Here is a 144,179-nt window from a genome sequence, read left to right on the forward strand (position 1 = left end):
AACTCCATACTCCTGGTGCTGAATGGACTGAAGCTGGCTGGTGATACCTGTTGCCAGCATAAACTACCAAGTGAAGTTCTGCAGCAGTTTGACACCACAGCAGCATACTGCTTTAAGGCCACTCCATCCACTTCTGCTGGTTCCAGCTCCATGACAGTGCAGTTGGACAGTGAAGATAAAGAGGATTTCCTTGCCAATCTATGATTCATCATATTTACAGTACATATGCAAGGAGTGGACTTGGAACTGGCGGAGACACACCGCTGATGGTGGCAGTGTGCACTGCAGTGTGAGCGAGAACGGTGGCAATATCTGGAGGAAATCATTGAGCAGCTAGCCAGCCAGGCAGCACAACAACGTGGATAGAGAGATGCCTAGCGCACACATCATTATTTGAGTTACAGATTCTTAGGGATATGCGTCCCACTAGCAGGACACAAGTCAACAACATCCGGTGAAATTGGAGGGCAAGCAATTCAAATAAATAATCGGAATTTTAAACATTCATGTACATACAAGTGTCTTATATCATTTAAAAGCTTAAATTCTTGTTAATCTAACTGCGTTGTCAGATTTCAAAGAGGCTTTATGGCGAAAGCTTACCATACGATTGTCTGAGGAAAGCGCCACACATCAACATATTTTTCAACCAGCAAAGGCTTAACAAAATTACAAATAGCGATTTAAATAAATCACTCACTTTTGAAGATCTTCCTCTGGTTGCAATCCCAGGGGTCCCAGCTACAACATGAATGGTTGCTTTGTTAGATGAAATCCTTCTTTATATCCCAAAAAATCTGTTTAGTTGGTGCCATCGATTTCAGTAATCCACTCGTTCAACATGCAGACAAAGGAGTCCAAAAAGCTACCGCTAAACTTCGTCCAAACAAATCAAACGATGTTTCTATTTAATCCTCAGGTACTCTAAAATGTAAATAAACTATATTTATTACGGAAAGTAGTATGTTCAATAGGAAAGTAAAATTAGTAAGTGGATGCCCTCAACCTCGCGCGACAAAAGACTGAAAAAGCGTTTGCGAGAAAGGAGGCCTACAAACCTGACTCAGTTACACCAGCTCTGTCTGGAGGAATGTGCCAAAATTCACCCAACTTATTGTGGGATGCTTGTGGAAGGCTACTCGAAAGGTTTGACCCAAGTTACACAATTTAAAGGCAATGCTACCAAATACTAATTGAGTGTATGTAAACTTCTGACCCACTGAGAATGTGATGAAGAGAAATAAAAGCTGAAATAAATAATTCTCTCTACTATTATTCTGACATTTCACATTCTTAAAATAAAGTGATGGTCCTAACTGACCTAAGACAGGGAATTTTTACCGGGTTTAAATGTCAGGAATTGTGAAAAACTGAGTTTAAATGTATTTGGCTAAGGTGTGTGTGTGTGTGTGTGTGTGTGTGTGTGTGTGTGTGTGTGTGTGTGTGTTATTTATATAAATATATAATACAATGTGTGTATTGAGTTTTTTTATATTATAAGGGCACATTTGTAAAAGAGACTACCTGGCCTGTTGACTCCTTGCTGTCCCCAGTCTACCTGGCCGCACCCTGCTCCAGTTTCAACTGTTCTGCCTGCGGCTATGAAACCCTGACCTGTTCACCGGTTTTGCTACCTGTCCCAGACCTGCTGTTTTCCACTCAGTTACTCTGAATGATTGACTATGAAAAGCCAACTGACATTTACTCCTGAGGTGCTGACCTGTTGCACCCTCGACAACCACTGTGATTATTATTATTTGACCCTGCTGGTCATCTATGAACATTTTAACATCTTGGCCATGTTCTGTTATAATATCCACCCGGCACAGCCAGAAGAGGACTGGCCACCCCTCATAGCCTGGTTCCTCTCTTGGTTTCTTCCTAGGTTTTGGCCGTTCTAGGAAGTTTTTCCTAGCCACCGTACTTCTACACCGGCATTGCTTGCTGTTTGGGGTTTTAGGCTGGGTTTCTGTACACTTTGAGATATCAGCTGATGTAAGAATGGCTTAATAAATAAATACATTTGATGTCTCTGTCTTCCCTGTTAAAATAAATGTCAAATAAAACATGTTTAAACAATTATATCCTAATGTTGTGTGTTTCAGATTCATTTTCTGCTACGAATGTTTAAGGAGCTAACAGTTACAGTAAAAACAGTCAAAGTTAACAATTTGGTGTTTGACAATTTGGTGAAAGTTTATAATGGGTGGTTGTGGTGGACAACAAATGGTCTTGTGTTATGACACTGAGAATCACAGCCATTATTTTTTTTACTGAATCACAGCTCAAGGCTAAATAAGACTCCTATTAGGCATATCCTATGTCCTACAGCATTTTTGTGTTCTTGCATATGTCAAATGATACAGGCTTAATCATCAAAATAATGAGTTCCTCAAATACCAACTCAAGCTGGTTTGTAAGGGTCAGTCTCAGTTATCATATAATAAGGGTTAATTGTAGAGGTAGTGGGAATAGCCCTGAGTGCTTCCATTGCATCAACACTTGTCAATAGCCCATTTAGCACCCGGATTCCCAGGCTCTGTGACATAAACAGAATAGGAGAGTGAATGAGACAGAAAACCAACATGTCAATTTACCCTTAAAGCAGTTTCGGTACCATTAGTTAAGTGTAGCAGAAAGACACTCTCAATTGTTTTGTTTGAAGTGCCCACTGAGTGTCACGGTTTTCATATGGTGAAGGAGAATCGGACCAAACTGCAGCGTGTATATTGCGATCCATGTTTAATCAAACAACGTAAACACGAATAAATACAAACACTACAAAACAATAAACGAAAACCAAAAACAGCCTATACTTGTGTCAACTAACACAGCACAAGGACATCAAGACACTCAGGACAATCACCCACAATACAACCAAAGAATATGGCTGCCTAAATATGCTTCCCAATCAAAGACAACGATAAACACCTGCCTCTGATTGAGAACCACTTCAGACAGCCATAGACTCTCCTGGAACACCCCACTAAGCTACAATCCCACTAAGCTACACACCACATACAAAAACCCATGTCACACCCTGGCCTGACCAAATACATGAAGAAAAACACAAAATACTTCGACCAGGGCGTGACACTGAGTGTCGAAACCTCCCGATAATGCTGTTTGTAGATTTGAGGTTTCTGTATTTGGTGGGGGGAAAGCGCAAAGAAACACATATTCATAATACACACAAATTATAAATCAAAAAGTGTGCATTGTGTGCAGATTTTGCATTGTTCTGTCTGACTGCACCTCGCACAATCCTTAGCGCCTTTAAAATTATAAAAGTGTGGAATTCAATTACACTAAATTAGGTCCTTGGCTAATAAACTCTTTGTCATAGCACGCTCCACTTTATAATAGGTGTCCGTTTTCGCAAGCATTGATCTGTATCAGAAAGTGGCCTTGTGGTCCCTGGCAACGCGGAGAACACAGCATTGCCTTCTGTTAATTTACAAAGCACTTGTGCATAAACAACCACGTTACCTCACATTGCTCCTGACATACAGAAGTATGTATACAGAAATACTTCACTGGCTCCCAGGAATAGCTCATTCTTCAAATTCCTTTTTTCACTACTGATCTAGGTAAAACAGCCTTTAGTTGTTATGCGCAACATATACTGAACAAAAATATAAACGCAACATGTAAAGTTAAATCAAATATATTTTTTGTACCCAAATTTGTTTATATCCCTGTTAGTGATCATTTCTCTTTTGCCAAGATAATCCATCCACCTGACAGGTGTGGCATATCAAGAAGACGATTAAACGGCATGATCATTACACAGGTGCACCCGTGCTGGGGACAATAAAACTCTAAAGTGCGCTTTGTCACACAACACAATGCCACAGATGTCTCACGTTTAGAGGGAGCTTGCTGACTGCAGGAATGTCCACCAGAGCTGTTGCCACGCAAGCCCAGGACCTCCATCTGACTTCTTCACCTGCGGGATCGTCTGGGTCCAGCCACCCTGACAGCTGATGAAACTGAGAAGCACTTTTGTGGGGAAAAACTCATTTTTATTGGCAGGGCCTGGCTCCCCAGTGGGTGGGCCTATGCCCTCCCAGGCCCACCCATGGCTGCGCCCCTGCCCAGTCATGTGAAATCCATAGATTAGGGCCTAATGAATTTATTTCAATTTACTTATTTCCTATGAACTGTAACCCAGCAAAATAGTTGAAATATGAATTTCAGGATATTCTGAGAGATAGTGCCTTTCGGTCACTAGGGGGCATTGGTGGGAGACCTGTTCAAATTTGAGTGTACGTGTTTTTTTAATTGACTTCTGATGTCTTGATGGGATGGGGAAACTGTTGGGGATACTGTTTGATTGTATTATTATTTATTGATTACATTTCATATTTAATGTGTATTTTTGCATGCAGGGCTAATTTGTAAAAGAGACCTGGGTCTCAATATGAATGCCTGTTAAAATACAGGTTAAATCAATATGATAGATATGTTGTAGAATATTACCTTTGATTGAGGGGAAAGAGCGGACAGTGGACCGCTGGCTTGTGTACTTGACTAAGGGGACTTAGTGTCCTCAAGTGGTGAAAGAATGATGTGATCGTCTTGTGTGGATTTTAAACATGGAACACACTTATTAGAATCCCCCCCAAGAATTCATCAAACATTCTTTACACCTTGTTATAAAATACATGTTTTGGCCATGGTTTCATATGTAATAAGAGTCCTTTTAGTCAAGTTGGGTCCATATTACACGCCATCTGTTGTGTTGATGCATGCATCAGACAAACTTGATTTCGGGGTGAAATACTATCTTTAAGTGCCTGATCGGAAGAGAAACCTCAGTGTCTCCCTCATACATAGGTAAAGCAGGGATGGTGAGATGGCAGCCTGCTCTGATAGGACCAGATGGTGAAGATGTATGAATAATGCAAGACTGTCTACATTCAGACAGGACCTGGCTGATCCGAGGTCAGATGAAAGACACAGCTGGCTGCTGCTGAGTGTTAAACGTTGTGTGGTGTGGTTCCCGGGGGTGAGCTGTGATTATTGGTGCTCTGCCCTCAACCTGTCTCCCCTATTTTGTCTCCCTGTCTTCACCCCCTGCTGGTTCATCACTCAGTACCACACACTGAGGGCCTGACAGGGATACCTGGAGGTGAGGGGGGAGTAAATTAAGATACTTCTCAAGCTCTATCTCTGACTCTGGAGGTGACCCTTCAACTCTTGTGGACAGACTGCGTAAACATAAATGGTACTGTAGATCTGTCATGATACAACGGGATGCATCAGATAACAAGCAGCATTCGTTCTGGTGCTTTTGACAAATTATGATTTCTCAGGTGTTAGCAAAAATATAAGAATCCTTGATAAATTCGTAAAGATGCATGGCCCCATCCATCCTCCCCTCAATACAGTGCAGTCGTCCTGTCCCCTTTGCAGAAAAGCATCCCCAAAGAATGAGGTCTCCACATCCATGCTTGGGATTGTGTTCTTGGGGTTGTACTCATCCTTCTTCTTCCTCCAAACATGGCGAGTGGAGTTTAGACCAAAAAGCTCTATTTTTGTGTCATCAGACCACATGACCTTCTCCCATTCCTCCTCTGAATCATCCAGATGGTCATTGGCAAACTTCAGACGGGCCTGGACATGTGCTGGCTTGAGCAGGGGGACCTTGCGTGCGCTGCAGGATTTTAATCCATGACGGTGTAGTGTGTTACTAATGGTTTTCTTTGAGACTGTGGTCCCAGCTCTCTTCAGGTCATTGACCAGGTCCTGCCGTGTAGTTCTGGGCTGATCCCTCACCTTCTTCATGATCATTGATGCCCCACTAGGTGAGATCTTGCATGGAGCCCCAAACCAAGGGTGATTGACCGTCATCTTGAACTTCTTCCATTTTCTAATAATTGCGCCAACAGTTGTTGCCTTCCCACCAAGCTGCTTGCCTATTGTCCTGTAGCCCATCCCAGCCGTGTGCAGGTCTACAATTTTATCCCTGATTTCCTTACACAGCTCTCTGGTCTTGGCCATTGTGGAGAGGTTTAAGTCTGTTTGATTGAGTGTGTGGACAGGTGTCTTTTATACAGGTAACGAGTTTAAACAGGTGCAGTTAATACAGGTAATGAGTGGAGAACAGGAGGGCTTTTTTAAGAAAAACTAACAGGTCTGTGAGAGCCGGAATTCTTACTAGTTAGTAGGTGATCAAATACTTATGTCATGCAATAAAATACAAATTAATTACTTAAAAATCATACAATGGGATTTTCTGGACTTTTGTTTTAGATTCCGTCTCTCACAGTTGAAGTGTACCTATGATAAAAAATTACAGGCCTCTACATGCTTTGTAAGTAGGAAAACCTGCAAAACCGTCTGTGTATCAAATAATTGTTCTCCCCACTGTATATATATATATATTTTTATATTTCATAAAACGGCATTAGCACTTACCCGTCCAGAAGTACGTCCTGTCCTTGCAGAAACAGCTCCTCAGCTCCTGTTTGAATCATAACACTCAAAGATTCCTCAAACAAAAAATCTGTCTCACTTTCACTTTTTCACTTGCACTTTAGACATTGACTTCGCTTTTCCTGATGTATTCGCCATAATGTCTTCAATAAAATCGTTGAAAATACAACTCCAAAATAACAAGCGCCACAGCAACTCCTCTGATAGTCAAGGCGAGAATGGAGGTCGTTACGCGTGCATTTACAAACAAGGAATGGTGGTCCAACCCAAAACCATTACATACTGGCGTTTACCTCAGCTCATTGGCTATCTAACCAGCTAGATTTCAAGAAGATTAGTGGTCATTGGGCAGAAATACAGTCAATCAATGAAGCTTCGCTAAAATTATTGGTGCGCAAGGTGGTCATTGCTCCGTTGTCTTCAAATCAGTTCATTTAATGACGTTTGGCTGTGTTGCAAACATCCAGAGGAATGCACTGAAACCAACCATGACTAGATAAACAATTGTTTACCGTGTGTGATTACGTCTAATGCTCCGTAAAAAATTGATAGAGATGGAATTCACGGCACAAGCGGGTTACAAAATGTTTCGATTTAGGCTATAAAAATGGATTTTATTAAAGAAAACAGCACTTAATTTGATCACTGGGACCCTCAGGAAGAGAAATAAGAGCAAGATATCAGAATGTAAGTCATAATTTTACCTTCAGATGTGAATGTATAAAAACTGTCTTGGTGGAAAATGTTTTTGTTATTGAGCATGGTATTTCTTCTCTGTTATAGCTATTTTAAATCTGAAATTTAGTTTGATTACCAAGATCCTAATCTTTTGAAAGATGAAAGACACTTGCACTTAAAGCCTGGCCCTAAATGTCATTTGCTTTGGTGACAGTGAGAGAACCGTTAGGGTGAGAAGCACAATTCGACCTCAGGTACATTCCTAAGGTCCTCCCGATCTGTGCAAGCCTAACCTTGACCGTGTGGCATTAACCCTTAACAGTTAATCACGTTTTTTTGATCTCACAGATTACAATGACATCTCTCCCCATAGGAATACATTGCCTGCTCCTCTAAAGTCAACCTGAAGCCTATGTGGGTTATGAATGTCTTATGAACCTGTCTTCGATGAAAATTCATCAGGCCACTATGAGGTCTACCTGTGTTGATTCTAAGCTTCCTGAAGCAACCAGAAGTGGTTAAAATCACCCTAAAAGTGTTTTTCCATACCCAACCTGCAGTTTGATAGAAATAGTGCATTCAACCCTGTGTAAATCAGTCAGTTCTTAACGTAAAGACTTAAAACTCAGGATTCTGTAATAACATACCCCAATGAGGATATGTCTTTACTTTTAGCTTCCTGTGCCAACCATAACTGGTCTCACAGGGGCTGTTTCGAAGGGTTAAAAAAGTCAGATCTTTCCAACACTTCATATGTAGGATTAGGCAACCCTCATGAACTGTAAATCAGTCATGTCTCCCATAAAATTTCCAAGAAAAACTAAATCACACACACACAGCTTGGAAGGAGGGACACATTGGGGTGCGTAGAGACAGACAGTGCCTGCAATAGTTAACTTTGTTCGAACCATTTGAGCTCTAGAAGAGGTTTCTAAAGTTTCAAAACTCTAGGTCTGATGGTTCTCTCTCATGCACAATATCTAAATGTATATGACTTGCATCCTTGGCACAAAGTTGTTATACTCTACTCAACCATTGGTTTCATTAATGCCATTCAGACTGTTTTGAAGTTGATACAACTGGCTATGATAGCTGGTGTTCATAGCTAGGTTCTGAACTAATACTGTACATATTACCATGATTGATATCCCCACATTGTAGCATGTACATTTAATATATTCACTGGTTATGTACTCTGCCTTGGCAAATAAATGTGCAGTTCAGGTATGAATGTCTTTGAGATTATTTTTCAGTCATATCCAATACCAGGAGTATCAAATTCCAGTCTTGGAATTATGCTGTGTCTGCATGTATGTATTACAATTACCAATTTTGGTCCTGGGACATCAATGGTTACACATTGTAACTATGCAATAGACTAGAAACATGATTTAACTAGTTTAAGGCGAATTTGTAATTTATATATACAGAAATCGAATTTAAAAAACACTACACTACACTTCCTATGCATCATGTAAATACTCTAAAACACATTCATCTCAATATCTAATTTCCTTCATATGCATTGATGTAAGGGGTGTGTAACTGGTGGCAGTAGAGTCAGACGCAGGAGAGCAGAACTAGGTAATAGCCAGAGCAGTTTAATTTCAAAACCAACGGCATAAAGAAAATACAAACATGGGTACAAAACCTGACGCGCACTAGTAACCATTACCACAAAGATATGGGGGGACAGAAAGGTAAATATACAACACTTAATGAGGGAAATGAGAACCAGGTGTGTAGGAAAACAAGACAAAACAAATGGAAAATGAAAGTGGATCGACGATGGCTAGAAGTCCGGTGACGCCAAACGCCACCCGAACAAGGAGAGGAACCGACTTCAGTGGAAGTCGTGACAATTGATCTGATAAACACAGGATAGGTCTAGTATTTCATCAAATGAGAAGTTCAATAGTGTTATAAATATGCGCATTATAAATATCATAATTGTAATATATTATAAATGCAAGTTCAATCTTTACTTCAATGCACAGCTGTTGTGCATTCTAAAAACAGGAAGAAAGAGGTGGCGAGAGAGGTGTAAAGGACAGAAAGGGAAAGAACAGAGCAGGGAAGGCAGAATATGATTAATGAGTCACAGTGCTACCCTAATATGATCTCAGTTCATCACAGTTACAATAGTGTCTCTCATCAGCCCGAAGGTTATCTTAAGAGAGGGTAAGGTGGCGATGACGGGACTGGGGGTTGGCATCCTCTCTTATATCAAAACATTCCTGCAGACGAGAGACAGATGGAGAGAGAGAGAGAGAGCATGTTTAAGCCTTGTGTTTAAAAAAAATGCATAACACTGTCCGTCATCATAATCAGGAGGTGAAATGCAAAACTGACCTTGGATCATTTACTCTGGGACTACTGCATTTCTGTCTGTATTTCAATGTAAAGCATTTCTTTAATAATACTTCCTGTTGGCCTGACCAAGTGACCTCTCACCTCTGATCATGCTGTGCCCTCTATGTAGCCAGTTCAGATGCGGGAGGGATTCACTGACACAGCTGATAACTTAGAGGACTTAGGGAGAAGGGGAGAGAGGGATGAAGTGAAGGAGAGAGACTGTTATTGAGAAAAAAAAGGTAGTTAAAAAGACAAGTCTTCAACAGGAATCTGTGTGTGTGGCCTCACCTGGTGTCCAATCAAAGTGACTGGAGGGTACTTTATACTGAAATACATGCACAGACACAAGGACAAACAATATAGCATAGTTATAGAAATAATTAAGTGTTTTACTATTCTCCATGGTTGGCCCTCTTGCCTATTCTTTGAAGGTGGAAGTAGCCACAGTTATACACCTGAGCCTGCTTACTGCACAACACAATCCATCAATCAGATTGATACATGAGTGTGTAGGTGTGGGTTATAGGTGTGGGTTATGTCTAATTGTTAATTTTTTTCAATATGGGTGACTTAAAATAGCCTGTTTTGTTTTTGTGCAGACACCCTTACCTAAACAGCACCCTCACCTGAGAAGTAGAAATCAAAAGGGAGATAAACTGGGAATTGAATAACTGCAGTTGACATAGCTAAGTAAATGGAAGAATACTCTAATTGCAATGTGGATGGCTCTTAAAAGCCTTTGGTTGTGCATAGTGTAGTCTAAGGTGTTGCCAGGGAACAGCACCCTCTTCAAAGAAGTAGGAGGTGAAGATCTCACGCACACGGATTGCCTCTCTTGCTGCATTGTTGGACCCCATCCTTGACGCATCCTGCTGAGCACCAGACTTTCTCCTCTGGCACACAGCGGCGAGCTGCAGATCCCCTCCTGTTCCTCATGAAGTTATGCAGAACACAAGTAGCCTTCACACACCTGGATTCCTCCAGGAGGCAGTCCCAGATGGCCCTGGTCACCCAACCTTGCAGTGCCCTACACGGTAACTGTAGCCAATCGTTTTGAAAGAATCTCCAGTTGCAAGGTATCTGTAGGAATATGGAAGATAGTGTTGTCACGAACCGGCTCAAAGCCCGTAACAAAGGGAGACAACGTGGAGATAAGGAGTAACAAAATATATATTTATTAACTAAAGCAACTAAGGAAAATATCCAATGGTGTGTGTAATCAGTAATCAGTAGTGTAAGTGAGTGTTTTGCATGCATGAATGTGATAATGCAGGGTGTTGAAAGGTGCCAAAGCAAACAAACAAAAGGCCACCAAGAACCACAACACAATCTACAAAGGTGTCTGCAGGGAGAGAGTCTCTTCCATGAATGTGGAAGAGGTCTATTTATCCTGGGAGACACCTGGCGCAGGTGTTTCCCATGTAGCTGACGACCCTCCCAACTCCGCCCACCGGCATCCTAATAAGGAAACAAGAACAAAGAGAGAATACGGCAGACAGAGTGGGAGGGTCGTCACATTCCCCCCCATAAAACCGGGGACCAACAAGGACCCCGGAACAACATATCAGCCTCTGCGTCCCAAATTGACACAGCCTCTGCGTCCCAAATTGACACAGCCTCTGCGTCCCAAATTGACACAGCCTCTGCGTCCCAAATTGACGAGGGGTTATGTGTTCACACCTCCACCTGCCCCATCCAACCTCCTCCTCCCCAGACCTCAGCAACCTTTGCACATAGGAAGCAATATTTAAGAGGAAAGAAGAACACAAGACCAGGAGGGAAGAGACAGGAAAGATAGAACATGACAACCCAGAACATGACAACCCAAAACAATGGTCAGTCACGTAAACATTCAGGAACATGGCACAAATGACCACAACAGCTACAAACTCCAACGAAAAGAACATCAGGGTCCTTCTTCATTTTTACAACTCCCAACGATTCATAGTCACTTCCAACGATTCATAGTCACTTCCAATGATTCATAGTCACTTCCAACGATTCATAGTCACTTCCAACGATTCATAGTCACTTCGCACAAAACAGAATTTCCCCATTTCAATCATTTAACCTTGTAGTGTTCAGCGATCTTCAACAGCTGTTTTTTAGTACATAATTCCAACAGTTCCTCTGACGGAATGCAAATGAAATTGTGTACATGAGACACCATAGTCATAAGTAAATATTCTTGCTCAACCCCTCTGCTGAGCACATCAGACCACAACCAGAGAAATGACAATCACCCTGAGCACCACAGAAGAGAGATGAGATACGGAGCTTCCCCAAAACCTACAATAACTCAACCCTAGTCTTCGTGCAGATTTGCGGTGGGTATTTACGCACTGTAGCCCGCTGGCAAGGAAATAGAACTCCCCAGCATGCTGGCAAATTCCACCAAGCCACGGATGTGCCCCCGAGACAACTGCTCAGTCCACAGACACCACACAAAAATAACAAACATTTAACCATGCCCAACATGTCCAAAATTGAAACACGTCGCTAAGCCTATCAGGGGAGGAAAAAGGCTACAGCTCCGGGTAGCAAGTTCCACTACCCTACACAAATCTCCTACCGAGGTACACAGCCGATTTACTCACCTCCTCAGACTGACTTCCCAACAGAGAGTAGAACAAGTTCAGGCTAGGCAAGGCCTGGAAACTAACCATTATACTCTCTCAAACGCAGCACACAAAACAAACAACCAATACTGGGCCGATCACACTCAAACACAATATTCAAACCAAACACGTACCTCCACGGTCTCCCAAACCAATAGTTCAAATATCCCGGATGAGCCCCCACTTGTCACGAACCGGCTCAAAGCCCATAACAAAGGGAGACAACGTGGAGATAAGGAGTAACAAAATATATATTTATTAGCTAAAGCAACTAAGGAAAATATCCAATGGTGTGTGTAATCAGTAATCAGTAGTGTAAGTGAGTGTTTTGCATGCATGAATGTGATAATGCAGGGTGTTGAAAGGTCGGAGGAGGGTCGTCACAGTGTCATTATTAGACTTGTACATCACCAGGTAATTGTGGATTACTAAAGTATAATATCCCTTTTAACAAATCATGATAACATTGGATTGATAGATGCAGGTGCACACACATGCATGTGTAGCATGTGTCAATAACATAATCATATCAAGGATAGAATCACAAATGAATACATAAATACCACTTGAAGCTTGATGATGAGTTGATCATTTGAATCAGCTGTGCAGTGCTAAGGCAAAAACAAAAATGTGCACCCCTTTGAGTCCCCAGGACTGAGAACCACTGCTCTTCATTGGGACCTCTTCATCTGTAGACAGGCTTTCATATCTCTCTTTATCTAAGGACAGAAAACCTCACAAGAAACAGACTTTATTATACTCAAATTACACGGCACTGAATATTATGTCACTATTATCTCAGTCCTCACCTCTAGGGACTGGAACTACGCACAAGTTCCTGCCCTATCCAGAATAGCCTACTCTCTCACTTTGACAGTTGGAGCTGCTAACATTATCCTTTCCCCCTCCTCTATGGCTGTTAGCTAGCTACCTACAAATGCATTTGGAGTTTTTTTTACAGTGATAAATATATCAATATAGCTAGCTAATATGAAGTTAGTTAGCTGGCTAAGTAGTTAAATATCACCAGCTATCTATACAGTAGCCAACTAGCCTGCACTGTAGCTAGTTAGCTAATATCACATAATTTCTTTACATTTTCAAAATGTATATACATACTTGAATAGGTTCTTCCAGCCATGTGGACAATTGTGAACAGGGCAGCAAAGTTTGTTTGTCACCAGAGTGTTTTAGAGCATATTACTATTTACCAATTTAATAACCAGGCCTAACGTAAACTCACCCCATTCCGTACAAATGTGCGTAACAGCAACATTCAAACGAGGCTACAAAGAAAACTAATGGGACTGTGGCGACTGTGTTGACTTCAAAATCGGGGGTGTGAACTAGGTTTCTATTCAAGCGTTGATCGACATGGTAATGGCTCTATAGTATTGGAGAAAAGTTTTTAAAAAAGGACCCTCCATTACATCTTGACGTGTCGTCGTAACGTACAGCATGCATAAAGCAACTATTTCTGTCTTACAATCTCTCGCCATCAGGTGTAGCACTTCTCTCATAGTTTAAAAACAAGAATTGGACAGTGACGGGGGTAAGGGGGATACCTAATAATTTTTCTCATCATCATTGCATGCGATCATCATTCTCAAAGCCGCTGTTTACTTCTAAGATTACCTTAGCACCGCCCTAAAAACTTTGACACAAACCTTCAAATAGGTATGTAATGACACATTATATAAACTCTTTATAGAGTTTATTTTAGAGGTCGTTAAGGTGATAAGTTGGACAGATCGATTGAAAAAAGCAATTTTCCCACACTACATCTGTCCTTCTCACCATCACACATTAGTTTAGCTTCCCCACCCGCCATTTTTAAAAAGACCCGACGGGGCTCATTGCCTGCTTGAATTATGCAGAAACGGGCAGTGTTTAGGTCATGTAATTGATTTTGTTGGGAAGGGGAGAAATTGTGCTTTACAATGGTATTGACATTAAAGTTGATCTGGAAGTATTACGTTTTTGGGACGCTAAAATAAGGGCAATTGTATGGACCAAGGCGATGTACGAGTGTCACATAGAGTAGTCCAGAAGCCTATACTGGAAAACCTAACCTCTATCTCCTCCTCTGACGAAGAGGTAGAACAAGGATCGGACCAAAATGCAGCGATGATGATTCATGATATTTTAAATGAAGAAAAACCTATACATACAGAAACTACAAAAATAATGAAATGAAATAAAGAAAACCAAAACAGCCCTATCTGGTGCAAACACAAAGACAGGAACAATCACCCACCAAAACACTCACAGAATATGGCTGCCTAAATATGGTTCCCAATCAGAGACAACGATAAATCACCTGACTCTGAGAACCGCCTCAGGCAGCCATAGACTAATTAGTCACCCCACAAAACCCCAAGACAAAAAACACCACAATAACCCATGTCACACCCTGGCCTGACCAAATAAATAAAGAAAACATAAAATACCATGACCAAGGCGTGACACTATCAAAATAAAAAGATGGCGGAGCCGCAAAAGTTCTTCTGTGCAAAGGTGTTTATTTACAAAGTGATTCCGAAACAAAAACAGTACTGCCATCAAACATATACCTTATGAGAAAGCTAAAAACAATGCTACCCCATCCACAGCTCAATCCAAAATGCTTCTCCATGAACTGAAAGAGAGGCTCCTTTTGTAGGGCTAGCCCCTCCCCTCAAAACAATTAACACCAATTAATTAAGCAATTACCTCATCAAACCTACATTTTCCATTAAATACAGAGGCGAACCTGACACCTTACCAGCTGTTACCTTAGCTCTACACAACTGATTCAAATGTTCAACTCATCAAACTTCAAGTGGTATTTATGTATTAATTTGTGATCTGGTAATGTAAAAGTCTAGTAGTGACAGTATCTTCTATTGTTTGTCCTCATGTGTCTGTTTTTCAGCATAAAGTACTCTGTGGCAACGAGGTGAGACTACACACACAGATTCCTGTTGAACAGTCTCTTTAACTCTTATTTTATCAATAACACTCTCTCTCTCCTTCACTTCATCCCTCTCCTCCTTCTCCCTAAATCCTCAAAGTTATATCAGCTGTGTTGGTGAACCCCTCCCGCATCTGAACTGGCTGACACAGAAGGCACAGCATGGTCATAGGTGAGAGTATTATTAAAGAGATGCTTACATTGAAATAGAGATTGGCATGACTTCCGCCGAAGTTGGCTCCCCTGCCTGTTCGGGCGGTGCTCGGCAGTCGTCGTCGCTGCCCTACTAGCCGCTACCGATCCCATTTTTGTTTGTCTGTTGGTTTTGTCTTATTAGTTTCACCTGTGTGTATTTTGGTTTAATTAGCTTCCCTATATGTAGTAGGTTGACCTGCCCTTGTTTTGTGCGAGATTGTATTTTTGTTACGTGTCTGCATGTTAGGTCGTGGTGTATTTGCTTTTCTTTACTTGACACCCTGTGGTTTTGGGTTGTCTAGTATAGTGTCCTGCGCCCTGTATTGTGTTGGGCTTATCATTTTGGTGTGCAAAAGTAAAGCACTTTACTCCGTTACTCTCTCTCTGTGTCTGATTCCTGCACCTACCTGGTCCTTCTGTAGCTCAGTTGGTAGAGCATGGCGCTTGTAACGCCAGGGTAGTGGGTTCGATTCCCGGGACCACCCATACATAGAATGTATGCACACATGACTGTAAGTCGCTTTGGATAAAAGAGTCTGCTAAATGGCATATATACCTAGTCCCGCGTGACAGAGATGTAGTAGTCCCATAGTTAATGATCCAAGGTCAGTTTTGCATTTCACCTCCTGATGATTATGATGACTGACAATGTTAGAATAAAAAAAAAAATCTTAATCATGCTCTATCTATCAATCTGTCTCTCGTCTGCAGGTATGTATTGTTGTGAAAGAGGACGCCAGTCCCATCATCGCCACCTCAACTGCTCTTAAGATAACCTTCGGGCCAACTGGGAGCCCAAGGCTGGTTAGGAGACACTGCTAGAGACACTATTTAATTGTGATGAACTGAGCGATTTATTAGGGTAGCACTGTAATTCATTAATCACATGTTGTCTTCCCTGCTCCTCTATTTATCTCTTTCCCTTTCTGTCTTCTACACCTGTCTCCCCACCTCTTTCTTCCTCTTTAAAAAAAAATGCACACCATATGTGCATTGAAGTAGAGCTTGAACATGTATTTATAATATTACAATTATTATATATATATATATATATATTATAAATACAAGTTCAAGCTCTACTTCAATGCACATATGGTGTGCATTTTTATATATATAAATATAAATAATGCTTGTATTATGTATATATAACACCTGGATAATGAACTTTCAATTAAGCATTTCACATTCTCCACTGGTTGAAATTAAGTATGTCATTGAAATACTACACCTAAACCTATTAGATATGCATAGGAAGTGTAGTGTTTTGCAGTTATTTTCTGTATATATGAATTACAAATCATCCTTTACTTAAATCATGTTTCTAGTATATTGCATAGTTACAATGTGCAATCATTGATGGAGCAGGAGTGGTAAACACTGAAGTGTATAATTGTAATGCAGACACAGCATCATTCAAATAATGGAGTTTGATACACCTGGTATTGGATATGTGAGACATTATTTTTCAGTCAGAGATACATACCTGATTCGCACCTTTATTTGCCAAGGAAGAGTACATGATCAGTGAATATATTCAATGTACAGGCTACAATGTGGGGATCTCATGCGTGGTGTTAGGTTCTAATTTTCAGAGTAAATGACTCAACGGACACTAGAAAAGCTTAACCAAGTTTAATTCTACCCAAAGGATTGATACAGCTGGATTCAGATAACATATGTTTCCACCACCACAAGTATATATACTCCAATTTAGACACTCCTCATCTCCAATCCTTACATATGTTATGGTCTTACAGGAAGAATAAGTGAGAGTAATAAACTGTTCTGTCTTAAGCTGACCTGACCTCAACCACCCTTGATGTCTATTCCAAAGCTCTCCACCCATATCACCTTTTGCACTCCTGGGACTTCCTCCCGTCCACCCAGCACATTCCAAAGCCATCTGTCTCCTACAGATAACTATTAACTTCTGATGTAACAACCATTCTCTATCGCCCCTCAGATACTATAGTATTACTTCTGGTCTATCATGTCTCTAGTATAGCAATGTTCAACGTTTAACCCAGAATCAAACAGTGGTAATAACTACAGTACATGTACAGTTGAAGTCTGAAGTTTACATACACCGTAGCCAAATACATTTAAACTCAGTTTTTCACAATTCATGACACTTAATCCTAGTAAAAATTCCCTTTCTTAGGTTAGTTAGGATCACCACTTTATTTTAAGAATGTGAAATGTCAGAATAATAATAGAGTGATTTATTTCAGCTTTTATTTCTTTCATCACATTCCAAGTGGATCAGAGGTTTACATACACTCAATTAGTATTTGGCAACATTGCCTTTCAATTATTTAACTTGGGTCAAATGTTTCGGGTAGCCTTCCACAAGCGTCCCACAATAAGTTGGGTGAATTTTGGCCCATTCCTCCTGACAGAGCTGGTGTACCTGAGTCAGGTTTGTAAGGCCTCCTTGCTCTCACACGCTTTTTCAGTTCTGCCCACACATCTTCCATGGGATTGAGGTCAGATCTTTGTGATGGCCACTCTAATACCTTGACTTTGTTGTCCTTAAGCCATTTTTCCACAACTTTGGAAGTATGCTTGGGGTCATTGTCCATTTAGAAGACCTATTTGCAACCAAGCTTTAACTTGGTGACGCTGGGTACCTCTGTGTCCCGCGGTATAAGATCACAACTTTTGAAGGAGGAACCACTGTAGTATTGGGGAAAGTACTGGAATGTGTTGTAGGGGTGTCCATGGAGCTGGAGATCAGCAATGTCCTGTGCGAGAGAGGCAGATTGAGGTTTCCAGGATTAGAGTAGTGCATAAATTGTAATATGCTGAGGCAGTGAAGAAAGTAGAGGAAGATGGGTTAAGGGGGAGGAGTGGTGAGAGTAATTAGAGACATACCAGTATAGAGGGATAGGCCAAAAAGTTATATAACTTGCAGTAAGATTGGATTTATAGCATTTGTAGCAATGGTTATCAATTGTACTGCAGGGATGGATCGGAGTCTCAGAAAATTAAGGTTGGGGTGGCAGCTGCAGAGAGGTATTTGGGTGTGCGAGACTTGACATCAGAAGAGTTACAAGGTGATGGCATGAGGTAGAGTAAATACATTTAATTAGTGGAGTAGGTTGATGTTCATTTTATATAATTTTGAAATTAGTGAGTGTAGTGTTAGATGGTAAGGTATTTATTTTGTACATTTTTTTTTTCAAGCAAAGTATACAGTGGGGAGAACAAGTATTTGATACACTGCCGATTTTGCAGGTTTTCCTACTTACAAAGCCTGTAGAGGTCTGTATTTTTTTAATCATAGGTACACTTCAACTGTGAGAGACGGAATCTAAAACAAAAATCCAGAAAATCCAATTGTATGATTTTTAATTAATGAATTTGCATTGTATTGCATGACATAAGTATTTGATCACCTACCAACCAGTAAGAATTCCGGCTCTCACAGACCTGTTAGTTTTTCTTTCTCCACTCATTACCTGTATTAACTGCACCTGTTTGAAATTGTTACCTGTATAAAAGACACCTGTCCACACACTCAATCAAACAGACTCCAACCTCTCCACAATGGCCAAGACCGGAGAGCTGTGTAAGGACATCAGGGATAAAATTGTAGACCTGCACAAGGCTGGGATGGGCTACAAGACCATAAGCAAGCAGCTTGGTGAGAAGGCAACAACTGTTGGTGCAATTATTAGAAAATTGAAGAATTTCAAGATGAAGGTCAATCCCCCTCGGTCTGGGGCTCCATGCAAGATCTCACCTAGTGGGGCATCAATGATCCTGAGGAAGGTGAGGGATCAGCCCAGAACTACACGGCAGGACCTGGTCAATGACCTGAAGAGAGCTGGGACCACAGTCTCAAAGAACCATTAGTAACACACTACGCCGTCATGTATTAAAATCCTGCAGCGCACGCAAGGTCCCCCTCCTCAAGCCAGCACATGTCCAGGCCCGTCTGAAGTTTGCCAATGACCATCTGGATGATCCAGAGGAGGAATGGGAGAAGGTCATGTGGTCTGAAAATACAAAAATATTACTTTTTTCGTCTAAACTCCACTCGCTGTGTTTGGAGGAAGAAAAAGGATGAGTACAACCCCAAGAACACCATCCCAACCATGAAGCATGGAGGTGGAAACATCATTCTTTGGGGACGCTTTTCTGCAAAGGGGACAGGACGACTGCACCATATTGAGGGGAGGATAGATGGGGCCATGTATCGTGAGGTCTTGGCCAACAACCTCCTTCCTTCAGTAAGAGCATTGAAGATTGGTCATGGCTGGGTCTTCCAGCATGACAACGACACGAAACACACAGCCAGGGCAACTAAGGAGTGGCTCCGTAAAAAGCATCTCAAGGTCCTGGAGTGGCCTAGCCAGTCTACAGACCTGAACCCAATAGAAAATCTTTGGAGGGAGCTGAAAGTCCGTATTGCCCAGCGACAGCCCCGAAACCTGAAGGATCTGGAGAAGGTCTGCATGGACGAGTGGGCCAAAATCCCTGCTGCAGTGTGCAAACCTGGTCAAGAACTACAGGAAACTTATGATCTCTGTAATTGCAAACAAAAGTTTCTATACCAAATATTAAGTTATGCTTTTCTGATGTATCAAATACTTATGTCATGCAATAAAATGCAAATGAATTACTTAATCATACAATGTGATTTTCTGGATTTTTGTTTTAGATTCCGCCTCTCACAGTTGAAGTGTACCTATGATAAAAATTACAGACCTCTACAAGCTTTGTAAGCTGGAAAACCTGCAAAATCGGCAGTGTTTCAAATACTTGTTCTCCCCACTGTAAGGGAGTTGTACTCCAGTTTTAGTAGGTGGCGGAGAAGCAACAAATTGGATGCCAACCGCCGTTAAATTTCATAGAAGAAGTACACGGGGCAATAAATAACGTGAGCCAGTGGCACTGACCCGCATAAAAGCGCGTTTAAATCATCCAATAATCGAGCGCGTTTCACGTTTGCACTTTCACAACCAATCACGGGTAAGCTTTGTGAAACTGACATTTTCAAATGAGAATTTGTCTGCACTGTGGCGGGTGTTCAGACAGGGTAGCTGTCGTGCAGAAAAATAATACTTTTTTTTCTCCCCCCCCATTGCCTTTCATTTCGCAAACGATTTGCTACATATTGCAGAGACGAGTGAGGTAAGATTGGCATTGCTTGAATTAACGTCCCTAGTTTTAGGTTTGTGTTTCATTAAGCATTTTACTAGCCTGGTAAAGTCGAGCGGATAGTTTACGTTAGCTAACAGAAGCTAGGTTATTAGACTACAGTAGTTGTGAAGTGTCGTAATGTTACAATACACAACTTGCGAGCTAGCACTACTGCTGCCTAACGTTAGGTTACCTAAGTTAATTAGTTACATATCTAACGTAAGGTTAGTTAACAGCAGCACAGTTACCGTTGACTAAAGTTCTTTACGCCTGTTGTTGTGCCGAAAATCTCCCCCCACCCCGTCATAACCCCCCACTCTTGCGAGTTCTTCATTGCTGTGACTTGCTTGTTCGTTGAGATTTCTGCTGTTCACTCCGTTGTCCGTTTAGCCTACATTTCACTGATCTTAGAAAGCGTTTTTGTCGGTTTGGCCAATTGTTTCAAGTGTATGTGGCGGTTCTAGCTTGTCTGTACCACTCCGCGCAACCGGGGGCGCCCGGTGCCGCTGCCCATGTCGCCCGTACATAAATCCAACACTGATTTTTGTATTAATCTATAAATAAGTCTCTGCCAAAATTCGTCATCTCTCCCAGTTCTTAATCGACTAGTATTTTTGAAAGTGTAAGGATAAAAATTCAGCTATAGTAGTTCTGAAATGTGTATTAAACACACACGTTAATTATTAATTTCGGTTACCTATCCTGACGAAGCTTGTTCTATAGAATGTGCTTGACTGTGTGCCAGGAAATTAGAGGGGGGATAATTCTGGCACGGGGGGTGATTTTCGGCACAACACCAAGGTCCTCTACTCTGACAATTATTCCATTGATGAATTACTAGATACGACCTCTGTTTACTCTTATCTAGTCAGCATTGTAAATTAGGCTATTTTTATTAAGCAGGGCAGACCCGTTGGCAGTTTTTAGCAGGGCAAACCGGTTTTGGTGTTTTTTTGCTATCAAAATTAATCAATCATGCTGCACGTCTTGTAATCTCTTTTTGCCTGATCAAGTACAATGCCATTGGAAATTACTCTGAACATGCATTGCATTTGGAAAGTTTACAGACTCCTTGACTTTTTCAAAATGTTTACTTTACAGTCTTATCCTAAAATGTATTAAATTGTTTCCGCACTTCAATCTAAACACACTATCCCATAATGACAAAGCAAAAACAGGTTCAGAAAATGTAGCAAATGTACTAAACTATTTTAAATGTAAATATTTAGACCCTTTACTCAACTTTGTTAGTACATTTGACAGCAACTACAGCCTCAAGTCTTCTTGGGTATAACACTACATTTTTGGCACACCTGTATTTGGGCAGTTTCTCCCATTCTTCTCTGCAGATACTTTCAACCTCTGTCAGGTTGGATGTGGAGCTTCGCTGCAAAACTAGTTTTCAGATCTCTCCAGAGATGTTTGATCAGGTTCAAGTCCGGCCTCTGGCTGGGCCACTCAAGAACATTCTGAGACTTGTCCCGAAGCCAAGACAACGCAGGAGTGGCTGCGTTCTTAGGGTCATTGCCGTGTTAAAAGATTAACCTTTGCCCCCGTCTGAGGTCCTGAGTGCTCTGGTGCAGGTTTTCACAAGGATCTCTTTACTTCGCTCCATTGATCTTTGCCTCTATCCCGACTTGTCTCCCAGTCCCTGTCACAGAAAAGGATGCATTACAATTTATCTCATTCACTTTTGCTTGTAAATGTCCACACTCACCGAAAATGACTTTTGGTAGCCTATAACTATGCATGTATTATGAGCTAGGTTTGCCGGTCTTTACATTTATCTAATCTTGTTAACATTTAGCTAAGTGTGTGATTTTGTTATTTTCACTTTTTTTTTTTTGCATTATGGTAATAATAGGCCCTATGGGCTTTTCCTTAGTGCCCCCTTGTGTGATATGCTGGTAATACTGTAAATCCTGGGATGTGAGAAGGATGGTATGACAATGTGAAAATCTGCATACCACCCAAGCCTACATTCAACATTAATATACAATGGCATTGTACTTAATCAGGTAACTGCTGAATGTCTCCAAAAATGTGATTTGACTTTGATATACCAGAAATCATCAAAACTGGTTTGCCCTTCCTACAACTGTTGGCCAGTGTTCGAATCTGGTTTGTTTTTGTCAAACAACAAAATGCATGCAAACTAGTCTGATACGTCTTCATATTAGCTATGTCAGAGAAATTCATATTTCTGACTAACTATTCTAGCTAAGACCGTTACAATTCTTTTTGTTGCAATGAATATGTGCAAGTGTTTTCTCCTTTCCAACAGTATCAACTAGGTTATCATTTTTGAAGTGAATCCACACAAATCATCATGGGAGACGACAGTGACTGGATGAAGTTACCAGTCGATCAGAAATGTGAACACAAGGTGACTCATCAGTTATTCTTTGGCATCTTCTGCTCCTTTATGGTCCCTTGTGTGATACAAGTTGAAGGTTGGATTTCAGTTGGTTGTGGGTAATGCACCATAAAAGCAAATTCAAAACATTAGCTCGGCTTTATAGCAAACGTTACTGTAGCACCGTTCCACTTTTAACCCCTTATTGTCCCTCCTTGCTGTCCCAGGTATGGAAGGCCAGGCTGAATGGGTATGAAGAGGCCCTGAAGCTCTTCCAGAGGATTGATGATACGAGTCCAGAATGGGCCAAGTACCAGGGAATTATCAAGAAGTTTGTGACGGACTCAAACTCAGTGGCCCAGCTCAAAGGACTGGAGGCAGTTCTGGCTTATGTAGAGAACGCACACGTGGCTTCTAGGTAAGGGGATGAAAAAATACAAAATATTGTGTAGGACTAGATTATTATGAATTAATCATACAGAAATATCACTTTAAACATCTCCAAAGCAATGGTGTATGGTGTGGGAAGCGCTGACCCGCTGCCTTTTTCTATTATCAAGACATCTGCTGGTTACTAACTGGTTTATCTGTCGACTAGAACTCATGACAAAAGAGGCTTCATGCATAGCCTTTATTTTTACCCATAAGATTAAGAGTAAAATGCCCCTTCTTGGGACCAATATTCTATTCGGAGATGTTTTGTGGGTATGGCCCAGGGAGTTTTTCCTGACCAACTATGGCTATGTCCTGGATTATTTCCTTCTGGTCAGGTAGAACTCCTGGATCCTAGTTCTTGCAAAATAGATGGACTATTTTTGTTTTAACCTATCTATTGTTGCTCTACAGGACGGTGGGTGAGGTGTTGTCAGGTGTGGTGTGTAAGGTATTCAACCAGCCTAAGGCGCGGGCCAAAGAGCTGGCCTCAGACATCTGCCTCATGTACATAGAGATTGAGAAAGCCGACATTGTACAGGAGGAGCTCATCAAAGGATTAGAGAACAAGAACCCTAAAGTAGTCGTCGCGTGTGTGGAGACCATACGCAGGGCACTCTGGTGAGACCCAGCACTGGAGCAGTAGAGAAGGAATGTGTTCTTATCCTGGATAAGCACTAAATACTGGTACCTTTAAATACTGGTGATTGAGGAGACTTGACATTTTGGATCTTTTACCAAAGACTACACACGCCCAATTTTGGGATTAAGTCATGCTCATGTTTTGCATGTACCACCTGCTTTGATTAAATGTAACGCAAAACAACAATGAAACTTCATTAATGTGCTTGTCTTCTTCCTTAGTGAATTTGGATCAAAGACTGTGACCCTAAAGCCCATAATTAAAGTGTTGCCAAAGCTCTTTGAGTCCAGAGAAAAGGCAGTCCGACATGAGGCCAAACTGCTGGCTGTGGAGGTCTACAGGTGGATCAGGGACTCACTACGACCTCCTCTTCAAAACATCAACTCTGTACAGGTGAGGGTTAAGGGTTGATCCAAACATGGTATTTCATCATTACCTGAATGTGAAGAGCGGCTCACCGTTGTTGCTGTGCATTGGAAAGTCTTCCACGAAGATGTCTTTGAACAGTGTTTTGGACAGAATCTCCCAGGACCTTTTTGCTATAGGACAGGGATTCCCAAACTCAGCCATGGGGCCCCTCCTTGGGTGCATGTAATGTTTTTTTGCCCTAGCATTACACAGCTAATTCAAATAATCAAAGCTTGTTTGAGAGTTGGTTATTTGAATCCGCTGTGTAGTGCTAGGGCAAAAAAACAAAATGTGCACTGGGGGGGGGGGCAGGTTGTTAAAATGCTGCTGTGTATATGTATGTAACCTGACCAAATTCACATAGAAATGTAGTTATAGAACTGCCATTCTCATTGAAAGCAAGTCTTAAGAAACGGTAGATCTATTCTGTGCACTTTCTGTTTCCCGTTCTTAAGTATAGTTTTTGATTCATACTTTCGGTATTTTATACCAGCTGAAAATACAATATTTTTGATTATAGAAAAGAGATTTCACAGCGGTTTAGATGGTACAATGATTCTCTACACAATGACTGCTTGTTTTGTCACAAACTGAAATTAGGTGAACTTAGTATTTTAGCAACCAAGAAATAGCGGTGTGATTGATGCATATTGCACTTTTTAAAAAATTAGTTTTTGTCTTGGTTACTCACTATGCTGGGGAATTGACTGCAAGGCACTTTTGCTTTTGTCAAACTTGATAATTCTTGTGGGTGGTGTCTTTATATAAGAGCCCTTTTTTTGTAAACAAGCATACACCACAATGCCTGTGTATATGTAAGCCTATGTCTCTCCCCGCATGTCCCCAGTTGAAGGAACTGGAGGAGGAGTGGGTGAAGGTGCCGTCGTCGACCCCCAGGCAAAGTCGTTTCCTACGCTCCCAGCAGGACCTGAGGACCAAGTTCGAGGAACAGCAGTCCGTGGCAGGGTCCGACGGAGACTGTGAGGACGTAGCAGACTCTGCTCCTCAGGTGGACCCCTATGAGCTTCAGGACCCAGTGGAGATACTCTCCAAACTGCCCAAAGACTTCTACGTGAAGATTGTAAGCACACACCTTACTGAGCATGGCCGTTAGTTGTGCGGTATCCAGATTCTCATATCGTCATACCGTCCTTCTCATCCTGGCATTTACGGTATTATTGGTTTAGTACACATGGATGCACCAATGCACACTAGAATATACACAGCAAAGTAATTTGCTAATACAACACCTTCAAGTAAGCATTTTACATCACATCCAGCAGGTAAGAGATTTGAGGCCGCTATTTTCCATCTTTCATGAGTGCTAGGACTGGCTTTATTCATACGGCAGTGGATAACTCGACATAATTACCTCCTGAAGGTATGCTAGCCATTTACTTATATGAAGGTCATGTGGTGGTAACCAGCACTGAACAAGTTTTTATTTATTCATTTTTTTTGCAGCAGTCAACCCAGCCAGCCAAACTTTTCGCTCTTTCTCATTCGGCTGCATACCTATATAATCGTTATGCAACAGCATAATTGGTTCTAGTGGTACAGTCATGTCAGAGAATATACAACACTTTCCTCCAACTCATAATCCTCAGGACAATCCCATAGCATATGTTTGTATATGTCAAGTGAATTGAGGATACATGGGTCACAGTATGGGCTTTATGCCTGTTTTGCATTAAATAATTTTGCTGATTTAAAAAATAATGGAAAGATCTGTTTTAGGCTAAGGCTCTAACATAACAATGTGGAGAAAGTCAAGGGGTCTGAATACTTTCTGAAGGCTGTGTGTGTATATAACAGAATGTCATCTGCATATACAGTGGCTCTTACTTTAGAAGTTTAGACTTTATGCCACAACCATTTTTAGTAGATGGTGGCAGATTGTGGTAAATTCTGTCATTGCACCACACTATCACAAGGGGGAGTTAGAACGCTGATCTATCGGTAGTCTAAACTGGCACAAATGAACTGTCTTGTGTTTTCAGTCAGAGTTCCTCTTCTCTGGCACTAATATCCTGAGATATGGGGGTGTTACACTTGACATGGAATGACAGTCCAGTGAGGATTTGTCAGCATAGAACTGTGACTCATTTATAGGGATATGATACGAGAGGAACATTTTAATCCGTATAGGAGAAGAAATTATATTCTGATGTTGTGTTAAAGGCTTTAGCAACAAAATTAATAATGTTGGGGATACATAGGGAATGGACTTGAGTGTATGCCATTCGTAGAATCCATCGCAACAGGGATAGCATAACACACAAACCATATCGATAAAATTATTTCCCAAACCAAATTTCTCCAAGTCCACAAGTACTGCCTGTCAAAAGCCTAATCGGCTTCTAGAGACAGCACACTGTGTCCTGCTGTTTTGTTTTAATGTATTACATGCATTAATCAACTGACATTGGCAACTGCAAGGTGGCCTTTCATACATCCTGACTGGTCCATTTGAATCAACTTATCCAAACACTTCCATCTGTAATGCCAATACAAGATATCAGATGATAATTTGCACAATCTTTGATCTTTCCCTTTCTTTGGCAGTAGAGGGCTCCCGAGTGGCGCAGCGGTGTAAGACTATGCATCTCAGTGCAAGAGGCGTCCCTGGTTAGAATCCAGACTGTATCATAGCCGTCTGGTTGGGAGTCCCATAGGGCGACTCACAATTGGCACAGCGTTAGCCGCGGTAGGCCGTCATTGTAAATAATAATTTTCTCTTAACTGACTTTAAATAAATTGAGATTAATGCAGAGTGTATGCTCATGAGAAAAATAATTATATCGTTCATAAAATGCCCTAAAAATGTAGTAACACTTCAGGTGGAATGCCATTCGTCCCAAGTGACTTAACCTTTTTTTTTTCACCTTTCAGTGCTGACTCCAATTCTAAGAATGAGGGCTCGGCTCAGATCCGCAGATTGCTTCTCATACAATACAGACAAATCAAGATTATGTAAAAACTGCTTGCATTTGTCTAGCTCCAACTGGATAGAATATTTATATAACTCCTTTTAAAAACACTGAAATGTTGCATTTCCTGTGGAACAGAAAGTAAGCCTTTTGACAGGGATTGAATAGTCTATAGAAGTACAAGATTCACTTAGTTTAAATTAAGGCTCGAAGCCTGCTTGGCTTGCTCCCATTTAAAGTAATAGTTCTACCTCTATGCATGAGCTCAGCTCTCCTCTTTTTAAATCATTCAGTTCGTTTAACCACCTTCAAATCATTGACATTATTTGCATAATTCCTTTTCAGGATCTTTTCAAGTGCTACATTTTTTTTCTTCCAATAACTTGATTCTGTGATTCCTGGCTTTGAGGTGAGATGCCAAATATATTATGTAGTCTCTGATAAACCCTTTAGTTAGCCATCCATATAAACCTCGGGTACTCAACAGAGTCCTTGATTATGATTTTTTTAAAGAATTCAACTATTTTGGCTTGAAATTCAGCCACAAACGATTCGTTTTGAGGAAGGGTTGTAATTAAAACGCAAATGTTTTATTCACAAAGCTCACATCCACTTGGGTAACTAGGGGATTATGATCTGAAAGAGTCGCAGGAAATATTTCTATTGGCGTGACGCACATGCTTAGAGTACGCTTGAATAGAAAACTATCAATTCAACAGTATGATTTTGTGATATGCAGGAAAAACATGCCCGCATTCTAAACTCGCCACTCATCAGCAATATTGAGATGTTCCGTCATTGCGTTAAACGCTAATGATGCTGATTGTTGGGCATGTGAAAACGTTTGCGTGGATCTATCAAGCTTGATATTCAAAACTGCATTCATATCTGCCCTTATGACCAATTCGCACTCAGTGTTAACAATTATTTGGTAAGCCCAGGGAAAAAGCTGTCCTCAAACAGCAGGTGCATAGATACACATGCTACTTTCTTGTCCTATATAGACATGCAAATGTAAGCTAAGCGGCCTGAAGTGTCCTTGCCAGTCTGTGTTAACTAAAGCTAAATTCCCTTTATTAAAAATAACTGCGCCTTTGGACATAGAGGCTCCACTAGTCGAAGCAGCAACTTATACACCTTATACTGCAAGTGAGTGACATCATCTGCTCGCAAATGACATTCCTGGGTAAAGGCATTAAGTCTAAACATTTAGTTCTCTTAATTTTCACATTGAAACCAGACATTCAGGCTTAGGAGACAGCTTAACCATTGTCAAAAACAAACCTGTCAATTACAGGTTGAACTAAGTGGTTCAGATTTGCCTTCGATAAGCAGTGACATGTAACCGAGAAGTACCCGCCAGACACCCTCTCTGTTTCTGAGAAATGTAACATCCACAAAACTTAGGTCTCCAGAACTCGGGACTAAATCAAAGGCCATATAACCAAGTGAAATTACACTTGTGCTGTGCAGCCAAACTTAAACAAAAACTGGCTAGTGGTTTAGGGAAATGGATGCACAATGAGGTGATAAACACTAATCACCCCAAAAGCTAGCAACATCAACCCCCTACTAATCACGGTCCAACTTCAACCTGCCTCCATTTCAGTGTCGTTGAAAAATTAGGTTACCCGGTTTGCTACAAATCCATGAGTTCAAACAGTGAACCATATATTTATAAAAATAAAAAAAATCCGGTACTGAATTCTGAAATCCAATAATCAACCGATTGAACCAGCCGCCAGTGAGCTAATATTAAGCCTTATCTCCAAATGTGAAAGAAAGCGTCCTACATATTTTTTTGGGGTGCTGGTACTTTGCTTCATCTTTACCTCCCAGTTGCTCCCGTTTCATGGGGGGTGTAGACCTGTCGCTGGGCAGACTTTTCTGAAATTCCTGCCCCTCTTGCCGAGATGGAGAGCTGCTCATTGTTGAAAGTAAGTCACATGGTGGCGGGATGGATCAGAAAAGAGGGTTTGCCCTGCAACGTATGTTTCTCCCGACATTTTGGATGGGGGCATTCTTTCTTGCTTCACTCGCTCCTTGTAGAATAGCCTTGGTGTCTGAGAACCTTGAAGACCATGGTCTGGGGGTTGTCCTTTGCATTTTGGTTGCTGATCCTGTGGGCCATTTCCATTTGGATCGAAGTAGTACAAAATGATGGAATCCGTTTGGGAAGGATTTCTTGCGGGAAAGCAATTGCATCACCTCCCTCCCGGTCTGTAGCAATCCCCGTGACCATCACGTTAGTATGTCTGTCTTGATCCTCAAGCGATATCATTTCGTACCGCATCTTCTCAAGTTCCAAAGTGCAGAGGTTCACATCCCTTTTTAAGCCCTTTGCCTCGGTCTGAATGTGTTTCACATTTTCTATTAGCGCTCAAACTGATCCCATGTGGGTGTAGCAACTTGTTCCCTCACTCCTTGAATTGCTGCACATGTACCCACCGCTTCCGTCTGGTCTTGTTTAGCTGAAGCTAGCATCAGTGTGAACTTCAGTTTTCTGGCGTATAGTTGCCATTTTGGTGTGCAAACCCATGTTTCTTGACCCTAGACTTTTCCACTGACATTTAAACTATAAAGTATAAGAAGCTGAAGTAACCCTGAATTAAACGAGTACTTGTCGGCAGGAGCCTCAGTCTTTTGACCTTTGCGTTTGTAGGTCATGTGAGCTGGTGTACACGCTGTTTGTGGAGTCTTGAGTTGCTAGGGCAACGGGCCTGCTTGCTCTGATTGTAGAAAATGGCGGAGGAGCGGATGGGCTGACAGGCATAGAAAACGCAAGGACATCAAGATGCAGAACTCATCCTAAGGGCTTTGACCTCTCAAACACGGCAGAAAGCCAACGCAATATGATGCCCCATCTTATTAATTCAGCCACTTCGATAACTACCAAGTCAAACTTAGGTTGTTATTCTGCTTACCGCGCAGGGAAATGTAACTGTTATCTTGCTGCGTTTTGTAAACTCTGATCTAAAATGCTTCATGTAATTTGTGCTTGGCATCAGAATAATTTTGTGCTTGTTGCACTTTTCCACTCGAATAAGTATTTTTGGTGTAGCCAGTCTACTTTTCTCTGGTAAATGTTAAATTAACTTTAAGAAAAACATTAGGAAATGTAGCTGACTACATTCTTTCTATGATAAACAGATATGATGGCGACGCATTGTTTTTGAAAAAATACCTTGTGTGCTCATTTTACGTGTCTGCTGGCCAAATAGTTGTACTTCTGTTGTCATCTGATGAAAATTCAGCTATTTTTCTGCCTAATGTGTTGTGCTAATATATTTTCTGTGAAGGGAAAACTAGTTGCATGTCCCTGATCACTATTGATGCAAAAAAGCACTTGGCTTTCAATGTAAAATGCGACCCCCTGGTCTATACATAGCTGGACTCACCTGCTCCTGCTTTCTCCCATTGTGCTATTTACAAACACACGTGATTGTAAGCTTTGTAATGTGACTGGTGAAGTGAACGCAATCTGCTTCATTTAACATATTGCAACATTTAACTGCAGGTATTTAAAGTAGGTGTATAATATTACTTTTTAGTTCTTTTCAAATAGTTTTGACTGTTGGAAAAACCATCCCGTGGCTATTTTACCAAATATTCCCAAGCCTCAATGGTTGTGTCTGGATTCCCATACTTGTGGCCTAAATAGTAGGGCAAAATGTTTGCCAGGATGTTGTACGCATTTTGGCTTTTCATCGAATATGAATTCACTCCATGCTCTTGAGGAACCAAATCTTCTTTTGACATCCGCTGATAATCCGATGAAAGGACGGACTGTATCAATATGAATGACTAGCTGGACACGCAATAGCGCATTTAGTTGACACATTTGCAGTATGGGTGAGCCTATTATGTTATTTTTTGCATACTGCATAAGTGTTTACTAAACAGTACATTGTAAATAATGTAGTAGTGAGACAGATTCTGGTCTTTTATAATCAAATCTTACCTGCCAAAGCTTACAAACTAAAGCTGTGGAGCTGATACTCAATTTGTCATTGTGTATTGGGCCTGTGACTGAGTCTCCCTCTGTCACTGTAGGAGGCAAAGAAGTGGCAGGAGAGGAAAGAGGCCCTGGAGGCCTTGGCGATGCTGGCTAAACACCCCAAACTGGATAATGGCGACTATGGCGATGTGGTTCGAGCACTCAAAAGGGTAGGCAACTCTGAGTGAGTGAAGTTGCAGTATGTATACAGTGCACTGACTACCCACTTAAACTCTCAATTGTTTGTCTATTTGTAGGTCATTGGTAAAGACACCAATGTCATTCTGGTGTCGCTCGCTGCAAAATGCCTGGCTGGATTGGCCTTCGGACTCAGGAAGAACTTTGGGACTTACGCAGGCAATGTAAGTTCTCCCTTTTAGACAGTTACTGAGAAACTAGAGATGCTTAAGATGTTGCTTTACTGTGTAAGACTCTTCACCGGAAACGGTTTGCTAATCTCCAATTTTGACTGATTTGGTTATTTTAAAATGTTTATTTTCCTCAAGGTGGTGCCAACAATTTTGGACAAATTTAAGGAGAAGAAACCTGCTGTGGTCCAGTCCCTGCAAGAGGCCATCGACGCAGTCTTCCTGACGGTGAGTAGGTAGATTATTCCAACGGATTATCCTTTTGGTTCATAGCTTACTATGCACTAAATCGGTCAATGCTGAGTGAGCCTGTGTTATTGAAGTATCTGCACCAGTATCTCTTAGGCCATAGATCTCAACACAAAGTATAGTTGACTGTTAATGTGAAATCTGTTTATGTAGCTGGTCTCTCCGGTCCTTTGTGTAGGCCTTGTGCTAATCAACAGTAATTGTTTTCTTTCTATAGTTGTCATTTGAGAAGCAGATGTATGCTTGTCAAGATGGTCAATGCATGTGATTCTCTGTGGGCATGCACACCTATTACATAATTTCCTTCATTTACTCTAGTTTACTTTAGTTATTTTAATGTGGATCGATGTTTAATTAGTCAAATGTAATTAAGACTCCATTAGAGGAGCAAATCCCACCTTGATCTATGTTAATTGGTAAGAGTTAAGCTATTTGCTTTTTGCATGGGTCTGAAGTTTCCAAGATGACAGACAAGCCAGCATATCTTTCATATCACTTTACCCACAAATTGTTGACGGGTAAAACAAAAAAAGTAAAATAGAAAAACAGGGTAATGGTCTGATTGTTCTCTTCAGACCACTCTCCAGAACCTGAGCGAGGACATGCTGGCTGTGATGGACAACAAGAACCCGTCCATCAAGCAGCAGGCCTCTCTGTTCCTGACCAGGAGTATCCGTCTTTCTACACCTTCCACCCTGCCCAAGAGCCTGCTCAAACCCCTCTGTGCTGCCCTGCTCAAGGTTGGTCTCACCCATCCTGTAGGTCTCTAACTGTACATGTCCACTGGGGGAAAATATTGTGTGAACATACAATGTTCAGAGTTAATTTTGTGAACATTTGTTAAGTTTAAGGTTATTGGTTGGTCGGGTGAGGTATTATACACCCCCAACATAGGGCTGGGCAATATGGCCAAAATATAATATGTATTTTATGTTTTTGAATAATACAAGTTCTAAATTTGGTCTCAGTCCGTGACCCTAGGGTGGCAACACATGCATTCAATGGTCTTTCTCCATTCTGATTGATTTATACTGTTTAATTCTACTTCAACCCAAAATAATTGATCAATTCCTACACTCATTTGAGAATTTCCACACTGCTATGTAGGGCTGCATGATATGGGTGAACAATCTAGGCCTTATTTTTAGCCAAACACTTCGGTGAACTGTTGGAATCATGGAAATATAATGATTATTCTATAGTTAGAACATAGTATTGGGGACTTTGAATACAGTGTTTTGACATGCCAGGGAGAAGTTATTGTAACGGTACGAACCTGTGTTTCCTAGGGGACCCTGTAATCTTTGGCTACATTGAATGTTTTCTCTTAGCTATTTCATGTAGCTCACATTCATGCTTTGCCTAGTCCTCTTTGATTTTAGAAGATACTCTTGCACAAACATGCAGATTTATGTCTACAGCATCGCTGAAGTTTAAAGCCTGTACAGCTAAAAACAATTGCTCTGACTCCGCTAGCTTATAAACGTACTAACTAGCAAATAGCATTAGCGGCCAACACAATTTAGGTCAAACTTGCTAAGAAAATACATACTAGCAGTTTGCCATTTACTTCAGTTTGCAAATGTAAGAAACACAAACTAATAGTGTAATTACTGACCGCTAGTGGATTTATATTAAGAAGAAATGTGAAAAGCATTGTGAACAATGTTGCATGTTCTGCATTGACCATGCACACTGAACGCAAGTGTCATGTTTGCGGAACAACAAATGCACTCCTTGAGGGGTGGGGCTAGGTCTGTGTGGAAAGCGGTATGTTTAGAGTGAGCGGAGCGAGATGACTCAAGGAGCGACGTAAACTATAAAAATGGATGTTACACACGGCATATCCCATTAAACAAACCAAACATTTAAATACTGTTATGGAAGGTAATAGACCCTATGATTTTTTTCAACGCCGATACCGATTATTTGAGGACCAAAAAAGCCGATACCGATTACTCGGTCGATTTATAATAAATAAATAAATGATAATATATATATATATATATATATATCTCTGTAATAGTGACAATTACAACAATACTGAATGAACACTTATTTGAACTTAATATAATACATCAATAAAATCAATTTAGCCTCAAATAAATAATGAAATTAATTTGGTTTAAATAATGCAGAAACAAGTGTTGGAGAAGAAGGTAAAAGTGCAATATGTGCCACGTAAGATAGCTAACATTTCAGTTCCTTGCTCAGAACATGAGAACATATGAAAGCTGGTGGTTTATTTCAACACTAGTCTTCAATATTCCCTAAATATTATATTTAGGTTGTAGGAATTATAGGACTATTTCTCTCTATACCATTTGTATTTCATTAACCTTTGCCTATTGGATGTTCTTGTAGGCACTTTAGTATTGCCAGTGTAACAGTATAGCTTCCGTCCCTCTCCTCGCTCCCACCTCTGCTCGAACCAAGAACACATCGACAACAACCACCCTCGAAGCAGCGTAACCCATGCAGAGCAAGGGAAACAACCACTCCAAGTCTCAGAGCGAGTAAAGTCACCGATTGAAATGCTATTAGTGTGCACCCCGCTAACTAGCTAGCCATTTCACATTGGTTGCAGGAACCTAATCTCGGGAGTTGATAGGCTTGAAGTCATTAACAGTGCAATGCTTGACGCACAACGACCTGGATTTATTTTAGCTAAATATGCAGGTTTAAAAAATATGTACTTGTGTATTGATTTTAAGAAAGGCATTGATGTTTATGGTTAGGTACACATTGGAGCAACGACGGTCCTTTTTCCAAATACGCACCGTAGTAAGAGCTAGTAATAGTAATATCATCATCCATGTGTAGTTCACTAGTGATTATGATTGTTTTTTATAAGATAAGTTCAATGCTAGCGAGCAACTTACCGTGGCTTCTTACTGCATTCACGTAACAGGCAGTCTCCTCATTGAGTGCAATGAGAGGCAGGTGATTAGAGCGTTGGACTAGTTAACTGTAAGGTTGCAAGATTGAATCCCCGAGCTGACAAGGTAAAAATCTGTCATTCTGCCCCTGAACGAGGCAGTTGAACCACCGTTCCTAGGCCGTCATAGAAAATAAGAATGTGTTAACTGACTTGCCTAGTTAAATAAAGATTAAATAAAGGTGTTCAATTATTTTTTTGTTTTTATTTGCCTAATCGGTGTCCAAAAATACTGATTTCTGATTGTTATAACTTGAAATCGGCCCTAATTAATCGACCTCTAGTTTAAACCCAATTCCGGTATATTGTAAAATACGGTGTACTGCCCAGCCCTAAACCCACACTTATTTCTATAAATCCCCATTTGAATATGGCTCTGTCTTGATGTTTGACATATTGTGGGTTGTTTCTTCATGGCAGCAAGTGAATGACCCTGCTCCAGAGGTGAGAGATGCTGCGATCATGGCTCTAGGCACGGCCATGAAGGTGGCGGGAGAGAAGGCGCTTAACCCCTTCCTAGCAGACCTCGACAAACTCAAGGTTGACAAGGTGAGGTGTGTGTGTGTGTGTGTGTGTGTGTGTGTGTGTGTGTACATGCGTACAGTTGAAGTCTGAAGTTTACGTACACCTTAGCCAAATACATTTAAACGCCGTTTTTCACAATTCCTGACATTTAATCCATGTAAAAAATACCCTGTTTTAGGCCAGTCAGGATCACCACTTTATTTTAAGAATGTGAAATGTCAGAATAATCGTAGAGAGAATGATTTATTTCAGCTTTTATTTCTCTTCATCACCATCTCAGTGGGTCAGAAGTTTACATACACTCAATTAGTATTTGGTAGCATTGCCTTTAAATTGTTTAACTTCGGTCAAACATTTTGGGTAGCCTTCCACAAGCTTCCCACAATAAGTTGGGTGAATTTTGGCCCATTCCTCCTGTCAGAGCTGGTGTACCTGAGTCAGGTTTGTAGGCCTCCTTTAACTTCCTGACTTAAACAAGCAGGAATGCATGATCAATATATTCTGATTTGCACCCCAAAAATATAAAGCTTTGAATTAAATGACAAACTAGAATTTGCAGCTCGCACTGACTCAATCAATTAAAATAAATTGTGTCCCAAGTGAATGGATGCAAAATAATCACTTCGGAGCCCTGCTTTTGGTCAACTTCAAATAAAATAGCTGTTGCAGTGTTTTCAGAGCCAGTTTGTGAAAACGTGTGTATTGTTTACATAAATCAGAGTTCTTTGTTTTAGATATGTCATTATTGACCTTGGGCCATCCTGTTGCTCAGATTGGTAATATCCAAGTGTGTTCTCTAAATGCTATTTTCCTCTCAAAGATTAAAGCGATTGCGTCCAATGTGGAGCTGGCAGGAGGAAAGAAAGGAGGAGGAGCGGAGAAAGGGAAACCTGGCACCAAGGCACAGTCTGAGGTCCCAGCCAAACCCGCAGGGCCCCCCAAAAATGCCCCTTTGTATAAGGTGAGCCGGCATGACCTGGCTCTTATTGTATGTTTCATGTCTCCGTAGTGGGTTTTGCATGTCACGGTGGTCCTTGTCAGGTTTGTTGCACAAAATGTTTGAAGGTGTCTTTTAGAAGGGTTGAATTGAACCTTAATCATTTGGACAATATAAACTACAGTAGAGGAGCTTGTTTTTCAATCTAACCAATAGAGCTTGAAAACCAGTCAAATCCATGGGAAAGATGCTAGCAGGCATTTACATTGAAGCGTTCTTGTGTGATCCACTAAACCAGTGACTACTTAGTACCCAGAGCCCCAGGAACAGTTTCTTTTTTGCTAAGCCCAGAGCTTCAATATAAGGCTGTGGTCAAAACCATGGAAGGTGGGGGGAGTTTAATGTTGAAGCTGGACTTATGGACAACCTGCTGGTAATAGTAGTGCAATGAATACAGTGTGGGATAATGTCATCCCTGTTGACTGGTCATCTATGCTGTTCTATTCCACAGCAGTGGCTCCTAAATGGTGGGTTGCAGCCAGTGTTTGGTCATTGCTCAAGGATGGATTGGTTTTCCTCTTTAAATGGCTCTCAATGTACTTTTTAAATGTTTCCCTAATGTGTTATTTCCTGTTTGTTAAAATACAATTGTCTGTTTATTCTAAAATCTAATTTGATGTGTTGTCTTGGATGTTGGCGTTGCTAAGAAAGGGAAGCCTGCAGCAGAAGGTGGAGCCAAGAGTAAGAAGCCTGCTGAAACAAAAGAGATCGTGGAGACTGAGCTCTCAGTGAGTACTCACAGCTTACTGATTTTGAAGTATCAAATAGTCCTCAATAAATTACTCAATATTAAATAGATACAAGTTGCAAATGACAGCACTAATATTTAGCTCTGGAACAGGGTGCAATTTGAAGCTGGGCTCTAGTCAAAAGTACATATTGACTGTTCTTAGGTGGAGGTGTGTGATGAGCTGGCTGCAGAGGTGCTGCCTGCCTCCTGTGTAAAGATGCTGGACAGCTCCAACTGGAAGGAGAGGCTGGCCAGCATGGAGGAATTTTACCAGGTCAGCAGCATTTATGTTTTCAAGTTCTCTTTGTTTCTCCCTGTACTCTATTACAACATTTGTTCTTGCAGTGTAAGTCTCTTGGGTAGCCTTGCCCAGCTTTGGCTTGTGTGAGTAGTAATGGCTCATAGGAGCATATCTCCTGTTTCTGTATCGTGAGGCAGCTAGCCGTAAGAGTACACCTACTTGACAGGATGCAAATCTATCACCCCCAATCCATCTCCTAAATGCTGAGTGCCATGCAGACTAATCATATCTAGGGTTGAATATTTTACAAATATTCCTTCTTGAGAATAAATCTTTCTCCCAGGTAACCCGGTATTTCCCACAGACTAGAAGTGTCATTCTGAAGCTTATAAATATACAGAACAAACAATTTATCCCAGAAACCCAAGACATTCCAATTTGCATACCGCCCCAACAGATCCACAGATGATGCAATCTCTATTGATCTCCACTCTGCCCTTTCCCAGCTGGACAAAAGGAACACCTATGCGAGAATGCTATTCTTTGACTACAGCTCAGCATTCAACACCATAGTGCCCTTAGCTCATCACTAAACTAAGGACCGTGGGACTAAGCACCTCCCTCTGCAAATGGATCCTGGACTCCCTAACGGGCTACCCCTAGGTGGTGAGGGCAGGTAGCAACACATCCGCCACGCTCATCCTCAACACGGGTGCATGCTCAGTCCCCTCCTGTACTCCCTGTTCACTCATGACTTCACGACTCTAACACCAAGTTTGCAGATGACATAACTGTGGTAGGCCTGCTCACCGACAACGATGAGACAGCCTATAGGGAGGAGGTCTGAGACCTGGCCGTGTGGTGCCAGGACAACCTCTTCCTCAACGTGATTAAGACTAAGGAGATTGTGAACAAGAAAAAGAGGAGCGAGCACACCCCATTCTCATCGACAGGGCTGCAGTGAAGCAGGTTGAGAGCTTCAAGTTCCTTGGCGTACACAACACCAACTAACTAACATGGTCTAAGCACACAAGACAGTCGTGAAGAGGGCACGACAAAGCCTATTCCCCCCAGGAGACTGAAAAGATTTGGCATGGGTCCTCAGATCCTCAAAAGGTTCTACAGCTGCGCTATCAAGAGCATCCTGACTGGTTGTTTCACTGTCTGGTTTGGCAACTGCTCGTCCTCCGACACCAAGGCACTACAGAGGGTAGTACGTACGACCCAGTACATCACTGGAACAAAACTTCCTGCCACCCAGGACCTCTACACCAAGTGGTGTCAGAGGAAGGCCCTAATAGACTCCAGCCACCCTAGTCATAGACTGTTCTCTCTGCTACTGCAAGGCAAGCGGTACCGGAGCGCCACGTCTAGGTCCAAGAGGCTTCTAAACGGCTTCTACCCCCACGTCAAAAGACTCCTGAACATCTAATCAAATGGCTACCTAGACTATTTGTATTGCCCCCACCCCCCTATTTTACACTGCTGCTACTGTTATCAATGCATATTAATTTTAACTCTACCTACATGTACACTCCCGTTCAAAAGTTTGCCAACACTTCTCAAATGTCCTTGATTTTGAAAATCATTTTGTCCATTAAAATAACATCAAATTGATCAGAAATACAGCTTAGACATTGTTCATGTCCTAAATGACTATTGTAGCTGGAAACTGCAGGGTTTTAAATGATTTTTAACTGTCACTCCTGTGTTCTAATGGCATGTTGTTAGCTAATCCAAGTTTATCATTTTAAAAAGCTAATTGATCATTAGGAAACCCTTTTGCAATTATGTTAGCACAAATGAAAATGGCTTTTTATTTTTTTGAATACATTGGGCCTTTAGACTAGTTGAGCATCAGCATTTGTGGGTTCGATTGCAGGCTCAAAATGGACAGACACATTAACTAACTTCTGAAACGCGTCAGTCTATTTTTGTTCTGAGAAATGAAGGCTATTCCATGCAGGAAATTGCCAAGAAACAACGCTGTGTACTACTCCCTTCACAGAACAGCGCAAACTGGCTCTAACCAGAATAGAAAGAGGAATGGGAGGCCCATATGCACAACTGAGTAAGAGGACAAGTACATTAGTGTAGTAGTAGTGTATATAATACCTCAACTAACCGGTACCCCCTGTACAGTGGTTGGTCCTTTAAAAGTTTCAGCGTACTTCGGCTAAGCTTGCATGTTGCCGCAGAATTCTATTGCATGTTACTTAAGTGTGATCCACTGGTACCAGTAATGCTAGTTTGACCACCCATAGGGCATCTTTTGAGAAGTATCTGATAGCCTTCAATAATGGCTGTACTAGAGGATGCGGGCACGTTGGAGACCGGGGTTCAATTCCCCAATGGGGAGGAAGGAGTAGGCTGTCCTTGAAAATAAATAAGAATTTACTTGAGACTCATGTTGCCTACAGTATATCGAAATATGAAATGACTCTCTGCCAATAATTAGAGGATTGGAGGATAATTTATTCCCATAGTAATTAGTTATAAATCATAACTAAATAAACGTTGGAATTTTGAAAGATTATTTTATTATTGAACGCATAAATATGCCATTATTAGTTACATTGTTTTAGATTCGGTATTGAACCAGCATCTGTAGCAACAGCTTGAACTGCTATGCAGTGTCTTGTACAGCGCCTGAGTGGCACAATGGTCTAACATGACCGGTCAGGAGTGGCCTACAGTAAGAGCTAAATATTCCTAAAAGAAATAATAACCTTACTGTAACAACAGTTTTTTTTAGTAAGTAATACTGAAGTCGCGCATAATTCAGTTTCTATTTCGGTATGTCACCCATTCATTGTCAGACACAGTAGGACCCAAAAGCGTAATCGGTGCTTTAACTCCCCCTTGCGCTGGTCTGGAGCAATGAAGTGGTGACGCAGGGTACCGTACTAAACCACAAATTACCTCTAAGTACTGCAGCATAAGCTCACAACTTTTAGAGGAATCACTGTGTATAGCCTCGCTATTGTTATTTTACTGCTGCTCTTTAATTATTTGTTTATTTTTTCTTAACTGCATTGTTTGATAAGGGCTTATAAGTAAGCATTTCACTAAGGTCTACACGTTGTATTCGGCGCATGTGACAAATAAAATGAACTGGCTATGCCATATTGCTGTGGGCTACACTAGTTAATTTAGCAGGCAAGATTTGCTTAGAACTCCGTGGCATTAATTTATGGTATAAAGAATACAATTCAACAAAGCCGAATCAAATAGAAAACGTCCTTTCTCCAAACGATTTGAGGGAGGGTGCACATCCGGCAATTCTGTGAGCAGTTAACAAAGTAACAGGTTCTCCTATATGCTTAATCTAGTTATTTATGCAACTTTAGTTGTGATACAAATGTTGGGCTATATGTTTGGATTTTGAATCAATTCTAAGGCTGCATGAAAGGCATGTGCTTTGTTTCTTGCACATACTTCATCACTCTTTCACAATTTGACAAGCACCTGATAATGCTGTGAATTTCCCAGTGCCATCCCCCTAGTGTGGCTGTAATGCCCCCTAAAAAATCCATGCCGTTTGCAGCCATTGGCCATTCTGCCCTATCACGTGACGGGCATTTGATGATGATGATGATGATAATAATAATAATAATAATAATAATTATTATTATTATTATTGAGATACCTGTGAGAGCAATGACAGTGAGGCACTTCGGTAACACGCAGCCGGAAGAAGGGAATTCTAATTTTACTAAGAAATAACCTATTTTTTGGGCAAGTTGTTGATTCTTAATGGCTGCTGGGTAATTTGATATGCGTTGAAATCTGTTAAGTAGGCATCGAAATGAACGAATGCTAGCAGGCTCATGGAGTTGCAAATTAAATGGATAGGTCTAGCTCCTTGATCAAGATCTGACACATTTGCTACCTCAGCTTATGAACCTAAGTGTCACAAATGAGTTATGTAGTGGCCACAGGGAGGAGCAAGAGTTATAAACCCATACTGTTTCTTGCCTTACACCCTAACCCTTGGTATAACCTATTTTAGCCCTAACCCTGACCTGTAACACAATGCACCTAACACAATAGCTGTAATGGTCACATTTTATAAACCTAACTTTAACCCTGATTGACATAAAATATCATGCAACATAAAGACTGTCCCATTTTCTAAAATGGTCAAATTACTTTACGTGTGTACTCGGCAGAAAGGGAAACGTTCCTTTTTCAGTACCCTGTCTTTAAAAGCTCATTTGTAAAAATACAAATAATTTCAGATCTCTGTTGAAGGTTTCCCATGCTTGTTCAATGAAACAAACAATTAATGAACATGCACCCGTGGAACAGTTAAGGCACTAACAGCTTACAGATGGTAGGCAATTAAGGTCACAGTTATGAAAACTTAGGACACTAAAGAGGCCTTTCTACTGACTCAACACAAAGAAAGATGCCCAGGGTCCCTGCTCATCCACATGAATGTGCCTTAGGCATGCTGCAAGGAGGCATGAGGACTGCAGATATGGCCAGGGCAATACATTGCAATGTCCGTAGTGTGAGACGCCTAAGACAGCGCAACAGGGAGACAGGACGGACAGCTGATCATCCTCGCAGTGGCAGACCACGTGTAATACCTGCACAGGACTGGTACATCGAAACATCACACCTGTGGGACAGGTTGGCAACAACTGCCCGAGTTACTCCAGGAACGCACAATCCCTCCATCAGTGCTCAGACTGTTTGCAATAGGCTGGACTGAGGGCTTGTAGTCCTGTTGTAAGGCAGGTCCTCCCCAGACTTCACCGGCAACATCGCCTATGGGCACAAACCTACCGTTGCCTAACCAGACAAGACTGGCAAAAAGTGCTCTTCACTGACGAGTTGCGGTTTTGTCTCCCCATGGGTGATGGTTGGATTCGTGTTTTTCGTTGAAGGAATGAGCGTTACACCGAGGCCTGTACTCTGGAGCGGGATCTATTTGAAGGTGGAGGGTCCGTCACGGTCTGGGGCGGTGTGTCGCTGCATCATCGGACTGAGCTTGTTGTCATTTCAGGCAATCTCAACACTGTGCGTTACAGGGAAGACATTACATTTACATTTAAGTCATTTAGCAGACGCTCTTATCCAGAGCATTACAAATTGGTGCATACACCTTATGACCACCAGTGGAACAGCCACTTGCATCTAAATCTTGTTGGGGGGGTGGGAAGGATTACTTACCCTTCCTATCCTAGGTATTCCTTGAAGAGGAATACCTCCTCCCTTGTGTGGTACCCTTCCTGCAGGCTCATCCTGACATGACCCTCCAGCATGACAATGCCACCATGCACAGAACGAGCAGTATGACTGATTTCCTGCAAGGCAGGAATGACAGTGGTCTGCCATAGCCAGCGGTGAGCCCAGATCTCCCATTGAGCACATCTGGGACCTGTTAGATCGGAGGTTGAGGGCTAGGGCCACCCCCCCCACAGAAATGTCTGGGAACTTGCAGGTGCCTTGGTGGATGAGTGGGGTAATATCTCACAGCAAGAACTGGCAAACCTGGTGCGGTCCATGAGGAGATGCACTGCAGTATTTAATGCAGCTTTTGGCCACACGAGACACTGACAGCTCATTTTGATTTTGACCCCCCCCCCCCCATTTGTTAAGGGAAACATTATTCCATTTCTGTTAGTCTCATGTCCTTTAAACTTGTTCTGCTTCTCTGTTGTTGAATCTTGTTATGTTCCTACATATGTACACATGTTAAGCTTGCTGAAAATAAAAGCAGTTGACAGTGAGGACATTTCTTTTTTTGCATATACAGTGGGGCAAAAAAGTATTAGTCAGCCACCAATTGTGCAAGTTCTCCCACTTAAAAAGATGAGAGGCCTGTAATTTTCATCATAGGTACACTTCAACTATGACAGACAAAATGAGAGAAAAAAAATGGGGGGTGGAAGTTATACTGATAACAAGTTCAAACAGGTGCCATTAATACAGGTAACGAGTGGAGGACAGAGAAGTTACACGTCTGTTAGAGCCAGAAATCTTGCTGGTTTGTAGGTGACCAAATACTTATTTTCCACCATAATTTGCAAATTCATAAAAAATCCTACAATGTGAATTTCTGGATTCTTTTTCTTCTCATTTTGTCTGTCATAGTTGAAGTGTACCTATAATGAAAATTACAGAACTTGCACAATTGGTGGCTGACTAAATACTTTTTTGCCCCACTGTACATACACACATACAGGTGAAGTCGGCAGTTTACATATATGTATCGTATTATGCCGGTGTTTCTTTTGGGAGGGAATGCGCTAACCTCAACTCTAGTAATCATATAATATGTAATCATCTTAACTCGTATAACAGTAATAGAAAACAGACTGCCTCAACAGCCCACAAATAAATGACATCATGCAACCCTAGCAGTTAACAAATTTACCTCCATGTGCCCTTTGTTTGCACGAGAAGGCGGGGTGATTGCTGCCGCTGACAGCACAAGCTTTTGGCAGAGCTTGTGGAGCTGGCTACTTGTGTGAGAAGGCAGAGCGGCTAGATCATGGTTGATGAATTTGACAGTGAATGTAATAGGAAAATACGTTTCTCGTCCAGAGGTGACTGAATTAATGTTCAGGATTATTGATAGTAGTTGTTGGAATAGTAATAAAGTATAATTTCAAAACATGAAAATAATGATCTTGAATCATAGTAATTTGATCATCTGTTAATGATGTTTCGGTCCTTCTCTTGCATTAGCAGTGTGGAAAGGGACAGGAAAGTGTGCGTCGGGAGTTTGTTCATGCAGGGAGAACTGATCTTAAATGTCATTTGTGGTCTTATGCTCCTATCTATTGGGTTGATTTTAGTTTCTGCGGTTCATTTGTTAAAAAAAAAATCGGATCATACTATCAAACTTTATATACCTACGGTCACTGAATAAAGTGTATATACTTACTGAAATGGTAATTACTCAAATGCTTAATATAACTTATTTGCTAGTTCATGTAATGAATTACAATCAAAATAACATTTACAGCATAACAATTAAACAATTAAATGTCTATGTAAGGCTGGGCAGTGTATCTCGTTGTCATCGATCGCTAGAAACAAAAATAGTCCTATCCTACTTCCTCCTTATGCAGACATAAGCACATTTGACACCATAGAGGTGCGTAATGTTTACTTTCTATACGAGTATTTTTTACTATAAAAATGATCTTTTTTTTGTGCCTTTTGGGCAAAATGGATTTCTAAGCATAATTCTCGTCAAAATTGGCTCTGAGAATTGTTTGATTGATTTGCTTTGGGCTCGCACTTGTGTTCCAGTTTAGCCAACGCTCTATTGCTGTTTTTTTTTCAGCCTTTGGTGAATTTGGACTCGTTCTATTGTCCAGCCTATAGAGTTGAAAGAAACACCACACACTTTACCCCTTTCTCAGTTTTTCAATACAGTGGATAAAAAGGGGTATGCCAGGTGTACTCTGCCTGAATGAGATTATGCCAACAAAGGGTATCGTGTTCTGCTGACACATGGTGGAACAGATGTCCACAGGCAGAAAATGTACAATGTAATAATGTGCAGTGTAGCCCAAATATAGTTTGTGTTAACTTGACAGTAACATGTGCGGGGACATTATTAAATGTTTTACTCGGTGAACGTTATTTTTTGCACACGTATCCTTGTGCACTTGCTTGATGTCTACTATAAAAAAGCAAAAATAGAATGCCTGTTTCATTCCGTTTTTTTCCCCCAAGTGCAATATTTAGATTGTGTGGTCACAAGCATTCTATTATAAAGGCTGTCACAGCGAACTTTCTAGGGAGTTTTTCCTCGCCACCGTGCTTCTACACCTGCATTGCTGGGTTTCTGTACAGCACTTTGAGATATCAGCTGATGTACGAAGGGCTATATAAATACATTTGATTTGAACTGCAATATTCGTGTATTGTTTTGTCATTTACAGTAAAGTCTAGGTAACAAATGACATTGGATTGCTTTCTTTACATTTTGTAGCTACGAGTTACGTCCTTCTTTGTCCTGTATGAGAAATAAATATTCCAAACATACTTTTGGGATGCTATAGATCCCAAGTGAATACAACCAATTATCAAAACCTTAAGAAATTACGCTGATTCAACAGATCAGACTGTTTTAGCTTAAAATGTTGATAAACTATTTGGCTATTTCTTCAAATAAAGTGCAGCAATGCGGGCAAACACCATTCTCAAGGGACCGCCAATGCGCTTATGCATGTAATGCTTTGTCGTTTTTCGCCTTAATGCATACAAGCTGGGCATCATTCTCAAGTGATAGGCTAATATTGTCACACATCAGACTATTCTTTATTTTAATCTTTACATATACTAAATGTGTGAAATCAGTTTTCATTTAGAATGGACCATTATCATGCCACTGTCTCTGAGCAGGGGGGGGAAATGCATGTCATCTATGGACTTAAATAGTGAATGAACGCTTTTCCCGTAGTTCATTTTCATGCCGGCCAGATACGCTTTAGTCCTGTTGTAAAGAGGAGCAATGTGCTTAATATTAGGCAAGTTCAGAAATACATGTGGTAGGCCTAGCCTATAGAAATTTGATAAGATCCTCTTAAATAGAAGCCAACAAAAATATTTTCTCACTCAATTGCATAGCATATAGAAATGTTGCCTAACATTAGCTCTTAGGCTCTCATGAAGTGTTTTGATTATTGATAACATGTGTGTTGTCAGTGATTAGAGGGACAATGGAGTGCTGACGACCAGGCAAGTTTGGTAGGCTACTAATGACCATCAGAGCTTGGAGAGCCTAGTTAACGTGACTAAACAGTCATGTGGAATTTGACTTTATTCAGGAGTCTTGACTGCCGTTGTGGTAGTAATACAGTCACTGTAACAGCCCTAGGTGGTACCTCCATTTGACTCATGCAGCGTGACACATCTCCTTCGTATAGAGTTGATCAGGCTGATTGTGGCCTGTGGCAGGTTGTGTCCCACTCCTCTTCAATGGCTGTCCGACGTTGCTGAATATTGGGAGGAACTGGAACACTCGGTCGATCCAGAGCATCCCAAGCATTTTCATTGGGTGACATGTCTGGTGTGTATGCAGGCCATTAAAGAACTGGGCCACTTTCATCTTCCAGCAATTGGGTACGGAGCCTTGCGACATGGGGCCATGCATTATCGTGCTGAAACATGTGATGGCGGCGGATGAATGGCACGACAATGGGCCCCAGGATCTCGTCACAGTATCTCTGCTCTCAAATTGCCATCGATGTAATGCTGTTGTGTTCGTTGTCTGTAGCTTGACTGCCCATACCATAACCCACCGCCATCATGGAGCACTCTTCACAATGTTGACATCTGCGAAAGTGTACGCCATACACGTTGTCTGTGGTTGTTCGGCCAGTTGGAAGTACCGCCAAGTTCTTAAAACAACATTCAATTCTCTGGCTATGGCTCTGGTGCACATTCCTGCAGTCAGCATACCAATTGCACGCTCCCTCAACCTGAGACATCTGTAGCATTGTGTTGTGACAACTGCATGTTTTAGTGTCCTTTTGTCTCCAGGTGCACCTGTGTAATGATCATGCTGTTTAATCAGCCGATACTGCGGTGGAAAGTGGCAGAGTTACAGCTCTGTTTGTCAGTCCAGGAGATTTTCTGAAAATTGTCTCCTCACAAAAACTTCTGTAGCTTCGACTGGTTTGGTCTACCACAATAGGGGAGATTCTCACAAACATGATCGTGTACTGAGTTTTGCTCTACGACCCCCACAAGTGTCATGGGACTTGTATAAAGGTAGTTTTATGCCAACAAAAATAAGGGGTTAAATGTGTAAAATAAATAATACTTGGGCCTAGGACAGATGCATGAATAAATGGCAAAAAAGACACTAAGGAATATGGTTTTGAAGTCTGTCCTAGGCTCAATAAGTATATATATTTTTTTCCCCATTTCACTTTTTAATTTTTTTTTGCCATTTTTGGATGTGCTATTTATTCTGATTTCTAGTAGTCGAGGCCAAATTCAATATTTTATCCCAAAACATTTTTGTGATTTGTAGAGGGGTCCTAAAATCAAATCGCTAAATCATCCATGGTATGACCTTAAAACAATTCCACATGTCAGCTTAACTGCATCTGCAGCTTAAAGATGCACAATGCAGAAATCGCTCTGCTATTTCCTGGTTGCAAAAATTCATAGTTCACCTAATTGAAGTTTGTACTATGACTACACTATACTTGCTTGTTTTGTCAATCTAAACCGATGTGAAATATTGTATTTTCAGCTGTTTTGAAGCTGGTGTAGAAAACCGAAAGTAAGACACACATTTGTACTGAAATAGCACACAGGACACATCTACCCCCTCTTAGACTTGTTTTAAATGAGTGACAGATCTATAACTCACATCTATGAATTTGGTAGCATAAGCAATGCTGCAGCAAATGTAGACCTACCTGCCACAATAGTACATTTTTTTGTTTGTCATGAGATGCATTGTGATTAATCATGCAAATAGAGAGAATGCTATAGAAGCCAGCATAACATTTTAAGTTCCATTTCATGTCATGATGTTCATAATTCCCCATTTATCCTGGGAAATTAGTAGGTTTGGCTGGGAGATCTCAGTAACCTGGTTCCTGCTATTTAAACCATAATTGGGTCTCCTTTTTGTTTTTACAGTATTTGCTATGACTCTGGATTGAACTCCTAACCTTCTAATATCAGGGCGGACACTACCTAGAAGGCCACTGAGTTGGTACAAGAACAGCCCTTAGCTGTGGTAAATTGGCCATATACCACAACCCTGCTGGTCTTAATGCTTAATTGAGAGCCACACCAGGCGTTACACATTCAAAGACATCCTTTATAAGTGAATGCTAACCCCTCTGTTCTGACTTCTCCCCTCCAGGTTGCGGAGCAGATGGACATCAGTGCGATGCCATGTCAGGCTCTGGTCCGCATGCTGGCCAAGAAACCTGGCTGGAAGGAGACTAACTTCCAGGTACCTAACAAACCTACCACACTCAACTGGGGGTTGTCCATAGACAGTAGATTTTTGCCTAAAGGTTTTGGATCTCTATAATCATTTACCGTGCCTCTTGCCAATGCAAGATGATATTTAATGGTATAGTAATTGGCTAGTGATAAGACTCACTGCAGGCGATCAAAACTATATATTTTATAGTAGATTCACAATATCAACTGTCCAAACATGGCAACAGGACGATTTCACCTCCATACTGGATTTAAAATTAGTTTGTTCATGTACGCTAAAACAGGCTACAAGATGTTCAGTCTTGTGACATGCTTCCAGGTGTTGCAGCTAAAGCTCCAGGTGGTGGCAGTGGTGGCCCAGAGGGGCAGGTTCTCTAAGACGTCTGCCTCTGTGGTGCTGGATGCCCTGGTGGAGAAGGTGGGAGACGTCAAGTGTGGAGGGAAGGCCAAGGATGCCCTAACGGCCATAGGAGAGGCCTGCTCTCTCTCCTGGATTGCTGAACAGGTAATAGACTGGATATACTGAACATGGCCAGGGTCATTTTCATTAGGGAACATAACATACGTTTTAACTATAAAGGAAAATGAATGTATTGTCCATGTCTGAATGCCAAATAGTTTAACTGGAACCAATGGCTTGCTTCAATGTGCTTTTGTTTTGGTCAGTGATTATATCCAGAAAGGATTGAAGGATTCGGGTGAACAAACTGTTACCCACTGATGCAGTTTGTCGATTGTTTTTTTTTCTCTCACTGATATTAACTGACACCATTGATTTATTTTGAACCAAACTGCAGACAAATCCACTAACCCCTCTGACCACTCCAGGTTAGAGGTCGACCGTTTATGATTTTTAAAAAAAACACTGACACAGATTATTGGATGACCAAAAAAAGCCGAAACCGAGCAGTCAGGAATATGTTGAAATATGTAATGACATTTACAAAAATGCTGATTGAACATTGAACACTTATTTTAACGTAATACATAAATAATATCTTTCTGGTCTCTAAATAATGAAACCTGTTCAATTTTGTTTAAATAATGCAAAAAGTGTTGAAGAAAGTGCAATATGTGCCATGTAAAAAAAAGCCAACTTTTAAGTTCCTTGCTCAGAACATGGGAACATATGAAAGCTGGTGGTTCAGTATTCCTAGTTAAGAAGTTTTAGGTTGTAGTTTTATAGGACTATTTCTCTATACATTTGTATTTCATATACTTTTGACTATTTGGTGTTATTATAGGCACTTTAGTATTGCCAGCCTAATCTTGGGAGTTGATGGGCTTGAACTCATAAACAGAGCTTTGCATCAAGCATTGCTTAGAGCTGCTGGAAAACGCAGCAAGGTGCTGTTTGAATGAATGCTTTCGAGCCTGCTGCTGCTTACCACCGCTCAGACTGCTCTATCAAATCAGAGTTAATTATAATAAACACACAGAAATTACAAGCCTTTTAATATGGTCAAATCCGGAATTTTGTCTAATTTCGAAAACAAAACCTTTATTCTTTCAGTGAAATATCGAACCTTTACGTATTTTATCACACGGGTGGCATCCCTAAGTGTAAATATTGCTGATACATTGCACAACCTTCAATGTTATGTCATAATTATGTGAAATTCTGGATAATTACGGTCTTTGTTAGGAAGAAATGGTCTTCACACAGTTCGCAATGAGCCAGGCGGCCCAAACTGCTGCATATACCCGGACTCTTCTTGCACAGAATGCAAGAGAAGTGACACAATTTCCCAAGTTAATATTGCCTGCTAACATGCGTTCCTTAACTAAATATGCAGGTAAAAAATATATATATATACTTCGGTGTATTGCTTTTAAGAAAGGCATTGTTTATGGTTAGGTACGATTGTGCTTTTTTCGAATGTGCTTTTGTTAAATCCTCACCTGTTTGGTGACATTGAAGTAGGCTGCGATTCAATGATAAATTAGCAGGCACCGCATTGATTATATGCAACGCAGGACAAGCTAGGTAACCTAGTAATATCAACCATGTTTAGTTAACTAGTGACTGTGGTGATTGTTTTTAATAAGTTAAGTTTAATGCTAGCTAGCAACTTACCTTGGCTCCTTGCAGCCACAAGCTGCACTTGTGTAACAGGTGGTCAGCCTGCCACGCAGTTTCCTCGTGGATTGCAATGTAATTGGCGTCCAAAAAGTCTTATGAACTTGAAATCGGTCCTGCCGATTTAATCGCTCGACCTCTACTCCAGGTTGTGTCATTGGCCTTTGCCCAGAAGAACCCGAAAAACCAAGCTGAGACACTGAACTGGCTGGCCAATGCCATGAAGGAATTTGGCTTCACAGGGTAAGTTGGCTTCACAGGGTAAGTTAACACCCAGGTCTTATATTCCATTGGAGTGTTTTTGTGTCTCATTCATGGTATTGAATCAATCAAGCATGTCCTCTCCTTTTACAGAATCAATGTGAAAGCTTTTATCAACCATGTCAAGACTGCTTTGGGTGCCTCCAATCCCGTGAGTGATAGTGCTGATTTCTGTTTGTCGAGTCTGTCTTGCTTTATTTGTCTGCTGCTATTTGGAAGCAGTCAGTCAGTTTGTGTGGATTATGGTTCAAAACATTTTTACTTTAACATTTCCTTAGATTTACATTTCTGGGTCCTCATTCCTTGATCTTATAGAGCTCTGGTAGATGGATTGGTTCACGATTAAGGTATTTAAAAACGGTGAAACAAATGACTGCCTTTTTAACTTGTGTCGCAGGCTATACGAGCAGCAGCCATCTCTCTGCTGGGGGTGATGTATCTGTACATGGGCGCCTCACTGCGTATGTTCTTTGAGGACGAGAAGGCAGCACTGCTTGCTCAAATCGACGCAGAGTTTGAGAAGGTTGTATTTTAGTTGACAGATCTTCATAAATATCTCTAGCTTACTTGACACTTGGAGTACCTGGTATGTTTTATCTATCCTTAAATGTATCTACCAAATAATGTGCCTTTCTATCACATACTTTTGTTATTGTGAAATTGAATTATAGCCTCTTAAATGCCTAAAATATTTTCACACTAAATATTATCAGTGCAAGAATGTCTACTTGTTTATTTTACACTGTTTCCATATTGGCTCTGTGATTGATTCATATTGTTTCTGCTGTGTCACAGATGCAGGGCCAGACTCCTCCTGCCCCCACTAGAGGCGCCATCAAAAGGACAGGGGGACAGGAGGAGGGAGAAGAGGCCAAGGAAGAAGAGGTTGCAGGTGACATCATGGACCTCCTGCCTCGCACTGACATCAGGTTAGCACATCGATGTACTAGAGCAGTACTTACAACCTTAACCTCGGACAACCAGACCTTTTTTGTTTTAGCCCTAAACTTGCACACCCAATTTCAATTAGCCAAGGGGTTGATCATTCGTAGACTAAATGAATTGAGTGTGCCAGTTTAAAGCTGCAACAAAAGTGTAACATCTGGTGGTCCCTGATAAGAGGGTTGGGAAACACTGTACTATAGAATTTCTCTTATCGTTGCAATAGCTACTTCTGTGAGTGCGTGAGTAGCACCATTAATTTAACTGTATGGGTTAGCATCACACCAGGCGCCCCATCTAAAATTAGGTGGTGCACCTGAGTTTTATTTCTGTTAAGCAAACATTTTTTATATAAAAGCCCCAGGTAGAATGGTTCCAAGACTGTCAGAGGTATATTGTCCTTCAGGCAGCCATTGTTTTAAGGTTAACATTTACATTACATTTAAGTCATTTAGCAGACGCTCTTATCCAGAGCGACTTACAAATTACGTAATGTGGTTGCATTTATACCTTATTGCATTCACAAATAGTTCTTAGATGAGAACTGAAAGAACTAGGTGCATTTCATCACCGTCAAAGAAATGGCTCTTCTGATATGTTCTCTTTCACTGTAGTGATAAGATCACAGAGGACATGGTGTCCAAGGTGGGCGATAAGAACTGGACTATCCGTAAGGAGGGTTTGAATGAGGTGGCTGCAGTTCTCTCTGAGGCCAAGTTAATCAAGCCCAGCTTGGGAGACCTGCCCATCACACTGAAGGGACGCCTCAGTGACTCCAACAAGATCCTGGTGAGTGTTACATCCTGAGTGTTTCTCTAGATGGGAGTGTTTAAATGGGTTTACATTGCAGAGATGTGGGACCACAACCGTACCGTCGCTTAAGCCTACATGTGAATTAGTTTTGAGCAGTCGGACCACATGTGGTTTACCTTCTATCTGATTCTCCAGGAGAATCTTGTTGCACAATGTGCTGTGACTTTACGTTGGTGAGTGCTGCAGATGATCATTGATCTCACAGTATAAATTGCATGTCAGAAGTGTGTGGGGGGGACTACTGCTGGGAGTGTAATTTCCATGTCTCCAGAATTGACATGAATTTAAAATACATAATCAGTGCTTCATCATTATTGCCTTGACCGCGATCATCATGTGACCAGTTAAATGATTCTGCGCGGGTGCGCCTTTCTGTTTCAGGTCCAGCAGACCCTGTCGATCATGCAGCAGATGGCCACTGCCATGGGCCCTGCCCTCAAACAGCATGTCAAGACCCTGGGCATACCAGTCATCACTGTGCTGGGGGATATTAAGGTACACACATGTCACAAACACCCCTTCTCTCTATCACAGACTGAAACACGCACACAAGTATGGTCAAACCCACACTTCTCATTGTCTTCCCCCAGAACACAGTTCGTGCTGCGGCCATGGCCACCCTGAACTCCTGGGTGGCGCAGACTGGTATGAAGGAGTGGCTGGAAGGAGAAGAGCTGTCTGAAGAGCTGAAGAGGGAGAATCCTTTCCTCAGACAGGAGGTGAGTTTGGGGGAAGGGGGTGGGTGTTATGGATAGGGTTTGTGATTTGAAGATTTTAGTACACATCATGTCACTATAACAGCTGTTACATTTTTTGCCCTGTATTTCTTATTTGCAGCAGATCATTTCAAAGGGAATGGTCAGAGGCGCCCTCTAAAACAGTCTGTTAAAAAAATTGGCCAAACTCTTTAATTTTAAAGCTTGAGTGACACCCGATTCAATCTCCCGCTCCTTCCTTCCTCAGGTGCTTGGCTGGCTGGCAGTGCATCTGCCCACCATGCGCTCAGTGCCCTCCGATCTCATGCTGTGTGTGCCCCCCCTGTTCGGCTGCCTGGAGGACCGCAACGTTGACGTAAGGAAGCGAGCCCAGGATGTCCTGCCTGTCTTCATGATGCACCTGGGCTTCGACAAGATGAACAAGGCCACAGGCAAACTGAAGGTAGGGGACTAAGGAGAGCAACTGTGCATGTCTTGTTTTTATTCTACTGTATGTGCAGTGCATTTGGAAAGTATTCAGACCCCTTCACGTACTTGAAATTGAATAAATTGCTTTTTTACACACACTACCCCATAATGAGAAAGCGAAAACAAGTTTTTAGACATTATTGCAAATAAAATAAATACCTTATCGAAATGGAGGTCGGGTGCATCCTGTTTCCATTGATCAGAGATTGTTTTTACATCTTGATTGGAGTCCACCTGTGGTGAATTCAATTGATTGGACATGATTTGGAAAGGCACACCTTTCTATATAGTGTCCCACAGTTGACAGTGCATGTCAGAGCAAAAACCAAGCCATTAGGTCGACGGAATTGTCTGTAGAGCTTCGAGACTGGATATTGTCATGGCACAGATCTGGGGGAGGGTAGCAAAAATGTCTGCAACATTGAATGTCCCCAAGAATACAGTGGCCTCCATTCTTAAATGGAAGACATTTGGAACAACCAAGACTCTTCATAGAGCTGGCTGCCTGACCAAACTGAGCAATCAGGGGGAGAAGGGCCTTGTCAGGGAGGTGATCAAGAACCTGATGGTCACTGACAGAGCTCCAGAGTTCCTCTGTGGAGATGGGAGAACATTCCAGAATGACAAACGTCTCTGCAGTACTCCACCAACCAGGCCTTTATGATAGTGGCCAGACGGCAGCCACTCTTAAGTAAAAGGCACATGAGAGCCCGCTTGGCGTTTTCCAAAAGTCACCTAAAGACTCAGACCAATGGCAACGATCCTCTCGTCTGATGAAACCAAGATTGAACTCTTTGGCCTGAATGCCAAGAAACCTGACACCATCCCTACGGTGTTGCATGGTGGTGGCAGCATTGTGCTGTTGGGATGTTTTTCAGCAGCAGGGACTGGTAGACAAGTCTGGATCGAGGGGAAATATGAAAGGAGCAACGTATGGAAGTCCTTGATGACACCGTGCTCCAGAGCGCTCAGTACCTCAGACTGGGGCAAAGGTTCACCTTCCAACAGGACAACACCCCAAATCACACAGCCGCGAGAACATAGGAGTGGCTTCGGGAAATGTCTCTATCTCGATTTGCAGAGCCAAAGCCCGGACCTGTACCTGCTCGAACATCTGGAGAGACCTGAAAATAGCTGTGCAGTGACGCTCCACGTCCAACCTGACACAGCTTGAGAGGCTCTGTAGAGAAGAATGGGAGAAACTCTCCAAATGCTAAAAGTTTTTCCTCACCTGTGTCATACCAAGAAGACTCGAGGCTTTAATCGCTGCCGAAGGTGCTTCAAACAATGTGATATTTCAGGTATCAGTAAAATAACTTGTTTTTGCTTTGTCATTATGGGGTATTGTGTGTAAATTGAGAGGGGGGGAAATAATTTAAGCAATTTTAGAATACGGCTGTAATGTAAAAATGTGGGAAACCTATTGCTTTCTGCTTACTGAGCATGGATTTTGGACAAATTCTTTGGTCTCTGACATATTTGAAGTACATTCAGTTCTTCTCTCCATTGGTGTGATCTGCGTTATCACTTCCTGGTTAAGGAGATTGTCAGTACAGAGATACAAAGTATGGGATGTAATTTCCTGTCATGGTTTAGGTCCACTCAACCCCTTAGAAGGAAGTGTAAATGCCAATAAATACAGATATTGTGAGTGATCACCTTCAACTCAACCTATGGCGAATCATTTTCTATCCTATTGGGAGGGTTCTCTTCCAGGATGAAAATGCCCCCATCTACATGGCACGAGTGCTGGTTTGATGAGCACACAAATGATGTATACCATATGCCATGGCAGTCTCACCAGGTCTTAACACAATTGTACATTCTGCAGCGGCACCTGAACGGCGTAGGGCTGGGCAATTTGCACACCATTAAGACAGCGCTGGAGAAAAAGGCTGACGTTTTAAGTGTTCCTATCCAATAGTTTTTTTTCTTTGTTTCTTTGCTTTTAACTTTTTCAAACTTATTTTGTACATAATGTTGCTGCTACCGACCGAAAATAACTTCTCGACATCAGAAGTGCAATCACTCAGCACGATCTGGCAGAATCCTCTTTTTCCTTTAATGAGCCCGATGTGAATGACCGTTCTTTCCCGGGAACAGGCCCAGATCCCTGTCATTTGTGCGAAGAGAAGGTGGAGAACAAGGGGCCGCACGGGATCAAATAAATCCCTACTGCCTTCCATTGCACGTTTGCTAGCGGTATCTTTGGAAAATATATTTGATGACCCCCACGAAGATTAAACTACCAACTGGTCATTTAAAACTGTAATATCTATGCTTCACTGAGTCATGGCTGAATGACGACACTATCAACATACAGCTGGATGGTTATATGATGCACCGGCATGATAGAACAGCGGCGTCTGGTAAGACGAAGGGCAGCCTAGTAGTTATTTTTCTATATAACAGCTTGTGCACAATATGTAAGCGTCTCAAGTTATTGCTCTGCTGAGGTAGTATCATAAGCTGTAGACCACATGATCTACCTAGTTTTCATCTGTACTTTTCATTGCTGTCTACTAGAGGTCAACCGATTTTAATCGGAATGGCCAATTTTAATTAGGGCCGATTTAAAGTTTTCATAACAATCGGAAATCTGTATTTTTGGGCGCCGATTTTGCAGTTTGATTTATTTAACTAGGCAAGTCCGTTAAGAACACATTCTTATTTTCAATGACGGCCTAGGAACGGTGGGTTAACTGCCTCGTTCAGGGGCAGAACAGATTTTCACCTTGTCAGCTCGATGGATCCAATCTTGCAACCTTACAGTTAACTAGTCCAACGCAATAACGACCTGCCTCTCTCGTTGCACTCCACAAGGAGACTGCCTGTTACGCAAATGCAGTAAGCCAAGGTAAGTTGCTAGCTAGTATTAAACTTATCTTATAAAAAAAAACAATCAATCATAATCACTGGTTAACTACACATGGTTGATATCACTAGATATTATCTAGCGTGTCCTGTGTTGCATATAATCTGACTGAGCATACAGGCATACAAGTATCTAACTGAGCGGTGGTAGGCAGAAGCAGGCACGTAAACATTCATTCAAACAGCACTTTCGGGCGTTTTGCCAGCAGCTCTTCGTTGTGCGCCAAGCATTGTGCTGTTTATGACTTCAAGTCTATCAACTCCCGAGATGAGGCTGGTGTTACCGAAGTGAAATGGCTAGCTAGTTAGCACATGTTAATAGCATTTCAAACATCACTCGCTCTGAACCTTCTAGTAGTTGCTATGCATGGATAACGCTGCTGTTGTCGTTGTTGCTGGTTCGATTTCCAGGGAGGCGCGAGGAGAGGGACGGAAGCTATACTGTTACACTGGCAATACTAAAGTGTCTATAAGAACATCCAATAGTCAAAGGTTAATGAAATACAAATGGTATAGAGAGAAACATAATTCCTATAATAACTACAACCTAAAACTTCTTACCTGGGAATATTGAAGACTCATGTTCAAAGGAACCACCAGCTTTCATATGTCTTCATGTTCTGAGCAAGGAACTTAAACGTTAGCTTTTTTACATGGCACATATTGCACTTTTACTTCTCCAACACTTGTTTCTGCATTATTTAAACCAAATTGATTTCATTGTTTTATTTGAGGCTAAATAGATTTTATAGATGGATTATATTAAGTTAAAATTAGTGTTCATTCAGTATTGTTGTAATTGTCATTAATTACAAATAAATAAATCAAAATCGTCCGCTTTTTAATCGGTATCAATTTTTTTGGTCCTCCAATAATCGGTATCGGTGTTGAAAAATCCTAATCGGTCGACCTCTTGTCTATTTATTATACCACCATAGACTGAAGCAGGCACGAACACCGCACCCAATGAGCTGTATTCCACCATAAGCAAACAGTAACGCTCACCCAGAGCCGGCGCTCCTAGTGGCCGGCGACTTAAATGCAGGAACTCAAATCCGGTTTAACTAATTTCTATCAGCATGTTAAATGGGCAACCAGAGGGCAAAATAAATCTAGACCACCTTTACTCCACATACAGAGAAGCATACAGCGCCCTCCATTTGGGTTAATCTGACAATTTTATGCTTCCGATTCCTGCTTACAAGCAAAAATTAAAGCAGGAAGCACCTGTGACTCGATCAATAAAAAAGTGGTCAGGTGAAGTAGATGCTAAGCTGTAGGACTGTTTCGCTAGCACCGACTGGAATATGTTCCGGGATTCTTCCCATGCCGTTGAGGAGTACATCCACATCAGTCATTGGCTTCATCAATAAGTGCATCGATGACATCATCCCGACAGTGACCCGTACGTACATACCCCAACCAGAAGCCACGGATTACAGGCAAAATCTGCACTGAGCTAAAGGGTAGAGCTGCCGCTTTCAAGGAGCCGGACTCTAACCCCGACGCTTATAAGAAATCCCGCTATGTCCTCCAACCCATCAAACGGGTAACGTGTCAATACAGGACTTACATGCTGACCAGACCGGACACGTCGCGTGTGCGAGCGTTTCAAAATGAATTTTGAAATCCATGTTATTCAATTATTGCACCCACACTGCTCGCGCGTGCCAGCTATTCCAAGGGCTATATTAGAACTTCTTTCTATTTGATGCAGATCGCGCTGAAAGTCCTGCCTCTCCCATCTCCTCATCGGTTTATAGAAGCAGGTACCCACGTGCCATCTCTTCATTGGTTATACCCACGTGGGTGACTGAAAGACTGTTTTGCCAGTCGTCGTAGTATTACTATTAAAGTTTAGATGCCAAGCACCATATAAGTTCAAAGATGAGAGATGACTAGAAACGATTCGGATGTCCGTTTTATGTGTGGATTAATTGTCGGAGTAGAGGACCTTGTGCATTTCAGGTAAAATAACAACTCATTGTTTATATCCCAGGAAAAATTTGCTAGCAACAGCAAGCTAGCTAAATGGGACAAATTAGCTAGCATGTGCAAGCTAACTAAATTGCCATACATGTTTAACCTGTTGATCCTACCCCCTACTTTTTCGAACATTCTGTTAAAAATCGCACAACATTTCAGCGCCCTGCAACTCATGCCAGGAATATAGTATATGCATATGATTAGTATGTGTGGATAGAAAACACTCAGACGTTTCTAAAACTGGTTAAATCACGGCTGTGACTATAACAGAACGTGCGTTTCATGGAAAAGCGCAGGAAAATCTGATCACTGGGAAATATATCAAGGCGCCACTTGTATGTATTGTTGAATAGAAACCACATTACCTGGAGCCGAGGTTGCAATACCTACAGCTTCCACACGATGTCAACAGTTTTGTCATTTGCCTAGAATTTGTTTCTTGGTCAAACGGACAAGAGACAACCCATTTCTTCCGGTCTCCGACTGGATATTTTGGTTGAGTTTTACCCGGACATTATTTCAAGACATACAGCTATAGAATATACATCGCCTCGTGATCAATTTGATCGGTTATTAACGTTTACTAATACCTAAAGTTGCATTACAAAAGTATTTCGAAGTGTTTTGTGAAAGTTTATCGTCAACTTTTTTAATTTAAAAAAATGACGTTGCGTTATAAAACGCTGTTTTTTTCCTTGATCACAGTCTTCATAGATCGATATCTAGGCTATATATGGACCTATTTAATAAAAAAAAAGACCCAATAGTGATGTTTATGGGACATCTAGGAGTGCCACCAAAGAAGATGGTCAAAGGTAATGAATGTTTTATATTTTATTTCTGCATTTTGTGTAGTGCCGACTATGCTAATTATTTTGTTTACGTCCCCTGCGGGTCTTTTGGGGTGTTACATGCTATCAGATAATAGCTTCTCATGCTTTCGCGGAAAAGCATTTTAAAAATCTGACTTGTTGCCTGGATTCACAACGAGTGTAGCTTTAATTCAGTACCCTGCATGTGTATTTTAATGAACGTTTGAGTTTTAACGAGTGCTATTAGCATTTAGCGTAGCGCATTTGCATTTTCAGATGTCTAGATGGGACGCCTGCGTGTCGGGTGGAGGTAAGAGGTTAATGCTTTTCGACCGGTCCCCAAATTAATGCAATTGGTTCAGCGTTTGTTTTGATATTTTAACCTGCGTGTTGTGTTCGCGTTTGGTGTAGGGGGAGAAAATAATTTTATGCACAATGGCGCACGAGCGCAGACGGTTTGGGTTCCGTGTAAGATGGAATCGTATTACACCGGCTCTGATGCTCGTCGGATGTTGCAGGGCTTGCAAACCATTAGACTACAAAGGGAAGCACAGCCGAGAGCTGCCAAGTGACACAAGCCTACCAGACGAGCTAAAGTAATTCTATGCTCGCTTCGAGGCAAATAACACTGAACTGTGCATGAGGGCACCAGCTGTTCCGGAAGACTGATCACGCTCTCCACAGCTGACTTAAGACCTTCGAACAGGTCAACATTCACAAGGCTGCAGGGCCAGACGGATTACCAGGACGTGTACTGTGCGCATGGGCTGGGCTGACCAAATGGCAAGTGTCTTCACTGACATTTTCAACCTCTCCCTATCCGGGTCTGTAATGCCAACATAGTTCCTGTGCCCAAGAACACGAAGGTAACCTGCCTAAATGTATTTAAAATATATATATTTTTTTCACCTTTTTAACCAGGTAAGCGAGTTGAACAAGTTCTCATTTAAAAATCACATTTATTTGTCACATACACATGGTTAGCAGATGTTAATGCGAGTGTAGCGAAATGCTTGTGCTTCTAGTTCCGACAATGCAGTAATAACCAACAAGTAATTTAACTAACAATTCCAAAACTACTGTCTTATACACAGTGTAAGGGGATAAAGAATATGTACATAAAGATATATGAATGAGTGATGGTACAGAGCAGCATAGGCAAGATACAGTAGATGGTATAGAGTACACTATATACATACTAATCTCATATGTAAACAAAGTGGCATAGTTAAAGTGGCTAGTGATACATGTATTACATAAGGATGCAATAGATGATATAGAGTACAGTATATACGTATACATATGAGATGAATAATGTAGGGTATGTAAACATTATATTAGGTAGCATTGTTTAAAGTGGCTAGTGATATATTTGACATAATTTCCCATCAATTCCCATTATTAAAGTGGCTGGAGTTGAGTCAGTGTGTTGGTAGCAGCCACTCAATGTTAGTGGTGGCTGTTTAACAGTCTGATGGCCTTGAGATAGAAGCTGTTTTTCAGTCTCTCGGTTTCAGCTTTGATGCACCTGTACTGACCTCGCCTTCTGGATGATAGCGGGGTGAACAGGCAGTGGCTCGGGTGGTTGTTGTCCTTGATGATCTTTATGGCCTTCCTGTGACATCGGGTGGTGTAGGTGTTCTGGAGGGCAGGTAGTTTGCCCGCGGTGATGCGTTGTGCAGACCTCACCACCCTCTGGAGAGCCTTACGGTTGTGGGCGGAGCAGTTGCCGTACCAGGCGGTGATACAGACCGCCAGGATGCTCTCGATTGTGCATCTGTAGAAGTTTGAGTGCTTTTGGTGACAAGCCAAATTTCTTCAGCCTCCTGAGGTTGAAGAGGCGCTGCTGCGCCTTCTTCACGATGCTGTCTGTGTGAGTGGACCAATTCAGTTAGTCTGTGATGTGTATGCGGAGGAACTTAAAACTTACTACCCTCTCCACTACTGTTCCATCGATGTGGATAGGGGGGTGTTTCCTGAAGTCCACAATCATCTCCTTAGTTTTGTTGACGTTGAGTGTGAGGTTATTTACCTGACACCACACTCCGAGGGCCCTCACCTCCTCCCTGTAGGCCATTTCGTCGTTGTTGGTAATCAAGCCTACCACTGTTGTGTCGTCCGCAAACTTGATGATTGAGTTGGAGGCATGCGTGGCCACGCAGTCGTGGGTGAACAGGGAGTACAGGAGAGGGCTCATAACGCACCCTTGTGGGGCCCCAGTGTTGAGGATCAGCGGGGTGGAGATGTTGTTGCCTACCCTCACCACCTGGGGGCGGCCCGTCAGGAAGTCCAGTACCCAGTTGCACAGGGCGGGGTCGAGACCCAGGGTCTCGAGCTTGATGACGAGCTTGGAGGGTACTATGGTGTTGAATGCCGCGCTGTAGTCGATGAACAGCATTCTCACATAGGTATTCCTCTTGTCCAGATGGGTTAGGGCAGTGTGCAGTGTGGTTACAACTGTGACCTGGCCAAGATGAAGAAAAGCAGTTCGACACACACATTGTTACACATGGAATAAACAGTCAATAATATGGTAGAAAAAGTATATATACAGCGTGTGCAAATGAGGTAAGATAAGGGAGTAAGGCAGTAAATGGGCCATGGTGGTAAAGTAATTACAATATACCAATTAAACACTGGCGTGATAGATGTGCAGAAGATTAATTTGCAAGTAGAGATACTGGAGTGCAAAGGAGCAAGATAAATTAATATAGTATGGGGATGAGGTAGTTGGATGGGCTATGTGCAGTGATCTGTGAGCTGCTCTGACAGCTGGTGCTTAAAGCTGGTAAGGGAGATGTCTCCAGCTTCAGTGATTAAAAAAATATATATATAAATGCAGTTCGTTCTAGTCATTGGCAGCAGAAAACTGGAAGGAAAGGCGGAATTGGCTTTGGGGGTGACCAGTGAAATATACCTGCTGGAGCGCGCGCTACTTGTGGGTGCTGCTATGGTGACCAGTGAGCTGAGAAGGCGGTGCTTTACCTAGCAAGTACTTGTAGATTACCTGGAGCCAGTGGGTTTGGATACGAGTATGAAGCGAGGGCCAGCCAATGAGAGTGTACAGGTCACAATAGTGGGTCGTTTTGGGGGCTTTGTTGACAAACTGGATGGCACTGTGATAGTCTGCATCCAATTGGTTGAGTAGAGTGTTGGTGGCTATTTTGTAAATGGCATCGTCGAGGATTGGTAGGATGGTCAGTTTTACGAGGGCATGTTTAGCAGCATGAGTGAAGGATGCTTTGTGACGCGTAGCACTCACATCTAGCCATGAAGTGCCTTGAAAGGCTGTTCATGAATCACAACACTTATCCCAGAAACCCTTGACCCACTCCAATTTGCATACCGCCCAAACAAATCCACAGATGATGCAATCTCTATTTCACTCCTTTCCCAGCTGTACAAAAGGAACACCTGTGTGTGTTATTCATTGACTGCAGTTCAGCGTTCTACGTCAGTGCCCTCAAAGCTCATCACTTAGCTAAGTACCCTGGGACTAAACACCTCCCTCTGCTACTGGATCCTGGACTTCCTGACAGGCCGCCCCCCAGGTGTTAAGGGTAGGTAACCCATCTGCAACTCTCATACTTATCACGGGCCCCTCAGATGCATACTCAGTCCCGTTCTGTACTCCCTGTTCACCCGTGACTGCACGGACAGTCACGACTCCAACACCACCATGTTTGCCTATGACACAACAGTGGTAGGCCTGATCAATGAGGAAACCGCTTATTGGGAAGAGGTCAGACCTGGCTGTCAACATCAACTGTTCAGAGGAGACTGTGAATCAAGCCTTCATGGTCCAATTGCTCCAAACAAATTTCTACTAAAGGACACCAGTATGAAGAGGAGACTTGCTTGGGCCAAGAAACACGAGCAATGGACATTAGACCGGTGAACAGCTGTCCTTTGGTCTGAGTCCAAATGTGAGATTTTTGGTTCCAACTGCCGTGTCTTTGAGACTTAGTTAAGTGAACGGATGATCTCCGAACGTGTGGTTCCCACTGAAGCATGGCGATGTGATGGTGTCGGTGCTTTGCTGGTGACATTGTTTGATTTATTTAGAATTCAAGACACACTTAACCAGCATGGCTACCACACCATTCTGTAGCGATACGCCATCCCATCTGGTTTGCGCTTAATCCCGCTATAATTTGTTTTGGACAATGAACCAACACACCTCCAGGTTGCTATTTTACCAAGGCGTGATGAAGTGTTGTATCAGATGACCTGGCCTCTACGATCACCTGACCTCAACACAATTGAGATGGTTTGGGATGAGTTGAGTGAAGGAAAAGCAGCCAACAAGTGCTCAGCATATGTGGGAACTCCTTCAAGACTGTTGGAAAAGCATTCCAGGTGAAGCTGGTTAAGAGAATGCCAAGCTTTCATCAATGCAAAAGGTGGCTACTTTGAAGAATCTCAAAATATATTTAAAACATTTATTTTTTTCTTTGGTTACTACATGATTCAATGTGTTCGTAGTTTTGTTGTCTTCACTATTCTATAATGTCAAAAATAGTAAAAAATTAAAAATAAAGAAACCCTTGAATGATACTGTATATTCTGAATCACATAAGTTGATTAAAACCTAAATGATTTATTTTTAGGCCATATCAATCAGTCTTAAAACAGTGGTTGCCATCAACAAAACACCAAATTATGGAATTTCTCACGGAGATTGATACTTGTAGAATCTAAGCCAAGGTGCATTGAAGCTGTTCTGGTGGCTTGTGGTGGCACAACACCCTATCAAGACTGTTGGCGTTTTCTTTATTTTGGCAGTTACCTGTATCTTTGAATCCACTCCCAATATGCTTGCAAATAACACTGTCTTGAAGTTAATTGATGATTTAATACATTTCTTGTCTAGCCTGCCTCTAAGGACCAAGTGGTTGCCATGCTGGACAAGGCCAGGGATGTGATGCCTGCTAAATCAGCTGGTCCTGCTAAAGCTGCCCCCACCAAGCCTGTATCCAGTGTCCACCCAGCCAAAGCCCTTGCAGGTGGGTTCACATACAGCACTAAAGGAATTATATAATCCAGGGAAGGGCAAAAGGCGGACGGAATGAGGTCGTGGTGAATTACGTGATTGTTACTTTTCTTTATCCGGCCTTAGTGTTTCATTTTTGAAGTACTAATGTGGCCCTTGATCCTTGATGTTGGCCATCCCTGAGCAATAAGTAGAAATGGATTAGCTTTCTTCAATCCAGACCTCAAATACAGCTAACACTAAAAGCAAAACAACTCTACTTGTACTGACCCATAGGCATCTCTAACAAAATTGCATTTTTTTTTGTGCGATCAGCCTCTTCTTTAAATCCATGTTTGTCTCCCTCGCGTCCTCTTAGCTTTGAGCAAACCCCAGGCTCCCATTGAAGAGTATGCAGTTGCCGACCCAAAGAAAGCCAAGCCAGGGACACTACCGGCCAAAGGAAAGGTGAGTGAGTCAAAGCTGTTCTCGTGTTCAACATTTTACGAGCATCACCAATATCCATATTTGTGTTACATGTACTGTACCTCATGTCTTGAGTTTGATCATGGTGCTAGAACATGCCAAAGTTGCACTTTAATTCTCCCTTGGATGATGGCCACCTAGGCTTGTTTTATATTGATCATAGAAGTATTAATCAACTATTTATTTTTGAAGAATCAGTCGCTTAAGACTGTGGTCATCCAGAATGGAGGGTTTTCTTTACAATGTTTATTAGGGCACGGTGTAGCAAATCTAGCATTGGTTGTACTACAAGTTCAGGTACTCTCCGTTTTATCAGTTATGTTCCATTTCATGCCAAATGAACACGACCCTGGTGTTTTGTGTGGCTAGTGGAGGTCTCAGGAGTTGAACTCCACCCTAAACAGCAGCAGGAGCTCCAACGGGAGCATTAACACTAGTCTGGACAAGGAACCTAGTGCCAGTCAAGCTAAAGGCTCAGCCTGGGGGAGTAACTATATAAACAGCAGGTACCTCAGGCCTCTGCCTGAAAGGAAATGCACTAGAAAGGGTACTCGTACTATCTGCTACTGTTGATGACATGCATGTTTCTTTTCGAACGGGGACATGGTTTTCTTTTTATGGTGCACACACACTGCCATTAACGGAATCGTTCACATAAATCTCCACCACGATCATCCCTCTTTCTCTAGGCACACAGTGTTGGAGGTAGACTCACAACTGTGCTTATTTGGTGCGTTCTTGCCTATTAGTCAACTGTTCTCACGCCCCCCAATTCCTTTAAGGGTCAGTTTCTAGTCCCCCATCGCTCTGCTTTGATGCTCCTTTGAACCTGTATCCCCCACCTCTCTCCAGGCTACTGCTGGGAAGAAGCCCTTGGGTAAGGGTAAAGAAGAGGAGGACAAGTCTGGTCCCATCTTCACCATGGTGCCCAACGGCAAGGATCTACGTGTCAAAGACGAGAAGAGCTTGAAGGTTTGTATGTCATAGGGCTGTCCCCGACCTCAAAAAAGATCTTGGTCGACCGAGATTTGCCTGTTCTTTCAACCAATCGATTTGGTCAATTTTTTAAAACATTTTTCAGAGACACACCCTGTGTTTTTATTAATAAACTATATGTACTGAGCTAGTTTGAAATAATTAAGACACAAATGACTCTGGAGCCAAAGCGAGAAAATAATTTGCTCTGTCATTCAGAGCCTGGTTAGCCAGGGCACCAAAACAGCAGAAGTTGATCACCACTATGCTGTTTACTTTCTGCATCTGGCATATCGCTGAGTGCCTTTAAATGAAAGTGAATGTTGTGCATTAATGTTAATACACTGTACAAAAATATAAACACAACATGTAAAGTCTTGGTTTCATGAGCTTATTTCTCACATTCCATTGCCAAGATAATCCATCGACCTGACGGGTGTGGCGTTTCAAGAAGCTGATTAACACACAATAATTTTTCAGGTGCACCTTGTGCTGGGGGCAATAAAAAGCCACTCTAAAATGTGCAGTTGTCACACAACATAATGTCACATATTTTAAGGGAATGTGCAATTGGCATGCTGACTGCAGGGATATCCAGTGGATTGAATGTTCATTTCTCTACATTACGCCGCCGCCTCCGTTTTAGACAACTGCAGGCCACTTGTATGGCGTTGTGTGGGCGAGCGGTTTGCTGATGTCACCATTGTGAACTGAGTGCCCTGTGGTAGGGTTTTGTTATGGGCAGACATAAACTGTGATCAACTAACATCTAGGGCAATTTGAATGCGGAGATACCGTGACACGATCCAGAGCTACAGTGTGATGCCCTTTTCAAAAATAAAAATGTTTTCTTTTTTTTCCAGTGTCTGTAACCAGATGCATATCTATATTCCCAGTTGTGAAATCCATAGATTAGAGCCTAATTAATTCATTTGAATTGACGGATTTCCTTATGATCTTAACACTGTAGAATCTTAATGTTTGTTTATTTTTGTTCAGTATAGTAAACCATACAATTCTGAAAACGCATTTATAAATAATATACTTATTAGATTTGCACCTTTGTTCTTACATAATATAACCATATACAATTTCATTAGCACATGTCTTGGTGTGCCATCCCTGCGTCTTCTGCAAAGGATTATTCAGTTGGCTGAGACAGGCGCAACTCAGAATGGTGTCCTGTGCCTAAAATAAATATTTCCAATGCCTGTCAATTAAATTGGGTCAATCCTAGTGTGTGCGCATCTATGGGCAAAAGTGCTTGGTGGTGAATATTCAGAAGTGTAGTTCACATTTTTGAGCAAACTATTTGAGTGAAATCTACCCCCTGTGTGTTGTAGACGCTAAAGTGGAACTTTGGGTCTCCTCGCGATGAGTATGTGGAGCAGCTTAAAGTTCAGATGGCTCCCTGTGTGGCCAAGTGGCTTCAGGAGGAACTCTTCCACCATGACTTCCAGCACCACATCAAGGCCATCAACTCCATGATAGAGGTGAGACCATATGCATACATAGACTTCTAGTACCAACTCTGAGCTTTCACCGCCATAACAGGTGAGCTACATACTGACCCAGATATAGTAGAATTTGTGAGTGATGAGTTGCACCCTTAGTCAGGTGGCTGGTAGCAGGGGCACAGGTGTCCCGTACCTCTGGGGACACCAATGTGCACATGGGCTGTCTGGCTCACCCCAACATACAAACACCACCACCAAAACACACAGACTTACTCCAGCATCATGATAAATCAATCAATGAGTGCAAATACATGCATTGTATGCTTGTAATATACCAGGGCACACTATGCATACAAAAGTATCTGGACACCCCTTCAAATTAGTGGATTTGGCTATTTCAGCCACACTCTTTGCTGACAGGTGTATAAAATCAAACACACAGCCATACAATCTCCAAACGTTGGCAGTAGAATGGCCAATACTGAAGAGCTCAGTGAATAACTCAGTGTGTCAAATTTCTTCCGCAAAGTGGTAGGTCACACAACGGGACCGCAGAGTGCTGAAGTGCATAAAATTGCCTGTCCAAACTGCCTCTGGAAGCAACGTCAGCACCAGAACTGTTCCTCGGGAGCTCCATGAAATGGGTGTCCATGGCCAAGCAGCCGCACACAAGCCTAAGATCACCATGCGCAATGTCAAGTGTCGGCTGGAGTGGTGTATAGTTCGCCACTATTGTACTCTGGAGCAGTGGAAACACATTCTCTAGAGTGATGAATCACAATTCACCATCTGGCAGTCTGGACGAATCTGGTTTTGGCGGATGCCAGGAGAACGCTACCTGCCCGAATGAATAGTGGCTTTTTTTGTGGTTTGATCACCTTTAGGATGCGAACCACCTTTGGATGTGTCTGGCCTCACTAATGCTCTTGTGGCTGAATGGAAGCAAGTCCCCGCAGCAATGTTTCTACATATAGTGGAAGACCTTCCCAGAAGAGTGGAGGCTGTTATAGCAGCAAAGCAGGGACCAACTCCATGTTAATGCCTATGATTTTGGAATGGCATGTTCGACCAGCAGATGTCCACATACTTTTGGTCATGTGTATTTCAAATCAAACCAAATCGAATTTTATTTGTCACATACACATAGTTAGCAGATGTTAATGCGAGTGTAGCGAAATGCTTGTGCTTCTAGTTCCGACAATGCAGTAATAACCAACAAGTAATCTAGCTAACAATTCCAAAACTACTACCTTATAGACACAAGTGTAAGGGGATAATGAATATGTACATAAAGATATATGAATGAGTGATGGTACAGAGCGGCATAGGCAAGATGGTATTGAGTACAGTATATACATATGAGTATGTAAACAAAGTGGCGTAGTTAGTCTAGTGATACATGTATTACATAAAGATGCAGTAGATGATATAGAGTACAGTATATACATATACATATGAGATGAATAATGTAAGGTATGTAAACATTATATTAGGTAGCATTGTTTAAAGTGGCTAGTGATATATTTGACATAATTTCCCATTATTAAAGTGGCTGGAGTTGAGTCAGTGTGTTGGCAGCAGCCACTCAATGTTAGTGGTGGCTGTTTAACAGTCTGATGGCCTTGAGATAGAAGCTGTTTTGCAGTCTCTCGGTCCCAGCTTTGATGCACCTGTACTGACCTCGCCTTCTGGATGATAGCGGGGTGAATAGGTAGTGGCTTGGGTGGTTGATGTCCTTGATGATCTTCATGGCCTTCCTGTGACATCGGGTGGTGTAGGTGTCCTGGAGGGCAGGTAGTTTGCCCCCGGTGATGCGTTGTGCAGACCTCACTATCCTCTGGAGAGCCTTACGGTTGTAGGCGGAGCAGTTGCCGTACCAGGCGGTGATACAGCCCGCCAGGATGCTCTCGATTGTGCATCTGTAGAAGTTTGAGTGCTTTTGGTGACGAGACTAATTTCTTCAGCCTCCTGAGGTTGAAGAGGCGCTGCTGCGCCTTCACGATGCGGTCTGTGTGGGTTGACCAATTCAGTTTGTCTGTGATGTGTACTACCCTCTCCACTACTGTTCCATCGATGTGGATAGGGGGGTGTTCCCTCTGCTGTTTCCTGAAGTCCACAATCATCTCCTTAGTTTTGTTGACGTTGAGTGTGAGGTTATTTACCTGACACCACACTCCGAGGGCCCTCACCTCCTCCCTGTAGGCCGTCTCGTCGTCGTTGGTAATCAAGCCTACCACTTGTGTCGTCCGCAAACTTGATGATTGAGTTGGAGGCGTGCGTGGCCACACAGTCGTGGGTGAACAGGGAGTACAGGAGAGGGCTCAGAACGCACCCTTGTGGGGCCCCAGTGTTGAGGATAAGCGGGGTGGAGATTGCCTACCCTCACCACCTGGGGGTGTAAATGCCAGCGATATATTTTGCAATATAGTGTTTAAAAACAAATGTAGTGTAATGCCACTGCTTTTAACTAAGACATCGAAGGTGTCAAATTATATGCCGGTCCAGCTTTGCATTTGTTTTGCTAGCTAAGGGGCTAGATGTCAAGATCATGCTTCTTGGTTACAGCTGAGTATCATCTGCATTTTAATGGATGAGAGCTTCCTACTGCCTGAGCTATGTTGATGTCAATTGAGAAGTGTGGTGCCTAGGATCAAGTCTTGGGGTACTTTTTGGGGGGGATCAAGTTTAAGTTTAGAATGTGTGGGAGATGAGGACATGTTGGATGGGCAAGGAGGCATGGCTGAGTCAAATTGGAATCCTGACTTGAGGAAGGGGTGATTAAAGAGCTCAGCCATGTGCTTCTTGTCAGTAACAACCACATCAACATGAAGGGACATGGGCAGCTGTGAGGAGGATAGTTTATTCTCCATGTCCTTAAAGTAAGTAACTCACTTTGGCCTTCTGGATAGCCTGAGTGCACTTATTTCTCATTTGCCTGAACGAGAGCCAGTCAGTTTGAGTATGCATGTGCCGAGCCTTTCGCCAAATGCAATTCTTGAGGTGGAGTTACTCTGCAAGATCATGGTCGAACCAGGGTCTGAACCTGTTTTTAATTCAAATGTTCTTTATTTGGGCATGTTAAAAATATCACTGAAGACTTCAAAGAAAGGTCCAAGATTTTTCGACAGAGCGTTTCAAGCTGATTCTATACCAATTTAGAGGCCAGGTCATGAAGGAAGGCTTGGTCATTACATTTCTTTTAGCAAGCTTTTGACCAATCAGGACAGGTCATTTCACTGAGCAGCCATTAAGAACACAGGCTGTAAACAGTGATCACGCAGCTCATTATAGAAAACATGACTGATACGCATCAGGGTTATTTGTAAGGATAACAGCAAGGAGAGTAACCTTTTCTGGGTGTTTGGAGTCATACCTTGTGGGATTGGTAATAATCTGAGAGATTTAGGACTTGGTCAGGTGGTGTAAGCATGTCCCAGTTTTGGTCACCAAGCAGGACAAATTCTGACTTGGTGTAAGGGTTCAGGAGAGGGTTTAGGGCAATGACCAACACATCTGGATTGGAGCTGTGAACCCACATGAAGTGGGATGTTCGCTAAAAAAGACTGGTACCCAGACTAGACATTGAATCCCCTCCTGGATCAAGAACCCTGTTGCCGACATTTTGTTAAAAAAGTGTGTGTGTGTGGCTTATGCAACAGTCATGTTGACACCTTACTCTTAATCAGAGTAAAGTCTATCTAAATTAGAATATGCAGATTAAAACACCTGGTTTTCTGAGCACTCGGCATTCCAGCTGTGTATTTGATCTGCACGTATGCTAGCACCAGCCAAGTGAGCCTCCCTCTTTAGCACAAGTGCAGTTAGTTCGGAACAATTGAATGCATCTGTCTTAGAAGTAGTTTTCACAATCTTTAAGTCCAAACTCCGAATCAGACATTGGGGTAGAACGTTTATTTTGATTTGGTTATTTTCTGCATTCATCAGTGTGCCATCAGGTAGCCTGATTTCAGTGTTTCCATGTAAGTACGATGATTAGAGTAATTCCTCTTCTTGCAAAGCATGTAAACTTTTTAATCAAATTATTTCTTAATTTAACTATCCACAATTGTGCTTGTAACCATACTCTATGTGTATGAGGTGAGATGGACATCTCTGGCAATAAAAGCAGAATCTCATAGCTAGCCCGTTTCGATTTATTTATTTTTTTTACCCAATTTCGTCATCCAATTGGTAGCTTGTCTTGTCTTATCGCTGCGACGGTGACTGTCTAGAGCTGTGCGTCCTACGAAACCCAACCAAGCCACACTGTTTCTGGACACAATGCCCGTAAACCAGCCGTACTAAGGTGTCGTAGGAAACACTGTACACCTGGCAAATGTGTCAGCGTGCATTGCGCCCGGCCTGCTACAGGAATCGCTAGTGCGCAATGGGACAAGGACATCCCTGCCGGCCAAATCCTCCCCATAACCCGGACGACGCTGGGCCAATTGTGCACCGCCCCATGGGTCCCCCGGTTGCGGCTGCTGCGACAGAGCCTGGACTCGAACCCAGAATCTCTAATGGCAGTGCCTTAGACTACTGTGCCACTCGGGAGGCATAGTTAACCCTTCTGCTAAATGGCAGATTTTAGTATTAGGACATTTTTATCCAAAGTGACTTACAGTAGTGAGAGCATACCTTTCATACTGGTCCCCTGTGGAATCTAACTCACCACCCTGGTACAAGTGCCATGCTTTACCAACTGAGCCGCACATGATTTCCATAGTACTTGATGAATAGTAGGAAATAACCAGCATAAACATCATGGTGACCCTACCTTCATTTTGGAAGCAATCCTACATGTATGAGTGAATAAAGTTAACCCTCTACCTTTTCTCTCTCCTCTCATCATCCCTTGGGCAGTGTCTGGAGGAAGAACACGAGGCAACGGTGGCCTGCCTAGACCTGGTCCTGAAGTGGTACACGCTGCGCTTCTTTGACACAAACACCAGTGTGCTGATGAAGGCCATGGAGTACCTGAAGCTTCTTTTCCTCAGCCTCAGCAAGCACAACTACCACCTCAGTGAACAGGAGGCCAACTCCTTCATCCCCTACCTCGTCCTCAAGGTCCGTCTCTGGTGTATCAAGGCTACATCCCAAATTATACCCAATACCTATACAGTTCACTACTTTTACCAGAGCCCTATGGGCCCTGGTCAAAAGTAATGCTCTACAAGGCGAATAGGGTGGCGTTTGAGACTCAACCTGTGTTTCACTGATAACCTTTTCACGCTGAGCGGTACTGTGCTGGCCTGTGTATAGATCTGTTATATACTATAAGGGGTTGTTTATTCGCTACCAACATATGTAATTAGCTGTGGTGGGGTAAATTGCACTCTATCGTGGTGCTGGTTGCAGTGGCACAGGCGTCTCGTCCCGCACTTCGCTGGGGACACCATGTGCACAGGGGCCATCTGACTCTATCAACTCTAATCTGACAAGTATTCCTACAATTGGGCGGCACACAATTGGCCCAGTGTCGTCCGGGTTTGGCCGGTGTAGACTGTCATTGTAAATAAGAATTTGTTCTTAACTGACTTGTTAAATAGGAGAGGTGAAACGGTCACAGATTGCAGTTGAACTGCCCTGACTGGTCTTCATCTCTAACCCTCTTGAGTGTTTATTTATTTGTTTGCTCTGTTGCCCCCCTCCCCTTCAGGTGGGGGAGTCTAAAGATGTGGTTAGGAAGGACGTGCGAGCCATCATGGGCATGCTGTGTAAGGTCTACCCGGCCAGCAGGATGTTCCCTTTTCTCATGGAGGGAACCAAATCCAAGAACTCCAAACAGAGAGCCGGTGAGAAGACATAATACTCTGGGCATCGAATGAGAGCATCATTACCCCTTGTATTAGAATGTTTCTCTAGCTTTATCTGTATTTTGGTCTTGTAAGTCTTTCTAAAATGTATTAAGACACACTGGGTTAATTAATCTGGTTTAAACCACTGGGTTAAACCTTACAGAACTTCTTTGAGCATGCACAGTTTTATTTCCGATTACAGGTTGTGATTGAATATCTTTAGAACCTTGCTCATCATTCCGCATGCTTTCATGACCTAATTGATTGAGTCGATAACAACTGGCCTGATGGCTCACTGTGGGGAGGGTGGCTAATGGCTGCAGAATATTTTTGCAGCTTGAATCTCAAATTAGTTTTTTTTTAACTTTCTGATGTATACTGAACAAACATAAATGCAATATGCAACAATTTCAAATATTTGAGTGAGTTACAATTCATATTGCAGGTGAAAACCTGAGGAAAATCCAATCAGGAAATGCCTCTTATTTTGAAACCTCTCTGTTCCAATGCATGCCTATCCATTTAAAGGGATATCAACCAGATTCCTTTTTTTATGGCTTCCCTAAGGTGTCAACAGTCTTTAGACATAGTTTCAGGCTTTTATTTTGAATAATTAGCGTGAAAGATCACATTGCGTAAGTGGATAGGTGGGGGAGCTCAGAGTGAGTTTTGCGCTACAGAGTAAAGCGGCCATTGATTCTCCCGGTGTTACTGAAAAACCTACACACCCAGTTGATAAAATATAATATAAAAACAGCCAGAAACGTTTGACATGTTTCTGTGGACATTATGGATATTATTTGGAGTTTCCGTCTGCGTTGTTGTGACCGCTCTTTGCTGTGGATTTCTGAACAAAACGTGACAAAGAAACGGAGGTATTTTGGGTATAAAAATAATCTTTATGGAACAAATGGAACATTTCTTGTGTAACTGGGAGTCTCGTGAGTGAAAACACAATTTGATTGCTTTTCTGGAAATTCGTGACATAGCTCCTTAATGCTTAGTGTACATAATGTTATGCCATGCTATCGATAAATTTACACAAACTCTTGGATTGCTTTCGCTGTAAAGCATCATTTCAAAATCTGAGACGACAGGTGGATTAACAAAAGGCTAAGATGTGTTTTGCAATATTGCGCTTGTGATTTCATGAATATTAATATTTTTAAGAAATATTATTTGATTGTGGCGCTATGCTATTCAGTGGTTGCTAACAAATGATCCCTTTAACGGGATGGGTCGCGTCAAGAAGCTAACCCACTTCCTAGGCCATCATTGAAAATAATAATTTGTTCTTAACTGACTTGCTTAGTTAAAGGTCAAATAAAAAAATATAAGGAAATCAGTCTATTGAAATAATAAAATCATTAGGACCTAATCTATTGATTTCTCATGACTGGAAATAATTATGCATCTGGTCACAGTATAAAAATAAAAAATGGGCTTACAATTAGAGGTCGACCGATTATGATTTTTCAACACCGATGCAGATTTAAATAAAAATATTTTTTTATTTTTACAATGACAATTACAACAATACTGAATTAACACTTTTAACTTAATATAATACATCAATAAAATCAATTTTGCCTCAAGTAGATAATGAAACATGTTCAATTTGGTTTCAATAATGCAAAAACAAAGTGTTGGAGAAGAAAGTAAAAGTGCAATATGTGCTATGTAAGAAAGCTAACGTTTCAGTTCCTTGTTCAGAACATGAGAACATATGAAAGCGGGTGGTTCCTTTGAACATGAGTCTTCAATATTCCCAGGTAATAAGTTTTAGGTTGTAGTTAATATAGGACTATTTCCCTCTATACCATTTGTATTTCATTAACCTTTGACTATTGGATGTTCTTATAGACACTTTAGTATTGCCAGTGTAACAGTATAGCTTCCGTCCCTCTCCTCGCTCCTCCCTGGGCTCGAACCAGCAACACAATGACAACAGCCACCACATTGAAACAGCGTTACCCATGCAGAGCAAGGGAAACAACCACCGCAAGGCTGAGAGCGTTGTTTGAAACGCTATTAGCGCGTGCTAACTAGCCAGCCATTTCACTTTGGTCACACCAGCCTCATCTCCGGAGTTGATAGGTTTGAAGTCATAAACAGCGCAATGCTTGACGCACAACGAAGACCTGCTGGCAAAACGCACGAAAGTGCTGTTTGAATGAATGTTTACGCGCCTGCTTCTGCCTATCACCGCTCAGTCAGATGCTTGTATGCTCAGTCAGATTATATGCAACACAGGACACGCTAGATAATATCTAGTAATATCATCAACCATGTGTAGTTAACTAGTTATTATGATTGTTTTTTATAAGTTAAGTTTAATGCTAGCTAGCAACTTACCTTGGCTTACTGCATTTGTGTAACAGGCAGTCCTTGTGGAGTGCAACGAGAGAAAGGCAGGTCGTTATTGCGTTGGACTAGTTAACTGTAAGGTTGCAAGATTGGATCCCCCGAGCTGACAAGGTGAAAATATGTCTTTCTGCCCCTGAACAAGGCAATGTGTTCTTAACTGACTTGCCTAGTTAAATATTATATATTACTAAAAATAGTATAAATAGTATATTACTCGCTAATGTTCAGTCTCTGCACAATAAAGTAGATGAGCTCAGGGCGAGGATCTCGCATTTATTGTCGCTGGGGATTTTAAACAAAGCAAATTTGCAGAAAGCGCTATCGCTTCCTACCAACACATTGACTGTAGTACTTGCTCCTGGTTGAACTACAAGGCCCTACTCTGCTCTTCCTTTGGCAAGTCAGATCATGACTCTATTTTGCTGCTGTCAATCTAAAGGCAGAAACTCAAAAAGGAAGTACTCGTTCTAAGGTTTATTAAATGCTGGCTTGACCAATTGGAATCCATGCTTACTTTGATCACTTGGACTGGGTTATGTTCCAAGTGTCCTCTGAGAATAACATTGACGTTTACACGGACATGGTGATTGAGTATATCAGGAAGTGTGGTGATGTTCCTACTGTGGCTAACACCTACCCAACCAGAAAATGTGGATAGATGGCGGCATTCGCGCAAAATTGACAAGAGTGAACCACCGCATTTTTCCAAGGCAAGGTGACTGGGAATATGGTTCAATAGTGTGTTTTTCCCTCAAGGCAATCACAGGCAAAATGTCAGTACAGAGACAGTGGAGTCGCAATTCAGCGGCTCAGACACGAGACTGACTACAAAGGGAAAACAAGCCACGTCGCCGACACCGTTTTGCTCCCGGACAAGCTGAACACCTTCCTCCGTTTTAAGGATAACACTGCCACCAACGTGGCCCGTTTTCTGTGGTTCTTTGGCTGACGTGAGTAAGACATCACAAGGCTGCCGGCCCAGACTGCATCCCTAGCCGCGTCCTCAGAGCATGGACAGCCCAGCTGGCTGGAGTATTCACGGATATATTAAATCTCTCCCTATCCAAGTCTGCTGTCCCCACTTGCTTCAAGATGTTAACCATTGTTCCCTAGACCCACTTCAGTTTGCATACCGCCCCAATAGATCCACAGACGATGCAATCGCCATCGCACTGCACACTGCCTGATCCCAATCTGGACAAGAGGAATACCTATCGAAGATTGCTGTTCATTGACTACAGCGCAGTCTTCAACACCATTCATACACTCCAAGCTTATTAAGCTCGGGGCCCTGGGTGCTGAACCCTGCCCTTTGCAACTGGGTCCTGAACTTCTCGACGGGGCCGCCCCCAAGTAGTGAAGGTAGGAAACAGCAGCACCAATTCACTGATCCTCAACACGGGCCCCACAAGGGTGTGTGCTCAGCCCCCTCCTTTACTCCCTGTTCACCCATGACTTCATGGCCATGCACGCTTCCAACTTGCTTCCTAACGTTGTGTATGATCTGTGTAGTAATATTCTAATCAGAAACCCATTTGCATTGCTAATTACAGCCTAATGTTAGCTGGCTAACATTGAACCTTGTTATCTTTAGCTACCTCCCAGATTCATACTACAGCTATGACTGTTTGTATTGGTAGTATATGAGTTGGGATTATGCCGGTTTATTATTTACATGTCTAAACAACACTCCACTTTAGCCGGATTATTACATGACCCATTAAATTAGCCACGTGTCAGGTGATTACAACCTATTATATTTCATGAACATGTGTACATGTCTAGACAATAATGACCCATCCACTTAGCTAGATGTGGTTATAGCATTTCCTTGCCATCACCCATCAGTTTAGACAAGTGTTGGTAAGTGTCATCTAATAATTATAAATATATATGTAACCACTTGACTGTACCTTTGACATCTTCTGTATCCTGTGCATTTGACAACCTTGGTATAGCAAATTCAAGGAGACTTGCTTTCATTCAGCTACAGGAGCATTAGTGAGGTTGGGCAATTAGGCCTGGCTCGCAGTCGTCGTGATTCATCCCAAAGCTGTTCGATGGGGTTGAGGTCAGAGCTCTGTGCAGGCCAGTGAAATTCTTCCACACCGATCTCGACAAACCATTTCTGTAAGTACCTTGCTTTGCATTGTGGCACTGTCTTGCTGAAACAGGGAAGGGCCTTCACCAAACTGTTGGCACAAAGTTGGAAAGAAGCAGAATCGTCTAGAATGTCATTGCATGCGATAGCTTTAAGATTTCCCTTCACTGGAACTAAGGGACCTAGGCTGAACCATGAAAAACAGGCACAGACATTCCTTCTCCACTGAACTTTACAGTTGGCACTATGCATTCGGAGGTAGCGATTTCTCTGGCATCCACCAACCCCAGAGTTGTTTTGTCGGACTGCCAGGTGGTGATTCATCACTCCAGAGTGAGCACTTCCACTGCTCCAGAGTCCAATGGTGGCTAGCTTTACACCACTCCAGCCGACGAAGATTGTGATTTTAGGCATGTGCGGCTGCTTGGCCATGGAAACCCATTTCATGAAGCTCCTGACAAACTGTTTGTGTGCTGAAGTTGCTTCCAGAGGCAGATTGGAACTCAGTAGTCAGTGTTGCAACCGAGGACAGACTATCTAAGTGCTTCAGCACTCGGCGGTCCCGTTCTGTGAGCTTGTGTGGCCTACTACTTCGACTGAGCCGTTGTTGCTCCTAGATGTTTCCACTCCACAAAAACCACTATCGATGATGATCTGCTGCTGGAAAAACATATGGCTTTCATCCCCTGCTGTATTGTGGATGAGGAGTTAACTGTTTAACCAAACAGAGGGTGTTCTTTAATGGAAGCCTCCAACATAATCTAGGTAGAATCAGGAATTCTCCAGGGCTGAGTGCGGCAGCGCTGGCTTTGAGTGCCTAGTGGTTAGAGCGTTGGACTGGTAACCAACCGTAAGGTTGTGAGTTCAAACCCCGAGCTGACAAGGTACAAATCTGCCGTTCTGCCCCTGTTCCCAGGCCGTCATTGAAAATAAGAATATGTTCTTACCTGACTTGCCTGGTTAAATAAAGGTAAAACATTTTTTTTTTAAAGCAAGTGTCGAGTTATGCGGATGACTCAACACTATGCACTTCAGCGACTGAAATGACTGTATTTGGGACCAATTCGACAAACCCTAAATCTTGTAATACATAATTTGGAAATTGTGCAAGTTGAGATGACTGTCATGGTCAAAACCTATTGATTCAACAGTAGCTAAGATGGGGTTACCCATCAGGTAGGGACTTAGGAAAATTGCAATTGTCTCAGAATAGGGCAGCACGGCTGGCCCTTGGATGTACACAGAGAGCAAGCATTTATAATATGCATGGCAATCTCCTCCTGGTTCAGTGGAGGGAGAGATTGACTGACTGTAAGTCATTAAATGGCTATTATATTATATTATTATATTATTACTAGTATTTGTGAGGTATTGAAATGTTGAATGCACTGAGCTGTCTGTTTTTAAACGACTAGCACACAGCTCAGACTCCCATGCATACCCCACAAGACATGTCACCAGAGCTTTCTTCACAGTCCCTGTCCAACAGACAATGGGAGGCACACAGTTCTACATAGAGCCATGACTGCATGGAACTCTATTCCACATCCGGTAACTGATGCAAGCAGTATAATCAGATTTAAAAAAACTGATATGGAACAGCGGGGACTGAAGCAACACAGACACACATACACATAGATTGTGTTGTAGATATGTGGTAGTGGAGTAGGGGCCTGATGGCAAACACTTTGTTGTGAAATGTGTTTTTTATTTTATTGTATAACCGCTTTAATTTTTCCTACCCTCAGGAAGACAGCAGCTAATTGATATCCATAATAAATACAAAAACACTTACATTTGACCGGTGCAACTCTTGCTGGGCTGAAATTTGACCAAGTGACTTGTTGGAAAGGTTTCCTATGAAGGTTGAAAGTCATTGAAAATAAGAATGTGTTCTTAACTGACTTGCCTGGTTAAATAAAGGTAAAATAAATAAAGGTGCCATGTTGAAAGTCACTGAGCTCTTCAGCAAGGCCATTCTACTTCCGCTGTTTGTCTATGGAGATTGCATGGTTGTGCTCAATTTTATTCACCTGTGAGCAACAGGTGTGGCTGAAATAGACAAATCCACTAATTTGAAGCGTTGTCCACGTACTTGTGTATGCTTTGAGGGTGTATGATATTTGTGAGTCAAGTTTCTCACTCAACATTATCCATTCAACTATCAGTAATCATTGTAGTGTTCACAATGTAGAAATGTTTAAAAACATTCTGTTGTTATTTACAGTAAGTGACTCCAAAAATGACAATTTGCCTTGTGTACAAAATCTGAAACACAACCAAAACAAACGGCAAATGCATCCAAAAAGTTTGTTTCACAAGTTTGATGTTTTCTTTGTGTGCTAGGAATATGGGACCAAATACTATACCTTTGACTACTTTAATACACACATTTGTCTTAATACTTGTGCTCCCAAAGAATGGGGGGGACTGGTATCAGAAGTCTACTAACTTCGTATTAATTTGTATAATTTCACGGTTCACGGTACAGTACGTATTGTGATTTCTGGGTCACGGTTCAGTTACAGTGCAGTGGGAAAAGTACATGCCAACAGTTACTCTAGTTCATTTCTGTTTTATTTGGCTAAAAACACAAAATTAAAAAGCATCCTATTTGTGGCCTAAATCCAGTTTCTGTGACGACATTCACAATGTTCCTGGCACGTCTGTTGTGCCTGATAATGTTGGGCCTTCTAAGTAGAAATCAAAAAATTTGGATCCGTTCCGAAACGGACCTTGGGCTTTCCTCTTCGAACAAATATGCATTTTTCAATATAGAGACCCATTCCAAATGGCCCACAGGACAACCATTTCCATATAAACATGGTCGGATCAGAGTGAGGGAAGCAGTCCATTTGTATGCTATTGCTTTATTGATAATTTTTTTGTTATTGGTATTTTACCCTTTTTTCTCCCCAATTTCGTGATATCCAATTGCAATCCCAAAAAAATCTGGTCATCACTCTGGAGAGGCAAAGCTCGAGTCATGTGTCCTTTGAAACATGACCTGGCAAACCGCGTTTCTTAACACACGCCCGCTTAACCAGGAAGCCAGCCACCAATGTGTCGGAGGAAACACTGTTCAACGAACGACCGGAGTCAGCCTGTAAGCACCCGGCCTCACGAGGCAATGGTATACAATCAGCGTAGACGTAGCCTATAGGCCTAGTGTCTTATTTTTATATATATTGTGTTGATTCGGGTTCAGTGCGGGCCGACGTCCCTGTACCGACCAGATCATCGGTATGAATACTGTACGTGTACAGGCATATTTCAAATCCAAAATGTTAGAGTAAAGACAAAAAAATGTCACTGCCCCAATAATTATGCAGGGCACCGTATATTACATAGACAATACCAGTCAAAAGTTTGGACACCTACTCAATCAAGGGTTTTTATTTGTACTATTTTCTATAATATGAAAAGACCAACTATAAAATAACACATGGAATCATGTAGTAACCAATAGTGGTAAACCCAAAAATATATTTATGATTCTTCAAAGTAGCCACCCTTTGCCTTGACAGCTTTGCACACTCTTGGAATTATCTCAAACCAGCTTCATGAGGAATGCTTTTCCAACAGTCTTGAAGGAGTTTCCACATATGCTGAGCACTTGGCTGCTTTTTGTTAACTGCGGTCCAACTCATCCCAAACCATTTCAATTGGGTTGAGGCAGGGTGATTGTGGAGGTCAGGTCATCTGATGCAGCACTCATCACTCTTGGTAAAATAGCCTTTACATAGCCTGGAGATGTGTGTTGGGCCACTGTCCTGTTGAAAAACAAATGATAGTTCCAATAAGCGCAAACCAGATGGGATGGTGTGTCGCTGTGGTAGCCATGCTGGTTAAGTGTGCCTTGACTTCTAAATAAGTCAGTGTCACCAACAAAGCACCATCTCACCACCTCCGCATGCGTGGTTCCCCAGTGAAGAATGGGGTGATCGTCTGTTCACCTACTCTGTCTTACAAAGACACAGCGGTTGTAACCAAAACTCTCCTTTTTGACTCATCAGATCAAAGGACAGATTTACATTGCTTGTGTTTCTTGGCCCAAGCAAGTCTCTTCTTCTTATTGTTGTCTTTTAGTAGTGGTTTCTTTGCAGCAATTTGACCATGAAGGCCTGATTCACACAGGTTCATCTGAACTGTCGATGTCTGTTATTTGAACTCTGAATAATTTATTTGTGCTGCTTTTCTGAGGCTGGTAACTCCTAATGAGTTTATCCTCTCCAGCTGAGGTAACTGTGGGTTTTCCTTTCCTGCGGCGGTCCTCATGAGAGCCAGTTTCATCATAGAGCATGATGGTTATTTCAACTGCACTTAAAGAAACTTTCAAAGTCCTTGAAATGTTCCGCATTGGATGGCCTTGTCTTAAAGTAATGATGGACCATTTTCTCTTTGCTTATTTGAGCTCTTCTGGCCAAAACATGGACTTGGTCTTTAACCAAATAGGGATATATTCTGTATACCACCCCTACTTTGTCACAACACAACTGATTGGCTCAAATGCATTAAGAACTAAATAAATTACCCAAATTAACTTAAGTTAATATGCATTGTTATGATTTAAAATGCAAACATTTTATACCGTTTCTGACTTAACTATACAAGTTACTCAAATGCTACTCCGTTTGCTGCAAGGACTTAACAAACACTTGATCGGTGTATGTGATTGTCTTTACCACAGCTGTTAGCCAAGACTCATGTTTTTAACTTATGTACGTACTTGTTGTACTGTTTTGTGTAATGTTAGTGTATGTAAGTTTTGTCTGACACGTTGTTCCCTCTGCTGCTATTGGACCAGGTCTCTCTTGGAAAATGTTCTCAATGAGGAAAAACCAGTATTTTTAAAAAGGCACACTTGTTAATTGACATTTATTCCAGGTGACTACTACATGCAGCTGGTTGAGAGAATGCCAGTAGTGTGCAGCGCTGTCATCAAGGCAAAGGGTGGCTACTACTAAAGAATCTCAAATATATAAAATATTTTGTTACAACATGATTCCATCTGTTATTTCAGTGTTGATGTCTTCACTATTCTATGATGTAGAAAACAGTAAAAAAAAAAAAAAAAACTTTCACTGGTACTGTACATTAAAATGTTTAATATGCACTGTTAAGATGTACTTCGTCATGTATGCGTTATTTGAGGACCAGCAGTAGGACTTTCTGTTCCCAAAAAAGTTTGTCAGGATTGGGAATCAAACCCATACTTGATGTATCTAAATATTTACGATGCATGGTAAAATATATATGTATTTACATATTACACATTTGTATAATCATTCTACGTCCTTTTCTGTAAAATTACTCTTCTGTGATTGTAACTGGAAGAATTTGGCAATTTGTTAAGGATGCAAAGACTTGCCTTGAATTTTGTTAAGGATGCATGCAAATACATTTTGTCCAGCCCTCATTTTCAGACCTGTGTAAACAAGCGAAACTTTGAATATGGAGGTTTGGCGATCTCTGTTGCGCAAGTGGGTGTACATTAAGGATTGGTTGGTGCACTATTTCTCCCCAGAAATGTGCACGTGTCACTCGTAGTAAGTAGCAAGGCTGCTACTTGTTTTCCGATGGGAAAAGCTCACAGTTGCTGCCTTACAAAAGGTATATGCAGAGGGTTTACCCAGAGTTTGAAACTAGGGTCTCACCTTGATTTCAGTAAGTTGTTTCCATTTCTGCTATTGTCTTATTTAGTAGACCTATGTTAATTGATTAGTTATTGTTATGTTCTCTTGCTATAGCTGTATGTCATCAGTAAGCTCCTAATAGGCTTGGGTGGTATCCAGATTGGCATACCCTCTTACAGATGTCTTACTGGGATTTTCGGTATACTAGCACTGAACACAATGGGGGTGCTGTTTTCCAAGCTAACAAGTGCATGTAGAATGCTAACGACCGCGTTGCGAACAGTTTATACAGCCAGCAAGGCTATTGATCCTGGAAGGGATTCTCTGCTGTCACCAAGCGAATGCTTCATTTTTGGAAGAAGCTAACCACTTAGCTAGATAGCTAACAAGCTACTAAATTAGTGTCCTGTATACTCTCTGGGGGGACACCCATGTGACTCTGTCTTAAACAGGGATTTTCTTTGTCATACTATTAAAAATTACTTTAAATGCCTTAACCTACCCCAGGACTACATACCACAATGTTCATATTCAAAGGCAATGTTGGCTCATTTTATTACAAAGATGGTGTTCTCTATCAATCTAACTCCCTGGAATTGTCTCTCCCGTCCTCAGAGTGCTTGGAGGAGCTGGGTTGTCTCATTGGATTTTACGGCATGTCTGTCTGCCAGCCGACTGCCGCCAAGTCCCTGAAAGAGATTGCTGTACACATTGGAGACCGAGACACGTCCGTCCGCAACACAGCCCTCAATACCGTGGTGGCGGTCTACAACGTCTGTGGCGAGCAAGTCTACAAACTCATCGGACATGTAGGTTTCACTCCGCAGTCTCACTCTTAAACCACACCCACATTACGAGTTAATCAATGGATGTGAGACAACAAACATACACATTGTCACTTCCAGCAACAGATCACGTCTATAAACGGCATAAGAGTTGCGCTAGTTCTGTATGTACACGGGCCATCTGACCCGCCATCCGATAGACTTGTCATGTTCGTGCAATGGTCTTAAAGATAAGGCCCGCGGCCACAAGTCATTTCAATGCAGCATGTTGGTGGTTTGAGTAAAATAAATAAACATATGTAGGTTCATTATCATTTCTACATGGTCTATTTTCTGTCCTGCTTGCTAACGATCACCAAAATAAAAGATAGACAGTCAGGGAGCATAAAATTCCAAGAACGATGGAGAGGATTATTTTTGCCAACTTGACGGTGAGCAAATGTAAGCAATTTTGAGGTCCTTGCTTTGAAAATAACAGCACTCCTCCAGCCTGACTTAACTGTCTCTCCCTTGTATGTGCTAACAAATACATGCCAACATTGTTAACGCTGTCCATTTTACGTTCTTGTGTTCATTATTTGTATTCCGATGAAACTGCTTGCTATTCAAATTAGGGGTGTGAATGTCAAAATGAAATCGGCACCCTTAACGTGAAGAAAGTTCCCTAATGGAAAAATAATATACAGTTGAAGTCAGAAGTTTACATACACTGAGGTTGAAGTCATTAACTTGTTTTTGAACCACTCCACAAATATCTGGTTAACAAACTATAGTTTTGGCAAGTCAAACTCGAGAAATGCTGCTCTTTGCTTGACATGGGAAAACCAAAAGAAATCAGCCAATACCCCAGAAAAATAATTGTAGAGCAAGTCTGGTTCATCCTTGGGAGCAATTTCCAAAAGCCTGAAGGTACCACGTTCATCTGTACAAACAATAGTACGCAAGTATAAACACCATAGGACCACGCAGCCATCATAACGCTCAGGATGGAAACGCGTCCTGTCTCCTTGAGATGAACGTACTTTGGTGCAAAAAGTGCAAATCAATCCCAGAACAACAGCAAAAGACCTTGTGAAGATGCTGAAGGAAACGGGTACAAAAGTATCTATATCCACAGTAAAATGAGTCCTATATCCACATAACCTGAAAGGCCGCTCAGCAAGGAAGAAGCCACTGCTCCAAAACTGCCATAAAGCCAGACTACGGTTTGCAACTGCATGGGGACAAAGATCGTACTTTTTGGAGAAATGTCCTCTGGTCTGATGAAACAAAAATTCAACTTTGTCCATAATGACCATTTATGTTTGGAGGAAAAAGGGGGAGGCTTGCAAGCCGAAGAACATCATCCCAACCACGAAGCACGGAGGTGGCAGCATCATGTTGTGGGGGTGCTTTGATGCAGGAGGGACTGGTGCACTTCACAAAATAGATGGCATCATGAGGAAAGGAAAATTGTGGATATATTGAAGCAACATCTCAAGATATCAGTCAGGAAGTTAAAGCTTGGTTGCAAATGGGTCTTCCAAATGGACAATGACCCCAAACATACTTCAAAGTTGTGGCAAAATGGCTTAAGGGCAACAAAGTCGAGGTATTTAGTGGCCATCACAAAGCCCTAACCTCAATCCCATAAACTTTGTGGGCAGAACAGAAAAACCTGACTCAGTTAAACCAGCTCTGTCAGGAGGAATGGGCCTAAAATTCACCCAACTTATTGTGGGAAGCTTGTGGATGGCTACCCAAAACGTCCTAAGTCAAACAATTTAAAGGCAACGCTACCAAATACTAATTGAGTGTATGTAATCTTCTGACCCACTGGGAATGTGATGAAAGAAATAAAAGCTGAAATAAATAATTATCTTTTTTAGATTTCACATTCTTAAAATAAAGTGGTGATCCTAACTGACCGGGAATTGTTACATGGAATAAATGTCAGGAATTGTGAAAAACTTAAATGTATTTGGCTAAGGTGTATGTAAACTTCTGACTTCAACTGTGTATATATACGAAAATTCTGTTTAAATCAGTGCAACTGGGCTTGCCTGTGCTTTCTCTTCTGTGCGAGTTCGGTCTGTTGTATGTAAAATATCTTATCCTATTCATTGATGATAAGCCTTCCTTTACTGAAGTTGCGGGACATTCCAAGCCAAGAAATTGTTAATACAGCATTCAATTGCGAGACAGCTTTTGATTGTTTATTTAATTGAGCCTAGTGCAGGCTTCTGCCTGGTGGCTAACCTGCCTCCACATTGCCCTTGCCCTCACTATGAAAGATGCAAGTGTTCTGTGTTGGAAGTACTAATCATTTTTCTCTTGTTCCAAAAATACTGATTCTTAGTTGATTCCCAGCAGATGTTTTCTTTATACTAAATGTGTTAAGTCAAAGTATTTAACTAACTTTAAAGTACTTTCTTAGGAGAGCGTGGTCTGTGCGCAAGCAGCTCGATTATTTGATTGACAATTCTGGTTGCCTAGTGATGTACGTTTCTGACGCTCCTGAAGCGGGACTTTGTCGTCATTTAAAAAGCTGCGGTGTACCCTTGCAGACAAACATGCCGTAGCCAAGGCACTTTCAAGGGTATATGACTGCGGTAGATTTAATTGCCTAGCCCTGGTGGTCATATATGAAATGGGACCATTCTGCATTGTGAATTGACATGGAATTTTATGGCGGTTTAAACCTCACACAAAGTTGTCCATTTGTCACATCTCTAATTCAAATTATGTGCTTACAAGTGTTGGTGTCATATCCTAAGTGTTTCTGGGGATCGGTTGATGTAGGGCTCTGCACAGAGTTGTGATTTGTCAATGTTTCTGCGCAGTCCAACTGCTGTGTAGCCATTGTCGATCAGTCTGACTGCGCTTTGTCCTCTTTAGCTGTCGGAGAAGGACATGAGCATGTTGGAGGAGAGGATCAAACGCTCAGCGAAGAAGACCCTAGCCTCCACAGCCCCTACCCCCAAACAGGGGGAAGAGAAGGCTCTGCCCACTCACCCCAATGCCAGCCTTCCACAGAAGCCCTCCAACAGAGCGCAACCCCCTATAAAACTCAGGTATGCAACCTTCCCCTCAATTAATCTGTACCGAGAATACATTACTTGTATCTCGAGCTGTATTCTCTTCACCCACCTTTTCACTTATATTTTCTACTACCTTATTTGACTGTGTTCCTTTGACATTGAAATATTTTCACAAAAAGATGAAAGCTTTGTGGGTTCATTTAAGTAATACTGGCACAGACGTGATTTCAAATGTTTAGCTTTTTTTGTCTGCCCTTATGTTCTCCTCCCCCTTCCAGTCAGATCCGTCTGAATGCTCTGGTCCAGTCCCAGCAGGCTGAGCCCTCCCATGTTTGCCCTGTTGGGGAGTTCCATCTGGACCTGGATCTGCTGGAGCAGCTGGAGAGTGACCAAACGTCTGTTGTGCTGCCTGATCTGGTTAAACACAAACTAGGGGACTTGCTAGACCCTGTTATCATCCCAGAGCCCAAGTAAGAGTTTACTACACACCCCTTTGTCAGTAAGCTGCCTGACCTGGTGAATCAAACAGTTACACTATATATATATACAAAAGTATGTGGACAGTATGTGACCTTTAAATGTGTGGATAAGGCTTTCAGCCTGTGTCTAACCTCACTAATGCTCCTGTGGCTGAATGTAAGCAAGTCCCAGCATAAATGTTCCAACATCTAGTGGAAAGCCTTCCCAGAAGAGTGAAGGCTATTATAGCAGCAAAGAGGGGACCAACTCCATATTAATCCCCATGATTTTGGAATGAGATGTTAAATGAGCAGGTGTCTACATACTTTTGATAATGTAGTGTTGGTAATGTATCTCATAACCCAGGTCTAAGTTGACAAACGCTGCAACTCAGCAATCAACTCTTGCCCAACTAAGTTACATACGCTCTCACCTATTCACCCACTACATGTCAGAGCCCAAGCACTGCACTACACTTGTCGTCCTGTGCCTCTGACGGTGTCCTTCCTCCACAGGCTTCGCACAGTTCCCACCCACTTTGATGAGCTGCACGCAGGTCCCTCCTCCACCATCAACCTGGTTATCTCCCAGGTGGCCTCTGGTGATATTAACACTAGCATGAAGGCCCTTGCACAGGTACACACACAATCTTTCTGCTACAAATCCAAAGGTTTAGTTTGTTGTGTACACAGATGTGCTATTGTGTGTGCGCGTGCGCCTGGATGTGGCTATACACACATGAATGCACCCACATGCTCACCCATATCTCTTCTTTCTCTCACCCTCATTTACAGTTGTATTTCCATTACCATCTCTCCTCTCCCCCTGTAGATAGACGAGGTGCTTCGTCAGGAAAGCATTGCGGAGGTGATGGTTGGTCACACAGATCAGTTCCTCATCGCTACCTCCCTCCAGCTCCGTCTGGCCCACAGCACACACATGGCTGACACACGCCTTCCCAGGGAGGACATCTTCAAACTCTACAGCTGTGCCATTGGAAACATGCTTACAGTGAGTATGGGACGAAAGGTGTGTGTGTGTGTGTGTCTTAGGGCTGTCATATAATAAATAGATGAATGGTGTTAATAGCATGATTTGCTGTAATTGAGAAATTTTAAATTGAGATTTCATATTTGGCCCTAATTGAAGCCGTTTCAATGAACCTTTCTGGCGTTCCGCAAGCGACCCACCTCGACAACATCTGGTGAAATTGCAGAGCACCAAATTCAAATGATAGAAATATTTAACATTCATGAAAATACAGGTGTCATACATCACAGAAAAAAAGCTTAACTTCTTGTTAATCCAGCCTCTGTTAGATTTCAAAAGGGCTTTACTGCGAAAGCACACCGTGCGATTATCTGAGTACAGCGCCCCACGTACAATACCATGAAAAACATATTTCAACCAGGCAGGTACGCCACGAAAGTCAGAAATGGCTATAAAATAAATGCCTCACCTTTTTGAAGATCTTCTGTTGGCACTCCAAAAGGTCACAGCTACATCACAAATGGTCCTTTTGTTTGATAAAGTCCTTTATATCCCCAAAAATTCAGTTTAGCTGGCGCACTTCATTCAACAATCCACCAGTTTCCCTCCATCAAAATGAATCCCAAACGTTACCAATAAACTTCTCCAAACAAGTCAAACAACGTTTATAATCAAACCTCAGGTACCCTAATATGTAAATAAATGGAAGCATGTAAGATGGAGAATCGTTGTCTTTAACGGCGTTAAAGACAGTGTTTTCTATCCAAATCTACCAATTATATGCATATCCTAGCTTCTGGGCCTGAGAAACAGGCAGTTTACTTTGGGCATCCTTTTCAACCAAATGTCAAAATACTGCCCCCTAGCCCAAAGGGGTTAAACAAATATTTAATTGAGTTGTAGGTTCAATATACTTTTGTATATATAGCGTATGTGGAAACCTCTTCAAATGGGTGGATTTGGCTATTTCAGCCACACTTGTTGGTGTATAATAGCATGGCTGTGTGCATGCATCTCCATAGACAAACTTTGGCAGTAGAATGGCTTTACTGAAGCTCTCAGTGACTCAACATGGCATCGCCATTAGATGCCACCATTCCATCAAGTCAGTTCATAAAATGTCTGCCCTGCTAGAGCGGAACCAGTCAATTAAGTGCTGTTGTGAAGTGTAAACTTCTCGGAGCAACAACTGCTCAGCTGCAAAGTGGTAGGCCACACAGCTCACAGAACAGGACTGCCATGTGCTGAAGAGCGTAGGGGCATCAAATCTGTCCTCAGTTGCAACACGTCTGCACAAGAACTGTTCGTCGACAGCTGCATACAAGCCTAAGATCACCATGGGCAATGCCAAGCGTCGGCTGGCGTGTTGTAAAGCTTGCCGCCATTGGACTGTGGAGCAGTGGAAACGCGTTCTCTGGAGTGATGAATCACACTTCACCATCTGGCAATCCAATGGATGACTCTGGGTTTGGCGGATGCCATGACAACGCTACGGCAGCGTAGCCTAGTGGTTAGAGCGTTGGACTAGTAACCGGAAGGTTGCAAGTTCAAACCCCCGAGCTGAAAAGGTACAAATCTGTCCTTCTGCCCCTGAACAGGCAGTTAACCCACTGTTCCTAGGCCGTCATTGAAAATAAGAATTTGTTCTTAACTGACTTGCCTAGTTAAATAAAGATAAAATAAAAAAAAACCTGCCTGACTGCATCGTACCAAATATAAAGTTTGGTGGACGAATAATTGTCTGGGGCTATTTTTACATGGTTCGGGCAAGGCCCCTTAATTCCAGTGAAGGGAAATCCTAATGTTACAACATACAATGACATTCTAGATTCTGTGCTTCCAACTTTGTGGCAACAGTTTGGGGAAGGCCCTTCCCTGTTTCAGCATGAAAATGCACCCATGCACAAAGTGAGGGCCATATAGAAATGGTTTGTCAGGGCCTCCCGAGTGGTGCAGAGGTCTTGTGTAGTGATGCCTCAAGCACTGCCTAACACATCCAGGTACGATCATGGGCTGTGGCGCAGCCGGCTGCGACCGAGAGACCCATGAGGCAGAGCACAATTGGCTCACCGTCGTTAGAGTAGGGTTTGGCTGGCATTGTGCTCTAGCGACTCCTGTGGCGGGCCGGGCACTTGCCAGTTTTACTGCGTTTCCTCTGACACATTGATGCGTCTGGCTCCCGGGTTAAGCGAGCTGTGTCAAGAAGCAGTGCGGCTTGGCAGGGTCTTGTTTCGGGCGACGCGTGGCTCTCGACCTTCAATTCTGTATGGGAGTTGCAGCGATGGGACAAGAATATAACTACCAATTTGGATGTCACGAAAACAGTAAGATAATTATGTTGCTCATTGTGGGATAACTTGACTGACCTGCAGACCCCTAACCTCAACCCCATCGAACAGCTTTGGAATGACTTACAAAGCTGACTGCGAGCCAGGTCTAATCGCCCAACTTCAGTCCCCAACCTCAATAAAGCTCTCGTGGCTGAATGGAAGCAAGTCCCCGCAGCAATGTTCTAACATCTAGTGGAAAACCTTCCCAGAAGAGTGGCGGCTGTTATAGCTGCAAAGGGGGGACCAAATCCAAATGAATGTCCATGCTTTTGGAATGAGATTTTCGAGCAGGTGTCCACATATCCTTGGTAATGTATTTTTATTATAGTGGAAGAAAACAAAATAAACTGTATTCTAAGACATCTCAGCCAGCTGTAATAGCTATTATAGGTTATCCATTTTCTTCAACTTTTACTAATTACAAGCTGTACTCCAATTGGAAGCATTTGCCTAAAAGGTTGGAGTTAGAGAAGGTAGGGGAGGGGAGCTCTGATTTTGCACATGGGGGGTGATTAGTGATTTACTGAAGCCTTGCATCACTACAAGGGTCCTGGCTGCTCCCACTTATCCAGCCTTCACACGTCCACATCAGTTAGGCACACCCCATGTTTGCTTGCTGTCCTGCTGTGCATTGACCTAAGATAAAAACTGAAGAGCACACTGAGTTGGAGCACTAATACCATTTATTTAATGTACTGCTTTGACTGTGTAGTTTTGTGCACTGCAAAAGCTGCAATTACTCTTAATGGGATGCTGTGTATAAGACTAACTGGAATTATACTTTTTTTTTTAGAATAAACATTTATGCAAGGATCAGTTCTGATTTGTTAATTGTCATTGCTGTAATTGCTTACAAATTACCAGGAAAAAAGGGCAAATCTACTATCCTTTTTTAAGGCTGTGACTGGGAATAGAGTTTTCGCTCACGCCCCTCTGGAAACCTATTTTGTTTCTCTTTACTCACCCCCTTCTGAACCATAATAATGTAGCCTATGTCTCTACCTCATATTTCTGAACGGCTGAAAAAAAAAACCCTATGACGATTTGAACAAGCTTTCCAATGTATACAGTGGGGAGAACAAGTATTTGATACACTGCCGATCTTGCAGGTTTTTCTACTTACAAAGCATGTAGAGGTCTGTCATTTTTGTCATAGGTACACTTCAACTGTGAGAGACGGAATTTAAAACAAAAATCAAAAAATCACATTGAATGATTAAGTAATTAATTTGCATTTTATTGCATGACAAGTATTTGATACATCAGAAAAGCAGCACTGAATATTTGGTACAGAAACCTTTATTTGCAATTACAGGGATCATACGTTTCCTGTAGTTCTTGACCAGGTTTGCACACACTGCAGCAGGGATTTTGGCCCACTCCTCCATACAGACCTTCTCCGGATCCTTCAGGTTTTGGGGCTGTCGCTGGGCAATACGGACTTTCAGCTCCCTCCAAAGATTTTCTATTGGGTTCAGGTCTGGAGACTGACTAGGCCACTCCGGGACCTTGAGATGCTCCTTACAGAGCCACTCCTTAATTGCCCTGGCTGTGTTTCGGGTCGTTGTCATGCTGGGAGACCCAGCCACGACCCATCTTCAATGCTCTTCCTGAGGGAAGGAGGTTGTTGGCCAAGATCTCGTGATATATGTCCCCATCCATCCTCCCCTCAATACGGTGCAGTTGTCCTGTCCCCTTTGCAGAAAAGCATCCCCAAAGAATGATGTTTCCACCTCCATGCTTCATGGTTGGGATGATGTTCTTGGGGTTGTACTCATCCTTCTTCCTCCAAACACAGCGAGTGGAGTTTAGACCAAAAAGCTCTATTTTTGTCTCATCAGACCACATGACCATCTCCCATTCCACTTCTGGATCATCCAGATGGTCATTGGTAAACTTCAGACGGGCCTGGACATGTGCTGGCTTGAGCAGGGGGGGGGGGACCTTGCGTGCGCTGCAGGATTTTAATCCATGACGGCGTAGTGTGTTACTAATGGTTTTCTTTGAGACTGTGGTCTCAGCTCTCTTCAGGTCATTGACCAGGTCCTGCCGTGTAGTTCTGGGCTGATCCCTCACCTTCCTCATGATCATTGATGCCCCACGAGGTGAGATCTTGCATGGAGCCCCAGACTGAGGGTGATTGACCGTCATCTTGAGCTTCTTCCATTTTCTAATAATGCACCAACAGTTCTCACCAAGTTGCTTGCCTAATGTCCTGTAGCCCATCCCAGCCTTGTGCAGGTCAACAATTGTATCCCTGATGTCCTTACAAGGCTCTCTGGTCTTGGCCATTGTGGAGAGGTTGGATTCTGTTTGATTCTGTGTGGACAGGTGTCTTTTATACAGGTAATAATATAATAATAATATATGCCATTTAGCAGACGCTTTTATCCAAAGCGACTTACAGTCATGTGTGCATACATTCTACGTATGGGTGGTCCCGGGAATCGAACCCACTACCCTGGCGTTACAAGCGCCATGCTCTACCAACTGAGCTACAGAAGGACCAGGTAACGAGTGGAGAACAGGAGGGATTCTTAAAGAAAAACTAACAGGTCTGTGAAGGCTGGAATTCTTACTGGTTGGTAGGTGATCAAATACTTATGTCATGCAAATTAATTTCTTAAAACATACACTGATTTTCTGGATTTTTGTTTTAGATACCGTCTCACAGTTGAAGTGTACCTATGATAAAAAATTACAGGCCTCTACATGCTTTGTAAGTAGGAAACACTGCTGATTTTGCAGGTTATCAAATACTTGTCCCCCCCCACTGTAGATGGCTAGATCAATTATATTATGACGGCTATACAACCTGTCTGTAATGGATATTGCAGTTGCACAAGCAGGACCTTCACTTCACGTTGCATTGGAGCAAAAACAGCCAGTGTTTTGTGTGGTGTAGGCTAATTGTTAGTTGCTGCTATATCGTAGTCACTAGCCTGAGATCCTGAAAAATGAACACGCCTCGTGCTTAGCCAATGGTTGCAATGATGATAAAAAGACATTAAACTTCATGTCTGTCTCGTTTTAGATCCTTCCTAGATGGCTGCATGTAACTCCCCACTTGAGTTCTGTGTTGTGGCAAAGAACTGTTTTAACCCCCCACAGGCCCAACTAACTGCTATTTCACTTCTCAATGAGTAGGCTACCTAGCTGTTCCACCTCTGGGCAGCAAAACATGTATCCGGAACAATAAGCAGTCTGATAATGGGCGAGTTCGTTTTGCATAGCCTTGTGCACTATTATTCACTGTCATTTGTCAACTACTGCTTTAGACTGTGTATTATTTGATTATCTCCATAGTATGCTGCCATATCGTAGTGAGTTGCTGAAAAGAGAATGAGCCAATTCTCTCAAATGATGAGAAAGTAACATTACATTGCTATTTTGACTGCTTGTTTGATATGCTTGCCTAAATATCTGCATATAACTCAGCAGCTAAGAAGACTGCCTGTGTCGTGCTTATGTTTGCAATAATCAGGGGTTAGAGTTCTCAGTCACTGCGATGGCTTTCCGTCATGGATTCAGGTGGTTGTTTTTGAGACCAGTGTAGATCCGCAATGGAAATCTCAAGGGTGGGGGCTGGGTTTGAGGCATGTTCTACGAATTGTATTCCCAACACCGACAGCAATGTGTAGCCTACTGAAGCTGATGGCAAAGTCATTCAAAGCTTATGCAACTTTCCAGTTCCATTGTTGCAATGTTATTAAAACAAAATCAGACAACCCTATAGTAGAATAGTTAACCTACATACCTAGTCGGCTTGTGTTTTTCATTCAAGTTGCGAGAGCCATAGGTAGGGAAACATTTATTCTGAAAAGCAGTCAGGGGAAGTGATTCTTAATGAAATCGTGAGAACTTAAAAGCTGTTTTGGATTTTGTTAGTGGGGGGTCAGTTTTCCATTGCAGACTTATTTACTCCAATTGTGCGAGTGGCATTGTTTTACAAATTCAGTTAGAACTGTAGTTTCAAGCATGGTTTAGACTTAGATATTATAGTTAAGTGAGCAGTAGTTATGTAAAAAAAAAAACATATTTTTTATAAAATAAAAAGCGCAGCCAGTGTTTCTCAATACATTTTTATTAAACTGTAACAGACCACAATTAATATCACAAACATGGTTGTAGCTATTTAATTAAATCATTTCCCATTCCTGTTTTAATTTTTAATTTTTGTTCATATTTAAGATTCGGTCTGTTTTAGGTCTTTCATATAGACTTATGTGATAGAGATTGTAGTTGAATAAATTGGGCTTTGTTCAGCCACACAAATGAATACACTGCATTTTAAGATGATTGAGAGTAAGACAAAAACAACATATTTGCACATTATTTCCATCAAGGTCTACTTATAATAGTGTACATTATACCATCTCTCCCTAGTTGTTTGGTGTGGCGCGGCTGGCAAGGGAAGCCTCCATGGGGGTGCTTAAGGACCTTGTCCAGGGTCTGTTGACAGTTCTGCTGGACCCCCGGATGGAGGAGAGCCAGGAGGGACAGCAGCTCATCCGCTCTGTTAACATGCTGCTGAGACGACTCTTCGAGGCCTCAGACCAGACCAACATACTCAGGTGTGTGTCGGGAGGAGAATTCTACTGGTTTTGAAATTAAAATAGTGAAACATTAAATGTTTCCTTTTTGTAGATAACTATACTAAATATATTAACGTCACCAAATAACTGATTAAAACACTGTTTTGCAGTGAAGCTCTATAGTAGCCTCAACAGCACCCTCTAGGGTAGCACCATGGTGTAGCCGCAGGACAACTGTCTGTCCTCTGGGTACATTGACTTCAATACAAAACCTAGGCGGCTCATGGTTCTCACCCCCTTCCATCGACTTAGTGATTTTATAATGACTGTCAAGATAAGCTTCTGGTTTTATTCATTTGTTATTACCAGGGCCGGCCGGTGTAACTGCTTGCTGTACACTACTGCATGATTGTACACATGGATTGGATTGTGGGTTTATTAACGCGGTTTAATTCTAGTTTGTTGACTAAGATTAATATGGTGACAATGTAGGCTGGTTAGCCACTATGGTATGACAGCTTGGCTTGGATTGGTTTTTGCGCTTGCTCACAGACTGTTGTGTTGTGCACTGAAGACCAAGGGAAAAGGTGAGAAGAGGAAAGCGCATAGATGCAAGATGTAAAGTGATGCTGTATTTGGCTGCTATGGAAGTGAACTGTGTGTGCGGGTGAACTGTGTGTGCGGGTGATCAGGGGGACCACGAAGAATAAGATCATGCCTTTGATGATCTCGAAAGCGTCGATTTTTGCCCATTCAGTTGTTAAATGGAAGGAATCAAAAACGTGGAGGGACCGACCTGAATTTGTCCAATAGAAAGTGTATTTGCAACTGTTGGGAATAATGATTACACCTCAGATCAGCTAGATGCAGGCTTGTGTGCAAGGCGGTATTGCATGTGTCACTGTCAGTCACCTTAACTACTTATATTTCTCTCGACCTGTGCACCTACGTTATAACACATCCAATGTGCTGTAATAGAAATAAGGCCATGGTCCCCCCCCCTGTGTGGTTTACTGCACACTGGATAAAACGGACCTGTAACAATCAAATTGTATTAGTGTATTCACTTGTAGGATGCAGAATTGAAGACTGATCAGATGGTCTTCTGGCAGTTACTGTTATGTTTATTAATGTGCTGTCACCTCTTTCTCTCCAGTGCTCTTCTGGTGCTACTGCAGGACAGCCTCCTGTCCTCTGCTGGCTCCCCCAAATTCTCTGAACTCATCATGAAGGTAGAACTGTGTGTGTTCCAATTTGTGAAAAACATACAATTGAAGTTGGAAGTTTACATGCACCTCAACCAAATACATTTAAACTCAGTTTTTCACAATTCCTGACATTTAAGCCGAGTAAAAAAGTCCCTGTCTTAGGTCAGTTAAGGTCACCACTTTGTTTTAAGAATGTGAAATGTCAGAATAATTGTAGAGAATTATTTATTTCAGCTTTTCTTTCATCACATTCCCAGTGGGTCAGAAGTTTACCTACACAATTAGTTTTTGGTAGCATTGCCTTTAAATTGTTTGACTTGGGTCAAACGTTTTGGGCGGCCTTCCACAAGCTTCCCACAATAAGTTGGGTGAATTTTGGCCCATTCCTCCTGACAGAGCTGGTGTAACTGAGTCCGGTTTGTAAGCCTCTTTGCTCGCACACACTTTTTCAGTTCTGCCACACAAATGTTTTTTGATGACCACTCCAGTACCTTGACTTTGTTGTCCTTAAGCCATTTTGCCACAACTTTGGAAGTATGCTTGGGGTCCTTGTCCATGGAAGACCCAATTGCGACCAAGCTTTAACTTCCTGACTGATGTCTTGATATTGCTTCAATATATCCACATAATTTACCTACCTCATGATGCCATCTATTTTGAACTGCAGCCCCACAACATGATGCTGCCACCCCTGTGCTTCACAGTTGGGATGGTGTTTTTCTGCTTGCAAGCCTTATGGCCTAACAGTTGTATTTTTGTTTCATCAGACCACAGGACATTTCTTCAAAAAGTACGATCTTTACCCCATGTGCAGTTGCAAACCATAGTCTGGCTTTTTTATGGTGGTTTTGGAGCAGTGGCTTCTTCCTTGCTGAGCGGTCTTTCAGGTTATTTGGATATACACTGCTCAAAAAAATAAAGGGAACACTAAAATAACACGTCCTAGATCTGAATGAATGAAATATTCTTCTTAAATACTTTTTTCTTTACATAGTGGAATGTGCTGACAACAAAATCACACAAATTATCAATGGAAATCAAATTTATCAACCCATGGAGGTCTGGATTTGGAGTAACACTCAAAATTAAAGTGGAAAACCACACTACAGGCTGATCCAACTTTGATGTAATGTCCTTAAAACAAGTCACAATGAGGCTCAGTAGTGTGTGTGGCCTCCACGTGCCTGTATGACCTCCCTACAACGCCTGGGCATGCTCCTGATGAGGTGGCGGATGGTCTCCTGAGGGATCTCCTCCCAGACCTGGACTAAAGCATCCGCAAACTCCTGGACCGTCTGTGGTGCAAAGTGGCGTTGCTGGATGGAGCGAGACATGATGTCCCAGATGTGCTCAATTGGATTCAGGTCTGGGGAACGGGCAGGCCAGTCCATAGCATCAATGCCTTCCTCTTGTAGGAACTGCTGACACACTCCAGCCACATGAGGTCTAGCATTGTCTTGCATTAGGAGGAACCCAGGGCCAACCGCACCAGCATATGGTCTCACAAGGGGTCTGAGGATCTCATCTCGGTACCTAATGGCAGTCAGGCTACCTCTGGCGAGCACATGGAGGGCTGTGCGGCCCCCCAAAGAAATGCCACCCCAGCACCACCAAACCGGTCATGCTGGAGTATGTTGCAGGCAGCAGAACGTTTTCCACGGGGTCTCCAGACTGTCACCTGTGCTCAGTATGAACCTGCTTTTATCTGTGAAGAGCACAGGGCGCCAGTGGCGAATTTGCCAATCTTGTTGTTCTCTGGCAAATGCCAAACGTCCTGCATGGTGTTGGGCTGTAAGCACAACCCCCACCTGTGGACGTCGGGCCCTCATACCACCCTCATGGAGTCTGTTTCTGACCGTTTGAGCAGACACATGCACATTTGTGGCCTGCTGGAGGTCATTTTGCAGGGCTCTGGCAGTGCTCCTCCTTGCACAAAGGCGGAGGTAGCGGTCCTGCTGCTGGGTTGTTGCCCTCCTACTTCCTCCTCCAAGTCTCCTGATGTACTGGCCTGTCTCCTGGTAGCGCCTCCATGCTCTGGACACTACGCTGACAGACACCGCAAACCTTCTTGCCACAACTCGCATTGATGTGCCATCCTGGATGAGCTGCACTACCTGAGCCACTTGTGTGGGTTGTAGACTCCGTCTCATGCTACCACTAGAGTGAAAGCACCGCCAGCATTCAAAAGTGACCAAAACATCAGCCAGGAAGCATAGGAACTGAGAAGTGGTCTGTGGTCCCCACCTGCATAACCACTCCTTTATTGGGGGTGTCTTGCTAATTGCCTATAATTTCCACCTGTTTGCACAACAGCATGTGAAATTTATTGTCAATCAGTGTTGCTTCCTAAGTGGACCGTTTCATTGTGTTTAAGTGTTCCCTTTTATTTTTTTTGAGCAGTGTAGATACTTTTGTACCTGTTTCCTCCAGCATCTTCACAAGGTCCTTTGCTGTTCTGGGATTGATTTACACTTTAAGCACCAAAGTACATTCATCTCTAGGAGACAGAACGCATCTCCTTCCTGAGCGGTATGACTGCTGTGTGGTCCCATGGTGTCCCACTTGCGTACTATTGTTTGTACATATGAACGTGGTACCTTCAGGCGTTTAGAAATTGCTCCCTAGAATGAACCAGACTTGTGGAGGCCTACAATTATTTTTGAGGTCTTGGCTGATTTCTTTTGGTTTTCCTATGATGTCAAGCAAAGAGGCACTGAGTTTGAAGGTCGGCCTTGAAATACACCTCCAATTGACTCAAATTATGTCAATTAGCCTATTAAAAGCTTCTGAAGACGTGACAATTTTCTGGAATTTTCCAAGCTCTTTAAAGGCACAGTCAACTAAGTGTATGTAAACTTCTGACCCGCTGGAATTGTGATGCAGTGAAATAAACAATTGTTGGAAAAGTTACTTGCGTCATGAACAAAGTAGATGTCCTAACTGACTTGCCAAAACTATACTTTAACAAGTAATTTGTGGAGTGGTTGAAATACGAGTTTTAATGACTCCAACGAGTTTTAATGACTCCAACGTAAGTGTATGTAATCTTCCAACTTCAACTGTACCTATTTGTCAACTTTATATTGTTTACTTTTTCTCCACTGTCCTGTTTGTATTTATTTATTTTGTATTATTATTTTAGTTGTCATGTGGACTAGTTCATTGAAATGTCTTTCTTGCTCTTTCCCAACAATGTGGTAATCACATTTCAGTACTTTTATAAAAAATAGTCTGGTAGAACAAAAACACACAAGACATAACAAGAACACAAAGTAAGCTAAATACAGGGTCAGTGCCAATACAATATTTTCAATGTGCAGGCATACTGGAGTGGTAGATATGTATAGGTGTAAAGTGACTCGGCATCAGGGTATACACTGTACAAAACATTATGAACACCTGCTCTTTCCTTGACTTCGACTGACAAAGTGAATCCAGGTGAAAGCTATGATCCCTTATTGATGTCACCTGTTAGATCCACTTCAATCAGTGAAGATGAAGGGAAGGAGACAGGTTTAAGAAGGATTTTTAACCCTTGAGACAATTGAGCCATGGATTGTGTGTGCCATTCAGAGGGTGAATGGGCAAGACAAAATATTTAAGTACCTTTATGAATGGGGTGTGGTAGTAGGTGCCAGGTGCACTGGTTTGTATTTATTATGCCAAGGTAGCAGCTACTCTTCCTGGGGTCCTACAATATTAAGGTAGTTACACATTTTGTTTTTAAACATAATACTTTCATAACAGAATTCACAGCACACTAAGTGTGCGCCCTCAGGCCCGTGCTCCACTACCACATATCTACAACACAAAATCGATGTCTGTGGCGCAGCGGCCTAAGGCACTGCATCTCAGCGCAAGAGGCGTCACTACAGTCCCTGGTTCGAATCCAGGCTGTTTCACATCTGACCGTGATTGGGAGTCACATGGTAGCGCAGAATTGGCCCAGTGTCTTCTGGGGTAGGCCGTCATTGTAAATAAGAATTTGTTCTTAACTGACTTGCCTAGTTAAATAAAGGTTTGTATATTCACTAAGCAAAAAAAGAAACTGCTCTTTTTCAGGACCCTGTCTTTCAATGATAATTTGTAAAAATCCAAATAACTTCACAGATCTTCATTGTAAAGGGTTTCCAATGCTTGTTCAATGAACCATAAACAATTCATGAACATGCACCTGTGGAACGGCCGTTAAGACACGAACAGCTTAGACAGTAGGCAATTAAGTCACAGTTATGAAAACTTAGGACACCAAAGAGGCCTTTCTACTGACTCTGGAAAAAACCCAAAAGAAAGATGCCCAGGATCTATCTTCGTGAACATGCCTTAGGCATGCTGCAAGGAGCATGAGAACTGCATAGGTGGCCAGGGCAATAAAATTGCAATGTCCGTAGTGAGACTCCTAAGACGGCACTACAGGGAAACAGGATGGACAGCTGATCATCCTCGCAGTGGCAGACCACGTGTAACACCTGCACAGGATCGGTACATCCGAACATCACACCTGCGGGACAGGTGCAGGATTGCAACAACTACTGCCCGAGTTACACCAGGAACGCACAATCCCTCAGACTGTCCACAATAGGCTGGACTGAGGTCTTGTAGGCCTGTTGTAAAGGCAGGACATCACCGGCAACATCGCATATGGGCACAAACCCACCATCGCTGGACCAGACAGGACTGGCAAAAAGTGCTCTTCATTGACGAGTCGCATTTTTATCTCACCGGGGTGGTCGGATTCGCATTTATCATCGAAGGAATGAGCGTTACACCAAGCCCTGTACTCTGGAGCGGGATCGATTTGGAGGTGGAGGGTCCGTCATAGTCTGGGGCATTGTGTCACGGCATCATCGGACTGAGCTTGTTGTCATTGCAGGCAATCTCAACGCTGTGTGTTACATGGAAGACATCCTCCTCCCTCATGTGGTACTCTTCCTGCAGGCTCATCCTGACATGACCCTCCAGCATGACAATGCCACCAGCCATACTGCTCGTTCTGTGTGTGATTTCCTGCAAGACAGGAATGTCAGTGTTCTGCCATGGCCAGCGAAGAGCTCGGATCTCAATCCCATTGAGCATGTCTGGGACCTGTTGGATCGGTGGGTGAGGCTATATTTTAGTGCGTATGCACTTATGTTTGTTGCTTCACAGTCTCCGCTTTTCCATAAGGTTTATTTTTACATCTGTTTCTACTGCTTGCATCAGTTATCTGATGTGGAATAGTTTCATGTAGTCATGGCTCTGTCGTACTGTGTACCTCCCATAATCTGTTCTGGACTTGGACTGTGAACAGAGCTCTGGTGGCATGTCTTGTGGGCTCTGCATGGGTGTCTGAGCTGTGTGCTAGTCATTTAAACACACAGCTCGGTGCTTTTTAAGTGTTTCAATACCGCTCACAAATATAACTAGTGATCAAGTCAATCTCTCCACTTTTAGCCAGGAGAGATTGACATTCATATTATTGTTAGCTTTCTGTGTACATCCAAGGGCCAGCTCTGCTATCCTGTTCTAAGCCAATTGCAATTTTCCTAAGCCTCTCTTTGTGGCACATGACTGAACAGTAGTCAATGTGCTACAAAACTAGGGCCTGTAGGACCTGCCTTGTTGTTAGTACTGTTAAGGTAGAGCAGCAGTTTATTATGGACAGACTTTTCGCCATCTTAGTTACTGTTGTATCAATGTTTTGACCATGACCGTTTACAATCCAGGGTTACTCCAAGCAAGCAGTTTATTCACCTCAACGTGCTCATTTTCCACATTATTCATTACAAGATTTAGTTTGTGTAGGGTTTTGTGAATGATTTGTCCCAAATACAATGCCTTTTTAGTTTTGGAAATGTTTAGGACTAACTTTTTCCTTGCCACACATTCTGAAACTAAGTGCAGATCTATCTAGTGTTGCAGTCATTTCAGTTGCTGTAGTAGCTGACTCGTATAGTGTTTGGTCATCTGCATACATGGTCACAATGGCTTTACTCAAAGCCAGTGGCATGTCGTTAAAAGATTGAAAAAAGTAATCTTCCTGGATTGTTGGAGAGGCTTATTAAAGAACACCCTCTGTTTAAACGACAATATAACAGGCTGACTACACCGCTCGTGTCGCAAAATAAATTGAGTAAACTGTATTCAATTATTGCACCCACACTGCTCGCGCGTGCCAACGAGCGTCTGCGTTGCCAAGGGCTAAAATAGTCAGTTCTATTTGTGACTCAGATCGCGCTGCAAGTCCAGCCTCTCCCATCTCCTCATTGGTTTAAAGAAGTAGATAACCACGGGCCATTTCCTCATTGGTTATACCCACATTGGTGACTGAAAGACGAACGAGGTCAGTGGCGGTAATGCACCTAAAGTTGCCAATCGCAATATAAAGTCTGGAGAAAAAAGGTGTGGAAGGAGGAGAGATGACCAGAAACTATTTGGTTGACCTTTTTATGTGTGGATTAATTGGTGAAGTGGAGGACCTTGTGCATTTCAGGTAAAATAACAGCTCATTGTTTAAATCCCAGGACAAATTAGCTAGCGCTAGCAAGTGCAAACTAGCTAACTAAATTGCCATAAATGTTTGATGCTTTTTGACCTGTCCCCAAATGAATGTAATTGGTTGTTTGTTTTGATATTTTAAACTGCGTGTTGTGATCGCGTTTGGTGTGGGGGACAAAATAAATGTATGCACGATGGCACACGCTCGCAGCAGGTTTGGGTTCGTAAAGCCAACACACAAGTTTTTCCAGCAGCAGACGATTCTGGATAATGTCAAAAGCTGCACTGAAGTCTAACAAAACAGCCCCCACAATCTTTTTATTAATTTCTCTAAACCAATCAGTCATTTGTGTAAGTGCTCTGCTTGTTGATTGTCAATAAGCATGATGAAAGTCTGTCAATTTGTTTACTGTAAAATAGCATTATCTGGTCAAACACAATTTTCCCCATAACTTTACCAAGGGTTAGTAACAATCTGATTGGTCGGCTATTTGAGCCAGTAAAGGGGATTTAATATTAGGTAGCGTAGTGACTTGTGCTTCCCTCCAGGCTTGAGGGGGCACTTTCTAGTTGGCTTAAATTGAAGATATGGCAAATAGGAGTGGCATTTTTTTTCACCTGTAATTTTCCATCCAAGTTGTCAACCTGGTGGCTTGTCACTGTTGATAGAAAATCATTTTTTCACCTATCACACTCACTTTATGGAATTTAAAATTACGGTTCTTGTCTTTTCATAATTTGGTCTGATATACTTGGATGTGTAATGTCAGCGTTTGTTGCTGCCATGCGGAAGTTTGCTAATCTTGCCAATGGGGAAAAAAAGAAGGGAAAAAAACTAGTTTACAATATCAGTCGGTTTTGTAATGAAGGAGCCTTCTGATTTAATGGAGCAGAGTTTGCCTTTTTTTCCTAAATGTAAGTTTTGTTTCATAGGGTAGTTTATTTTTTATTAAGTTTAATCACGAGTTCTCCATTTTCAGTATGTTTGCTAATGGGATGTGCAGCCAGACTTATTTACCGTTCCTTTTGCCTCATCCCTCTCAACCATAAAATGTTTAAATCCCTGTGGATTTAAGTTTTTAGTCGTTTTCTTAATGTGTGCATTCATATTAGTAACTTTTTTTGCTAGGTATTGTCTAGGTGAGTTTCAGTGATGGTCAGAATATCTGTCATCTATTACTAGCAAGTTATTGATTTCATGAACCTTGTTTCTTAAGCTACATGTGTTCACGTGGGCTATTTTGAGAACTTTTCTTGGATGTTTGCCTGTTTTCATTGCTTTACTGGGAAGCAGAAGTAGATATTCTCATGTTTTTTATGTTAGTGGAAGGTGACTTGCCCTTCCTACTAGGGCACATGATTGTAGACGCATATGATTGCTCCATACAATAGCTGTAGGATCAGCAGAGGCATTTAGGGAAGTTAAGAGGGACATAAATTAGGTTCCTTACATCGTCTACAAATGCCCCTGGTATAATACATTTGCTAAATCATTGACTCAGCGACACAATGGTAGGGATTAATGCAGCCTTAATTCTGTGAAAGGATCCAGGAACCCAAATGATTTGGGTGTATCCCATCCTTCTAAAATGTGTTTTGTTTCCAAAATGTATTGAAATTGTCAGCAAAAGTTGCACCCATTTGAGCTGCAATTGTCACAGCCAATTGTGAAGAGAATCCTGCTAAAGCATTCAATTCCACAATATAGGACAATCAGCTCTCAGGTTTGAGTGTCAAGAATTGCAATGCAGTTGGGTTTTATCACGCTTAACGATTTCCATGTATCAAGAATGGTCCACCCACCCAAAAGACGTCCAGCCAATTTAACTGTGGGAAGCTTTGTCTTCAACATGGGCCAGCATCCCTGTGGAATGCTTTCGACCCCTTGCAGAGTCCATGCCATGACAAATTGAGGCTTTTCTGAGGGCAAAAGGGAGGGGTTGCGCAATGCTAAATTCAATATTCAGAAGGTGTTCTTAATGTTTTGTATACTCAGCGTATGTTCGCGCAGCAGCATAGATTGTGTGTAAGCAAATTACGTGTCTTTTTTTGCTATTTAGCAGTCTTATGACTTGGGTATAGAAGCTGTTCAGGGGTCTGTTGGTGTTAGACTTGATTCTCCAGTACCACTTGCTGTGCGGAAGTTGGGAGAACAGGCTGGCTGGAGTTTAACAATTTTCTGGGCCTTCCTTTCACACTGCCTGAGAGGTCCTGGATGGCACTGGATGGCAGGGAGCTCAGTCTCAGTGATGTGCTTGGGTGTCTGCACCACCAAGTACATTACTGAGTTCGAGCTCCATGCCATCAAGGACCTGTGTACGATTTTGTGTATGTAATCTAAACCCCTCTCTCTCTCTCTCTGTGTGTAGTGTCTATGGCGTATGATCAAGTTCCTACCAGACACCATAAACAGTCTTACTCTGGACAAGATCCTGCTGGATGTGCACAACTTCATGAAGCTCTTCCCCAAAGACCGCCTGCGGAAGCTCAAGACTGACATGCCCCACCGCACGCTCCAAACTCTGCTACACACACTCTGCCGCCTTGCAGGGCCCACGGTTGGCACACACACTATTAGATTCCCCTTTGCATCCTCATACTTTTGTGTTTATATAGTGTATGTGGGTTCGTCTATTTCAGCCACACCTGTTGCTTAACCTCTTGCTCCTACCTGGCACACAGGCGTCCCATCTAGAGCTCTGGAAATGCAAATGCGCTACGCTAAATGCTAATAGTATTAGATAAAACTCAAACGTTCATTAAAATACACATGCAGGGTACTGAATTAAAGCTACACTTGTTGTGAATCCAGGCAACAAGTCAGATTTTTAAAATGCTTTTCGGCGAAAGCATGAGAAGCTATTATCTGATAGCATGTAACACCCCAAAAGACCCGCAGGGGACGTAAACAAAATAATTAGCATAGTCGTCGCTACACAAACCGCACAAATAAAATATAAAACATTCATAACCTTTGACCATCTTCTTTGTTGGCACTCCTAGATGTCCCATAATCACTATTGGGTCTTTTTTCAATTAAATCGGTCCATATATAGCCTAGATATCGATCTATGAAGACTGTGTGATAAATGGAAAAAAATAGCGTTTCATAACGTAACGTAATTTTTTTAAATTCAAAAAGTCGACGATAAACTTTCACAAAACACTTCGACATACTTTTGTAATGCAACTTTAGGTATTAGTACACGTTAATAAGCGATAAAATTCATCAGGAGGCGATGTCAATTCTATAGGTGTCTGTCTCGAAAAAATGTCTTGGAGAGAGCTCGACCAAAACATCCAGTCGGAGACCGGAGGGAATCGATTCCCTTGATTTGGTTAGACCAAGAATCAATTGCGACTCAAATGACAAGACTCTAGACAACGTGTGGAAGCTGTAGGCACTGCAACCTCTGCCTCATTTAATTCGGTTCACTTTGAACAATTCCTTGAAGTCGCGGATGGATATTTATTTCCATTTTCAGTAATCAGATTTTGCTGCACTTTTCGATGAAACGCACATTCTGTTATAGTCACAGCCGTGATTTAACCAGTTTTATAAACGTCTGAGTGTTTTCTATCCACACATACTAATCATATGCATATACTATATTCCTGGCCTGAGTAGCAGGGCGCTGAAATGTTGCGCGATTTTTAACTGAATGTTCGAAAAAGTAGAGGGTCGACTTAACAGGTTAAAGGTGTATAAAATCTAGCGCACAGCCATGCAATCTCCATAGACAACCATTGGCAGCAGAATGGCCTTACTGAAGAGCTCAGTGACTTTCAATGTGGCATCGTCATAGAATGCCACCTTTCCAACAAATCAGTTCATCAAATTTCTGCCCAGCTAGAGCTGCGCTGGTCAACTAAGTGCTGCTGTTGTGAAGTGGAAACGTCTAGGTGCAACAACGGCTAAACCGCAAAGTGGTGGTCCACACAAGCTCACAGAACAGGGACGCTGTAGTGGTATAAATCGTCTGTCCTCGGTTGCAACACTCACTACAGAGTTCCAAACTCCCTCTGGGGAAAAAAGTCAGCATAAGAACTGTTCGTTGGGAGCTTCATGAAATGGGTTTCCATGGCCAAGTAGCCGCACACAGCCAAGCGCCGGCTGGAGTGGTGTGAAGGTCACCACCACTGGTCACACATTCTCTGGCGTGATGAATCGTGCTTCAGTATCTATCTGGCAGTCTGACAAACTGAAGTTTGATGGAGGAATAATGGTCTGGGGTTGTTTTTCATGGTTCGGGCTAGGCCCCTTAATTCCAGTGAAGGGAAATCTTAATGCTACAGCACATTGACAGTCTAGACGAGTCTGTGCGTCCAACTTTGTGGCAACAGTTTGGGGAAGGCACTTTCCTGTTTCAGCATGAGAATGCCCCTGTGCATAAAGCAAGGTCCATACAGAAGTGGTTTGTCAAGATCAGTGTCAAAGAATTTGACTTCCCAGAATAGTGGAGGCTGTTATAGCAGCAAAGGGAGGATCAACTCCATATTAATGCCCATGATTTCAGAATGATATGTTCGAGCACATACTTTTGGACATGTACAGTAATTTGCTTATTTAAACACCATTGGATTCTCCTTTTGGATCCTCATAATTTACTTATTTAAAATGTCTGTGCCTTACACCCTAACCACAATTTAACGTGTACATGTTATTCATTGCATGTACATTGCTTGCGCGTGTCAGCAACCACCTGTTGCAAAACACTGAAATATATCTTGGTGCTATTTGAGACACTCGGAGCACTGCAAGTCCCGCCTGTCCCATCTACTCATTGGAATTCATGTGGATGCTTGGAAGATGAACGAGGAGATTAATCAAAGATGACTAACTAGGTTTCCCCTTATGTGGCTCAATTGTTTGTCTTTGTATGACTGAGTCAAAATTCTACAAAGGACCAAATGCATTTCAAGTAAAATAACACCAATGTTTCTCCCAGGACACAAACTAGCTAAATGTCCATTTTAATGTTTCATGCCTGTTTCCACCTGCCCCCAAATTAATATAATTGATTCACAGATATTTTAATCTGTCATTGTAGATGGACAAAATAAACATAAATGTGATGGTGCACATAAAGACAGTTTACTCAGGTTGTTGGCCTTCGTGATTGCCCAATTATGTCATGATTACATGCGCGATACCTTTACAAAAATTTGATTTCAACATTTATCCCAATAGTTTTGATGTTTGTTTGTGTTGAATGTTTGTCTTTTCCATGAACAGATCCTGGATCACCTGTCACTGATTGAGGACAAGAGTGAGTCTGAATTGGAGGCTCATCTGAAGAGGGTTGTCAAGTCTGCCAAGACCGACACAGAGACTGCACACATGGTACACTCCTACACATCTAGTTTGTTCACGGGCTCTCTTTACCTCATGAGATGGGTTTACATTTCCATCAAGGATACTCTGAATGCTGCGTGTTCCTGAGTGTATATAGCCTCATATCTTCTATTTGTCGTCTCTTAAAAGGTTCCCAAATCAAAGGATGCAGAGGTGTTGGGGGAGATCTTCAAAAAGATCTCTTCCAAGGAGAACAGCAAAGAGGTGAGGTTCAGATTCCCATGTAATTACTGTCAGACGATGTAACCCAATGGCAAACGTTATCTACAAAATATAGGCCTTAGGTTAGGGATGATTGGGTTGGCCTCAGCCGTGTGTGTGTGTGTGAGAGAGCGGGACTTCCTACCCAGTGTGATTGGTCTGTGTTTTTCTATGCTCTGCCATAGTGTTTCCCTGACAGCATGACTCTCTTTAATTGTGTATGTAGGGTGTGTCTAAGCTCTGGGAGTTTAAGCAGAGACACCCTGAGGTGGACCTTGCCTCCCACCTGAAGAAGCTCCCACAGACATTTCAGACCTTTGTAGAGCATAGCCTGAACACACTCTGCACAGAGAGAGGAGACAAGGCCAGGACACCATACCCCACCACAGGTACACACAACAGAGAGGGTAGGCATAGAGGATATAGCCCCTCACCACAGGTCCACACACATGCTTCTCAACACAACCTGTTCTAACCTATTATTTATCCTCATTAGGTGTTGGTCTGGAGCCTACTCCTGGCAGAGACGAGCTCAGACCCTCAGTCTACCAGGAGCGACTTAAGATACTCAGACAGCTGCATGGCCTGGAGAACAACAACAAGGTACAGTATTTGCAAGAATGGATGCAAATTCCGGTATATTTTGCTGCTGACTAACCGACCCCCATTAACCTGTGAATTCTTTAGTGTAATATGGGGAGAGGGGGGGGGGGTTCTAAACTGCATATGGAATTATTTTAAGATGGTTGTACTATGGATCATTTAGCGATTTGAGTTTTGAATTGCAAGACCCCTTTAGGTATATAAAAAAAAAAAAAAAAAAAACATTTGATGGAATATTGGTTTCAGCCTTTACTACTTAAAGCCCATAGAAATAATTTGAATAACACATTTGTAAATCTAGGATATATATTTTTTTTAAACTCAGGAAATGTATATTTTTACCTATTTGACCCCCTTTTTTGGGTAGTCGTACTTAAAACCTTAATCTTTTTTTTCCGGTTATCGGTTACATTCATACTAGTCCCGTGACACTTGTAGGAGTTGTAGATCAAAACTGAGAACACCATGTTTGTGAGAATCTCCCCTTTCCAAATTGGTCATAAGTTTTACCTCAAACCGTTCAGACGCGACAGAAGTTTTTGCAATAAGACTTTTGCAAGAACATTTTCGGGATGTGTCATGGTCTGACAAACACCGTTCTAGCTCGGTCACTTTTCACCGCGGATACACTTACGGATTTTGATGTTTTTTTATTTTATTCAATCAACTCTAGTGGGTTAACAACCAAATAGTAAAATTACATGACCCTCAGAAAATACAAATGCGTGAGTACAAGGCACTGCCATTTTTCATTTAAGAGCTGAAACTTGACAAAATCAATATCAGTCAAGAAGCTATTATTGAACATTCAACTACTCAAATGAAATGGCCAATGTAAAACATTTTAAATTGCTCGCTAAAAGTTGTAGGTTATCCCATAGAACTTTAGCCTATTGGAAAATTGTACATAATCAGCTTTTCCAACTAGAAAAAATATTGAATGTAACGGGGTTTGAGTTGTTATTTTCAGTGACCATGTTGTCTGTCTGATACCCCACCGTATTGCCTTTGCACTGATATGCCGACTAGAGGGTGCCCCCCCACGTGGTTCCATTTTAATTTGAACCATGCCAGATAAACTACTCGGGTTATAAAACAGTGCAATTTGCTTGATATTACGAGTTGAGAAATAAATATAGTAACAATGGAACGGGATCCCACTTTTTTTAATGTTTTCACACTAGATTGCATTTAGAAATGTTGCACAAGGACCAGGCTTAAAGGAATGCATTTTGCTCCACGCAGCAAGCAGTTGAGGAGCTGCGAGCTCTCGCTTGCCGACAGGTGATGTTCCAGTTAAATAATGCTCTGTAAGCATTTTCCCACCAAATGGATTTGTTGCAGATTAAAATCAGTGATGTTAGTGCACACAATATACTTTTTTACTTAAGTTTTCAAGTACAGACTAAAAAATTTGAAGTTCAATGCATTTCCATCGCATTTTCAACTCTACCGATTTAAAAAATAAATAAACGTTTAAAGAAAAAAGAGAAAATTGTAACAAACTGTTGCGTTAAATAGCACGTGCCTACTCTGGTCTTGGCACCTGTGTTCTACCCAACGGGTAGTGTGGGTGTGCTGTGCGGATTGGCAAGTCAACATGAGATTATGGATAAGAGTGAGAATTTTATTTGTCAAGCATCGATCATGTCACCAAAATAAGACCCTCGATTTATTGGAAAGCAGCATCAAGCTCATCACTGAACTTTCACCACCCTGTGAAATGTATTTAATCCTTAGCTTAATTTTAACTGCATGGTTTTCTGAGTCGTAGTGGGTGGACCACACACCATATCATCGTGTGACTCCAAATGTACCTCGATATGGATATTTTATCAATATTTGCACATAAAGGCATTTCCACTGCCTTTTCCCGCATAATACATTTTACTGACACACAGACCCCACCATGACGAACAAATACTGTCTTTTTTTATTATCTTTTTTAATACAAACTTCCTGTTTCCGCCCCATCTGATTTTATTAAAATTGTATGTACAATATCACTTCACTCACATGAACTGTGGATGGAAATGTGGTTACTAAAACATTTTCTGTTCTAGTAGTTTGTTGCTGTTATTGTAAATAGTGAGTGGATTTCTCTCCTATTCCCCCACTCGTGTAGCCTCAGCAGAGGGAGGGTGAGGACGAGCGCGCCGCTCTTCTCTCCAAGCCCCCCGTGGCCCCCTCTATGGATGTGCTCCAGAGCAAGATGTCCCAGATCCTCCACAACCGCCAATCACAAGACCAGCGCCGCCCACAGAGCCCCACCCGGCCTGCTGACTCCGGCTCCACAGGCAACCTAGCTGACCTCATGAAGAGACTCCAGAAGATCAAGGGCAACCAACAATAAACTAGCCTGAGTGCCAGTCTGTTTCTGCTCTTGCCAACTCCTTATGAAATTGTCATGCCAAACATCCCGTTTGGCTTGACAATGACAAAAGAGTTCAATAAGGGTGCAATCGTCAAAAGGCGTCTGCTCTCTTAAGGGATGCTGGTGGCGTAAAGGACAAATGCACAAATGGAGTGTTTGAGAGGTGTATGCAATCCGTCATTGCCAATGAAGGTGAGGTGTGTGTGGTGAATGTTTGTATGGGTTATGTTTTGTGTTTTATAAATAAAGTTTGACAAATATCTTGAATTGTTCTTCATGTTCAAGGCTGAAAAAGGTAGGGGTGAAGGTCCAACCGAGTGACCGGTTAAATTTTTTACTCCTTGTAGCAAGAGATCTTACATTTTCAGCCGTATTTGACCACATTCTTAGTTCTTTAATCCCTATCAGTGGGCAATTCCAAAATTATTTTGTGCGAAGGAATAATTATATTGATGTATACATTTGTTGTGAAAGGATCAACTTGGGCGATGGACAAATGATCAGTATTTACGCAATAGTGGGGTTTGTATCAGTCAGGGTTTTGCTAATACAGTAAGTACATTTTGGTGGTGTGCCCCTGCCCAGTAGTGATGAAGTTCGGCTTGTTTTACTGACTCGGATCTTTGACTCGTTCAGTCAAAAGAACAAGTCTTTAGGCTCATTTAATTAGAGTCCATATTGTGCAATGAACTGAACTTCAAATAATGTTCAAGCCTCTCGTTCACCAGAAGGGGCTTATTGGAGCAGCCGTTTGTGACACTTGTAAAGCGTGCTTTAAGATATTTTGCTTGGCAAGTAAATAAGGTCTAGTGGCTGCAACCGGACCAGATTGTACACTGAAAAATATAAATGCAACGTGAAGTGTTGGTTTCATGAGCTGAAATAAAAGATCCTAGAAATGTTCCATATGCACTAAAAGCTTATTTCTTAGATTTTGTGGATAAATGTTTACATCCCAGTTAGTGAGCAGTTCTCCTTTGCCATGATAATCCATCCACCTGACAGGAGTGGCATATCAATAAACTGATTAAACGGCATGATCATTACAGATACACCTTGTGCTGGGGACAAAATGCCACTAAACTGTGCAGTTGTCACAACACAATGCCACACATGTTCCAAGTTGAGAGAACGTGCAATTGGCATACTGACTGCAGGAATGGCAACCAGGGCCCTGTTTGAGAATACCGGGTTTAGTGAAAACTCAGCTGACTCAGAGTTGAAGGGAACTCTGGGTTTTTGGTTTCGCAAAGCCAGTTCAGCTTAACTCTGAGTCGGTTACTATGGCAACATATTCCGTGAAGCTAACCTGCTCGCTGGTAGGTTTTCAACTAACGCAGAGTTTCTCCTTTTTAGCTATAGGCTGCAGACTGAAGGTGTCAGACATGTCGTGTCCTTTTCTTGAAGAGCCAGTTGATATTGAAGCACGAAATCACCGTCAGGAGAGAGTGATCAGACCCCACTTTGATGTTTTATTCCCTGATTATCTGTTTGAGCGTTTGTTTTTCTGCACAATCGATCATTCATCTGAACAATATTCTCAGCCCTCATAACGTTCATGTGACACATCGTGGACATGCTCTCAGTTCGGGAACAAATTCTTTTTTGCACTTTTTTGGCCAGCGGGAGTTTATATATCATCGGTGAAGCTAAGCATATTTCCAAGGCAACCGTCTGTTGGGCTGTCAGAAAAGTGACTCTTCCACTGAAACATTTACTGTAAATGTTTTGTGGTGTTCCCAAGTCACAGACAGACCCACAAAAATTCCAGGTATCAGCCTAAGCAATAATTTGTTTAGTATGAAGCTTTGAGACTTGAAGCACTAATCAGTTAATTGTATATATTTTAGGCTTTCCAGGTTTTATTGGCTGCATAGATGGCACTAATACTCCTGTCACAGCTCCTTCAGTAAATGGAGATTGTGAATAGGAAGTCTTTCCACAGCATTAATGTGCAGGTAGACCTAAATAGTAGCCTTTAGCATTCCAAATGAAAGATTACTAAACAATACAGCTAATTACTGTTCTGCACTGAAGATCTGTGTGATGTGATGCAGTCCACATCAGCAACATGGAAGCAATGTGGCCTGGGTCTGCATGACTCGCACGTTTTTCGTGATTGTACAGAGAGCTAGATTTGCCTGTGGTGAGTTTAAATAGCTATCCTATTATAATCACTTTTGTTTCCTGCTATTGCAACTGAAACTTTACACTATCATAGTTTGATGGTTACCTGCTCAGTGACCGGGTACCCCTGCAATCCCTATTTGCTGACCCCTGAGCCCAGCCTGCAGCAACATAACTTGGCTCACTGCAGGACACAAGCCAGGGTAGCGATGACCATTGGGATGCTCAAAGCTCAGTTCCAGTGCCTTCGTAGGCTCAAGGTCACCCCAGAAAGGGCATGTGACATTGATATGTGTGGTTCTCCACAACATTCCCACAATTGGAGAACAATGTCCTACTCAACCAGTGAACGATCCTGACCACCCCGCTGACACACGAGATGGAAGAGCAGTCAGAGACAATATACTACCGTCATTTCTGATTGACCCATCACCTCCCCAGTGTCAAATAGACTGCATTGCTTTTTAGGAAGTCTTCCTCATTTCCTACAAGTACACAGTACAGTAGTTAATATTTATGTTCAAAAAAGTAAAATCATCCACCTGTGGGCACCTCACCCACCTTTTTTAACTGCTGTTCCAGCTGTTCTATTTTTATCTTTTGCATCTGCAGCCTTCTGGTCAATTTCTAAATATCATTTTTCAATGTATTTATCCAAGTACACCTTGTACAGCTGTTTCACATGGAACTATAGAAACACAGTGCAAGGTCTACTTAGTTTCATTAAGTCATGGGCCGATGCTGAACAACATCCTACTGAGGTAAGTTGTGCTGTGGAGGTGGATGGAACCTCTTCCTGATTGTAATTTCCAGCATTGCTCTGTTAGAAAAAGGTGCAAGTTTTATTATGGTACAACACTATCAACTGTTAAGAGTCCTATTGAGGTTTACACCTTATAAAACATCTATCTTCCCTCTGTGGCAGCTGACAAGGTGTCTTCATCCTCCTGTAATGAAAATTAACCATTTGTGTTCTACTCAAACCCATTATGAAAAATCTGGAGTATTAAGTGTACTTACAACTGCATGGAGGTATGTTATGGCAGGTTCCACCAGACAGATTACACCATCAGTAACTGGTAGATGAAGATTAGACAGTTAAATTTATAACTTTTCCCAGAAAGTGCCCCACCTAATTTGAATTTGGTTTTTACAAGTGTGAAGGTCTCCTTTTTTTAAATATATAACTGAGTCACCTTCAAATAATGTCTGAAGGACAACCTAAGAATCTGAAAAAGTAATGCCAGTCAATTACAAAGAATTGTACCGCTACAAGAAAATCAGTGCGCTAAGTTGTGTCAAAGATGGATGGGTGTGCGTCACTGAGGTAACGAATGATGAATGTACATATACAGTGGCTTGAGAAAGTATTCGCCCCCTTGGCATTTTAACCTATTTGTTCCCTTACAACCTGGAATTAAAAGTGATTTTTGAGGGGGTTTATAATTTGATTTACACAACATGCCTACCACTTTGAAGATGCAAAATATGTTTTTTTGTGAAACTAACATGAAAGGCAAAGAACTTGAGCGTGCACAACTATTCACCTCCCCAACGTCTATACTTTGTACAGCCACCTTTTGCAGCAATTACATCTGCAAGTCTCTTGGGATATGTCTCTAAGCTTGGCACATCTAGCCACTGGGATTTTTGCCTATTCTTCAAGGTGAAACTGCTCCAGCTTCTTCAAGTTGGATGGGTTCCGCTGTTGTACAGCAATCTAAATCATACCACATATTCTCAGTTGGATTAAGGTCTGGGCTTTGACAATGACATTCCAAGACATTTAGATGTTTCCTCTTAAACCACTCAAGTGTTGCTTTAGCAGTATGTTTAGGGTCATTGTCCTGCTGGAAGGCTAACCTCCGCCCCAGTCTAAAATCTCTGGAAGACAAAATGGTTTCCCTCAATTTTTCTGTATTTAGCGCCATCCTTCAATTCTGACCAGTTTCCCAGTCCCTGCTGATGAGAAACATCCCCACAAAACATCCCCACAGCCACCACCATGCTACACTGTGGGATGATGTTCTCGGGGTGTTGGGTTTACGCCAGGCATAGCGTTTTCCTTGATGGCCAAAATGCTCAGTTTTAGTCTCATCTGACCAGAGCTCCTTCTTCCATATGTTGGGGAAGTCTCCCACGTGCCTTTTGGTAAATACAAAACGTGTTGGCTTATTTTTTCCTTGAAGCAGAGATGCCTTAAGCAATAGGTCGCCCACTGTTTTGACTGAGGGCCATCTCTTCAGCCTCTTTCTCCTGTTGCCATGATGAATCATGTTATCTGCGTTCCATTGATGGCTTTTTATCTCCTCATGCACATGCTTCTAAAACTTTGGTTTTAGAAGTGGGGGACATTATTTTTCTTTATTTTCAGTCGGATAAACGCTCCAAACAGCCTACCTGAAAGCTTGGAGGCGTCCGCGTGTTACTAAAGCACACCATTGCCTCATTTTTGTATCACATCCCAATGATAAAACTGGGTGGGCAAAAATGCTACTTCAGAATGTGGGGGTGGACATGGGACATGTGAAAGTTGTGCCACTGGTTTCTATTAATCTCCTTTAGTAGTAGTCGGTATCTTAGTCTTCTTCTGTGGACTATATGTCGTTTGGCAACCAACTTTAAGGTGCATTACCACCACCAACAGGACTGGAGTGTGGACCTCAGTACATCTTTCAATCACCCTCGTAATGCTCCTAAAAACCAATGAGGAGATGGGAGAGGCAGGACTTGCAGCGTGTCATGCGTCAAAAATAGAAGCAATTTGTATTTTAACGCCTGGCTAGTCAGATTCTTGTTAATGTACGAGCAGTTCAGATTAAATGATTGAATAACATGTATGTGTACATTTATTTTGCAGCGCGAGTGGTGTGGTCAGCTTGTTAGGTGAGAGAGTCTAACATAGCAGGCGTAAAAAAAAATGCCTGAGCAGTGTTTTTCTGTTCCTGACCATAGAAAAAAGCTGCCTGGAGGTTTTATTCTGCACTGTTCAACCACTCCAGTAAATGTGGAGGAGGAGTTAAGATGGAGTGTTGCCTTAACGTCCAAAAGCCTCAGTCGGGTCACAGGCTCTCTTTCAATTTCCCCTGAGAACCGGATACATCTGGTTAAGATTGACCCCCCTGAAGGTGGGTGAGAGATGACAGGGTTCTGAGTGATAGCTGTTTTTGATCTGGTTATATAATAAGTTCAGAGTTTTGGATGGATTGCATGTTAACATTAGAAGCCTCCTCCCTAAGTTTATTCACTGTTTAGCACACTCTGCCAACCCGGATGTCCTCGCAGTGTCTGAATTCTGGCTTAGGAAGACAACTGACATTTCCATCCCTAACTATAAGATTTTCCGACAAGATAGAACTGCCAAAGTGGGCGGAGTTGCAGAGTTCTGTCTTACTACCCAGATCTGTACCCAAACAATTCGAGCTTCTACTTTTTAAAATCCACCTTTCCATAAACAAGTCTCTCACTGTTGCCGCTTGCTATAGACCTCCCTCTGCCCCCAGCTGTGCCTGTGAATTGATTGCCCCCATCTATCTTCAGAGCTCATGCTGCTAGGTGTCCTAAACTGGGACATGCTTAACACCCCAGTCATCCTACAATCTAAGCTTGATGCCTTCAATCTCACACAAATGATCAATGAACCTACCAGGTACAAGCCGAAATCCGTAAACACGGGCACCCTCATAGATATCATCCTAATCAACTTGCCCTCCAAATACACCTCTGCTGTTTTCAATCAGGATCTCAGCGATCACTGCCTCATTGCCTGCGTGCTTAATGGGTCTGCTGTCAAATGACCACCCCTCATTACTGTCAAACGCTCCCTAAAACACTTCAGCGAGCAGGCCTTTCTAATCGACCCGGTTCGGGTATCCTGGAAGGATATTGACCTCATCCCGCCAGTAGAGGATGCCTGGTTGCTCTTTAAAAGTGCTTTCCTCACCATTTAAACAAGCATGCCCCATTCAAAAATGTAGAACTAATAACAGATATAGCCCTTGGTTCACCCCAGACTTGACTGCCCTTGACCAGCACAAAAACATCCTGTGGTGTTCTGCATTAGCATCGAATAGCCCTCGCGATATGCAACTTTTCAGTGAAGTCGGGAACCAATACACAGTCAGTTAGGAAAGCTAAGGCTAGCTTTTTCAAACAGAAATTTGCTTCCTGTAGCACTAATTCCAAAACGTTTTGGGACACTGTAAAGTCCATGGAGAATAAGAGCACCTCCTCCCAGCTGCCCACTTCACTGAGGCTAGGAAACACTGTCACCACCTATTAATCTATGACAATTTCAATAAGCATTTTTCTACGGCTTGCTATGCTTTCCACCTGGCTACCTCCACCGGGCCAACAGCTCTGCACCTCCTGCAGCAACTTGCCCAAGCTCCCCCCTTCACCCAAATCCAGACAGCTGATTTTCTTAAAGGTGCTGCAAAATCTGGATCCTAAAAATCAGCTGGGCTAGACAATCTGGACCCTCTCGTTCTAAATTATCCGCCGAAATTGTTGTAACCCCTATTACTAGCCTGCACAACATCTCATATCGTCTGAGATCCCCAAAGATTGGTAATCTGCCGTGGTCATCCCCCTCTTCAAAGGGGGAGACACTCTAGACCAAAACGGTTATACCTATATCCGCCCTGCCTTTCTAAGGTCTTTGAGAGCCAAGTTAACAAACAGATCACCGACCATATCGAATCCCACCGTACCTTCTCCGCTATGCAATTTTGGTTTCCGAGCTGGTCATGGGTGCACCTCAGCCACACTCAAGGTCCTAAACGATATCATAACCGCCATCGATAAAAGACAGTACTGTGCAGCCGTCTTCATCGACCTGGCCAAGGCTTTCGACTCTGGCAATCACTGCATTCTTATCGGCTGACTCAATAGCCTTGGTTTCTCAAATGACTGCCTCGCCTGGTTCACCAGCTACTTCTCAGACAGAGTTCAGTATGAAAAATCGGAGGGCCTGTTGTCCGGTCCTCTGGCAGTCTCTATGGGGGTGACACAGGGTTCAATTCTCAGGCTGACTGTTTTCTCTGCATATTTCGATGATGTCACTCTTGTGGCTGGTGATTCTCTGATCCACCTCTAGGCAGTGGCACCATTCTGTATACATCTGGTCCTTCTTTGGACAGTGTTAACCCTTTTCATGCTTGAGTTCCAAATTTCTCTATCAGTCGCCCCAGCTTGATTTTTTTTTTTTATGCACGTGATGTAGGAACATTCTCTTCATTCCAGAATGTGATGTTTACGCAACCGTACATTTAATCTGCGCTGCCTTCAAACCAAGGCACGCAGACTGTTTTTATTTATAGGCTGTTTTCAATTTGTAAATTTCGAATTATTTTCTAACAAGTTTTTTATCTATTAACATTTTGAAATGAGGTGTGATCCGCCTTATTCATTCACATTTAACTAGTCATTTTTACTTTTGCGGACCAATTAATCGTTTTGACACTTCTGACCCGGACAAAATTCCCAAACACTTCCCAATTGTTAGTGCAGTTCAAGTCTGCAGACATTTGCTCATCTCCTGTCCTGCACACACGTGTTCACATTTTCCATCTATTGCCTGCATCACAGTCATAGTTGTTTTCGTTCCCAATAATAACTTTGGAGTTGTGTGCGTTTCTATCAAAGTAAGTGCCTTATTACGTTAAAATACTTTCTGCATGTCGTGTTATTGTTTCTACTGTAGCATAACATTTGTGTATATTCCTTAACTCCAGACACAAGAGGTAATGCTACTCATTTCATAACCTTTATGGTGTTATACCCAATGCTTAGGTAGCTAGTTACATTATTCTATTAGCTCTGGAAAACGATGCTAATTGCGTCAGAAGTATTAGCATGTGTTGTATTTTGAAGCTACTCTGGCCTTGACTCCCAAGTGGCACAGCGTCTCAGTGCTAAAGACGTCACTACAGACACCCATGTTCAAATCCAGACTGTTTCTATCAAATTAATTGCCTTATTACGTTATAGTGTCTGTATGTCGTGTTATACCGTTTCTACTGTAGCTCACTGTGTGTATGGAGCGTAATATATTTGTGTATATTCCTTATAACCGCGGACACGCAAGGTAACGTTCCTAATTTCCTAACCTTTATGGTGTTATATTCAAATGTGCGTATGTAGCTAGTTACATTCTTCTATTAGCTCTGTAAAACAATGCTAGTTGCGTCAGAAGTATTGGCTTGTTGCATTTTGAAGCTACCCTGGATTTAAAAAAATATATCTTCTTATACCACTTGGTTGTTTTCTGAGTGCATTCCACAAAGCTCTTTATCATGTCCGCCTTATCCACTGCCCCCATTTTGAGGTTATAGTCAAGCACACAATCTGGTTTGATTTTTCTCTCTCCTGTCAGGTGGTCCACCTTCCCTGTGGCTGACATAGTTGCTGTATGGACAGCGGAGAGGACATGGATGTCTCGTTTGTCATGCCACTTTACTGCCAGCTGTTAACATTTCTTATTTTGTATAATGGGTCATTTAGGATGGCACTAGCATTGTTCATGAAATGCAGTCTTGGGAAAAGAGGGTGACAAAGAAGGGAGTTGCAAACACAGGATCTGTGCTCCAGTATTCTCCTAGAGAGTTCTTCTTTACTATCCCCATGAGAAAGACTGTCACCAGGAAGGTATACATGGTTGTCCCCTGACTCCTGGCTCTCTCTTCTCCTGTAGCTCCAAGGCATAGTGATTGGTCTCTGCTATGTCTCCCACCACGTCCTGTCAGAAAGAACTTGAAGCACTCTGCCTCAGATGGAAATGGCAAGGGGCGTTGCACTCCAGACTGGGACTCATCAAGGCAAACAGCAGGGCCAGGAGGGGTGAAATGGCTGGCAGCCTCCCAGCAACCACACAACTCCTGTATTCCTTCCATTGTCAGTCTGCCTCCATCACCAGCATCTGGGACTTTGTCAGTGGTCAAGGGGTCCTCAGATTCAGGGTTCTCAATGGCTGGGGGGCAGCTCCACACTGTCAGAATCTGATTTCTGACTTTCAGACTCATTGTCATAATTTTTTTAAATCTCCAGAATGTGCGCACTTGTGAGTTGTCTCCTTTTGAAAGACATTGCTAATGCTACAGCTTAGTTAACTAGCTCCATACATAAACAACACTGAATGGCTCAGAGTGGGAGTGAGAGGTTACGTGATTGACTGCCTGTACATGCCATTTGTATCAATAAATCACTATCAGAAAATGTTTTGTGGTAATTATTGATATTTACTGTATTCTCATGTTTTGCAATTTCCTGTAATAAATCATGCATTCCGATTTATTGCATAGATTGTAATGGGGGACATTGTGTGTAAAATACTTTTTTTGAAGGTTGTACTGATTATGATGAGCTAAGCTAATTACAGCTGTGTGTGGAGCCATGTTTGTTGACATACAATGCATTCTGGGTTTCACGTAACTGTCTGTCGGACTAAAGATGCTATAACAAAATGAGGTGAGTAAGGATTCACTCATTTTTTTGAGAACTTCAAGAAGTGAATGGTGGGATGTGAACGATGGTAGACGACACACCCCTTAAACATGCATACTATAAAAAGAACAAACATCTTGTCTTCTCTTGTTATCTTTGGTTTTTGTAAGGGAAAAAAGCATGGCTGCGCACAAACTAATCATGTCGGATTACTTTCGATTTCTAGAAAGTGATTTACTCAATTATTTTAATCAACGGTGAGCTCACCCTTGATGTGATTAATTATACATAGTAATTGCTATTAGCTAATTAATATTGTAGTTTGTCAGCCGATAGTTAGAAAATATGAGCGCTTGTGTTGTGCCAATCTTTCCTCAGTTAACGCTACATTTTCCGGTTAGGATGATTGTGTTGATACTTGTAGAAAAGGCCCATGGAGTTGGTGGAATAATCCTTTAATTCATTGCCATTTACTCAGCTGGGCCAGAGGCGCTTTAATTAGGTCAGGTGGAAATGTCCGACAGATCTCAACTCCATAAAAGGAGGAAATTGCCATCGCCTGATCTCGCTGCTTTCTCTTCCTTAACGCCATCTGATCCAGAAGTTCTGTGTGTCCATGAATCCACACGACTCAGTAAATATACCACTTTATGGTTAAAGGAATTCCTGCCTCAGTCTCATCCATTCCTCTGTCACCTGACACGTGACCACCTGTTCACCTTCACTGTCAGTCATCCTACCTGTCCAGCTACCCACACATATTCCACTAATCTTTCAATGGTCGTTCGAGCCGGATGTTGACTGAACCAAAGACAGGTGAAAAGGAAATGGAGGCGGAGAGGGAAGAATTGTCTCCACTGGAAGGAAGAAGGAGGAGAGAGCAGCTAAGGGAAAGGTCTTGGAACAAAGGAAATATCCAGGAGCTAAGCCTAAAGCAACAAAGGCTTCATCCTCAACCACCAGCAGCACCAGAAGAACCAGGCAAGCACCTGGTTATCTTAAGGATTATGTGGTCGAGTTTCCGACATCAAAGGGCAAGCCCACCAGAGCTCAAAGTGTTGATGGATCAACTATACGTTTCAGCCATCAACCACCCCCTCTGAGCCAAGGACCGGAAACTGCTTTGGAGCAGGAAAGTGGCCTACATGAAGAACCTATGGAGGAGGTAACTCACACTGCACAGGTCGACCAGCTTCCAGAGGCAGGCTCTGCTCACCCCTTAACTAATGGGAAATCATCGAAGCACTCTAGACGGAGTGGGAGTTCGACCAGTGGATACCCCTTTGGAAGTGTCCATGGCAGCCGCCACTCACTAGCCCTCAGCGAGTCACAGACCGCTGTCCTACAAGAGATGATTAAACTATTAGCTTTGGAGGAAATTGAGCGTCAGATTGAGGAGGAACGACAGGCTGACGAACGATGTCACCAATTGGATGTGCAGGCCCGTAGAGCTCTACAGGAAAGGGAATTCATTGCCAAGGCCCTGGCACAGCAGCGACGGCACCGTCAAGCCAGAAGGGAATTGGAGGAGGCACGGATGGTCTCATCCTTTCTGGAGAGGAACGAACAGGGAGTTGACGTGACCACCCCTCCACATGGACCTGACCTGTCTGCCTTTCCCAATCTGCCCCTCTGGTACAGCATGGCACACAGTCCCCAGAGGCTCCGGGGTCAACAGCCAACACGGAGCACGCGTAAATATCTGAACATTGCATCCAAATAGAAACGGGTCACATTCTGGACATAACTTTGTAAGAACTGTGTTTTGTGTAAATAGTTTATGAAAAAAGTGTGGCCAGCTCAAATGCTGATTGTTGCGTCATTCGAAACTGGCCATTCTAAATTAGCGTTCTAAAGTGTTCTAATCACATGAGTGTGATCCTATGCTTCAAGGGACCACTGTAGAACGATCACACCCGTGTGATATTATGTTTGAAAGGGTTAATAAATCTCCAAACGAGCTTCGATGCCATACAACTCTCCTTCCGTCGCCTCCAACGGCTTTTAAATGCAAGTAAAACTAAATGCATGCTCTTCAACCGATTACTGCCCGCACCTGCACGACTAGCATCACTACTCTGGACGGTTCTGACCTAGAGTATGTGGACAACTACAAATACCTAGGTGTCTGGTTAGACTGTAAACTCTCCTTCCAGACTCACATTAAGCCAATCCAAAATTAAATCCAGAATCGGCTTCCTATTTCGCTACATGCTGCTAAACATACCCTTGTAAAACTGACTATCCTACCGATCCTTGACTTCGGTGATGTCATTTACAAAATAGCCTCCATCACTCTACTCAGCAAACTGGATGTAGTCTATCACAGTGCCATCCGTTTTGTCAACAAAGCCCCATATACTACCCACGACTGCGAATTGTATGCTCTCGTTGGCTGAAACAAAAACAAAAAGCTTCATATGTAAAATAATGTGACAGGTGAAATGAAGTGCGGAATCTATTTAATCACCTAATGTACTTACAAAGTATCTACAGATACTAAAATGTATACCCCGTTATAAGGTATAAACGCTGCCCAAGCCTATTGTAGATGCATGGCCAGGGGAAGGTGTTGTAAGTTGGCTGTCCTTCCACGTCACACCCCTCCCTACTCAGGAGCAGTGGTGTAAAAATACTTAAAAGTACTACTTAAGTCGTTTTTGGGGTATCTGTGCTTTTATTATTTTATATTTTTCACATCCAAAAGTACTCGTTACATTATAAATGCTAAAACGGACAGGAAATGGTCTAATTCACACACTTATCAGGAGAACATCCCTGGTCATCCCTACTGCCTCTGATCTTGCGGACTCCCTGAACACATGCTTTGTTTGTAAATTATGTCTGGAGTGTACCCCTGGCTATCAGTAAATAAAAAATATTCTTATTTGTCCCATTTGTCTTGCTTAATATAAAGAATTTGAAATGATGTATATTTTCGCTATTACATTTACCTTTCATACTTAAGTATAATTAAAACCAAATACTTTTAGACTTCAACACAAGTAGGATTTTACTTGAGTCATTTTCTATTAAGGTATCTACTTTTATTCAAGTATGACAATAGGGTACTTTTTCCACTACTGCCCAGGAGGGATGCTGGGACACTGGCCCTCGGCGCCACTTTCTCCTTCCTCATCACAACCCTACTCAGTAGCTTTCCTGGTGGCTTTTGCAATACCAGAAATAGAAACCCCTAACCCCAATGTGACACAAACATGTGTATAGGTGGCAGGGAAGTCAGGCGCAGGAGAATAAATTCTGTAAATGGAGTAAATTAATAAAACAAAACAACTCCAAAACCATTGGAATTCTCGCAGCATGGAAGGATCTAACACGTCCTCCACCAGAACCCAGCATCTCTCCTCCGGACCGTGCTCCCCCCCCAGTCCACGAGGTACTGAAGGCCCCTCGCCCGACGTCTCGAATCCAAAATGGATCGAACGGAGTACGCCGGGACCCCCTCGATGTCCAGAGGGGGTGGAGGAACATCTCGCACTTCAGCCTTCTGGAGCGGACCAGCCATCACCGGCCTGAGGGGAGACACATGGAACGAGAGATTAATATGGTAATTAGTGGGTAGCTGTAACCTATAACATACCTCGTTCACTCTCCTCAGGACTTTAAATGGACCCACGAACCGCGGGCCTAGCTTGCGGCCCAGCTTGCGGCAGGGCATGCGGAGGGGCAGGTTTCGGGTCGAGAGCCAGACCCTGTTCCCCTGGTGCGAACACCGGGGCCTCACTGCAGTGACGGTCTGCAGGAAACTTTCTGGTAAAATATGGCGCATTGAAGGTGGACGTGGGCGGCCTGACAGATTTCCTCCGCACGCCAGAACCAGTTGTCCACCGCAGGATCCTCGGTCTGACTCTGATGCCATGGAGCCAGAACCGGCTGATACCCTGATACACGTTGAAAGGGAGAAAAGTTAGTGGAGGAGTAGTGTCGTGAGTTCGGGGCCATCTCTGCCCAGTCCACGAATTTCGCCCACTCCTCCGGCCGGTCCTGGCAATAAGACCGCAGAAACCTACCCACATCCTGGTTAACTCTCTCCACCTGCCCATTACCGAGACCCCCAGATGTTCCATGAACGCCTTTCAGACCCTTGACGTGAACTGGGGACCCCGATCAGACACTATCCTCAGGCACCCCATAGTGCCGGAAGACGTGTGTAAACTGAGCCTCCGCAGTTTATAAGGCCGTAGGGATACCAGGCAAAGGGAGGAGCGACAGGACTTAGAAAAACGATCCACAACGACCAGGATTGTGGTGTTACCCTGTGAAGGTGGAAGTAAAGAAATCCACCGACAGGTGTGACCATGGCCGTTGTGGAACGGGTAAGGGTTGTAACTTACCTCTGGGCAGATGTCTAGGAGCCTTGCTCTGGGTGCCCACTGACCAGGAGGAAACATAAATCCTCAGGTCCTTAGCTAAAGTGGACAACCAGTACCTCCCATCAAGACAGTTCACCGTCCGACCTATCCCAGGATGACCAGAGGAGGGTGACGTGTGGGCCAAATAGATCAGTCGGTCGCGGACAGCAGACGGAACGTACAGACGCCCAGCTGGACACGGCAGGAGAGGGCTCAGCACGTGACGCCCGCTCAATGTCCTCGTCCAGCTCCCACACTACCGGCGCCACCAAACAAGAGGAGGAGGCCCCTCGCCCGACGTCTCGAATCCAAAATGGATCGAACGGAGTACGCCGGGACCCCCTCGATGTCCAAGTATGGGAGTGGGATCCATGGACCACTCCTCTGTGTTATACAGCCGGGACAGTGCGTCTGCCTTCACGTTTTGGGAGCCTGGTCTGCAAGAGAGGGTAAACACAAAACGGGTGAAAAACATGGCCCACCTTGCCTGGCGAGGATTCAGTCTCCTCGCCAGGTCACCACGGTTAGGTGTCCTAAACTGGGATATGCTTAACACTCCGGCAGTCCTGCAATCTAAGCTAGATGCCCTCAATCTCACACAAATCATCAAGCTACTCGCCCAAGTCTCTTCAGGTTCTCCTTTACCCAAATCCAGATAGCAGATGTTCTGAAAGAGCTGCAAAACCTGGACCCATACAAATCAGCTGGGCTTGACAATCTGGACCCTCTATTTCTGAAACTATCCGCCGCCATTGTCGCAACCCCTATTACCAGCCTGTTCAACCTCTCTTTCATATCATCTGAGATCCCCAAGGATTGGAAAGCTGCCGCAGTCATCCCCCTCTTCAAAGGGGGAGACACCCTGGACCCAAACTGTTACAGACCTATATTCATCCTGCCCTGCCTATCTAAGGTCTTCGAAAGCCAAGTCAACAAACAGGTCACTGACCATCTCGAATCCCACCGTACCTTCTCCGCTGTGCAATCTGGTTTCTGAGCCGGTCACGGGTGCACCTCAGCCACGCTAAAGGTACTAAACGATATCATAACCGCCATCGATAAAAGACTACTGTGCAGCTGTCTTCATCGACCTGGCCAAGGCTTTCGACTCTGTCAATCACCATATTCTTATCGGCAGACTCAGTAGCCTCGGTTTTTCTAATGACTGCCTTGCCTGGTTCACCAACTACTTTGCAGACAGAGTTCAGTGTGTCAAATCGGAGGGCATGTTGTCCGGACCTCTGGCAGTCTCTATGGGGGTGCCACAGGGTTCAATTCTTGGGCCGACTCTTTTGTCTGTATATATCAATGATGTTGCTCTTGCTGCGCGCGATTCCCTGATCCACTTCTACGCAGACGACACCATTCTGTATACTTCCGGCCCTTCCTTGGACACTGTGCTTCTCTAACCTCCAAACAAGCTTCAACGCCATACAACACTCATTACGTGGCCTCCAACTGCTCTTAAACGCTAGTAAAACCAAATGCATGCTTTTCAACCGTTTGCTGCCTGCACTCGCATGCCCGACTAGCATCACCACCCTGGATGATTCCGACCTAGAATATGTGGACATCTATAAGTACCTTGGTGTCTGGCTCGACTGTAAACTCTCCTTCCAGACTCATATCAAACAACTCCAATCTAAAATCAAATCTAGAGTCTGCTTTCTGGTCCACAACAAAGCCTCCTTCACACACGCCACCAAACATACCCTAGTAAAACTGACTATCCTACCGATCCTCGACTTCGGCTATGTCATCTACAAAATAGCTTCCAATACTCTACTCAGCAAACTGGATGCAGTTTATCACAGTGCCATCCGTTTTGTTACTAAAGCACCTTATACCATCCACCACTGCGACCTGTATGCTCTAGTCGGCTGGCCCTCGCTACATATTCGTCGCCAGACCCACTGGCTCCAGGTAATCTACAAGTCCATGCTTGGTAAAGCTCCGCCTTATCTCAGTTCACTGGTCACGTTGGTAACTCCCACCCGTAGCACGCGCTCCAGCAGATGTATCTCACTGATCATCCCTAAAGCCAACACCTCATTTGGCCGCCTTTTGTTCCAGTTCTCTGCTGCCTGTGACTGGAACGAATTGCAAAAATCGCTGAAGTTGGAGACTTATCTCCCTCACCAACTTCAAACATCTGCTATCTGAGCAACTAACCGATCGCTGCAGCTGTACATAGTCTATTGGTAAATAGCCCACCCAATTTACCTACCTCATCTCCATACTGTTTATATTTATTTACTTTTCTGCTCTTTTGCACACCAGTATCTCTACCTGTACATGACCATCGGATCATTTATCACTCGTGTTAATCTGCAAAATTGTAATTATCCTACCTCCTCATGCCTTTTGCACACAATGTATATAGACTTTTCTTTTTTTCTTCTGCTGTGTTATTGACTTGTTAATTGTTTACTCCATGTGTAACTCTGTGTTGTCTGTTCACACTGTGCTTTATCTTGGCCAGGTCGCTGTTGTAAATGAGAACTTGTTCTCAACTAGGCTACCTGGTTAAATAAAGGTGAAATTAAAAATAAATAAAACATTTCTCAGCCTTGACATACAGGTATGACCTGCTTGGTCGCTCCAACAGGCGACCAAGCACTTTGCGCACCAGGGACACATGCTCGGCGCGTGTCGCGGAGTATATCAGAATGTTGTCGATATACGCCACTACACCCTGCCCGTGCAGGTCTCTGAAAATCTCGTCCACAAATGATTGGAAGACTGATGGAGCATTCATCAAACCCATACGGCATGACTAGGTACTCATAATGCCCTCAGGTAGTACTAAATTCCGTCTTCCACTCGTCTCCCTCTTAATACGCACCAGATTGTACGCACTCCTGAGATCCAGTTTAGTGAAGAAGCGTGCCCCGTGCATTGAATCAATCACGTAACCATAAGAGGTAGCGGGTAACTATACCTCACTGTGACTTTATTGAGACCTTGATAATCAATGCACAGGGGCAAACCTCCATCCTTCTTCACAAAAAAGAAACTCGGAGACTGGAGAAATGGAGGGCTAAATGAATCGCTGACGCAGGGATTCGGAGACATATGTCTCCACAGCCACCGTCTCCGCTTGCAACAGGGGATACACGTGACTCCTGGGAAGTGCAGCGTCTACCAGGAGATCTATCGCACAATCCCCCCTGTCGATGGGGTGGTAATTGAGATGCCATCGTTTTACAGAAGACAAGAGCCAAATCGTCATATTCTAAGGGGATACGCACGGTGGAGACCTGGTCTGGACTTTCCACCGTAGTAGCATCAACGGAAACCCCTAAACACCTACCTGAACACTCTCGCGACCACCCCGTGAGAGCCCTCTGTGGCCACGAAGCAGTAGGGTTATGACAAGCTAACCAGAGTAGGCCCAGCACCACAGGATACGCAGGAAAATCAATAAGAAAAAGACGAATCTTTTCCCTGTGACCCCCCTGCGTTACCATATTCAAAGTAGCTATGGCCTCCCTGATAAACCCGGACCCTAATGTTCGACTATCTAAGGCATATTTACAGGAAAAATGGGAATCCCTAAACTATGAGCTGATCCTTTATTAATGAAATTCCCAGCCGTGCCTGAATCTACTAGCGCCTTATGCTGGGAATGCGGTAACAGAGACAAACATATGTGCAACAGAAGGCTCTGGATGAGAATGGTGCCTACTCACCTGGGGTGACGCCAGAGTGCCCTGCCTGTCGCCTCGATACCCAGACGAACCAACCCGGCACCGACCAGCAGTGTGACCTCTGTGGCCACATATGGTGCATGAGCGGGAACCCCCTCCGTTCTCCTTGTGCACTGCACCTTCCAGCTCCATAGGTGTCGGAGAGGGTGTGCGGGAGGATGGAACAACCAGACCCCGATCTGGACGTCCGCGAGTAGCCAGCAGGTTGTCCAGCCGGATGGACAGGGCCACCAGCTGGTCGAAGGTTAGGGTGGTGTCTCACGTAGACTACAGTAGTAATGGTCGATTTAGGCCCGGTTGCTCCATCCAGCTCCGGCAGCCAGGGTCCTAAACTCCAGTGCAAACTCCTGGGTGCTCCTCTTCTCCTGCCTCAGATGGTAGAGGCGCTCACCTGCTGCTCTGCCCTCAGGTGGGTGGTCGAATACTATCCGGAAACAGCAGGTGAACTCCTCAAAATTGCCCAACGCTGCATCTCCCCCTCCACACACAGCGCTGGCCCATCCAGGACTTTCCCAGCAAGGCATGAGACGAGGGCGAAACTCGTCTCACGGTCCGATGGAGCTGGGTGGACCGTGGCCAGGTACGGGCTTAGTTGGAGAAGGAAACCCTGGCAGCCGGAAGCATCTCCGTCGTGTCCCTGTGGCATGGATAGCTGGATCTTGTTAGGTTCAGGTGGGAAAGTGGCGTTCAGGGGAGACCCTGGTTGTGCTGGTGGAGGTGCTGGGAAAACTCAGTGTCTCCCAGCGGTCCATATTCTGGACAACGCAATCCATGGCTGCGCTCAGTTTGGAAATCATCGCCGTATGTTCCATGACGCGCTCCTCCACCTCCATGATAGGGGTACCTTCTCCTGCTGACTTCATTGGTGGGCAGAGATTCTGTCGCAAACGTGTGTGTGTATAGGTGGCAGGGAAGTCAGGCGCAGGAGAATAAACTCGGTAAATGGAGTAATTTAATAAAACAACTCCAAACCCGTCGCGCACCAAATACAAACAACACGAAACTGAAACAAGAAACACTCTGACAAAGACATGATGGGAAACAGAGGGTTAAATACACGACAGGTAATGAATGGGATTGAAACCAGGTGTGTAGGAAGACAAGACAAAACCAATGAAAAATGGATCAATGATGGCTGGAAGACCGATGGCGTTGACCGCCGAGCACCACCCGAACAAGGAGAGGCATCGACTTCGGTAGAAGTCGTGACACAATGAGCCTTTTCATTAAATAATACTGCTCCTGTAAGGTATTATTTTCGTAACTGATATATCGCACTGGCTTCCTAAAGGTTTTTTCATATTCAGAGATTCAGATTTTAACAATCGCATATACAGGGTTGCAGGTTTGATTGCATGTTATGGTGAAAATGTTAGGCTTTGAGCTCCAACAAGCAGGACTCGTGAAATAAAATAATGAAAATGATAATAAAACAATAGAAATAGCACTATATACATACTAGTAACTGTGGCAGTGATGAATAAAAACATTTCAATAGGGGTGGATGCAGAGAAGACTGTTGAGGGGCTGTGGTGGAATGTCCATAGGGGGAGCAGCAGCATGATCATTAGGTGAAATAACCAAAAAGTAATCATATACATATTAACAACTGCAACAGTGATGAATGTGGGGGCAGAGTAAAGTCCATAGGGGAAGAAGAAGGTCCATAGGGGGAGTAACAGGTAAGGTAAGTGAGAGTTGAGGGTGGGGAGGGGGATCAGGTAGCTAACTAGTGGTGGCGATTCAGCAGCCTCATGGTCTGAGGGTAGAAATTATATATGTTTTTGCCATGATGCTCCTATACTGCCGGGGTCTGAGTGATATTGGTGATATTTATTACCCCTCTATGGGAAGAGGCTCTCGCCAACACGTACATGTTAGTTGTTTGCCACAGGCCTCACAAGACTTGTCTGAAGGTCCCCCAGTACCAGTTGAAATCGAAATATATGTATATGGAGACTGTTTATTGCCAAAAATAAGGGGTTGAATGCATGTAAAAAATAAAAAGAATGCTTCCTTCATCATTCATATAACTCTCAGATATAGGACAGACACTTCAGAACAAACTTCCTTTTGATGCTATTTTGGGACTATTTGTTGTTCCATGTAGTGAATCAGTTATTCAGTTATGCATTTGTATGGGCTAATAGCGGTAAGGCCAAAACACATTTTTCATCAAATACATTTTTTACATATTCTTTTTGATACTTCAAGTGGTTTTAAAATTCTAAATCAAATGGCATCCAAAAATCTGGCAAGCCGCATACGTCACACCTCTGCATAAAGCTGTTGATCCGTCCCTAGTTGAATAATCACCATCCTGTATCTAAACTTCATGTGCATGTTAAAGTTCTGGAGAACCTGGTGAATTCCCAGCTGAAAGACTCTCTAAAATAATTGTGTTCTATCCCCAAACCAGTTGATATTTAAAGCTGTCGATATCCAAAAAGCTGACATTTAAGTTGGGTTTTTAATTCAGGAATAAATAGTGTTTCACTGTCAGTCAGGAAAGACCTTGTCCAAGGGATAAAAAAAAAATCTGTGCTTGATTATGGCGACATTTTTTACATGCCAGCGCCCTTACAGCCAGGGCCCTTAAGATACTTAACACTGTATATCACGGGGTGCATAGATTTTTAACAAATGCAAGACCACTCACTCAACATTGATCTATACGACATGGTGAAGTGCCCCTCCCTTCCTACAAGAAGGCTAAAACATTGATACATCTTGGCAATGCAGTGCTTGGACTATTGCCTACTTTTCTGTGCTCCTCACTTATACAGTATATCCTTGGTCTTGAAACGAGCTGCAAAATACTTTAAAACTGGAGGAGAGGGTATCACTTGAGTTTAAAGCTCTGATAGAGGGAAATGTTGACCATTGTGATTGTTTTTAATGTATTGTGTTGTGTTTAATGCACATACTGACTGCCACCTGCTGACCTCTTGCTAGATCACCCTCGAAAAAGAGGTTTATAACACCAAAGGTATTTTCCTCGATAAATAAAAAAAAACACACACACCACCACCAACACTCCCGTGCATGCACAAACACTTACATGCACACACACACACACACAACACCACCACAATATTGGATGTGTGGAAATGCCTTTAGTGATGTTGTATTGAATAGTGGAGAGCCGTGGTAGTACTCAGAGCTGTATTAATCTTCCCCGTTCTCCTCTGACATGCTCTAGAGCACAGTCATGATGGATGACCTTCTATTCCTTGTTTGTCACACTCACACACCATCACCACCACGTTGGTTGCCCATTAATAACTTATCCTTATAAATGGACCTAGTCGAGAACCAGGCTTCACTAATATGAGAAAGCCTAGGGAAATTCATGGCAGAAATATAGCAAAATAGGGGTGGAGACCCAGTGTTAATCTTTTTAGTCTTTGGTGAGAATGACCGGGAAATCGCTGATTAAAACCACATCAAAGTATGTTGTTGTATGTCTAAGATAAAAAGGTACTACAACCAAAAAGGTTTATTCAGCTGTCCCCATAGGAGAACCCTTTTTGGTTCCAGGTAGAACCCTCTCCACAGAAATATTGACCATTGTCATTGTTTTTAATTTATTGTATTGTGTTCATGTGTTTAACACTCTGACTGCTTCCTGCTGACCTTTTGCCAGATCCCCCTCGAAAAAGAGGTTTATAACCCCAATGGTCTTTTCCTGATTAAATAAGGGTTCTCCTATGGGGACAACTTCAGAACTCCTTTGGAGTGTGGAGCACACTTCTGGCAAAACATAATTACGTTTTTCCTCCAGGTTTTCTGCAATGTTGAAAACTAGCATACGGAACAACTCCGCAAAGTGTGTCTTTCCTGGTCTGAAAACAGTGACAAACATAATACATAGCACCAACTGGAATGTGGGGGAGGGTTCTTGAAATGTAACATCCAATCAAAATATTTCTGCTGAGAGCCAGCGGACCATTCAAACCAATTTTGCAATACAAAATTCTCCAGACCTCCAAGGGATGTGTGACAACGATGTGATTTTGGAGGTTTGGCAATGAGAGACTAGGACCAGTCGAATCCAGTAATGGAAACTTGCCCAACCTTATCCCCTAATCTCCAGCACACATATTTTCTACGGATCAATCTTAGTTTGAACGCCTATGAGGTAAAGTAATTCTGAATGTTATTGAGGGGTGGGGTGGAGGGCGGTAGTGTTAGGTATCAGATTCATTTGTCAAAAAAAACATTTTTAAGCAAATCCTTATTGTGTGGGGTGTTGAGGCAGGGTAGGTCGGGGTGGGGGGACATTAGTTATTATCTTTGAAGGCTGTTGCGTCTGTGATTTATTCCGTGCTGCAGTAGAGATTGCGCAAGAGCATTATAACGTCATTATTGCTTGAAGTGTGACCCAATTTCTTTCTTCATCCTCCCTTTCATTCTCCTCCTCTTCTGTTGTCACCCAAATCCAGATGAAGTGTAGCTGAGCATATGGTGCTTTATCTGACTTTTCATCACAGGTTATCTAATCAGTCTCAGCCACCTGCCTGTCACAGCCGCTCTGTCTGAGAGTGGGAAGGAATCAACAGACTGGAGGAGGGAGAGAGAGAGGGAGAGAAAAGTAAAATACAGAAGGGAGAATGGGAGTCGGGAGGGAGACAGGAGTAAGGGAAGTGAGAGAGAAGATGAGAAGGGAGGTCAAGGAATGGAGACAATTGTGAGACAAAAGGATAGGGAAGGGAGGAAGATGAGAGGAAAAAGATAGAGGGGATAGAGAGGGAGATCGGAAGAGAAGGAGACATGAAAGAGATGGTAGTGGGATGGGAGAGACAGGAGAAGCAAGGGAGGAGGGAGATGGGAAGAGAAGGAGACAGTGAGATGACAGTGAGAAAGACCGTAGTGAGATGGCAGACAGGGAGGGTGATATGGGAAACTGGAGGAAGATGGGAGTCTGAAGGGAGATGGGCGCACATTAAAGTGGGATCGTTCTTCGTGGGAAGAGCATGCATCGGACATCATAGAGGAATCACTTGACTTTTGGCTGGCAGCCAACACACACGCATCTAAGACACACGGGGTCGCACTCTGACAATCAGAGAGGGGGCAGAATACTGTGAGCTGACTGCACAGAGGTGCCATGGAAGAAGGTTCTCCATGGGGTACCAGTGTGTGTGTTGAGGGGAAGGGGGTATCCAAGCTCCATTAGCCAGGTATAGACATTGAGTTATCAGATCTTCCCATCCCTGCTCTATTTTGGTGCACCTCTCAAACAGCTACAAATATTTACGCATTCACATAGCAAATCTACTCTTGAGCTGGGCTCGGGAATGGAATAACTATTGAACAACTGAGCTTCAAATCAAATTGTATTGGTCACATACACATGGTTAGTAGATGTTATAAATATATGGAGGGGCTATGACCGACCGGCATAGACAAGATGCAATAGCTGGTATAAAATACAGTATATACATCTGGGGTGAGTAGTGCAAGACATGTAAACATCAGTATTGTGCATCTGTAGAAGTGTGTCAGGGTTTTAGGTGACAAGCCAAATTTCTTCAGCCTCCTGAGGTTGAAGAGGTGCTGTTTCCGGCTTCTTCACCACACTGTCTGTGTGGGTGAACCATTACTTTAAACACACTATGTTTGTCTATTGTTGTGACTTTGATGACCAATTTATGCAGAAATCCAGGTAATTCCAAAGGGTTCACATACTTTGTCTTGCCACTGTACGTATTATTTAGCTATTTAATTTGAAGTTTTAGGACCCCTTTAGGAATAAAAAGAATGCATAAAGAAATTATTTGATTAAATATTGATTTTGGCCTTTACTACTAAAGCTCATAGAAACGCATTGAATAACACATGCTAAAATGGCTAAAAGGACAGTAAATATACAGTATATATTTAACCCCTTTTTTGGGGTAGGCTCAACTACCTTCCTACCTCCTTTTGTTAAAAAAAACTGTACCAGTTACCTTCAAACAAGTCCCGTGACACTTGTGTGGTTCGTAGAGAAAAACAGAGAACATCGTGTTCATGAGAGTCTCCCCTTTGTGAGAGTGGTCATGATAGTTTGTAGGTCAAACCATTCGAACGCTACAGACGTTTACATGAGAAGACGGATTTTCGTGATGACTCATGGTCTGACAAACATCACTCTAGCTCTGCTGCCTTTAACCACAGAGTGAAACAGGTACACAACACAGACAAAAAAGCTATGAATGAATGACTTTAGTCCAAGCAGGGAGTGAAATAGATGTACAGTACCAGTCAAAAGTTTGGACGTGTCTACTCATTCCAGAATACATCAAAACTATGAAATAACACATATGGAATCATATAGTAACCAAAAAAGTGTTAAACAAATCAGAATGTTTTACATGGGAGATTCTTCAAAGTAGCCACCCTTTGCCTTTGACAGCTTTGCACACTCTTGGCATTCTCTCAACCAGCTTAGCCTTGAATGAGTTCCCGCATATGTTGAGCTTTTTCTTCACTCTACGTTCCAACTCTTCCCAAAACATCTCAATTAGGTTGGGTGTTTGTGGAGGCCAGGTCATCTGTTGCTGCACTCCACCACGCTCCTTGGTGTCAGGACGTTGTTATAGTTAATGTGATGACATGCTATTCATCAAATAATTAACTATGTTTATAATTACGTGATTAAATTAATCATGTAACCATTAACTCAGTAAGGGGCACCACGGGAAAAGTTTGTTTAATGATTTACCATTTCCTGATTTAACTCAAAGAATATCAGAATATTGATTTCATAGCAGTCACTAATTAATTATTTTCATCAGTCTCATTCCGAGCGTCGCATAATTGGTAAATTTGCACAAACCCAGTTCTCACTAAATCATTCCGTACCACACAAATTGAGTTATGTTATCATTTAGCTTGTTAGTAAATAAATAATTAAGACACATAAACAAACACACACACAGTCTAGGCTTATAATTAGGACTTAATACAATGGCAACAGGCCCCTAGCGGACCAACACAATGATTTAAAGAAAGAGAGAAAGTGCACGAGAGAAAAGCACACTTGGATACATTTATAAACAATGCTTTGTTTAGCCCTAACACCTTGCCCCGAACTGCCGCTCTTATGGGTCAGAATTATAATGAATATATTTAAGAATTGAAGGTCTCCGTTGGGTATCTCTTCGTGGACCAAGTTCCGCTTAGTGGGATAGGTTTGGCTGACACCCTTTTCTTTCCTTCCTATCCAGCTTGGGTAGGAAGGCTATGTAGACAACCAATGATTTGAAGAGAATAAGCGGTTGGACCTCCTTGAATTCACCTTCTTAGAAACATACATTTTCTTTGTCTTCAACCTCGTGTTGCGTTTTTGAGGTCACGACTAGTCGTAAACCTCGGCTGCAGCGCCTGGTAAGTCTGCATGTAAATTCTTAAATCACATGTTTTATACCTTCCGGTCACAAAGGGGCGTTTCCGTCTTTATGACATCTTATCTGGGTTCCCTGGGGTGTAGCTCGTTACAAGACAAGGTATTAGAACTTACTATGATCTCGTTTAGACAACTATAATCACAGTTCATCGTTACAAAAACATTATCTTTAATCTGGATATTTTCTATACAACGCATAGTATATTAACATCATGTACATATTATGAAAACTCAAGTTACAATGTTTTAGTTATGTCGTCATTTAACTTTTAATAACATAACAAAAATGACATTAATTTTCATATTCCATGTATCATTGTTATTACCATTTTCGCTGATGATATATAATGTCCCAATGTCCATTTATTGCATGTTACAGTTCTGAGGTAGATTCTCCATAAGGCACACACATTCCAGTCTCTCACATTAGAGACTAGGAAGGATTTGGGCTGCTGCCTTATGATTTACAATGGGTGTGAGGTCATAAACCCCTCCACCCCATCAATCCCTCTATACCTCTTCGCCTCTGCGGGAGGGAGGGATATCTCTATAGAACCGCGATCCATTGTAACCTGATCCTCACAGGCCAGTCATGACATTGGTCAAATAGCCCTTACACAGCCTGGAGGTGTGTTTTAGGTCATTGTCCTGTTGAAATTACAGTCCCACTAAGTGCCTGGTGACTCCACAGGAGAGCCACCAGGGTGGCAACAAAACAAAGGAGATGATCGAGGACTTCAGGAAACAGGAGAGGGAGCACCCCCTTATATATACAGTGCCTTGCGAAAGTATTCGGCCCCCTTGAAATTTGCGACCTTTTGCCACATTTCAGGCTTCAAACATAAAGATATAAAACTGTATTTTTTTGTGAAGAATCAACAAAAAGTGGGACACAATCATGAAGTAGAACGACAGTTATTGGATATTTCAAACATGTGGAAGAAGGTGCTCTGGTCAGACGAAACCAAAATTGAACTTTTTGGCAATAATGCAAAACATTATATTTGGCGTAAAAGCAACACAGGCCATCACCCTGATCACACCATCCCCACTGTCAAACATGGTGGTGGCAGCATCAGCAGGGACAGGGAAGATGGTTAAAACTGATGGGAAGATGGATGGAGCCAAATACAGGACCATTCTGGAAGAAAACCTGATGGAGTCTGCAAAAGACCTGAGACTGGGATGGAGATTTGTCTTGCAACAAGACAATGATCCAAAAGATAAAGCAAAATCTACAATGGAATGGTTCAAAAATAAACATACCCAGGTGTTAGAATGGCCAAGTCAAAGTCCAGACCTGAATCCAATTGAGAATCTGTGGAAAGAACTGAAAACTGCTGTTCACAAATGCTCTCCATCCAACCTCACTGAGCTCGAGCTGTTTTGCAAGGAGAAATGGGAAAAAAATTCAGTCTCTCGATGTGCGAGACATACCCCAAGCAACTTACAGCTGTAATCGCAGCAAAAGGTGGCGCTACAAGGTATTAACTTAAGGGGGCTGAATAATTTTGCACGCCCAATTTTTCAGTTTTTGATTTGTTAAAAAAGTTTGAAATATCCAATAAATGTCGTTCCACTTCATGATTGTGTCCCACTTGTTGATTCTTCACAAAAAAATACAGTTTTATATCTTTATGTTTGAAGCCTGAAATGTGGCAAAAGGTCGCAAAGTTCAAGGGGGCCGAATACTTTCGCAAGGCCCTTTATATTGAGGGGTCAGCAGTGGAGAAGGTGGAAAGTTTTAAGTTCTTGGGCGTACACATTACAGACAAACTGAAATGGTCCACCCACACAGACAGTGTGGATTTCTGTATTTCTGCATAAATTGGTCATCAAAGTCACAACAATAGACAAACATAGTGTGCTTGAAGTGATGGTTCACCCACACAGACAGTGTGGTGAAGATGGCGTAACAGCACCTCCTCAACCTCAGGAGGCTGAAGAAATGTGGCTTGTCACCCAAAACCCTGACAAACTTTTCCAGATGCAAAATCGAGAGCATCCTGTCGGGTTTTATTACCGCCTGGTATGGCAACTGCACCGCCATCAACCGCATGGCTCTCCAGAGGGTGGTGCGTTCTGCCCAACGCTTCACCGGGTGCAAACTACCTGCCCTCCATGACACCTACAACACCCGATGTCACAGGAAGGCCAAAAAGGACAACAACCACCTGAGCCACTGCTTGTTCACACCTCTATCATCCAAAAGGCGAGGTCAGTACAGGTGCATCAAAGCTGGGACTGAGAGATTGAGAAACAGCTTCTATCTCAAGGCCAGCAGAATGCTAAATAGCAATCACTAAGAGGGACTGCTGCCCACATGAACTTGTTGGGGACTAGGGTTCCAATTTTGGAACCCCCCACGTTCAGCTGGAAGGTGGCGCATGGAACGCAAAAATATTCCTAAAAATATTTAACCTCCATACATTAACAAGTCCAATGGCTCAAATGAAAGATAAAATGTTTTACGGTTTTACGAAAACATAGCACATATTTATGTCAAACCACCACCGAAGACACGGCTAATTAGCATAGCCAAGTTGAAAAAATATGCAATCAACAAACGCAGGATTGAAAGAAAAATAATGCACTAACCTTTTGAAATCTTCATCAGATGACAGTAATATAAGATGTTACACAGTACATTTATGTTTTTTTCAATAATATGCTATATATATCCATAAATCTCTGTTTACAATGATGCATCGTTCAAAAAATGCTACTCAAATGTCCTGAGAAATGACGATAGCTCCGGCAGATAACGTCAGCTAACAAGGAATACACATCATAAACTTTGACTAAATATGCATGTTCTACATATATATAGGAAGATACACTTCTTCTAAATGCAATCGCTGTGTTAAGAAGCACCGCTTCTGCATGAACTTTTTCTTGTTTGCTTATGGTCTTATACAGCTCGTTGAGTGCGGTTTTAGTGCCAGCATCAGTTTGTGGTGGTAAATAGACGGCTACGAATAATATAGATTTGAACTCTCTAGGTAGTGTGGTATACAGCTTATCATGAGGTACTCTACCTCAGGCGAGCAATACCTCGAGACTTCTTTAATATTAGACATCACGCACCAGCTATCATTGACAAAACGACCCCCCCCCGCCCCCCGTGTTACCAGACGTAGCTTCTCTGTCCTGCCGATGCACAATAAACCCGGCCAGCTCTATATTATCTATGTCGTCATTCAGCCACAACTGAAGTTTTTAATATCCCGTTGGTAGGATAGTCTTAATCGTAGATCATCCATTTTATTTTCCAATGACTACATGTTGGGCAATAGAATGTATGGTAGTGGAGGTTTTCTCACTCACCTATGAATTCTTAGAAGGCAGCCCGACCTCCACCCCCTTTTTCTCCGTCTTTTCTTCATGCAAATGACGAGAATTTGGGCTTGTTCTCGAGAAGGCAGTATATCCTTCACGTCAAACTCGTTGAAGAAAAATCATTGTCCAGTTCGAGGTGAGTAATTGCTGATCAGATGTCCAGAAGCTCTTTTCGGTCATAAGAGACTGTAGCGGCAACATATATTATTATTATTATTATGTACAAAATAAGTAAAAAAATAAGTTACAGGCGAAGCGAAAAAAAATGTACAAAATAGCACAGCTGGTTAGAAGCCCGCAAAACGGCAGCCATCACTTCCGGCGCCATTATACCCTCAATATTTCCACACACATACAGTATGCTGCTACTCTGTTTATTATATATTCTGATTGCCTCACTTTTACCCCTACCCACATGTACAGTGGCTCGTGAAAGTGTTCACCCCCTTGGCATTTTGTTTCCTTACAACCTGGAATTAAAAAATATATTCTGGCGGTTTGTATCATTTGATTTACACAACATGCCTACCACTTTGAAAATGCTAAATATTTTTTCTTGCGAAACAAACAAGAAATAAGACAAAAAAACAGAACTTGAGCGTGCATTACTATTCACCCCCCCAAAGTCAATACTTTGTAGAGCCACCTTTTGCAGCAATTACAGCTGCAAGTCTCTTGGGGTATGTCTCTATAAGCTTGACACATCTAGCCACTGGGATTTTTGCCCAATCGTCAAGGCAAACTGCTCCAGCTCCTTCAAGTTGGATGGGTTCCACTGGTCTACAGCAATCGTGAAGTCATATCACAGATTCTCAATTGGATTGAGGTCTGGGCTTTGATTAGGCCATTCCGATATGGATTTGAAACATTTATGTACATATAAGTGTCTTATATTTGCTGAAAGCTTAAATTCTTGTTAATATAACTGCACTGTCCGATTTACAGAAACTATTACAGCGAAAACATCCCATGCGCCATCGTTGAGTAATCCACTCGTTCAACATGCAGAGAAAGGAATCCGAAAATCTACCCCTAAAATTTGTTTCAAGAAGTCAAAATACATTTCTATTTACTCCTCAGACACCCTAAAATGTAATCAAACTATAACATTTCTTACAAAAAGAAGCATGTTCAATAGGAAACCGATTTTAGCAGGTGCGTAAAATCTTCAGGGCGCACGAATACACACATTTCCCAGACTGTGTCCTACTTATAAAACTGATATTTATTAATCATTTTTCATGTTACTAGCCTGAAACCTTGAACATAGACTGCTGACACCATGTGGAAGCCATAGGAATTGCATCCGGGGAGCTAATTTTCAATATGACCTTTTACTTGCATTTCTAAGAGGATGGTCTCTATCTCAGAAAAAAAAGTTTTTCTTTTGATTTTCTCCTACCATATCTATTGTGTTATATTCTCCTACATTATTTCAACATTTCTACAAACTTCAAAGGGTTTTCTTTATAAGTGTACCAATTATAGGCATATCCCGGCTCCAGGGCCTGAGCTACTGGCAGTTTACTTTGGGCACATCATTCAGACAGGAAGTGGAGAAAAGGGGCCTAGCCCTAAGAAGTTTGAATTACAGGTTGTAATGCAACTAAATAGTAAAATCACCAAAGGGGATGAATATTTTTGCAAGCCACTGTACATACTCTATTACCTCAATTACCCCGTACCCTGCACATTGACTCGGTATTGGTACTTTTTTATTGTGTTACTATTACCTTTTTATATAGCAAATATTTGGCTTACTTTTTTAACTCTGCATTTTTGGGACTGGTAAGTAAGCATTCCACTGTAAAGTCTACACCTGTTGTATTTGGCATATGACCAGTATTTGATGATTTTTATTTTTTACCCAATTTCAAACATTTTGAGTAATATAATATATTTTAGGGAAAAATGACTCCACACTACAGCGTGTGACAACTATAATAATACATTATTTTGACCAGCAGGTGCCGCCAGTGTACCATGTCTTGATCAAAGCCTTGAGTAATGAACCTATTTCCCACACAATTGGCTGGAAAGATTCCATGCTTCATTTCACCATCATTATTTTGCAACCCTACCTGCAAATCATATTATGCTGGCTTGCAAAGTGATGCTTAGATTCTATTGGAATCCAGCCAGATATAGGATATCTAAGAGTTGGAATTTGTATTATCTTGCGATCTGCATTCAGAACGACTACCAGAACATTGTGAGGACAACCATTTCAGCAACGCGTGCGAAAAAACTAATTATATTATTATAGAAAAATGTATGCAATTTATCCTTGAGTAGCATAACATTAATCAATCAATTACAGACATTAAAAACAATCCTAAATAAATCGACCTGCAGTAGAGTATGCTGGGAAATATACAAATTATTTGAATCTCCACCGAGTAAAATTGACACAATCACACTCTCAACACTGGTTGTTAAAACTTCTTAGGTCTGAGATCCCGCTAACAGGATCGATATGACAACAGCCATTGAAAGTGCAGGGCGCCAAATTCAAAACAACAGAAATCCCATAATTAAAATTCCTCAAATATAGAAGTATTTCACACCATTTTAAAGATAAACTTCTTGTTAATCCCACCACAGTGTCTGATTTCAAATAGGCTTTACAGCGAAAGCACCACAAACGATTATGTTAGGTCAGAGCCAAGTCACAGAAAAACCCGGCCATTTTTCCAGCCAAGAAGAGGAGTCACAAAAAGCAGAAATAGAGAGAAATGAATCACTAACCTTTGATGATCTTCATCAGAAGACACTCATAGGACTTCATGTTACACAATACATGTATGTTTTGTTCGATAAAGTTCATATTTATATTAAAAAATCTCAGTATACATTGACGCGTTATGTTCAGTAGTTCCAAAAACATCCAGTGATTTTGCAGAGAGCCACATCAATTTACAGAAATACTCATAATAAATGTTGATGAAAATACAAGCGTTATGCATGGAACTTTAGATACACTTCTCCTTAATGCAACCGCTGTGTCAGATTTCAAAAAGCTTTACGGAAAAAGCAAACCATGCAAACCAGACAAAAAGATATCAGCCATATTGTGCAGTCAACAGAAGTCAGAAATAACATTATAAATATTTACTTACCTTTGATGATCTTCATAAGAATGCACTCTCAGGAATCCCAGTTCCACAATAAATGTTTGTTTTGTTCGATCATGTCCATTATTTATGTCCAAATAGTTACTTTTGTTAGCGCGTTTTGTAAACAAATCCAAACTCACGAAGCGCGTTCACTAGGAGCAGACAAAATGTCAAAAAGTTCCGTTACAGTCCGTAGAAACATGTCAAACGATGTATAGAATCAATCTTTAGGATGTTTTTTTAAACATAAATCTTCAATAATGTTCCAACCGGAGAATTCCTTTGTCTTCAGGAATGCAATGGAACGCGAGCTAACTCTCACATGAACGAGCGTCACGAGCTTGTGGCACTCTGCCAGACCACTGACCAGCCCTTATGAGCCCCTCCTTTACAGTAGAAGCCTCAAACAAAGTTCTAAAGACTGTTGACATCTAGTGGAAGCCTTAGGAAGTGCAACATGACCAATATCCCACTGTATCTTCAATTTCCCACTTCATGGTTGGATTTTTTTCTCCGGTTTTTGCCTGCCATGTTAGTTTTGTTATACTCACAGACATCATTCAAACAGTTTTAGGAACTTCAGAGAGTTTTCTATCCAAATATACTAATAATATGCATATATTAGCAACTGGGACTGAGTAGCAGGCAGTTTACTCTGGGCACCTCTGGGCACCTTACTCATCCAAGCTACTCAGTACTGCCCCCAGCCATAAGAAGTTAAAACCCACTCTGAGGTTCTTTTACACAATGAGTGTTAATTTAACACCTTAAGAGTTAATCAACACAAAAAAAATTGCTGTGCGTGAAAAGTAGTGCACCTAACCTAAGATCTGGTGCTTTTTTTTGATTGGGCTTCTTGTCAATATTTAAATCAGCCAGAAAATATACCCCTCTGTTGATATCACATACATTATCAAGCATTTCACACATTATCCAGATACTGACTGTTAGCACTTGGTGGTCTATAGCAGCTTCCCACGAGAATGGGCATTAGGTGAGGCGGATGAACCTGTAGCCATATTACTTCTTTCACACCATGATCTGTTTCACCTGTCTTTGTGACAGCCCCTTCCAGGTGTCGCCCATCTTCTCCATTATCCCCTGTGTATTTATACCTGTGTTCTCTGTTTGTCTGTTGCCAGTTCGTTTTGTTCGTAAAACCTACCAGCGTTTGATTCCCTGCTTCTGCCTGTTTCTTGCTCCTGTTTTCTAGTCCTTCCCGGTTTTAACCTTTCTGCCTGCCCTGACCCTGAGACTGCCTGCTGTTCTGGACCCTTTACCCCTACTCTGGATTATTGACCCCTACCTGCCTTCACCTGTCGTTTACCTGCCCCTGTAATACAATTGTGTTACTTCAACACAGTCTGCATCAGGGTCTTACCTAAATGTGATAACTTCAACAGTATTTAACATGAGATCCTCTCTAATCTTTATAGGAATGTGGTTCAGA

General features: G+C 42.4%; 1 protein-coding gene, 2 long non-coding RNA genes and 2 other non-coding genes across 12 annotated transcripts; 3 read left to right on the top strand and 2 right to left on the bottom strand.

The window, feature by feature from the left end:
• Positions 1–8,765: 8,765 nt before the first annotated feature.
• On the bottom strand, positions 8,766–15,317 carry LOC127907311 (uncharacterized). Of its 3 annotated transcripts, XR_008064114.1 has the most exons (4): positions 12,656–12,867; positions 10,296–10,554; positions 9,574–9,651; positions 8,766–9,356 (listed from the first exon to the last, which is right to left on the bottom strand). It is a non-coding gene; the product is annotated as an uncharacterized LOC127907311 (long non-coding RNA). The 3 variants fall into 3 exon arrangements; XR_008064113.1 differs by lacking the exon at positions 12,656–12,867 and adding an exon at positions 15,246–15,317 and having other exon boundaries at positions 9,574–10,554; XR_008064112.1 differs by having other exon boundaries at positions 9,574–10,554.
• Positions 15,318–16,406: 1,089 nt separating this feature from the next.
• Positions 16,407–29,138, bottom strand: LOC127907312 (uncharacterized). Its single transcript, XR_008064115.1, has 3 exons — positions 28,990–29,138; positions 20,637–22,039; positions 16,407–17,984 (listed from the first exon to the last, which is right to left on the bottom strand). It is a non-coding gene; the product is annotated as an uncharacterized LOC127907312 (long non-coding RNA).
• Positions 20,222–111,490, top strand: LOC118377462 (cytoskeleton-associated protein 5-like). Of its 6 annotated transcripts, none has more exons than XM_052461920.1 (43): positions 20,222–20,379; positions 22,673–22,774; positions 22,972–23,162; positions 23,591–23,797; positions 24,041–24,212; positions 25,075–25,308; positions 31,211–31,324; positions 31,412–31,516; positions 31,661–31,750; positions 32,347–32,511; positions 35,130–35,258; positions 36,055–36,195; positions 36,879–36,959; positions 37,125–37,235; positions 48,061–48,153; positions 48,466–48,651; positions 50,375–50,469; positions 50,581–50,638; positions 50,885–51,010; positions 51,283–51,416; positions 52,044–52,218; positions 52,624–52,737; positions 52,833–52,961; positions 53,206–53,400; positions 63,972–64,104; positions 64,450–64,538; positions 65,409–65,528; positions 66,875–67,024; positions 71,852–72,055; positions 72,648–72,783; positions 83,506–83,699; positions 86,553–86,728; positions 86,974–87,165; positions 87,670–87,790; positions 87,986–88,165; positions 94,861–95,048; positions 96,166–96,241; positions 105,064–105,252; positions 107,931–108,038; positions 108,180–108,254; positions 108,478–108,658; positions 108,748–108,854; positions 110,980–111,490. In XM_052461920.1, exons 2-43 carry the CDS (start codon positions 22,718–22,720, stop codon positions 111,205–111,207), a joined length of 5,949 nt encoding a protein of 1,982 aa, XP_052317880.1. In that variant the 5' UTR covers positions 20,222–20,379; positions 22,673–22,717; the 3' UTR covers positions 111,208–111,490. The 6 variants fall into 6 exon arrangements, with proteins under 6 accessions (XP_052317880.1, XP_052317881.1, XP_052317883.1 ...); XM_052461921.1 differs by having other exon boundaries at positions 108,478–108,640; XM_052461923.1 differs by lacking the exons at positions 20,222–20,379; positions 22,673–22,774; positions 22,972–23,162; ... (1 more) ...; positions 24,041–24,212; positions 25,075–25,308 and adding an exon at positions 25,371–29,094.
• On the top strand, positions 67,118–67,222 carry LOC118377463 (small nucleolar RNA SNORD67). The gene has a single exon (XR_004824253.1). It is a non-coding gene; the product is annotated as a small nucleolar RNA SNORD67 (small nucleolar RNA).
• LOC118377464 (small nucleolar RNA SNORD67) lies at positions 72,307–72,412 on the top strand. The gene has a single exon (XR_004824254.1). It is a non-coding gene; the product is annotated as a small nucleolar RNA SNORD67 (small nucleolar RNA).
• Positions 111,491–144,179: the final 32,689 nt, after the last annotated feature.

This window comes from Oncorhynchus keta, chromosome 14 (genome assembly GCF_023373465.1).
Source record: "Oncorhynchus keta strain PuntledgeMale-10-30-2019 chromosome 14, Oket_V2, whole genome shotgun sequence".
NCBI classification, from domain to species: Eukaryota; Metazoa; Chordata; class Actinopteri; order Salmoniformes; family Salmonidae; genus Oncorhynchus; species Oncorhynchus keta.

Excerpts from the sequence above, each read along its gene's own strand:
- LOC118377462 (XM_052461920.1), top strand. The coding sequence starts at position 22,718 with ATGGGAGACGACAGTGACTGGATGAAGTTACCAGTCGATCAGAAATGT. Across the intron at positions 22,775-22,971 it reads ATCAGAAATGTGAACACAAG|GTATGGAAGGCCAGGCTGAA; the intron begins GTGACTCATCAG and ends TTGCTGTCCCAG. Across the intron at positions 51,011-51,282 it reads TCGACGCAGAGTTTGAGAAG|ATGCAGGGCCAGACTCCTCC; the intron begins GTTGTATTTTAG and ends GCTGTGTCACAG.